The following is a 121366-nucleotide window of genomic DNA, read 5'->3' as shown; positions in this document are numbered from 1 at the left end:
ATGAGATGCATTACTCGGAGGGATAGGTATTATATGGTGGGTAATTGAAGTGGTATTTGGAAAGTTCAACTTTTTTTTTTGAAAGTGTCTTACTTACTTTCACGGTTGTGTAGCGGGTGTCTCTCAACATGGTTATGACCGACACAATGTTATGTAGATTGTGAATCAAGTTGTCATGTGTATGATCAGGGCCGGTCCCGAGTATTTAGAGGTCCTGTTTGAAAATTAAAAATAGATCTTTAATAAAAAAATACAATTTTTTTAAAAAGTCATTCTCTATTTGAATTGTAAATAACATAAAAAATAGTCATCATAGTAAATAACATCTAAAAGCGACATATTTTAATCAATAACATTAAAATACATCTTCAATCTAATATCATTATCAAATTACGGTTCCTTCGAAAAAAAAAAAAACTTTTTTGAAATGTTAGTTTCTTTTTTTACAATCAACCGCTAGCTACTTATAAAATTAAGAGTGTGTCTATTAATTTTTTTTAGTACTAAAATATTTTTAGTAGTAACAAAGTCATTACTTTTTTTAATAGACCGATATAAACAATTTGAGGCCCCTAAATGTTTGAGGCTCTGTGCGGTGGCTCACCTTGCACACCCATAGGGTCGGCCCTGTGTGTGATAATGATGTTGAGGATGGCATTCATATGTTTTCCATGTCTGTCAATGTTATTGCATAATGAAACGTAACAATAAGGGACAGTCGAAGACAAGGTGTTTGAAGATATCCATTTCCATTTTTAATGGCACTTTATACCTAAGAGGCAAAGTTGCGATTGCAAAAGAATAACTCTTCGGCTCTGCTTTGCTAATGCACTGATAGTTATGATTATCTGATCTCAAAAGTGAAAAGATCAAGATTGAATGCTTACTTCGCTTCCTTTCCTCCTGATTGGCAATGATATCTCTTTCTTTTGTCTGTCATTACGAGACAAGACAACTTCGTTCGGGCGCTCTAACTAATGGAAGATATGTCTTCTCTGCCTCTCCACTCGAACCATAACTTGAACTGTAAATGACAATAGTACTTCACCAAATGAATGAAACAAATGCTCAACACATGTTTCCTATTGGAAAAGCTTCTTTCATTACCAGTCGGGACATCTGCTCCTAAAATGGTAACTTCACTCTGCCCACTCTGTTTGGTTCGTCATGTGGACAATTCTTCCGCAATCAATGTGCATAAACGAGGACAGCGCGACGATGAGGAGAGTAACATCATTATTTTGGTGTATTTGACATAACCAGAATGACGAGATCTGAAATGATAATATTCAGTCATCGGTCCAAGTTGGAAGAATGACATTTGTTGTTTGAAACTAGTAGTTTATCACTTACCAACTGCAACGTCATAATGTTGTTTTCATTGTACTATGCATTTGAAGGCTTTAGTCAACAAATTTTCAAGTTTTTTTTTTAATTTATTTTACTGGTGGTTCATGGTCGTTGATAAGTCTTGTGCTTAAACACTGATTTGCGGCCCATGGTCACCAATAAGTGTTCTGTCAATTTTTTTTCTTTCAGAGTTAACCTATTTTATTGGGGGCCCATGGCAGTCAAAAAGTGTTTTTTCATTTAATTTTTAATTGTAAAATACTTGTTAATGATTTTTCTTACTTTTTTTCTTGAAGAAACGATTTTTCTTACGTATGGAGGGTTTTTGACCCTCGATAAATTGTAGAGGGTATTTGGCCCTCAATAAGTTTTCTTTATCAAATTTAGTTTTTGTTGTAGTGTCCATTCGAGAACGGGGCAATTTGGAGTTTAATTTAATTGCTGACAACATTATTTTTTTGATGTCTTCTTCTTATGTAAATTTTGAGATTAAATTTGTTTGAAGAGAAGTAAATTTGGTTATTCATACTTTGGAGCGGTCATTACTTGAACTAATTTTCATAGATTTGAGATTTTTTCTTTTATGAATTAAACATTTATTAGTTAATTACTTTGTGCGAACCTATATATAAGAAAAAAGTTTGTTTTTAGATTCATCGTAAAATTGATGTATCTAGATAATATTATAATCCAAACACATCATTTTTATACCGAATCTAAAAACTAAAAGTTTTTTTTATACATGACTAGTATATGAATTAAATTTGTTTGGTTGATTTTTTTGGATGTTGTCCATATCCAATTAAATTCAAAGACTTAATCCATAAAATAAACGGGTTGATTCATACTCCCTCCAATCCTAATTATAAGAGAAGATTTACTTTTTAGATACATTAAAAGTTTAATGAATCTAGTCTATATTATAGTCTAGATACATCAAACTTTGAATGTATCTTAAAAATTAATTTTTTATTATAATTAGGTTCTGGTAACGTGTTTGCTAAAAAATCTGGGCACACCTACAAGGCTACAAGGTATGTGTGGCAGAGAGGCATGGAATATGGATAGGATTGCCTTTGGTAAAGGACATTGAGGGCCTCCACTATGAGACAAAAGCACAGAGCATCCGTACCTGTGGAACTAAAAATTGGATAGTGACAGATGTACGGATGAAAATAATTTCCACGCGTCCTGTTTTGACCATACTCGTGTGCTATCCCTTTCTTTTCATCCACGCGGCATCTTCTTCTTTACTCTATACTCACTAACTGTTCTCCAGATTCGCGTGATCCCTGATTCCCGTCAGATGTCAATTCATTTGTTAAAATAAAGCCAATCTCTTGCAAAAATCTTTCACTTTCTTTTTTTGTTTTAACTTTACTGTATTTTCTTACTTGAAAAAGAATTTCGTTTGTTTATTTTGTCACTGCAATTAATTTACGGGTATTACTATTTTCTACTAAAAGTTAATTTACGGACTTCATTTCATAATAAAAATAAACTTTGATTTTAGTTTTTGAACAAATAATTTAGCAAATAAATTGATCATGGTTACTATCAATATAGTGTGATACAAGTGATAAAATGAGTCCCTTAACCATTTGGTATTGGGTTTGATCCCGATCCGATACGTATGAAGAAATATTTATTTGAAGAGATCAAGTACTTAAATGAATCACAGTTACCTCGAAAAAATTAACTTTTGCAGTTGAGCGCGGAAAATACATTTACTTTAAAAAAATAAATTTCATACTTAAAACAAAATCTGCTAAGTTGCCAAATATGGCTATTATATGTCCACACAGTACGGTAAGTAGAACTCCAAGTCTCATCTTCCAGATATTATGATTTACCAAAAAAATTGATCATGGTAACTAAAAAAAAATTGTTCCGGACATGCTACCCAAATATTTTAAGTTTACTTTAGTCCAATTCCACTCCATTTTGTGTACCCTGCACCAATTACTCTCCCTGCGATGCTATTAGGACGGTTGAATTTATTTCAACAACTCTTTTCGCTTCAGTTGTTGTCGTTCGTCACATACAATTGTAATTGTCTTCCTCTATATGAAAAGAATGCTTTGACGCAAAGTATATAATTCAATCATTTTTTACTTAAACGTACTAACTTGAGTGTTAAAATATTAACATGTTTTGTAGATATATTATCCACCGTGAACCACCGTTTCTAAGGCCCAATACCACCATAATTGTTTCAAACATCGGCGTCAGAATTATCTATCTGTAATCCGGTCATAATGGAAATGATATTTTAATACAAAATTTTATTGTCAATGATATTTTAATATTATAATATAAATTTCTAAACAAAGTTTTCTCTTTCACACCTATTATTCTCGTATCTCCTGAAATTTCATTTTTATTCATAAGAATAAAGTTTCAAACGTAGATTTCAAACATTTTTTAGTTTTAAAAAATAGACTGTTCTGGACAAGACTTTTGGGCTGAACCAAGCCCAATGTTATATCCATCGGCTTAATGTAACATTCATTGGTCTATATATACAACCTTCACAAACCTCACAATGTATGCATCACTCTAACCTCGACCTTCACCTCAACCTTATATTGACTTGGGCGTCGCAGCGTTACCTGCAGGTAGCCTCTTTTTTTTTGCATCGTCAGTCACCTTCAACACTCGGATTTTGACCTCCATCTCAGAACAATCCTTCCACTGATCCACCATTGTGAGTTTTCTACCCCCTCTTTTATCTCTTCATATAAAACTTGACTTATGTTAAGAACAATGACCATAATGATAAAAAAAATAGTTTGGAATCTATGTTTCGAACTTTATTCTAATGGACAAAAACGAAATTTTACGAAAAATAAGAAAATGATAGGAAGGAGAAGGGAAACCTTGATCTCGTATATGTACATGTTCTAAGCCCACATTGGGCCTTGGATTTTCAATATGAGTTCTTTTAACAAAAAAAAAATGAATACATCATCATGCGTAAGAAAAATATAAATATTTATTTGCTATAACTCTAAATAAACAATATTACAGCACAGATAAAAAAGAAATTAAAACAAAAAATTTAATGATATGATTAACTTTTTTACATGGATGTGACTAAATTATTTGTATGTATGTACTCAAATATTTTTTAATTTAATGCCATGTGTTAGAAGTCTTAAAAAAAAAACTATAATTTATAAGTATGTTAACAAGTGTATTTAAAATTAAGTGCACAAACATTTTTTCAAAAATATAAAAGAGAAAATTTTAATGAGTCTATAATCTATAAAGTAGTAGCTACTACTACCTGTTATAATTTAATTTTATATTATGTGAAAGCACGAGATCAAGACTCACAAGTGATTATTTTCAATGAAGACAAAAGCTATAAATAAGCAACCAAGTGTGAACCTCTACAAACACTGTTAACTTGCCTGCCATAGAAGGTATACACAAGGTAGCAAACTCTAATTATACGTTGGTGTGTACGCGGTGACATGTGAATTCCGCTTACCACCACCATGAAGCCCTGACCGGTACTATGTGGTTTGTGTGATACGATAAAGATATGCGGATAATGTAATGAATCAATATTTCGCAGTGCGGTTTGCTTCAGTTTCGAGTATAAAAGTCATCCTAACTGCGAGATAAAAATGCATGCGGTTTGGTTTGATTCGGTTGGTTTTTAAAAAGCCATTCAAACCAAACCAAATCAAATAAATGTGGTTAAGGTTGACTCGTTTTGTGCAGTTTATCACGATATAAAAAATATGACAATATTTCAAACTTTTTACAAAATAAACATAAGAAATTTTAATTTATTTTATAGTTTACATTATACAATGTGCATATAAAGAAATTGCATATACATAAGAACTTATTTTTAATACCAATAATATAGTTATGAATCTCGTGAAATGATATGTTTTCACGGCCTACTATTTTATGGACTCAATTTGGGTTGATTGCTAATGGTTGATAAAGTTAAGTATTGCGGTTTGGTTTGATTTTATGAAATGAAAACCACAACCAAATCAAACCGTGCGATTTAGAAGAAAATGATTCATGCGGTAAAAACTAAATGTGATTTTTTTATGATTTCAATTTGGATTGGTTCGATTTGGGGTTTTACTTTTGGATTGGTTCGGATACGATCACCCCTAGTCTTAGAGACAAAAATAGATCTAAGATGCATTAGATGTTTTTAGGTGATTATCATGTTTTAGAAGGATATAGTCATGTTCATGTAGATGAATATAATTAGACTATGATTAACGAATATTATAAATAAATGAATAAAGGGATTGGTAAATATAATCAAGGAAGCAAAATGAATACTTTTTTTCTTTTTTGAAACTAATTAAACATGAATATTTTTTAAAGGCAATATCCATCATGGATTGAATACAAACAGTATGAGGAAAATATCCCAGCCAAATTTTGTCCGTTTGGGCCATAATGTGAGCAGCCCAATTATCATTCCTACCCACATGACCCATCTTACACTTATGAAACATCTAGGTTTGATGTTTTCTCTTCCCCCCTCCCATGAATCTTTTATACCCCCCAATATTCCAATTTTGCCCTTGCAGAAAAATTCGGTTCGCAGAAACCGAATTTTTTCTAGTGAAAATTCAGAGTAAATTTCGGTTTTTAGAAACCGAAATTTATTTTCAAGGCAAAAAAAAACTTCGGTTTCTACGAACCGAAGTTTTTTCAAGGGCAAAATTGGAAATTCAGGGGGATAAAAGATTCATGGGGGGTGGGGAGAGAAAACATCTCTAGGTTTCTCTTGACAAGCTTGATGACTCCCCCATCCCCCACTAGGTGTGTGACACATCAGTTTGGGCAAAATCATCCACAATAGCCTTAGTTATGTTAAGTTAGGGTGTCTCTTATACGGGAGGAGATTTTCTTATGTGACATTTTTGTCGAGTGGAATCTCATCCACTCATCTTTTTTCATAATAAGTATTTTTAATTATTAAAATGGTAATAGAGGGTTGAGATGGAAACATGAGAGAATCCAGTGAAATCTTCACCGGAGACAATCTATTCCCCTCTTTTACACTATCTTTGTTAAAAATTTAGAGCTCTTTTAAAAAAAATATAAATTTAAAGTTAGTTTCCATTTATTTACTATAAGGAGGTGTTTGTTTCGGAGACTAAAAACTTATTCCAGAGAATCTAAGATAGGAATAAAAAATATCTATGTTTGTTATAAGGAAATAAATAATTATTCCTAGGAAATTATTATTACCGGCAACCTTTTATTCCATTAAAGCCAGAAATTTTATTCCCCCCTCGTAAGCATGGGAACAATTCATTCCATTCGGTTTTTATGTCTAATGGTTGCATCCCCACTACTTGATCCACGTTTTCTTCAAGTTTTGTGAGGGGCACAATTTTTGTGTGTATGCAAATGGTCTTTACTTAAAACAAAAAAATTAATTATTTATGAAAATTTAAAATAATAATTCTAGTTGTTTAAAACACTAACCAAACACATTTTTTACAAATTATTTGGAATAAAATACCTGCCATTATATTCCTTGGAATAAGTTTTCTAGGAAAGAATTTAGAATCCGGAAAACAAACACACCCTAATAAAAATAATTTTTAAAAAAGGTGAAGCTCTTACACTTAAGGTACTGTTTGGCTGAATTTTTTTATGACTTATTTTTTATTTTGAGGAGAAGTCTGGCCTAACACAAATTTAAAAAAGCTCTACAAAAAATTAAAGACTTATTTTTTATGAAGAAAAACAATATCAACTTTAGAAGACTGGCGCCTCCTTTTTCTCTGGTCCCCCTTCGATACCCACTTGGAACCATTCAATATTTTAATTTGTTTTTTTTGGAAATGCCAGTATAGCCTATTTATTATTTAAGGTAACCACATCATTTTTTTTTTGTCTAACATATAATCATCTTTTTCATTTAATTTTTTGAATTCATTTCATTTTTTTATTTCATTACAGTATTACTTTTTCTTTTTTATAGAAATAAATGATTATATATACTTTTTGACGATTATTATTATTATATTAAAAAAACCTTATTTAAAAAAAAACCTTATTCACAATTTCATATACTAGAATATTTTTATTGACAAATAAAATAACAATATTTAAATGGTAGTATAAAATTCACAAAAGAAATAAAATGATAAATTATATGAAATTAGAATTTATAATCCGCTTGCTAAAGTTTGAAACTAGAATCCAAACATGTACTTTATATACACCCAACTATTATCTATAGTACTTCACTCCGTCTTCTTTAAATTCCGAACTAATTTTTTTACGGTTCTTAAATATTAAGAAAATACAACTTCATTAGAGTTATTATATAAAATGAATAATACAATAGATTTTATTTTGTATAAAAAAATTATTTATCCGTTGACATACTTCTTAATAATATTCTCAGTTTTAAAAGTAATAATTTTTCTATAAATATTTCATCACAGTCAAACAATTGTTTTAAAAGTAATTTTAATGTTAATTTTTTTAAAAAAATCCAAACATCTTTAACTTTATCTTTTAAGTTGTGTTTTTTAACTTTAAGCTAAAAGTAACTTATAAGTTGAAAACAAGTCAGGCCAAACGTAACCTTAGGTTCCTTAGTTTCTTTTAAAAAAATATCTAGAAAAGCTATTAGGATTAGCTTTTCCTTTTGGGATTAAATTTTTTATTTATTTATTTATTTTACAAAATAACTTTCTAAAAAATCTATAACAAACACTACTAATATGATAAAATAGATTTTTTTTTTTAAGAAAAAATAAAGTTTTTTTTTACACACAATAATTCATAGGTATCCTCGGCAACGACGTCAAAAACATGCTGACAATTTCAGCAAGTGTACTAAATCGTGCAAGTAATATATTTAAAATGGTAAGACTGAGTGTTTAACTTAGGGATCATGTTTATTGTTGAATTATACAGTAATTTTTACTTGATCGAACAAAAAGTTTCGGTTTGATTGGTTGTCAAAGCAATAATTAACAACAAAAATTACTTAATTTAATAATAATAAAACGTCAATGATGAGTATTTTTTGGATTCTAACTCTATATTACTACTCTGATTCTAATGTTGAATTTATTCAACATGTTATCAACATGTCGTTGTAGTATAATGGTAAGTATTCACGTCTGTCACACGAGTGACCAGTGATTTTATTCAAAATGTCGTTACCAATTTCCTAGATTGTTTAACCCAAATTTATTAGTGATTATCCATTTATTCTTAAGATAAGCCCTAATCTCTTAGTGGATTTAAAATTAAGAATAACGATAGATTTATCAAAAGTTATAATGCTTTCAGAGCATCTACCTAGACTACGGAATGCCAGAATATGTAATTTAAGCATTCACAAATTTCACTTTCGTTTCAAATCGTGAATCGTAAATCAACTTAAAATTGATTGAGTAATAAAAAGCATTAAGCATAGAAATTACATAAACAACATACTGAAATTCATTCATATCAATAGCATTGAACCACAATATAAAATGTTTAACCAAATTCAACGCGCGCATCCATAATTATAAAAAAAATTAGCTACTCTTGATGTTGAGACTTTGAGGAAAAGACTTTGAAGGCTACACACTTTAATCTTGATTAGTCTCAATGACATATCAAATTGTTTCAATTTTTAAAAAATTTGACATGGATGATCTATATGATACAAACTTTCAATCCAACGATGAATTTTATAAAATTTGTATTCGTTATAACGATATAACGAACTTGTGCACCATGCACCACTTAATGTGGTTGTGCATAGAATTGGCCAACTTATGTATAGTTAAGATTCCACATAAGTAATAATGTGGCATGACCAGGAAAATCGTTAACATTATATAAGGAGCAAAATATCGGAATCTACTCTTCCATATATATACAGTCTCTCTATTGTATTCTACCAATTTTTCCGCACAAATATAATTAATATATGAGAGATCTCTCTAGCTGACATTGCCACCACATATACAGCTTAAATATTCTCACTACAATTGACACACTTTTTTACCACTCACATGCACAGAAATCGATGCACACAAATAATATTAAAAAAACAAAAAATGTATATTTGTTGTATTTTTATTTGAAAACTATTGAAATAACATTTTCCATTAACCACACACAACTTGAAGTCTTTCACACACACACACAAGTCACAATGCCACCACATTACATACAGCTCAAATTGATGTCCACAGGGAAATTGAAAGCTCCATGACAATTAATTATGATTTCAGATAAACCAACTCTTGTTTGCTTTCACAATATATATATATATAGAGAGAGAGACAGACTTAAAACTTTATGTATTTATATGTTTCTAATCTTACAATATATTAAACGAAGATACATATGAAATCACCAATTTGCCCCTATTTCATTTTTTGACACATAATCATTTTCAAGGGTATTTTTTGTCTTTATTAAAAAAAGTTAGTAGAAAAATGCTAAAAAATTTCTAACATTTCTCAGCAGGATTTGAGCCCTTAACCTTTTAGTTACACTCCTTATTATATTTACCACTAAGCCATATGAATTGATTTGTTATATTTTTGGAACCATCTACAATATATCTACAATATATTAAAAGAAGATACATATGAAATCACCAATTTGCCCCTATTTCATTTTTTGACACATAATCATTTTCAAGGGTATTTTGTGTCTTTATTAAAAAAAGTTAGTAGAAAAATGCTAAAATATTTCTAACATTTCTCCGCAGGATTTGAGCCCTTAACCTTTTAGTTACACTCCTTATTATATCTACAATATATGAAAAGAAGATACATATTTTTTTGAAGGAAAAAAGAAGATACATATCAATTAAATGGGCATCGATAAATGCTATACAATCTACTATATAGGCGAATTAATATATGCAGTATTAATTTTGTTTTGCTTACTCAATTTAAAATGTTTTTTTACCTTAAAAAAAATAAAATAAATAACATATAGAAATCCGCATAAAATTAATAATTATGACCGATGAATGAATATAATGACACATCTACAATATATGAAAATAAGATACATTTTTTTTTGAAGGAAAAAAGAAGATACATATGAAATCACAAATTTTCCCCTTTTCACACATAATCATTTTCAAGGGTATTTTGTGTCATATTTGAAAGTTAATAACTAATTTCAATATTTTAATAATACAAGGATCTAATTTTTTGTGGGATTTCTGCGAGGCATGTGTTTTTACTCTTATTAATGAAGTTTTCAGTTTTTTACTATTTTTTGTGAGACCTATATTTATACTCATATATTAATACGAAAATCTACTATTTTTTGTGATTCTCAAAGAACTTGTGTTTTTACAAATATATTATGTTGTCTATTTTTTTTAATAATTTTACGGGCTATATTTATATTAATACGGGAACCTCTTTTTTTTTTGTTATATCTACGAGCCTTATATTTTTACTCCTATATTAATAAAGTTGTTTGTTTTTTTTTATTTATAATTTTACGAGTTTTACTCATATATTTATACGGAGACATAATCTTTTGTGTGAATTATGCGGGACCTATATTTATCCTCTTATTAATAAGGTTTCCTGATCTTTAATAATTTATGTAGAACCTAAATTTATACTCATATTTAATACGGTGACCTAATTATTTTGATGATTGTTGCGAGACCTATATTTTTACTAGCATATTAATAAGATTGCTTATTTTTTAATAATTTTTACGGGACTATATTCATACTCAAATATATATTTATTACAAGGACCTAAGAAAATAAGATACATGTGAAAATCTCATGTTACCCCTACTTAATAATTTGACACATCATCACTTTCATGAATATTTTGTGTCATATTTGAAAGTTAGTAAATAATTTCAATATTTTAAAAATTTTCTTGAGGTGGTTAATTCCATCTTAATATTTTACTCCTTCCGTTTTTTTATAAGTGTTCAGTTAGAATGATAACACTTAATTAATAAAGTGGATTTTTGCACATTATCTTCCTATTATACCCTCATCTTAATCCAAGAATAAATTCCTATTTTTTTGCACTTTTTCAAATAAATTTTTGTTTTCAATTTTTTACTATTTTTTTTAGAGCTATATTTATAATCATATATTAATACGAGAATCTAATCTTTTGTGTGATTTTTGGGGACCTATGTGTTTTTTTGGTACACGGGGACCTATGTGTTTTACTCATATTAATAAGCTTGCCCATCTTTTATAATATTTGCGGGACCTATATTTATACTCATATATTTATATGGAAACTTTTTTGTTTGCGTGGTTTCTACGGGACTTATACTTTTAATTATATATTAATTAAGTTGTTTGTAACAAAAATAAAATAAAAATTAAGTTGTCTATTTTTATTTTTTTTTACAATTTTACAGGTTATACTCATATTTAATACGATGACCTAATTATTTTTATGATTATTGTGAGACCTATATTTTCACATATGATTGCCTATTTTTTAATAATTTTTAGTGACTATATTTATACTCATATGTTAATACATTGACATAAGTTTTTTGGTGATTTTTCCAAGACCTATGTTTTTACTAATATATTAATAAGATAGCCTATTTTTTTCATAATTTTTACATTATCCTTATTTATATTCCTATATTAATATGGAGACCTAAAGTTTTTTGGTAATGATTTTACCATTGTTCTTTTTCTATTTTTTTACCGAATATTATATCCCTTCTATTTTTTTATATTTTAATCAACTTTCCAATAAATTTCATCTTATCAAATGAGGAGCGGCAACGCCGCGACTCCCGTGCGGACGCACGGGTGTCATGCTAGTTAACTATTATTGAAATATTATTCACAGTCATACTGTAATCTAGTTGTATTGCTTTGTTGGTTAGATACTTGCCACCCATTTCTAGTCTTCTAGATTCATGCTACGTCAACTATACCCAATATATTTATTGCATTTTGTATTATTGTAGTATCCCCCCCCGTCCACAATATTTAATCACTGATATTATTCTCTTGGATTTTTTATTTTTATTTTATCAAAGATATTCTCCTCATCACTGAGATATATATTGCATCCATGTTGGTTGGTAGTATATTTAGAAATTAATCACGGAAATGGTTGCTCTCCTCTCCTTATCACTGTGTGCCTGCATGTCAATTAAACCCAAAGATTTACTATACATGCTCTGGTTTTAGAAATGACCGTCCTAACTAGTGTATCAGCAATTATATTTATTTGTCGTTTAACGGACTTTACCTCAAAGTGATAATGCAAAGATAACATATATTTGATTTTATGAATAATGGAACTAAATTCAGACACACCGGTATTCATATGACGAATTGCATTCACTACATTTTGTGAATCGGTTTCAAAAATAACATTTCTAAAATCTTTATGACTCAGCTCCTTCATATTGCTTCTAGCATTGCTATTGCTTCCCTTTCATTTGTTGAACATCTATCTAAGAGGTTCCTCCCAAGATAACGACACTTGTTTTTCTTACATCATTGTGAAAGTCCGCATCAACATTGTATTTGTATTTTCCTTGACTCGGTGGCAAAAATTTACGTGACTTAAATTTAAACAAAATGCATTTTAATTTTAACTTATAAGTTCCATTTTTATAGAGAGAGACTATATTCCTTTTTTTTTTGTTGACAAAGGCTCTCTTCTGATTTCTATTTCTTTTTTATAAGTTTCATATTTAATTTTTTTTTTTTATGTTTACACTCTTTAAGTCTTTTGTTTAATTTCGTGTGTTGTGAATTAGACACTGTGTTTAAAAAGATTAATTCTTCAAATAAGGTAAAACTAGAGGACAAAATTCTTCTTAAAATTAAATAATCTCTCATTAAAGTAGCTAGGAAGATATCCTTTATCATATTTAAGTGTTATGGTTAATTAAGTTTATGTATATTTTATTTTTACATTTAAATAAGTACATATAAGAAATAACATATATACATAAGTACCTACATAAAAGGAGCTAGGAAGACATCCTTTATCATATCGGTACATCAATTAATGTATATTTAGTTTTTAATTTTTTGGCTTATTTATTTATTTAAAAAACATAATGTTGACTTATTTATTTATTTCTGAAATTTCAGGTACGTAACATAGGTCCAATAATTAAATCATCACATGATATTGAGCTGGGTTTTTCTCATCCGCATATGCATAATAAATACATAAGTACAGTCTCTGGCTTGTGGTAGGTTTGTTATTAATAATTAGAATGAGGCAAATTCTTTGTTAGGGTTATATATTATATAGTCTTCTAGAATCTCAACTATTATTCCTCCTCTCCTTGACCTTGATAGCGTATCTATTGCAATATCTCATTTGCTATTGACATCAAACCTCAACTATTTGTGTTTGTGCTATGCTATGTGATGTTGCTGGCATTAGGCCCTCGATCGGTTGATTATGGTTTGAGAGTTACTCTTATCTTTCGCACCAATTTCTTAAAAATCACACCACTTCGGATTTATCTATCCGGAGTGGATAAATGGATTTTTTCTAGTTCCCAAATGATCAATAAGTTCGGATAAAACATAATAAAATTAAAAGGATTTGTTTTACTCTTATCTTATATTTGTTAATATAAGTGTTAAGAATATAGCTAGTTAGTTAATCAACTAGAGTTAGTTGATAGGTTATCAAGTTGGTTAGGAGATTAGAAAGTTAGTTAGGAGTTAGTTACTCCAAATAGTCCTATAAATAAACTACTCTATTGTACATTTTACTCATTCTTTTATCAATCTATATTCATTCAATATGAATTTTTATGAGTATCTTCCTCATGAATACTCTTATGCACTCTATCTTGCCGACATCTATGATTTCTATCCCTTCGATTCCATGATTCTTAAATATAAGTTTAATGATTAAAAAAAATTAGAATTCTGAATAATCAGGACAACCAAACTTTCTTCACTCTTGAGTGCCATGTTTGCAGGTTATCATTTGTGCAAAAAATTGCTTCATAATACATATAACAAAAGATGAACTTTTTTTTTAATAAACGAAATGACAAATCATTGAAACTCACACACACAAAGTGACGAGATCGGGGTTCGAACCCCGGTCATGACATCCGACACTAATAATTTTAATATTTCTGTTAGTTGAACTAAAATTTGTGAACAACTAATCATAACTTTTTAATTCTAACGTACATTTGTCTAATCTTTTGAACCAATCTACATAACATTACCACCATCTCTATTATTATTTTTGTACAGTAACTTTTTTTTGGATATACCACCACCTCTAGTAAATATAGTGATATTTGTACACCAAATTTTGGGACAACAATTGAGGAAGAATATAATGAAAAGTATGAAAGAGCAAATTGTCTAAAAATTATTCAAAATTTGTTATACAAATTTCATTTCTCCTACTAAATGAGCCCAAATCCGTTTAACATGTAGGGTGTGGGGGTTAAGAATTTGACGATTATGATTTTACTTATTTGCCCCAACAAAAAGAGTCTACATACTGCAGGCAACGTAGATGAAAGCTGGCTCACATGAAAGTTGGCTGCCTATCGAAATACAAAAAACAAAAGATGAACTTATTTATCAAGCATTTACTTAGACCTGTAAGTCTCTGTATCAAAAATGGCATAACGGAACTTATTTATGAAATTTTTTTTAACAAACAAAAATGATATGTATATAATGACCGAATAATCTCCTCAATATAAGGCGTATCAAAAAGACTAACTTATTTATGAATATTGTTATGTGGATGTTGATTAATGAGTGAATAATACTATTTTGGTTTTTCGTTTATGGAAAATGCTAAGAAATTAGAGAACTAGAGTAAGAAAATATAAATGAAATTTTTTTATTGAAAAAATTATCCTTTAAATTTTTTAACAATTTGACTATTTAGGTTATAAAACTTTTTTTTATTTTATTATATTTAGCTTATTAAATAGTGTTCTAAGGACACTAATTTTAGGTTATCATTTAAGACAAAGTTTTTACTGCAGTTAAAAATGTCATTTTAAAAAAATCTTTTTATTCTTTATCAACATTTATTAGAAATCTTTTCAATCACATACTGGCCAAAGAGGTGCACGAATATGAAAGTAGATAGGTGACAACAAATAATTATATATATTATAATTTTTTTTATATTTAAGATGCATCTATATTAGGTTTAAAAAATATCAGGTATATTTTTGACTTAATTATAAACGAATATTTATTTCCTTAATTTATTAATTATTGATTATTAATGTTTTTATTTAATTTCAAATATTAAATATATCAATTATTTAATGAATATAAAAGAAAATTCTTTTTAAAACAAAAATATAAAAAGAAAATATTTATATATAATTAGATAAACTCTTATCTAGGCACACACCCAACACCTCATGGTTGTGCCCAAAAATGAGGTGTAGGGTGTGTGCCTAACTAAGAGTTATTTTAATTGTAACCAAAAAAGCTAGTTATTTATTTGAGCTAGTTATTTTAATTGTAACCAAAAAAGCTAGTTATTTTAACGCAGGAGGATATGTTCTTTCTAGATACTACTGTTGATGTATTGACTTTTTTTAAAAAAATTTTTACAAAATCTTTTGATGTATTGATTAATTTACGGGTGGATACATTAAGAATTTAATTTATATGCATCGTCGGTATAAAGTTATTTTGCACATGCGTCCAATAATATACCGACACATCATGTATGATAATTAAAAACGTATGATGTGTCACATTCATTAAATGATGTGACAGAGTGTCATTGGATGTATGTGTAAAATATTTTTACACCGACCGTGCACAACAATTAAACTCATATATTAATGATATTTTTTTTGATAAAATATTAATGAATTTTTTAATCAAAGTCAAAAGATAAGTCGATGATGAGTAGATGCATCGTCAAGACAAAAAGATTTTATTACACGTAATGCTGACTCATTCTTATCACTTTTCATATTCATAGTTATTGATAATAATCAATATAGTACATCAAACAGGAAATGAAAATACAAATTGATTGGTTCCATTCCGTAAACAACGTATTTAACTAAAAATAAATAAATCTATACTACAATTAACATGGTAAAATTCCTAAAATATATTTACATTGTCAAAAAAAAATTATAATCAAGATTTGTCAAAAATAAATAAAAACAATATTTCTGAAAATAAAAAATTATGATTGAGATAAAAAGGTAACAACCGTACTATACTATGTTTGGAAGTACATTGGATAAGCACGGTTTGGACCATGATATTCCTAACTCTTTGGACTATATATACCCCTTCTTATCAACACTATTTTTCATAGCTTTTTTCACTCATTTTATTCTCCTCAACCACCCTTTTTTGCTTTTGCTTTTCTCTCAAAAACAAAATGACCATATGTGTTGAGCAATTTGACTTTGGTATGGTTTTTTTTTTTTTTAATTATTTTTATTGCTTATACAAATGTTCCACCATATAGTATATAACTTATTATGTCACATTATTATATGCTTTTCTAGGATCACATTTTGAAGACAAAAATAAGCATTCTGAAGACATCAATGAGCTTGTTCTTGATGGTGGATTTGTTCAACCAAAACAAGATTCTAATGATGCATTTGTTGCCCCTGATATCAATGCATTTGGTCATACCTTCAGGTTAATTGCAATTCCATTTATTTGTTTTGATCCAATTTTTTTTTTTTTTTTTTTTTGGTTATACCCATATTTTATTTTAGAATATTCTTACATGGGTCATTGAAATTATTTTGGCAGAAATTATGATGAAGAAAGTGAAAGGCAAAAGGGGGTTGAGGAGTTTTATAGATTGCAACACATCAATCAAACATTTAATTTTGTAAGCAAATTTTATTATTGTAATGTTTCCATCAAATTTGTGTACATTAATTTCATATTGTGACCAAATTTCCAATTGAGTACAATGTAGGTGAAGAAAATGAGGGAGGAATACATGAAATTGGACAAAGCTGAAATGAGCATATGGGAATGTTGTGAATTGTTGAATGAGGTTGTTGATGAAAGTGATCCTGATTTGGATTTACCCCAAATTCAACATTTGTTACAATCAGCTGAAGCTATTAGAAAAGATTATCCTAATGAAGATTGGTTGCATTTGACTGCTCTAATTCATGGTTTCATTTTTTCTTCTTTATTATTATTGTTGAATTTAACTTTTTTATTGACTAAAAGATCATCATTTACAATTTCAAGCATGATCATCTGTATCTGAATTTGAAAAAGTCATGTAACCCCTTTCTAATAGGATTTTATGACGTATCAATATTTTTGTAACATTTTTTTTTGGTTTGTTTCAGATCTTGGAAAAATTCTTCTGCTTCCAAAATTTGGTGAACTTCCTCAATGGGCTGTTGTTGGTTAGAATCTGTTCCTTAAAACTTAATTTCATATGACTTTAGTATTTGTCATGCTTTTAATTAATTCTTGTATTTTTAACATTTTTGCAGGTGATACATTTCCCTTAGGTTGTGCCTTTGATGAAGCAAATATTCACCACAAGGTAATTATAAACTTGTAAAAATGTTACAATGAATGACAGAATTGTTTAATCTTAAATAATCAATCAATCAATTTATTTATTTACATAAATCTGTTCCTGCTGCAGTATTTCAAGGATAACCCTGATATCAAATATCCTGAATATAACACTAAGAATGGGATCTACAATGAAGGATGTGGGTTGGACAATGTGATGATGTCATGGGGGCATGATGATTATATGTGTATGGTGAGTCCATAAATAAATTATTTATCACTCGATTTTACAAAATTTACATACTTGTCCGGAATCATTGTAAGTGATTCGATCTTAATCAAACAATTCAGATTGTCTCAATTTTTTGATGTCCTAATACATGGCGCGTTCGAATGTGCAGGTTGCTAAGGAAAATGGTTCCACTTTGCCCAAAGCAGGATTGTTCATCATCAGATACCACTCTTTTTACCGTAAGCATTCTCATCATCATGCGATAAATTGCATTTTCAGTTCACAAAATTTAAATATTGATTTTTTTCTTTATCTTGCAGCTTTGCATAAGGAAAATGCATACACTCACTTGATGAATGAAGAAGATTGTGAGAATCTCAAGTGGCTCCACGTATTTAAGTATGCTTGTATTTTAATTTCAACATTTTTTTTTAATTAATTTGTACACATCTTTTGCTTCTACTAATTACATAATTATACTTACTTATATGATATTATTTTGTACAGCAAATATGATCTCTACAGCAAAAGCAAAGTTCATGTTGATGTCGATGAAGTTAAGCCGTATTATCTATCGCTAATTGAGAAGGTAAGATTAAATTCGGACGAATCAGACGAGTGTTGTATATGTAACACCAATATTTATGAATTGACATTTTTTTTTTCTCTTTCATTTTGTTTCTTTTCTTTTCATTGTGTTTCTATGTGTGGTACTTATTTTCTTTTGGTCCTTGTTTTGCAGTATTTCCCAGCAAAGCTCAAATGGTGATTTGTGAACCTTGAAGATACTTGAGATTGAGAGAAATATATACTCTCTCCGACCTCAATTATAAGTAAAAGTTTATGTTTTAGATTCATTAAATAAATGATGTATCTTATTCTTGCGGGTGATTTGCAAAATAGCTAAATAAAGTATTTCTTCCTACAAAAAAAAAAGGAAGTATTTCTTGTTAATTATTTGTATGATCATCTTGTCTTGTAATACTAGTAGTGTACTTTTTCCATTGGTGATCAATATTCAATAATTGTGGGGTTTGTTTAAGAATCTGACTGACGCATATGCTTAAATTAGTACAACATCTTACATAGATGAATTTAATGAGTAGATATAATTGAGCAAACAACCATGGTGATAACAATAACACCATTAATATTCACCAACAAAAAACGACCACACTGTTAAAATTATTTGGATTGCATGCAATACTTAGGTTAAATTTACCTGTCTAAAAATGATCCGCAAGACTACATGCAGGTTTGATTGCATTCAATATTATCTGCAATAAAAAATTTCGACTTGCAACTTGGTGTTTTAAGTGATATAATATCAAAGTATGTGTAAAAAAAAGTAGTATAAAAATTTCATCAAGAGTTGTAAAAAAAAGTAGTATTAATTAGATTGGATATAAATATGATCATTTTAATTACTAGTGTTTCAATGCTTTGTTCCTTGACTCAAAGCTGTAACAATCTTGTGTGGTCCAATTTATATTTCATCATTATGTCATTCCATGGGATCAGAATCCTTTCTTCATATATCCATTGTGATATTGTTGGATTTGGAAAGGAGAATCAAGAAAAAACCCAAATGAATGGTTGGTGGGATGGTGGATGGTTGGTTGTTACTCGAGAATCAAGCAAGGCAGGCCAAAACATCTATGCAATAAATGATGCACTATATGGTCCCTTGAATTGATCAAGTTCAAGCATTTGTTAAAGTTTTGGAGAACAAAGTCATCAGGTTTGATCTAGCAGTGAGGAATTTGGGTAGTATGTTAGAGATCCTGAGTTCGATCTTTCGTTCCATTGTAAAAAAAAAAGCTCTGGAGAACACAAAATTTGGTGATTTTGTTTTTTCTTAATATTAGTTGAAATGCTAACAAGTGTCATAAATTTTTTAAAAGTTGATTTTTTTTATTTTATTTTTTAGAATTATGCAATCAACACATTAAAATTTTAAAAATTAAATTTTGGGTCATGTTAAGTAGTCTTCGAAACACTATTTAAGAAAATAAAAAAGATTGAAAATATTAACTTTTATATTTTAAGAAGATTGATTTCGCAATTTCAAAATGACCTTACCATATTCAGTTTTTTTAACTAATGCCGGCCCTTAGTCAATTTGATATTTTAACTTCTTTTTTTTTTTTTTTTTTTTTTTTTTTTGGTATATGATATTTTAACTTCTATCTGTAATTAATTGTTGAGCAAAATTTATTACTACTATTTTTATTCAAATTGACATTTTAGCTTATATAATCACAAAAATTTTGTTAGGAAAATTTTATATTGGTATTTTAACATCATCTATAAAGAGAATGACAATTCATTATTTTTAATCTAATCAGCATTTAAACCTCCATCCACAAAGACAATGGGTTGTTAAGCAAATATAATTTTTTTTACATAATTATCATTTTAGTTTTTACCCCTAAAGATAGAAGATAGCTAAGCAAAATTGATTTTTTTTTTAACTCAATGACATCTTAGTTTTTTTTTTGTTAAATAGTTAAGTGGCTAACATTCGACCATGAAAGTGAATAAATAAAGTGTTTGAAATTTGAACTTCATTTCGTACATATAAAATGCGATGTTCGTCATAACTAAATCAATCTCACGAGGACGGTGATATCTTAGCTTCTATCCATATACAAATAAATGATTAGACAAAATTAATTTTTTAGCCTAATTGACATTTTTATGTTACCTCTCTAGAGATAACCCTAGAAGTTGAGAATGCATTTTTTCTTATTAATATTTGAAAGAGTCGTGATAAGGAGTGTTTAGGTACTTATTAAGAAATCTTATATAATAAATAAATAATTTTGTGTTGATTTTATTTTTTTTACTTTAATGAATTAATTACACAAATTTCAATACAATATTACTCTATCCGGTACTTTTATAAGAAATTTGAAATGTGTTTCCGAATTCAAACTACAAAAACTTCGAAAAACACGTTCCAAATTTTTTATAGGGGGAGTGTGTTGGGGGGGGGGGGATTTTTCCTTACAAACCGAGAAACAATTTTAGGGCTATATCTTTCAACCATATGTTGTTGGGCTCTTCTAGGGCTAATTGGGCCAGGGAATGGGCCACTTTGTTCCCTCCTCTACCAATATGACTCACCGTATACCTCTCCAATTGCTCAATGCCATGAATAATACTCCAAGCATAAGACCTGGACTCAGATTCAATTAGATTGATTATAGATGCTTTGAAAGTAACATTAACATATACGTGAAAATAAATCATATACTAATATATCATTTATTTTTTCTGATACTTCATATATTTTATTTTTTAATTTATAATAAAACCAATGAAGATTGAACATATAATCTCGTGTATACTAGTTTGAAAAAAGAAGTTAACGGTAAAATTTTTTTCTTATTTTCAGTCCACACAATATTTTTTTTGTCAATAGTCGATTAACGTGTTCTCTCTCATCCTAAAATATAATCAGAATTTTGTCAATAAAAGTGAATATAATTAGTCTAAATTTATAATCAAAGTTTCTTTTACTCATTTTAAATCTTAAAAAAAAAAATCAAAACATATTTAAAATATCTTAGACGTCTCCCAACAAAAATTAACAAAACAATAATTAATATGAAATTTTAAACACCAAGAGCAAAATAAATTGAATTTTGAAATAAAAACTTGAACTATTTTTGTCAAAGATGTAGTATCCACTACCATGATACATAGTTGATAGTATTTTAAAAAATTTGAAATACTTTTTTTTTTCCTTCCATAAATTTTCAATTTATTTTTATAAAAATTAAAATTGTTGACAAAAAATATTGAGATTTTTTTTTGATGAAGCTAATCAAATATATTAAAAATCAATGCTACCTCATTTAACACGAGGTTTACCAAAAGGAGCTAAAGAATCCACAAAATACAAAAAGAGAAACTACCGGCTATCACAAAGTAGTCAAAGAATCAAAATTATGTTACAGCCTCAAAACATAAACGAGGGCTAGACCTCCAGACCGAGTAATCGAAATAAAAAACAACATAATAAGACCCGAGCCACCTAAAAACTTGGAGTTTAACCTTTTCCAAAAGAGAAAGAAGTTGTTCAGAATTATTGTGGAAAAGCCTCGAATTACGGTCCTTCTAAATAGTAAAAAGAGTTGAAATCCAAATCCAAATTATATTAAAAGCCAATCGAGACTTTTTGGAGAAACAAACCAAGACTTTCAAACCGAAGGAAATGCTCAAATAAGGAGCCTTGTAGAGTCGTTGAGATTCCTAACCAACCCGATATCAAAAGCCAAAGTTGACCATAAAAAACACAAGAAAAAAACAAATGATCTTGATCTTATACCAATCCGCAGCTGAACAAAAAGAATCATTATAAACGAATATATGTCTCCTAAACAAATTCATCTTTGTTGCTAATCTATTCAGGAACAAGCGCCAAATAAAGATATTAACATTCAACGGATTTTGTTTATGCCACTGAACATGATTGCAACGTTCATCTATTGTTGTATCCGAACTAGTAAAGTGTTCATAAGCACTTTTGACCGTGTACACGAGGGAATGATGAAACTTCCATCTCCACTCGTCAGTCACACCAGCCTGTAAAACCATAAGTAAAAATTGATCCGCACACTCCCTAACCAAGCCCTCATTCCATGCAAAGAGTCTCCTTCTCCACTTCCACACCTCATCATTAGCCCCCCAACCCAAAGAGAATTATAATGTTTTTTTTTTTGGTAAAAAGTATTCTCAGAGACATCCCATCGAGGTAACTGAGATCCATTTAAAAATTATAATATTTTTGTAAAATGTAGAAAATTGAAACTATATTAAATTTTATTAGGATTGGATTGTTGTTTTTTTGTTTTATAGAGATTAAAAATATATTTATTACACTGACATTAAAAATTACCCTTTTTAAGACAAAAAATACGATTTAAAACTTAAAACCAAAATACTACCAACTTCGATTTTAAAATAAAGAAATTATTTTTGGGTGTTTGATAATATAAAAGGATAAAAAGAGCCATTAATCCTAAAAGTTAGCATTATCATTATCATGAAAATGAGATTTTGAGACAAATTGACAATTATTCAATTATTCAGTATTTTGAGACAGATATGAGAAACCTTTGGCCCAAGAAAACAAAAATGTTAAAGAAACAAGAATGAAATTGCACGTGCCATACGTGCTGTCCCACCACGCAGCCACCTGTTTTTACTCTGTTGTTGTTGCTGTGTTTGTTGCTCAGTCTCTCTTTCTCTCTTCTCTCTCACTCACTGCGTCATTCATTGCTTTTTTCCTTTTTCTCCATTAAACCATTTTTGCCTTTTTATTAATACAATTATACTTTTTTTCTTCTTACAAGTTTTCAGTTTTCTCATTCATCAAAAAACCCATTTTACCAACCAAAACCGCTCCAATTTTCATTCCCCAAAAACAAAACCTTTTTCATATGTGTTGAGTTTTTGCCTCCTTTTTAATGGCTCTTACTCTTCACAATCACAAAACCCTTTCTTTCACTCTATACTATTATACCTTTTCTTTTCTTCTTCTTCTTTTTCTGTTTCTTCCTTTTGCTTTTGCTTCTGCTTCTGATAACTCACAATCACACCATGATTTTTCTATCATGGATTCTCAATTCGACTCGTTTTACAGCGATTATACACCTCCATCACCTCCACCACCACCACCGGAGCCACACCCACCTTCTCTTTCATGTGAACAAGATCTCAAAGGAATTGGGTCTCTGAACACTACATGTGATGTCAATTCTAGTTTAATCTTCGATGGTGACGTTTATATAGCAGGAAATGGAAGCCTTAATATACTTCCTGGTGTTAATTTGAGTTGCCCCATTTTGGGTTGTGTAATCAAGATTAACATGAGTAATGAATTTACTTTGCAAAAGGGTTCTGTTATTGTTGCTGGTACAGTTGTTGTTTGGGCTAAAAATTCAAGCTTTTTTGATGGGTCGGTGGTTAATGTTACTGGGTTGGCCGGTTCACCACCGGCTCAGACAAGTGGCACTCCTTCAGGAACTCAGGGTGCTGGTGGAGGATATGGTGGAAGAGGTGCCACGTGTGTCTCTGATAATACTAAGCTTCCTGATGATGTTTGGGGTGGTGATGCTTATTCTTGGTCTACACTTGATAAGCCTTGGAGTTATGGGAGTAAGGGAGGGACTACTAGTAAAAATGAGAGCTATGGTGGTGAAGGAGGTGGAAGAATATGGCTTATAGGGGTTGATAATTTACATGTTTCTGCAGATGTTTTGGCAAATGGAGGTGAGGGTGGAATTAAGGGTGGAGGTGGTTCTGGTGGCAGCATTTATCTTAAAGCTCATAGAATGTAAACCTCTTCCTTTTCCTTTTAATCTTATTGTTGCATTTGTGAATTCAGTTCTATGATATGTATGTTCATTGATTGTGTATTATCTAGGGTTGATTATATTTATTGGAAGTGATTAGTGAGTATGTTGTATAGTGTGCTTGGTGCCGTATGCAGAATTTTACTGTTTTTTGTTTCTTCATTCTTGTTTGTGGCGCGAAATGTTTAACGAGTGTCTGCATAGCGGTAGCGGCGGAGACGGATATATTTGAGGGGTCAAATACAGTAGCTAATTATATTAAATGATTTCACTAAAGTTGCATAAAAGTTTCTGCGGTAAATTCGTTAGTAATGTTAGCCTTTTCCCTTATAAGTAATCCATTTATTAATATCATTTGGTCTAGCATCACAAGTGTATATGCCTCCCACCTTCTAGGAAGGGTTGAAGAGAACGGCTAATCATGTGATAGGGCTAGGTGAGAATAAGGCGATATACCAAGCTCAAAAAATACTATTACGCTGACAGAAAAAACTCCCTAGTAATGTTAGTTTTTGACTTGATGTATTGAGTTCGACTCTTACCTATTACATATTTACGCAAAATCATAGACAAAATGGAGTAATGGACGTAGAAGGAATAGATCCCATTACCCCGAGAGTGTAAAGTATTATACCATGCCACTGAACTACCACAACCATTTTGCAAACACACAAAACTTATATTACATATGTATTCCAGAAAAAGAAAATTTTGGGGTTGCCATGGCTCCTGCCGTTCTTAACTAAGATCCGCCCCTGAAGTGGTTGTATTTGCATAAAATATTAAAATCAAGTAGTATCCAATGTGCAAATAGACTACGTACTGTTGAACTTCCGTTATTCTCTATTTCTTTGTAATTCAGATTGCTTGAGCTAATAAATTAGGCCGCGACACAACTAATCATGTCCTGTGCTAAGTGCAGGACCGGAACTGGCACAATTAGTGCTGCTGGAGGTGGTGGGTTTGCTGGCGGTGGAGGAGGAAGAATTTCTATCGACGTCTTCAGTAGGCATGACAATACGGATTTCTTCATTCATGGTGCGATACTGTCATTATTATTGTTTAAATTATTCAATGTTTTTGTCTTCTATTTCACTTCCAATTTAATTTAAAAGAAAAATATTTCATCTAAAAGCTGACTAATTATTATAGAAAATAAGTACATACATGCTATAAAACAGCTTGTTCTGTTGCTTGCAGGAGGAGTGAGTTTGGGATGTGCTGGCAACGCAGGTGCTGCAGGGACATATTATGACGCTGTACCTCGTAGTCTTACCATTTGCAATCATAACCTGTCTACACAAACTGATACACTTCTGTTAGAGTTTCCTAAGGTGCCTCTTTGGACAAATATTTATGTCCAGAATCAGGCCAAGGCATTATTTCCTTTATATTGGAGCCGTGTTCAGGTGATTGAAAAATTGAGCTTATTGCACTTGTTGAAATGGAATAATGTATTAGCTGTTGTAAAAAGAAGTTTTTGAAGAGAAGAGAAAAGTGAGAAGTGTAATATATAAGTGTAACCCGTGCAAGGCAAAAGTCAACTCTTTTTTATAGCATTCAGCTGCGAACAATTAGATATTACTGGCAGTGCCGGAGCTTGGATAAATTTTTTGAACCCTGTAGTTTTTTGAGCAATAATTTTAGTCCAAAAAACAATAGAGATATGCGAAAAAGAAACTTTACGGAAGGGGGATCGAACCTAGGTGAAGGTAGATATATAAGGCCAGCTTAGCCACCGAGCTAACCTAAACATTTTGTATTATGTATTATATATAACCTATCTTTCATTCTATATTTAAATACATCAAGAAAATAATTGGGGGAACCATGGCTCCCCTGTGTCATTGAGAAATTAATTATTGGAATTTTAAGCTACTGTATTTGGAGGACTACATATCCGCCTTTTTATTAGTTGATTATTATTATTTTTCTGTCAGGAAATATATCTTGAAATAATTATCATTAATTGATTGACAATAATATAGAGGAATCAACTTAGATTTTTTTTTACTATTAGAACTTTTAGAGGAAGTTTAGGTTACTTCGTTTGGAGCGTTATAAATTATGGCTTTTAATGTCTTCTTTCGAATCATAATAATTGAGTTTGAAGTATTGCAGAAATTTATTTTTAATTAACTCGCAGGTCGGCGGACTAATTCGATTGACCTATGGATCTGCTTTAAGCTTTGGGCTTGCTCATTTCAGTTCATCAGAGTTTGAGTTGATGGCCGAAGAGCTTCTGATGAGTGACTCTGTGATCAAAGTAAGCAGAACTACACGGCAATATATTTCATGGAATAATAGTACTTATTTACTTGGATTATGTTGCTTTTACTTTATTTTTTCTTTCCATTTTCTGTCAGAAGAAATCATCTCCTATAAGCCGAAACAATCTAAATTTCTCATATCACCTAATCGAGAGAGAGACATTAACATTATTTCATGGTTTAATATTTATATGGCTTGGTTATTTTAAGAAGAAAAAAAAAATTCCCTTACATGTTCTTTTACCGTTCCTTTTTTTTAAGTAGATATTTGGAGCTCTTCGTATGACTGTCAAGATTCACCTGATGTTGAATTCCAAGATACTTATAGATGCTAATAATGATTCAATTGTTGCAACATCCTTACTCGAAGCTAGTAACTTAGTAGTTCTCAAGGTAGTTATCCTATCCGTTAATTCTTCTTATTTAAAGCAGAACCTTAAATTTTATTACTTACACTATAGCACATTTAACCATATGTGGTGGTGACCAGGATTCATCTATTATTCATTCTAATGCAAATTTGGGAGTACACGGACAAGGTTATTTGAACTTGTCTGGACCTGGAAATTTGATCGAAGCACAACATCTGATTTTGTCACTATTTTATAGCATCAGCGTAAGTCAAAGACTGAAATTCTCATGTCGCCATTTCTTTATAATATATAATTGACTATTGAAGACTGTTCACTTTCTCCATGTTAACGTAATATTTATGCACACCTGATATGATACACGAGACTGTCACAAGGGTCACTTTGATGAAAGTTCTTGTAGAAAAGCTTTGATAATATTAAAAGTTCCATTTGTTGGGATATTTGGTATCATGAATTTAGGTTGGCAGCTGAGGACCTATGTGCTTCTAAACAATGTTAAAGGCTTGATAATGTTAGGTAGTGTCAAACTAGGTAGGTTGAAGATTTGAGATGAGATATTTTTAATTCATATTCAAAATTGGCATTACGAATATAGGTCAAATGTGAGCTATAGAAAATTTTAAGCAATAGTTAGGGTTTAGTGATATAACAAATTTGCCGTGATCAGTGGCAAATCTTCTTTAGGACAGGGAGGTGCCACGACACGCCCAATTTTTATTTTTTATTTTTATTTTTAATCTATATATTACATGTTTTCCCCACAAATGTCAATTGTATCTAGTGGCGCAGTGGCAAGAGTCTGTTTTGTGAGTAGATGGTTTAGCGATCGATCCAGATAGTTGCCATTTTTTGTTTCCAATTTGTTTATTATTGAAAAAATGCAAGAAGGTTCGAACCGCGCACGTGAGGTAAAAGGAAGCGATTATAACACTACGCCAAGATGCGAAGTTTTTTTTTTTTTATGACGTGAAGATGCGAATTTATTCTGTACATTAACTGTTAACTAATACACATTAAAAAATATGGCCCCTTCAAAAATATCAGGCAAGCTTTGCCACAGCGGGTTTTGAAACTTTGCATCTATATCTTCTTTAATGGTGGACATGTTAGTTGTAATTTGGCTAAGGGTGACTTTTGGTTTCATAGGAATGTTATCGTTATCATTTCGATAATCTTAGATATTCATGTCACACTTGCCACTCTTTATGGCAGATGTCAAATAAATATTCATGGTCTTGACTTTCAGGATTAGAAGATCTTAGGTTATACCATTACCAGAGTGTTTATGTTTCGAGGGGGAAACCATTTTGGGTTTATGTTCCCTCTATGACTAGCCTTATTAGGAGTTGAGGGGCGTTTTGTAAAGTGTTGGGCTTAGAGGATTTAGCTTGTGACCCTTTTTTCTGTAGTGCATGGTGTATATTTTGTGCTTTACCACTGACGTTACTGTACAAAATCATATTTCTCTTTTATAATAGAATGTTTATGTTTTTAAAACAATCTGTTAGAATTAATTTATAAATATATGGAAGTAGGGTTGCCAAACATGCTCACATAAAGAATCAGCATAATTAACTTATATATTGTCTTGTTTCTTGTATATTTATGCAGCTTGGGATTTTAAAATTGATTTCTCGACCTTTAAGCTTTCTAACTATATTTTATTATTTTTGTACTAACTAAATAATTGTAATCTTTGAAATGTAAAGGTTGGACCTGGATCTGTTTTAAGAGGTCCTTTGGAGACTGCTGTGGATGATAATATGTAAGTTTTGTAGAGCTTAAACAGAAAGCTCTAGCGTGCAGTTTTTTTTAGGGGGTCTAATACCTTGTTTTCATTCTTTGTGTAAAATCGTAGGACAATGCCACAACTCTACTGTGAACATGAAAATTGCCCTGTTGAATTGCTTCATCCTCCTGAAGATTGTAATGTGAATTCTTCACTGGCTTTCACTCTTCAGGTTTTTCATTAGCCCCACTTGTATATTTAATTTTTGTACCGGTCAGATCTCTTTCTATTAAGGATAGTAATTGTCATGAGTTGCTGCTGCAGATATGTCGGGTTGAAGATGTTAGTGTTGAAGGCACCATAACTGGCTCCGTTGTGCACTTTCACTGGGTTAGAAGTGTAGAAGTTGGATATTCTGGAGCGATCAGTGCATCTGGGCTGGGTATATTGTCATTGTCCTCTAAATACAACCTCCATACTGAACTTTGTGCATCACTTGAGGGGTTTTGTTCAATTTCAACGCTTTAATGATGCTATATTAAATTGTTATTTGGACTGCTTGCAGGTTGTACTGGAGGGTTGGGTAAAGGAAGGTATTTTGAAAATGGTATTGGTGGTGGAGGTGGGCATGGAGGATATGGTGGAGATGGATATTACGATGGCAATTTCATTGATGGTGGTACCTCTTATGGGAATGCTGATTTACCATGTGAACTAGGTAGTGGCAGTGGAAATTATAGCATAGCCGGTGCAACTGCAGGTGGCGGCATTATTGGTAAGATATGAATTAAAATTTGGTTGTAGCAGAACAAAGTATTGTTTAGGCAAAAAAGTGATTTTATATAATTATTATCTTGACCTTGACAGTGATGGGTTCATTGGAGCATTCATTGTCAAGTTTGACTTTGAATGGTTCGCTGAGTTCTGATGGAGAATCCTTTGGAGAAGGCATAAGAAGGCAGGATGGTAGGACGTCAAGCATTGGCCCTGGTGGAGGCTCTGGTGGAACTGTTCTTGTGTTTGTTCAGACATTGGCGCTTGGTGAGTCTTCCGTGATATCAACAGTTGGAGGACAAGGGAGTCCGAGTGGCGGCGGAGGTGGAGGTGGTGGAAGGGTTCACTTTCATTGGTCTAATATTCCAGTCGGAGATGAATACATCACTTTAGCAAGTGTTAAGGGAAGCATTATTACAGGGTTGGTATACAAAAATATATGCTTTAGTCTACTGCTTTTGTTTTATGCATCTGTAGGTGAAGAATTGTTCGATTGACCCAATTAATGTTACTCTTTCTATATAAATTGATGTCTACTTGAATATGTTATTTTAAGGTTTTTTATGGGTCAGAGGGGGAGGGGTTGGTTGGAACTTTGTAATCATATAATTATATACTTGTGTGCACTTTTGCTTAAATTTAATTTCATGGTCTGTGATTTTAGTTTTGTAAACTAAAGTTATGCTTTGGTTTTATTTTTGGGTCATCTAGCCGATCACTTTTATTAAAAAATAAAATCCAACGTGAGTACTTTTTTACAAGAACTTGACGGTTTATAACTTACACATCTTATTCAGAAGGTTCTGACCATACTGTTCAACTCTTTTTTGGGTTACTTTTAGCTAATGTATGCGTTTGATTCTACATGCATGCACAAGTGCATAAATTTTATCTATATAGACCAATTTGGTTGATATTTTATTTCTTATTTCAGAGGCGGTTATGGTGGAGGTCAGGGTCTTCCTGGAAAAAATGGATCTATCAGTGGAAAAGCGTGTCCTAAAGGGCTTTATGGTATCTTCTGTGAGGTAGATGAACCATAATCCTTTACCATTCTCAGTAATTATTTGTATAGCTGGAATTGGGTTTAGAAAATTAGGTGAATGGACATTACAAACTTCAGTTCTTTGTGACCTTTTGCTGTCGGTCATTTTTTTTTTTTACCAATGATGTGAGATAATGAGATTACTTGTATTTATAATTGAGATGAAATTTTGAAGATAAAGTTCTTAGTTACTTAGACTGACTTGGCATTTTAACTGCATGGTACAGGAATGCCCTGTTGGTACATACAAAAATGTCAGTGGGTCTGATCGAGCCCTTTGTCATAATTGCCCGCCTCATGAGCTTCCGCATCGTGCTATATATATTCCCGTTCGAGGTAATTTTAACAATGAAGTTTGCTTCCATCACACCTGAAAGGAAGTATTAAGACATTTATTTTCGTGTACCCGTGTATTTAGAAGGTTTCATGAGGCTGAGCAGTCTCATTGTTAATCTTAATTTTAGCATGATAAAATTTATTGCATAATTTGTAACTGATTAGATATCCTATTTCCTTTTCGAAAGGTGGTGTGGCAGAGACTCCTTGTCCATACAAGTGCACATCTGACAGATATCACATGCCAAACTGTTATACAGCTTTTGAAGAGTTGGTATACACTTTTGGTGGGCCATGGTTTTTTGGTCTTATTCTCTTGGGCCTCCTTGTTGTGCTTGCTCTAGTTCTCAGTGTTGCACGAATGAAATATGTAGCTGTGGATGATTTACCAGCCCTAGCAACTCCTGCTCGAAATGACACTCGACTGAATCACTCTTTCCCCTTTCTGGAATCACTGAATGAGGTCCATAACCAACTTCTTCCATGTGAATTTCATTGATACTCGCCGTGATAGGGACTCGGTTCAACATTACAGTTGGTTTTAACTTTGTATTCCTGTGGTCTTTCAGATTATTGAAACAAGTAGAAGCGAGGAATCTACAGGTCATGTGCATAGGTTATATTTCCAGGGGCCAAATACATTCAGTGAACCTTGGCACCTCCCTCATTGTCCTCCAGAGCAAGTAAAAGATATTGTGTATGTATTCATACCATATAGTGGATGTGTATTGTGCTAGATGTTTTAGTTCATGCAATGCAAAATTGATCTTTTAACTATTACATATATCACTTCATGTTGCAGATATGAAGATGCCTTCAATAGGTTTGTGGATGAGATTAATAGTTTAGCTACTTATGAATGGTGGGAAGGGTCTATATATAGTATCCTTTGTGTCGCTGCATATCCCCTTGCTTGGTCATGGCTGCAAAGGTGTCGGAGACAGAAGTTGCAGAAACTTCGTGAATTTGTTCGATCAGAGTACGATCATGCTTGCTTACGCTCTTGCCGTTCAAGAGCCCTTTATGAAGGCTTGAAGGTACTTCAGACTAAATTTTATGGATTTGTTCCCTCACCCTAATTGAGGATCTTAACTTACTAAATATCCTGTTGACGTTAATTGGGGCATCGGACGCCTGGTTTCTCATATAGACTTTTTTAAATGGCTGGTTTAACGTTGAACCTTTTTCTTTCTTTTTCTTTTCCCTTCATTCTCTCTCTCTGCCACATTAAATGATTATAGCTTGTTTAGTATAGTTAGTTTCTTTATCTATCATGTCACAGGTATCTGCATCATCTGATCTGATGCTGGCATATATGGACTTCTATCTTGGTGGAGATGAGAAAAGACCTGATCTGGCTCCTCGCCTTCATCAAAGATTTCCCATGTCTATAATTTTTGGGGGAGATGGAAGTTACACAAGTCCTTTCTCTATTCACAGTGATAACATTCTAACCAGCCTCATGAGTCAGGTTTGCTTCTACTCAAAATTTAGTTTTTATGTTAAATGTTGACAAATACTCCTGGTTGTTTATTTTGCTCATTGATTATTTTTGTCTTCTTCTTAGTCCGTTCCATCAACTATATGGTATCGATTAGTGGCTGGTCTTAATGCTCAATTACGCTTAGTTCACCGTGGACATCTAAAAGCAACTTTCGCACCTATTATTAGCTGGCTTGATGTATTTGCAAATCCTAAATTGGCTACATATGGGGTGCGTGTTGATCTTGCATGGTGTCAGCCCACAGCTTCTGGATATTGCCAATTTGGACTTGTGGTACAAGCTACTGCGAATGAAAACGTGTCATCCTCAGGAGAAAGTTATGACGATTCAAGAGTAACCGAAAAACAGTCTGGGTAATGCTAACTTCTCATTTGTGTTGAAGTTTATGGTTGATAATAACAGATATAAAGACTAAGCACTCACTAACCATTATTTAAAATTATGTTAATACATGACTTAAGTGCTAAATAAATAAGGAAATTGGTAAACAAATCGTGATAACTAAGAGATGTGAAAAATAATTTTAAGAGATAATCTAAGATAAGAAACTAATCTTACAAGATACTCATAATATCAAGATATTGGTACTACTATATGATATTCTGATATATTCTATTAATAACAATCTATTTTGTTAATTTTTTTTCCAGATTTAAAATTAATAACTTCGTATTACATTGCTGTGTGCAGTTTGCTTAGAAGTCACGGAAATCCAATGCATCGCTTGACAAACAGTGAACACCTGGTGATGCCTAGAAGGATGTCTGGTGGAACATTGAATGGCAAGATCCTAAGAATACTTAAAGAGAAGAAAACTATATATTTTCCGCTTGCTTTAATTATGTATAATACAAAACCTATTGGACATCAGGTATGGCAATGTTTCCCTTGTTAACTTCACTACGTACGAGTCTTTACAAAATTTGGTGTCTCATTGATAATTTTTTCCAATGCTCTGTCGTATCATTGCAGGATCTAGTCGGCCTGGTTATTTCTATATTACTCCTGGGTGATTTTATCTTAGTGTTGCTTACCTTACTTCAGATGTACTCGCTGTCGCTGGTGAATTTCTTCTTAGTTTTATTTATCCTCCCTCTTGGTGTTTTATTTCCATTTCCATCTGGAATCAGTGCTTTGTTTAGCCAAGGACCTAGGAGATCAGCCGGCCTTGCTCGTCTATATGCTTTGTGGAATCTGACCTCCCTAGTCAATGTTGTAAGTTGTTCTGAACTCGCTTCTAACTAGTCAATGTTTTCATTAATATTTCAATTTTATCTCTCAAGTGATGTCAAATAAGCTTCAAGTCCAAGCATTTGTTGTAACATTAACAGGGAAATTGGTTTCTTGCAACAGGTAGTTGCCTTCATTTGTGGATTTATTCATTACACAGTTTATTCACATGACAAGCGTTCCAACATTCAGTCCTGGAGTTTTAGTATGTAAGTATCAAATACTGAAAATCGATATCTATTTGCTGCGACTGTTTAATAGCCGTCTCTAAACCTTTGTGACATGTTTCGGCTAATACAGGGATGAAAGTGAATGGTGGATGCTACCTACTGGTCTATTCGTCTGCAAACTAATTCAAGCGCGTCTTATTGATTTTCATGTGGCTAACCAGGAAATACAAGATCCTTCATTGTATAGCAGTGACCCCGATGTTTTCTGGAATTCTTGATAGTTTTGTCACCTGACTCTGCATTTTCCTTTCCCTGTAAAGTGGGTAGAGCTTAACTATAGGTAGGAGCCCTACATTGGGATGTACAAATTGTACAATGATAGGAAAGGTTCATAAAATTGTATGTGATGTGTGAAATGGGTTGATTACATGATTTTTGATTGATGATTACCCCATTACTATAGTTTTACTTTTTGATATATACAAGAATTTTCAGGGTTTATGTCCCTTCTGTAATAATGGTGGCCGGATATCTCAATGCATATACTGCTAAAATTTATTGGTCTTTCTATTGTCTTGTGCACCTATTTATTTAAAGGGTTACCCTAACAGACTAACAAGTGCCCCTATTTATTTAAAGGGTTACCCTAACCGACTAACAAGTGCCCCGAGGGCACTAGTTAAAGAAACTAAAAGTAGTAGTTTTGCATAGGAAACCATTTTTTTATAAAAAGTTCACGGTTTTTTGAGGATACTCTTTAAAAAAAAAAATATTCTTTTTTTGAATGGATATTTAAAACTTATATATGCATAAATTTAACTTGCATTTCTTCTTTGAAGTGAATGAAGAAAATCATTCATTTAAAACCCTAGGAGTATTTATCCAAAATAAAATCACCTTTTCAATCAAGTTATACCTTTAGGATTTGTTGGAGAGTTAAGAAGGATAAAGAGAGAAATTCACTGCCTTGTGTGGAAAAGTGTTTATCTTAATTTTTTTTATTAAAAAAAATTTGTCTAAAAAAAAGAGACAAATTTTTCTCTTCGATTTGAATTTTCTCCATACACATAAGTCAAATATTGAACACTTTATCACTTGCTTAAGGGGTATAAATTTCTTACTACTTAAATCAATCGATTGTTGATTAGAATATCGTTTGAAAATTAAAAGTAAGATCGTAGTTATAAGTTATTACAATATTTGATGACTCAAAATAATAAAGTACAAAATTTAAATTCTTCTTAAACTGCATGACTCAAAACAATAACAGTGCGTTTGGATAAATCAATTTAGGGAGGGAAAATAATTTTCCAGAGTAATTAAATTGATTTGGGTCAAAATCCACCGTTTGGATAAAAAAAGGAGAGAATTTTTAAATTGACAGAATTTTAAGGGGTAATTTTAAGAGACCAATTCAAGAGAATTTACAATTCCACCCAAAATAAGAAAATTTTGCAAATTCCTCGTCATTCTTCACACGCGTTCTCTCTCTCACGAAAATCTTCATCGCTCTCTCTCAACAACTCCAACTCCATCGCTTTATCTCCATGAATCTCTCTAACTCCGAATCGATATCTCTCTCCCTCTCTCTGAAGATTGTTTTCTGACTCGATTTTACTCTCTCCAAACTTGATCTATCTCTGGTAAATTCTACTCTCCCTTTTCCGATTTATCTCATTTTTGTGCGTTGTCAATTTCTCTGGGTTGATTTTGCATTTTGTGATTTCATCGATTTGTGATTTTAAGCAGTTATAATGATCAATTTGTATTTTTAGTGTTGTAAATGCATAATTTCATATGGTTTTTGCATTTTGCTTTCAGGCATATGTTTATTGTATGTTTTGGATGGGATTATAATTATCAATTTGTATATAAGTTCTCTACATGCATATTTTCATATGATTTTTGCATTTTGCTTTCAGACATATGTTTATTGTTTGTTTTGGATGCAGTTTGCATAATTTCTATAGGATATAATATGGATATGTATGTGTTTTGTAAGGATAGTGTCTTTGACAGAGTATATGTGAGCTGAATATGAACATGTTTTAACAGAGCTGAATATGAACATAATGTGTGGTTACTGCCTACTTGATTTCAAGAAATGGATTCACAAAGTTTGAGCCACAAGACAAAGGGAAAACGAAAGAAGGAGGAAAGCAACACTGCGGAAAAAAAAGAAGATGTAAGAAGTTACTTCTCGTAGAATTTGGAAATGGAGCGTGTTTTAGCTGAGGCACTTAGAGATCAAAGAAGTTTAGGCCGCCAAAGTGACGGAGCTTGGAAAGCAGTGGCATACAATGTGGTAGCTGATGTGTTGTCTTCTCGTTTTAATGTTCAGCTTATTGGAGATAACGTGAAAAACTGAATCAAACTTTGGCGAGGGTGGTATGGGATAGTTAGCGATATTCTCGGTCAAAGTGGATTTGATTGGGATGGCACAATATGTATGATTACCGTTGAAGATGAAAATGCTTGGAATGAATATGTGAAGGTATTCACTTCTACTCCTATATTTTATTCCTTATGGTATAGCACCAATCATGTTGATAAGTTATTTTCAACTCACCATCAGTTTCTGTATGCTTTAAACAATAAGTTCTATGGTTAATTGGTTATGTATGTGCACTAGATACTCAGTGATTTTGACTTAAATTCCACATTATACAATTTCCCTTCTCATTTTCTAACTGCTCTAGTCTATGATTATTTTGATAACATTCTGTCACACTTCTAACTGCTCTTCTCATTTTGAAGTATGGCTTCATACTAACAGTCCAGTTTCATTGCCAAGTAGTCCGACGTAGCTAAGTTAGTTTCCTGGTATATAATTTATGTAGTAGTATTATTTATAGTTCTCTTAGCTGAAAAACTTTTATATGTTTCTATTTTGATTTAGAAATCGTTTTATGCATTTTGCTTAGTTAGTCTAGTTTTGATTTAGAAATCTTGTGCTGTGTTGTTTTTCTTATCCAATCTTGCTAGAATCATCCAACATGGGTTGGCTAGAATAATCAATTCCAACAAGGTCTTGTAATGACATAGAGAAATCATAATTCTTAATTATAACTTCCATAGGTATTCACAACTTTTTGATTCATTTCCAATGTTGCTTCTAACTAATCCTTTTGAAAATTATAACAAGTTTCTTTCCCTTTTCTAACCAAGATACTTGGTTAAATCTTTGTTCCCAAGTCTATCTGCTTTTGAGATATCATCAGCACAAACTGGATCTGTTTCGGTTTCACTGGATTTGGGTCTGTTGTTGCTGCTGCTTGGTATCTATCTATATTTGTTCCTCAACAGATCCAGGAACCATTTGTTTTGGTGGTTCTTTTGTGTCTTCAAGTTCTGAGTGTTTGCTTGCTCTTTGAAGAATTTGTTAGGCTTTTTACTTGCTGTTTGTTTTACAACGAGTTGTCAGTGGGTGCATTTGCTACTGTGTTGGCGGTCAGATTCACACGTCGTGCCTCGAGAGATGTGAGTTAGAATTTATTCAAACTTGTCTCTGGTTTGTTATAATGCATGCAGAGTTTTACACTTTTCTTGCAATCTAGTTTCGGATCCTGCGTTGGGTTCACTGGGGATGTGCGTTGGGTTCACTGGGTTTGTTATAAATTTTTGAGGAAGACATTTTTGTTGTGTTACATGTATAATAATTCAATAATGTCTGCAAAATGAGGTCCCCTCTCTTTAGGTTACTTTCACCTTATGGGTGTGGCATGGCATTCTACCTATTATTTTGTGCCTTATAATGCTTAGTCCAAATAGTGTTTGGTACATGTAGTCTAGTTATTTGAAGGCTTTTTAAATGGTGATATGCATTTGGCAGGTCTGGTTTGGTTTATGCATTTTGATATGTTGTTTGGTGCTAATGTGCATTTTGTGTGTTGGCAGGTCTGGTTTGATTTATGTAGCATGTGCAAAGATCTAGAAAGTGAAAGATGGCATTTGCAGTTTGCGGCAGTGATGTATCTCTGATATCTAGCAAGGATTTGACGATATAAATAGATACCCTTGAAGAACAATGTGTTGCTTATATATTTTTGTTTGACATTTACGAAGTGATGAAAAAGATTAGACATTTGGTATATGATTGTGCGAAGATATAGTTGTGCAAAGACCTAGAAAGTGAATGATAGCAATTGTAGTTTGCGGTGGTGATGTATCTCCGATATCTAGCAAGTTTTTTATGACACAAATAGATACTCTTGAAGTACAATATGCATTGTTTATATATTTTTGTTTGACATTCACGAAGTGATGAAATCGGATTATTTTGTTTGATGTATCTCCGATTTTTGTTTGACATTCATGAAGTGATGAAATTGGTTGATTGAAAATCCCAATTTAGGTTATTTTGTCGATTTTAGGGTTCAAATCGGGTTTACGGTTAATCGGGTCGATTTTAGGGTTCAATTACATTACCCAAACAAAGAATTTTACAATTAAATATTAATTATAATTATTATGTTAAGATAAATAAAATTAAATGAAATGTACAAAATAAAATGGAGTTTTCAAAAAAAAAATATATGAAGGAAATTCAATTACATTACCCAAACAAAGAATTTTAAAATTGATGGAATTTCATCACTTTATCCAAACAATGGAATTTGAAAATGAAGGGAATTCAATTGAATTAATTGAATTGCCTAGTATTTTAAATCCCTTGAATTTCTTGAAGTACAAATTTTAAATTCTTCTTAAACTGCCAACGTACATGATTCAAGATAGTTTGCTAATAATACCAAGATAATCTCCCTTACAATAAGACAAATAACACAAAACCTAATATTTTTCTACTATAGTGAAGTAAAATCAATACTACTAAATTATTTTTAAAGACTGAATTTTCTTTCATACTATTTGAATATACATCAAATTTCAAATATAGTGAATATACATGGATCGATGTATACTCTAATCAAGTTGAGGGAACTCCATTCATACTATTTGACAATTACGGCACAATGGACACCAGAAGAATGATCGTTGAGTAATGCATTTTTTAAGCCACTGCAAAATGCAATCTTTGTGAAAAATATGCAAGCACTTCGTCTTAACAAATTCAATCTTCGAATCACTGGAGAACTATTCCAAACAAAATGTGCATTGTTTTATAGAATAACGAGAATCTTGATCTATTTCAGCTTTCTCCAACAAATCCACAATAAGTTTAGATGCAAAACATGCATGTTGATGATTTTCTTGATTCATATAACTATGATCTTTAATATTCCATGTAGTAACATCACCAACAAAAAGCATAACATCCATCTCCCAAGAATCATATGAAGACATTTGCCTAGCACATTCACCAATATGAGGCAAAATTTCTTTCAATATTGGATGAAAAATAGGCAAGGATGAAAAGTAGCCATATAAAGGGTTATTGTTTCCCTTTTTTAAGATTGTTCTTTCGTCACACTTGCATAAAATGTTGCTAGGAACCAACAATGTTTCATTGGTCACATTGATTGAGACTTTATCATTGGTTTTTAAGGGCAAATTTCCTTCTATGAAAATAAAATTAATGTGGAAGATGCCACTAGATGCCATATGGATGAATGAAGTATTTGTAACAAGTATGATCTACGAAGTTATTTGGTTTCAACACTATAGTATTTGTAACTCTTTTAGGGTTTGTGAGATGGATTTAATTTGTTAAGCATAGACCATATTTATAGTGTGAATGCTCAGAATAAAAGGATAAATTTTCAGTGAAAACAAATATTTTAACAAGATTAAAATTATGTTACAGCCTCAAAACATAAACGAGGGCTAGACCTCCAGACCGAGTAATCGAAATAAAAAACAACATAATAAGACCCGAGCCACCAAAAAGCTTGGAGTTTAACATTTTCCAAAAGAGAAAGAAGTTGTTCCGAATTATTGTGGAAAAGCCTCGAATTACGGTCCTTCTAAATAGTAAAAAGAGTTGAAATCCAAATCCAAATTATATTAAAAGCCAATCGAGACTTTCTGGAGAAACCACCAAGACTTCCAAACTGAAGGAAATGCTCAAATAAGGAGCCTTGTAGAGTCGTTGAGATTCCTAACCAACCCGATATCAAAAGCCAAAGTTGACCATAAAAAACACAAGAAAAAACAAATGATCTTGATCTTATACCAATCCGCAGCTGAACAAAAAGAATCATTATAAACGAATATATGTCTCCTAAACAAATTCATCTTTGTTGCTAATCAACGGATTTTGTTTATGCCACTGAACATGATTGCAACGTTCATCTATTGTTGTATCCGAACTAGTAAAGTGTTCATAAGCACTTTTGACCGTGTACACGAGGGAATGATGAAACTTCCATCTCCACTCGTCAGTCACACCAGCTTGTAAAACCATAAGTAAAAATTGATCCGCACACTCCCTAACCAAGCCCTCCTTCCATGCAAAGAGTCTCCTTCTCCACTTCCACACCTCACCATTAGCCCCCCAACCCAAAGAGAATTATAATGTTTTTTTTTTGGTAAAAAGTATTCTCAGAGACATCCCATCGAGGTAACTGAGATCCATTTAAAAATTATAATATTTTTGTAAAATGTAGAAAATTGAAACTATATTAAATTTTATTAGGATTGGATTGTTGTTTTTTTGTTTTATAGAGATTAAAAATATATTTATTACACTGACATTAAAAATTACCCTTTTTAAGACAAAAAATACGATTTAAAACTTAAAACCAAAATACTACCAACTTCGATTTTAAAATAAAGAAATTATTTTTGGGTGTTTGATAATATAAAAGGATAAAAAGAGCCATTAATCCTAAAAGTTAGCATTATCATTATCATGAAAATGAGATTTTGAGACAAATTGACAATTATTCAATTATTCAGTATTTTGAGACAGATATGAGAAACCTTTGGCCCAAGAAAACAAAAATGTTAAAGAAACAAGAATGAAATTGCACGTGCCATACGTGCTGTCCCACCACGCAGCCACCTGTTTTTACTCTGTTGTTGTTGCTGTGTTTGTTGCTCAGTCTCTCTTTCTCTCTTCTCTCTCACTCACTGCGTCATTCATTGCTTTTTTCCTTTTTCTCCATTAAACCATTTTTGCCTTTTTATTAATACAATTATACTTTTTTTCTTCTTACAAGTTTTCAGTTTTCTCATTCATCAAAAAACCCATTTTACCAACCAAAACCGCTCCAATTTTCATTCCCCAAAAACAAAACCTTTTTCATATGTGTTGAGTTTTTGCCTCCTTTTTAATGGCTCTTACTCTTCACAATCACAAAACCCTTTCTTTCACTCTATACTTTTATACCTTTTCTTTTCTTCTTCTTCTTTTTCTGTTTCTTCTTTTTGCTTTTGCTTCTGCTTCTGATAACTCACAATCACACCATGATTTTTCTATCATGGATTCTCAATTCGACTCTTTTTCTGTTGTTGCTGCGTTTGTTGCTCAGTCTCTCTTTCTCTTTGCCTCTTCTCTTCTCTCTCACTCTCTCTCTCACGAAAATCTTCATCGCTCTCTCTCAACAACTCCAACTTCATCGCTTTATCTCCATCGATCTCTCTAACTCCAAATCGATCTCTCTCTCCCTCTCTGAAGATTGTTTTCTGACTCGATTTTACTCTCTCCAAACTTGATCTATCTCTGGTAAATTCTACTCTCCCTTTTCCGATTTATCTCATTTTTGTGTGTTGTCAATTTCTCTGGGTTGATTTTGCATTTTGTGATTTCATCGGTTTTTGATTTTAAGCAATTATAATGATCAATTTGTATTTTCAATGTTGTAAATGCATAATTTCATATGGTTTTTGCATTTTGCTTTCAGGCATATGATTATTGTATGTTTTGGATGAGATTATAATTATCAATTTGTATATAAGTTCTGTACATAAAATACCCGTATCTTAAAATTTGACACCACATCAAAAAACCTAAAATGCCCCTAACTAACAAAAATCAGAAAACAAAGTCTCTCCTAAATTTGGTCCAAGGTAAATTTGCAAGTTTTGGTTAGGTTTAGGGTTTGCAAGAGTTGATGCAAGCTTAATTAAATATTCTTAATAAAAATTTATCCAAACAATTTCATCGCTTTATCCAAACAATAAAATTTGAAAATGAAGGGAATTTAATTGAATCAATTGAATTGTCTGTTATTTTAAATCCCTTGAATTTCTAGAATTCCTCATCCAAACACACTCTTAGAGACCAAAATCAATCTTTTTAAAAGGACAAACTAAAATAAAAAATCATTATATATTTTTGAGAAAACAAAATATTCAATTATTTATTTATCCTTAAACAAACAAAGAATAAAACTTTTATTTGGGCCATGCAGACACGTACCCATCTTCTCCGGCCCAACATTGCATTCTGGAAGCAGCAACCCTACCAATAAAACCCTAACCAACTGCTCATTCTCATTCTCTCTCACAGCCGTCTCGTCTCCTCCTACTGCTCATTCTGTCGGTGGAGATCGGCATTCACTTTCGTGTAATTCTCTTTCATTTTTTTCTTCTTTTTCGATTTATTTTTCATACTACTTTCAATCGATTCTAATAATCTTTTCTCTTTGATTTTTCAGTTCTCAACTAATTCTGTTTTCTGTGTGGATTATTTACAAGACTAGTCAAGATGGTAACTTATACTCAGATTATTATTTTTGTTTAGTTTTAATCGAATTGAATTTCAATGTATATGAATATCAATTCAATGTATATGAATATGAATATGAATATGTGATAATTTATAATCTGAATTTGATTTTATTTGTGTGCGTTTGAATTTGCAGGTGAAGTTTACAGCTGATGAGTTACGTCGTATTATGGACTACAAACACAACATTCGTAATATGTCTGTCATTGCTCATGTTGATCACGGTATGTTTTTTTTATTCATAATTTCTTGTTACTTTTTTTATTATTGTTTTGATCTTTACTTTTGTGTTTGATTAACATGAAATTAATATTACTGTCATGATTTATATATTTTTTTATGACTGTCATGATTTATATATTTTTTAATATTTGATCTAGAAAAAACTGTTAATTAACAGATTGATGTTGATGTTGCTTGACAAGAATATGAGTGTCATGATTGTATATTTTATATATTTTTTAATAAAATATTTGATAGTGAAAATCTATTTATAATATTTATAGGAAAATTTGTTTTTTAGTGTTTATAAAATCTTTTTTTTTTAAGGTCAGTTTTCAATTTCAAGCAATGTTGTCAAATTGGACTACTACAGTGTAGTCGAATTTAAACGATTTGTTATTGTTGTGTCATGCTATAGTAGAACTGAACAAACCACTATTTTTCATGCACCTGATTGACAACATTATATTCTATATTAATTAATTGCATTATAGGGATTAAACTTAAAAAATGGTTATTTTTTAGGGACTATAACATGTTTATTGATACTATTTATTTCAATTATAAGTATCTTTTTTATGAAAATTATAATGATGTTGAATTATTTTTTCACACAATTGTTTAGTTTTTTATTCGGATCCGGTATCATAAGTCATATCGTTTCTACTTTTTCGGGGGCCTCTTTCCCGCTCCTTTTTTTTTTTTAATTGCTCTTTTCTAATAAGCAACTGCTAATTGCTTTGCTGTTGATGAAGAGTGTTTTTGTAATATTTTGTGATGTTATTAGAACTATTTTTCCTGTGAGAATAACAAATGATTGTGTGCCCATTTTCAGGAAAATCAACTTTGACAGATTCCCTGTTGCTGCTGCTGGAATTATAGCACAAGAGGTTGCTGGAGATGTTCGAATGACAGATACCCGTGCTGACGAAGCTGAGCGTGGTATCACTATCAAGTCTACCGGTATCTCTCTATACTATGAGATGTCTGACGAGTCTCTCAAGAGTTACAAGGGAGAGCGCAATGGGAATGAGTATCTCATTAATCTTATTGATTCCCCTGGGCACGTCGACTTCTCATCTGAGGTTACTGCTGCACTACGTATTACTGATGGAGCACTAGTGGTGGTGGATTGTGTTGAGGGTGTCTGCGTACAAACTGAAACTGTGCTCCGACAGGCCCTTGGAGAAAGGATCAGGCCTGTTCTTACAGTTAACAAGATGGACAGATGCTTTCTTGAGCTCCAGGTTGATGGTGAGGAAGCTTATCAGACCTTCCAGAGAGTTATTGAGAATGCTAATGTGATCATGGCTACATATGAAGATCCATTGCTTGGTGACGTTCAAGTGTATCCCGAGAAAGGAACTGTTGCTTTCTCTGCTGGTTTGCATGGTTGGGCTTTTACACTGACCAACTTTGCAAAGATGTATGCCTCCAAATTTGGTGTTGACGAGTCAAAGATGATGGAGAGGCTTTGGGGTGAAAATTTCTTTGATCCTGCCACTAAGAAATGGACAACCAAAAATACTGGTTCAGCTACTTGCAAAAGAGGGTTTGTTCAGTTCTGTTATGAGCCTATAAAGCAGGTTATTAACACTTGTATGAATGATCAGAAGGACAAGTTGTGGCCTATGCTGACAAAGCTAGGATGCAGCTTGAAGTCAGAGGAGAAGGACTTGATGGGTAAGCCTTTGATGAAACGTGTCATGCAGACTTGGCTCCCAGCAAGCAGTGCACTTCTTGAAATGATGATCTTTCATCTTCCCTCTCCATCTACAGCTCAGAGGTATCGTGTTGAGAACTTGTATGAGGGTCCCCTTGATGATCAATATGCTAATGCTATCAGAAACTGTGACCCTGAAGGACCTCTGATGCTTTATGTGTCAAAGATGATTCCCGCTAATGATAAAGGAAGGTTTTTTGCTTTTGGACGTGTATTTGCTGGTAAAGTTTCAACTGGTTTGAAGGTCAGAATTATGGGACCAAATTATGTCCCTGGGGAGAAGAAAGATTTGTATGTGAAAAGTGTTCAGAGAACTGTCATTTGGATGGGAAAGAGACAGGAGACTGTTGAGGATGTGCCTTGTGGTAACACAGTTGCTATGGTTGGTTTGGATCAATTTATCACAAAGAATGCTACATTGACAAATGAGAAGGAAGTCGATGCACACCCTATTCGTGCTATGAAGTTTTCTGTCTCACCTGTTGTCCGTGTTGCTGTTCAGTGCAAGGTTGCTTCAGATCTTCCTAAGCTTGTTGAAGGTCTCAAACGTCTTGCTAAGTCAGATCCTATGGTTGTTTGTACTATTGAGGAGTCTGGAGAACACATTGTTGCTGGTGCAGGAGAGCTTCATCTTGAGATCTGTTTGAAGGATTTGCAGGATGATTTCATGGGTGGAGCTGAAATTATTAAGTCTGACCCTGTTGTGTCATTCAGAGAGACTGTTCTTGAGAGATCATGCCGCACAGTGATGAGTAAATCACCAAACAAGCACAACAGGTTGTACATGGAAGCAAGACCTTTAGAAGATGGGCTTGCAGAGGCCATTGATGAAGGCACAATTGGACCAAGGGATGACCCCAAGAACCGATCCAAAATCCTGTCCGAGCAGTATGGTTGGGATAAGGATCTTGCCAAGAAAATCTGGTGTTTTGGACCTGAGACCACTGGACCCAACATGGTGGTTGATATGTGTAAGGGAGTCCAATACTTGAATGAAATCAAGGATTCTGTTGTTGCTGGGTTCCAGTGGGCATCAAAAGAAGGTGCTTTGTCTGAAGAAAACATGAGAGGCATATGCTTTGAAGTATGTGATGTTGTCCTCCACACAGATGCTATCCACAGAGGAGGTGGTCAGATCATTCCTACTGCCAGGAGAGTCTTCTATGCCTCACAGCTGACAGCCAAACCCAGGCTTCTTGAGCCTGTTTACATGGTGGAAATTCAAGCTCCTGAGCAAGCTCTTGGTGGTATCTACAGTGTTCTTAATCAGAAACGTGGACATGTCTTTGAAGAACTGCAGAGGCCTGGTACTCCACTTTACAACATCAAAGCATACCTTCCTGTCATCGAGTCTTTTGGATTCTCCAGTCAATTGAGGGCTGCAACATCAGGACAGGCTTTCCCTCAGTGTGTGTTTGATCATTGGGACATGATGTCATCAGACCCATTGGAGGCTGGCTCACAAGCTGCAACACTTGTTACTGATATTCGTAAGAGGAAGGGCTTGAAGGAGCAGATGACACCCCTCTCTGAGTTTGAAGATAAGCTTTAAATGGAAGACTATTTTTATTTTTATTACTATTTTCTTGTTATTTAAACTGTTGCCTATTTTTGAAACTTCAGTATCTTGAGTTGTCTTTTTCGTTTATCCATGAATTGTGTTGTACTTCGGATGATTTGTCTGAGTCGGTGTATTTTTGGTCTTGGTTTGGATTTGCGCAATCGTGCTGTTCAGCCTTATTATATGCACATTTTATTTTAAACTGTCTTTTTCAATAACTCTTACTTTTATAAGGTGGTGTGGAAATTGATCAAATTATACCACTGCTACTGCCAAATAGAGTAGCATCCTTAATAAGGTTGGCTAATTACCAAACCAATGACAGTGATAAATGAAATGCCATAAGTGCACTAAGGCACATTGTGCCTTATTAATGTGTACTAGGTCTCCAGGTTTTCCCCCATAGTAATACCCAATTTGATTGACATTGCCATGAAGGCACTAGGGGGCATTGTCCCTTATTATGTGCCTTAACTATGTATTTTTCCTTTGGATGGATGGAACTGGACATGGTTAGCATAGCTGTGAAGTATAATAGAAGCAGTATCATTCTGAGTTATTTTCTTGGCATGTCATTGAACTATGCCATTTCAGAGAAGAAAATAGGAAAACAATTACAAATCAAGAGCTTCATATCAATCTGTTCTGAGCCTTTAACTTACGTGTGCTAGGACTTGTGTATCTATGTGTCACGTAATGCGGCACATCACCAAATAGCAACTAGATAAATATTTTGATAAGTTGGGTGAGAATTTTTAATTTATTTTGACATAGGAACTTAATTATAGTGGACTAATTTCAATGCTATTGGGAAAAAAAAATTATAGTTTCTTTCCTGGATGCATATTTTTTTCACCATTTTTGATAATTTCTTTTCACAATTTCTTTATTCTCCAATTTTTGTTGGATTTTACAATCCAAAGTTATTATAGTTTATTGTCCTCTTTGTTCACAATGATGCTAGACTATGATAATTTTGATTAGTTATTATAGTTTTCATAGATTTCCAATCTTCTTAATTGCCAATGGCAATGTAGCATGTTAAAATTAAATTGAAATTATCATATGTAATTTGTGAACAAACTTGGTTGAAACAATCCCTTCAAAGAAAATGATGACAGTTATTGTAATTTATCTTCTTAACATGTGCCCTTAAGGGCACAAGTTAACATTCTCCTAAAATGTATTAGTGAACGTGGCGAACCAAAGTTTGTTGGCCGAGAATGATGCCCATATTAGTGTTTTACCGTACTTCGAACAAGATTACATCCCAATCCCATGAAAGACTTATGGAGAAAAATGTATCAATAAAATGTTAATATGACAGACAAAAAGATAACCACTTTGTGTGGTTTGAATATAATTTTCAAAATAATTAGACATGAATGAAAGACAAACGGGCAACAAGTTGGGCCGCTAACCCTTTGTAAATAGCAAAACCAATCCTCTTTCAAATATAACTTTGTGTTGGACAATGCCAGTTAAAACAGTGGTCCACAGTTTTCTGATAAAGAGGTTCTGCTGGAATACTAGACACAGTTACTTTAATGTAATTTTACTCCTTCTTGGTTTAACAGATTATTGCTAACAAAGATAGTCCAAGAGGAACACATTTTCGGCGTGCTGGGCCTCGGCAAAGGGTATGTTTCCAATCCATGTATGTGAGATTGTGAGCGTATTTGTTTAGATGCCCTGTGTCTATTTTATGACAGTATAAAATTGGGTGTTCAGGTGTATTTCGAATCAGATGAAGTTCAGGCTGCAATTGTGACATGTGGGGGTTTATGCCCTGGCCTCAACACTGTTATTAGGGAGTTAGTTTGTGGTTTATACCATATGTATGGCGTCAAGAAAGTTTTGGGAATCAGTGTAAGTGAATCCTCAAACAAACTCATTTTATCCGAGGACATAAGAATGAATATAAAAAAGGCTTACAATTTTGCTTTCTTGTTAGTTTATTAGTCTCTTAAACTAAAATAGATTTTGTGATATGTAGGGTGGATACAAGGGTTTTTATGCTCACAATACAATCCAACTAACTCCTAAAACCGTAAATGATATACATAAGCGTGGGGGAACTATCCTTGGTTCATCACGAGGTGGACATGACACAATTAAGATAGTTGACAGTATTCAAGATAGGGGAATCAATCAGGTCTGGATTTCCTTCTATTTATCAAAACATATAATGTCACACTCTATACTATGCAGTACCCCGGACTTATAACTTGATCAATTTCAGGTTTATATAATAGGAGGAGATGGAACTCAGAGGGGCGCATATAGAATTTTTGAGGTATATAGATGTAACAATGAGAATGTTAAACTTATAGGCTTAGAAATACAAATGATTTTTTTCACAAGCAATACTATCCTGATTATCCACACAGGAAATTCGAAAGCGTGGTCTCAAAGTTGCAGTTGTTGGAATCCCAAAAACCATAGATAACGACATTCCGGTGCATATTTTTTCTCTCCTCTTCCTATTTGTGGATTCCAGCACAAATTGTTTGAATGCGTTTATTGCTTTCTGCCAGTTAGCATGATTAACTTGTAGATGGTTTTCTGTTGTCTCTGGCTTAATAGGTAATTGACAAGTCCTTCGGCTTTGACACAGCTGTTGAGGAGGCTCAACGTGCTATAAATGCAGCACACGTTGAAGCTGAAAGTGTTGAAAATGGCATAGGCGTTGTCAAGTTGATGGGCCGGTACAGTGGTATGTTTCCTGATTTCCTGTAATGCCTCCACTTATCATCTTCCTGTGTACTTCAACCGCCTAGTAATACTATATATCTTATTTCTTACTAGACCTGAAGAGTTACATTAGATGGAAATTGGCCTTGTGATATATAAAAAAAATCCATGTTGGTTGAAAAATATGAGAGTAAGACAAGCACTACTTACAAAACAATTCTGGTTTCAGTAGAATGTTAATAATTCTGTCATTTAACAGACTCTAAAAGTAAAACGCTATTTGGGAGGCAGGGCTAACTTGAACAACGTGTAACAAACAATAATAGAAAACGGCTAATATTTTGTCAATCAACTCTTTTGTTGATTTAATTATCAAGCTGGGCAATCCTTCATATATGCTTTATTTTGGATGCATGGTGCAGGATTTATTGCAATGTATGCTACCCTTGCAAATCGGGATGTCGACTGTTGCTTAATTCCGGAGACACCCTTTTTCCTTGAAGGTCCCGGGGGACTTTATGAGTTTGCGGAGAGAAGACTAAAAGAAAACGGCCACATGGTTATTGTGATTGCTGAAGGAGCAGGACAGGAACTTGTTACTGAGAGCATGCAAGCCTTGCAAAAGCAGGATGCTTCCGGAAACAAACTTCTTCAAGATGTTGGGCTATGGATATCCCAGAAGTTGAAGGTGTTGATTATTTTTTATTCTGTTTGTGCTGGTTATCTCAATGTGATCTTTAAATGGATTATTCTCATAATTTATTTCCTTAATACAAATTGAAATTTAGCATGTTTGCATCCTTACATTACATCCATGTCCATTTAAGGCTATGGTTACCGGCTAATCTGTTTAGTCAATCACCTACTAACCCTGCTTATATTGTTTGTTTCTGATTTCAATGTGAAACCTTGTCCAAAGTTGTGCTAAAGAAGCGTTTCTATTTGCACGTGGTTTATGAGAATCTCATATCATTTTATAAGTAGCTTGTGGTAATGTTGACAGGTTTCCCATACTGAATGATATGTTAGAAATGCTCACAAATTAGAGCATCACAAAATAATGTGCTTTGTTTTTCATATGCAACTATTTTGCAATTGAAGAATGTTTATGAATGTATTTTCTACCAATTATATTAACCATTTTGAATCTTTGATGCTGCAGGAATACTTTGCTAAGCAGAAGACAATGAGCATTACTCTCAAATATATAGGTTGGTAACACACACACACACACACACCCACACACTTGTAAGTACAAAATGTCTGTATTGAAAGAACCAATATCTGAAATATCAAGTATTGCACTTTCTTTTTCTAATCGACAGATCCTACCTATATGATTCGAGCTGTTCCAAGCAATGCTTCTGACAACGTCTACTGCACACTTCTTGCTCAAAGCGCGGTTCATGGAGCAATGGCAGGTTACACTGGTTTTACTAGTGGGCTTGTGCATGGAAGACAAACTTATATACCCTTTAATGTGAGTTTGTTAACCAAGCGTGATATTTGTTGATTCTGCTCCTGCATAATACACAGGAACTATTTGTTAAAATTTAAATTTTGTGCGATGAGGTTTGTTTTTTAAAAAATTATGATAAGATGAGATAATAAGTAATTCTAAGTTGGATTAGGACATTATATAGCATTACATTTTGAGTGCAAGGTCTTGTAGTCTCGCTTAACTCTCTCGTATGTTGGTTGCTTTATGGTGCAGAGAATCACTGAAGGACAGAACACGGTAGTGATAACTGATCGAATGTGGGCTAGGCTTTTATCTTCCACAAATCAACCCAGTTTTTTGATAGCTAAGACTGCCCATGAAGAGAAGAAGAAGGAAGAAGCAGAAGAAATGGATTCATTTAACCTGTAGGACCGGCATTGTTCATATAACCACCATTTTGTTAACAAAACTGTCTGGCAGTAATTTATCATGTCTGTACATATTATTACCATCATTTTAGCCTCTACTTTGTGTTGTAACTGTAACTTGTAAAGTAGTACTGTATACATGATTAGTTAATTTTTTCCTTTCCACATCGATAACCGATAAGATGTCTGTGTGGAAAGCTCAGCCTTACATGAGCACGATATATTCTTTTGTAATGTTTTGTCACGGATTCTAATCATTTGAAAGAGTTCTGATTCATATACAAGACTTTTTGTTTCAAATTCTTATCCATGACTCACTTAGTGCTAGATTTAACTTCAAGGATACAACTTGCTCAATTAAGACGTTAGGCAAAAGAAACACATCAATGTGAACAAAGATGGAATCGTTTGAACTTGGAAATTACTCCACTCAAGTAGATAAAAATTGTTAAGTGAACCTAGACTCGCCATAAGTCAAAGTTATGTTTTCAGCTTGTTTTTATTAGCGTTGATTCAAGTTTAGAGATTAAACTACTTCTAGAAATTAGAAAACGTGTACAACAAGGTCAATCTTAGAGTCTGTTTTCTAAATTTTTTATTTTGTAGTACTAGAATTCATTTTATCTTCAAAAGTGAGTTAGACTAAAACCTATTAAAAATAGTTCTTTCATTAAATTGAAAATTCTACATAGAATTATACATTAAATGTTGTATCTTATGTTAAGAGACCGCTGCAATTCTTGAGCAAGATGATGGTGACCGCAAGTAAATTTCAATCGCCTCCATTAGTTTATGCAAATGGATTAGAGAACGTTCCTTCAAGTATATCAATCAAAAATATTCTACAGAACAATGTTCCTTCAATTATTCGCGTGCATTAGAGAAAATAAGAAAAGACTTCGAATTTTGGAAACATAATTTTCTTTGTTGTTTTTGTCAACTTTATTTATAGAAAAACTCATATCACTTGATAAACGGAAGCTACCCTTGAACGATTTTCAGCAATGTTAATTTGAAAGGTTATAAGACACCAAGAGACACATTTATCAAACTAACCATTGCATCTTTCAAGTATATTTTGGAAAATCTTCAACATTAAACTTATTTTAAAGTAGAAAACACAAACATAAAAACTTCATTTGAAAACAAATTTACCAAATCAGTTATACAAATTCTAGTTGATCAAAATCATATTTCATAAATACTTTAAGCAAATAATCAATACAAAACAATACAATCAAGGAGGAAGGGGGGAAAATTAAATACGAACTTTAGTATTTTATTCATAAAGAAAATTGGAGATTATTCACTTGATTGTACACATAAAATAACACCAGTAACAGATAATAGTAACATAGAAATACAGGAATTTTTCTTTTGCGTCTCTTATGATGATGTTTTATCCATCAACTGAATAGGAGTCAGAATATTCGATTTGCTTGTCTCCACAATACACCCATTCATGACCATTTCCTCCAACATAAAATGTACCTTTTCTAAATGAAACATGATATCTAGCTCACACTGCAAATTTAAGCAGACAAGAAAATGATAGATATTAGGGAAGTAATGTGGGGAGATAAATTACTTTCAACAAACACAAAACATCCAGACTCTAATCATAGCAGGACTTACCACGTTGCCAAAATGCCGATCCATAGTTTCAACTAAGAGATGGATAAATTCCAAAATAGCAAGCTCATTCTGCAAAGTTATCAACATAAGGTAGACTCAACAATCAAGTAGAAGCAGAAATTGAAATTATATCATATTTATCAAAAATGAAAGTGATACATGGGAAATTTTGCTGAAGCTGAAATTTTTAACAAGACTAATAACTTCAGGTTTCTCAGTTTACGACAGAAGATCCTCTCTGTTTCTCTAGACAACCCAATCTGGGCTGCTCGTTTCAAATGAGTCGCCACTTTTATATGAAACAGTTAGAATGACAAATATAGATAAAACAAATTACCTCGCCGTCATCAACTCCAACCAGGAAAAACAAAGATGCATAGCGCCTATATACAATTTTGTAGTTGCGATGCTCGACAAATGAACACTGTCCATAACAAAATATGTATCAGCTAGATCAACTATGGTGAAAAGAAACAACAGTAAGACAACTCAATCCCATATGTTTTTGGGATAAACTAACAAGTCAATATGAGTAAGAGAAAGTTCATAAGCCTCATAGGTAGGGCTAGAATCTTGATAAAACATTTAAATCATTGACCTAATATCTTAGGCTATGTTATATTGATATAAAGGGACGAAATCAAGTGGAATAATACCACAGGGGAATGAATTCATAACAAAATATAGAATAAAATCAAATGAGCTATAAACTGTCTTCATAACTTCTCCTAGAGTGCTTATGAAAATAAGCTGAAAACAACTTATGGACATGCATTAATTGTTTCCATAATGTCTACCAAACAGTCTCACAAACAAGTGCTTATGTCTGTAGATAAATTCAAATAAGCCAATCTATTTTCAAATAAGCTGTAACCTGTTTTCATAAACTATCCCACATACCTTATGGAAATAAGCTGAAAACAACTCAAGGACATGTCATAAATTGTTTGAAATAAGTGAATCGAAACAGCCTCGGATGATGAAAATGTAAGGATCTAAAGTAAGATTTGAAGATCCAATGGTGGAAATTGAAAGAAGGTAGGTAGGTACCTGGTGTTCATTGCGAGCGAGACATTTGCGAACGATTTCACCTTCAAGGGTTCGTCTTTCTTCAACAGTGAGGTATTCGTAGTATTGGGCAAGACGGGTTTGACCTTGTTTGTTCACCATTAACACAAATCGGATCCCCATTTTATTATTCAAATTCTATTCTTTCTCTGTTACTGTCACAACCAGTGGCGATTCCAGTAATATTAGAGAGCCTAGGCAAAATTTTGGAGGGAATTTTATCAACCAAATTTCTAGATACAATAATATTTAAAAGACAAAGTTGTTTCTGCAATTCAAAAACATATTTAAATTACATTAGTACTTCTCTTTTTATGCAAAAGAAAATATTCTTCACAATATACACTTGTAGTATGCCTATTGTAAGGCTTGGTCAATTATGAAATCAACATAATATAATGTAATTTCCCCTAATGAAAGAAATCCATAACAAACAACTGTGAGAAAGAAACTGATATCTGATCAACGAGACTACATTTCAAACTGAATACAAATATCACAAGACTATCTTATTCTTATTTAATATTGTGTATAAGATCAAACTGAGATCAAGAATACAAGGTTTGTCATCAGCTTATAAAAGAAAGAAAGTGCTTCATCAACAAAGGTGATTTTGATCCATCAAAGTGAACACAACACAAATGTCCACAATTAAACAAAGTTTTAGTTGCAGTTACGATGACAATAATATCACAAAGTAGAAAATCACCAAGTTAGTTTACAACAAGAGGCATCATGAAATCAAATAGTTTTTAGAACAAAAACCCTTCATTCTCACTATTTTAGAACAAAAACACTATTGCAGAACCAACCAAAACTACTTATTTATATAACCAAAACAGCTTATTTATATAATCACTTAACAATCAAAACAGCTTAATAAATTTAAAATTCAAAACAACACCAAATCATCAAACAAAGATTCTAGATTGAGAAGGTTAGGTTGTTAAAAATTAATTGCAGTATGTTAGTTTGCTTACCTGAAACGAGACGAAGAGAAAGAGTGAGTGCGGTGCGGTGTGGTGCGGCGCGGTGAGCTGAGCAGTGGTGCGGCTGCGGCGGAAGATTGAACGGCGTTACGGCGAGGTGAGGGAGAGAGATTGAGAGCAGTGAGAGAGGGATTGAGAGCGGCGGCCGGTGGCGGTGGGTGAGAGAGGAACAGCGATTTTGAGAGAGAGGGATCGAGAAAGCGAAAGCAAATTCTAACTCTTCCTTTTTCTGTTTTTGTTTTCATTTTAAAAAAAAAAAATATATATATATATATATAAGAAGGGCAGCCCAGGCACGTGCCAGGCATGCCCGGCGGTATACTCGCCACTGGTCACAACCAAATTCAGAGACACGCCGGACGAGGAGGAAGGAAGAGGAACCTGATGATTGATTTCTATTCTTTCTCTGTGTGGTGTGTTGTGTTGTGTTGTGCAATGCAAACACTTTTTTGTGCAACTTTATTCTTCTTGGAACAAAGCTAAGAGTGTGTTTGGATGGGGAATTCTAGAAATTCAAGGGATTTAAAATACTAGGCAATTCAATTGATTCAATTGAATTCCCTTCATTTTCAAATTTCATTGTTTGGATAAAGTGATGAAATTCCATCAATTTTAAAATTCTTTGTTTGGGTAATGTAATTGAATTTCCTTCATATTTTTTTTTTTTGAAAACTCCATTTTTTTTGGTACATTTCATTTAATTTTATTTATCTTAACATAATAATTATAATTAATATTTAATTGTAAAATTCTTTGTTTGGATAATGTAATTGAACCTTAAAATCGACCCGATTAACCGTAAACCCGATTTGAACCCTAAAATCGACAAAATAACCTAAATTGGGATTTCCAATCAACCAATTTCATCACTTCGTAAATGTCAAACAAAAATCGGAGATACATCAAACAAAATAATCCGATTTCATCGCTTCGTGAATGTCAAACAAAAATATATAAACAACGCATATTGTACTTCAAGAGTATCTATTTGTGTCATAAAAAACTTGCTAGATATCGGAGATACATCACCACCGCAATCTACAATTGCTATCATTCACTTTCTAGGTCTTTGCACAACTATATCTTTGCACAATCATATACCAAATGTCTAATCTTTTTCATCACTTCGTAAATGTCAAACAAAAATATATAAGCAACACATATTGTATTTCAAGGGTATCTATTTATATCGTCAAATCCTTGCTAGATATCAGAGATACATCACTGCCGCAAACTGCAAATGCCATCTTTCACTTTCTAGATCTTTGCACAACTATATCTTTGCACATGCTACATAAATCAAACCAGACCTGCCAACACAAAAAATGCACATTAGCACCAAACAACATATCAAAATGCATAAACCAAACCAGACCTGTCAAATGCATATCACCATTTAAAAAGCCTTCAAATAACTAGACTACATGTACCAGACACTATTTGGACTAAGCATTATAAGGCACAAAATAAGATTAACTTCAACTCTCTAACCAATCAACACTAAGATCAAACCAATTGGTAGGTCCCATTAACCTCCATTAATATTCCTGTAGCAAATTACCAAAAGTGCATTAAGCAGAGAAAAAAAACAGTGACTCTTTCATCACACTGTCTAGTCTCAACACACACACACAAAATATTAATTGAATCATTGTTACTAACATTTCATTTGAGAAAAAAAAACCATAAACAACATAGTTTTATGAATCAAAGTCATGAAAAGTGATCCAGATTTGTCATTACATTAGAAATGGCATGGGGCTTAGTAGTTCAATAAAATCATAAGCAGTTAAGGAAATCCCCAATAGAGATAAACCAGAGGCAGATATTTGCATAGCTTAGTCATTGTGAAATTATATTGCCTTGAATAACATTGGAGTACTGCTCTAAGCCCTTCAGTTTTTTTCATATTTGAAACATCTTAATTTGAAACAATTGCCGAAATTTTTTGTTGCAAACATATAATTTATTGAATCATACCATATGGAAGACTTTCATCATTTTTTACGGATTAAAGAAATTTTATAACAAACACAAATTTGCTATAAACTATAAAGATTAGAAACAAAAATAATATTAAAAAAAAAATCAACTATCTTATATTTACCTTCTTTTCATCAAAGAAAGGATCATTTTCAGATAACTGAAGAACAATTGAGCACTCTTCATCAGTATCCATGACTGCAACTGCAGTCAACAGTTTGTAGTCAGAAAGTAATCACAAGTCAATACCAGAACATAAAGCCAATTTCCTCATCGATACCTAATCACTGTCACTGATTTATGACATCATTACCAGCAGCTATAATACAAAATCAGTAATATCAAAGTACGAAAAAAAATCATATCTCAATCAAATATATTTCCGGTAATTTGTATACTATATCATGTGCAAACCCTAGGCAATGGTATTCTAGCACGTAATTTACACAATCACAGAGAAATGAATATAGAGCATGAATTGAATATCTCAAATTCAGCTATGCGAGAAGCGAAATACAAATTGAATTTCCGGTAACATTTTGAACAGTGTACTAATTCGAAACATACAATATTGTAATAATTACGCATTTTCTTCGATCGTTTGGATTTTCTCAGCAAGTAAAAACGAACACGAAATGAGATTAGAATTGAAGAAAAAGAAACTACCACAACAGAGTAAGTTTGAGAAGAAGTTGCGATTGCTTCAGAGAAGCTCCAAATCGAGAAGAAAAGAGCAAAGTTGAGTTCGTCGTGTTCTATAATTTCTGAGCTTAAGCTGCCAGTGAAGTGATTAAGAACAAATTTGAGCGGCAAAAAAGGTTATGTAGCTTATTCACGCGCGGTCTTGGAAACTATACGGATCAAACGGCTATGCATTTGCCACATGCCATCACTGCGATGCGGTACAAGTTTTACATGGACCTATATATTCATGGGCTGATGGGCCTGTAAAGTTTGACCAGGTTTTGCTCTAGGTTGATACTACCTACACCTCCATTGCTACTGTTCACATTCCTTTGCTGATAAGTAAATTTATTCATTTATTGAATTATAAACATTTAATGGTACAAGTAGTGGTTGCTTAAAAAAAAAATGGTACAAGTAGTGGTGGAAATAGGTTATTTTGAAAATATTAAGTTTGAGTCCTCAATATTATCTATATAAAGTCTCACAAGGTGTTAAAGAATCCAAATTTGAGAGATGCTAGGAAACTAAAGTCAATTTGTCAAAAAAAAAAAAAACCTAAACTAAAGTCAATTACTACAGTATTATAAATTTACTAGGAAAATGCTAGGATTTCTCTAAGCCATCAAAATTTCTATACTTTTTTTATTCTTAATCAATTTATTTTGCAATTACATTTTGATGTTGCTTAGAGCATCGTTAATCGAGGTGCACTAAAGTGTAAATTTCTTATAAATAGGTTCTTTATAGTTAATCACCACTATGGATATTTGAAAATAGTTTAGGCTTAAATGCAGTTTTGGCCCCTCAAATTTCACAATTACTTGATTTTGGCCCCTCATGTTTCAATTGCTTGAATTTAACCCCCAAAGTTTCACAATTGCTTGATTTTAGCCTCCAAGTTTCAATTGCTCGATTTTAGTCCCCAAGTTTACCTCCTTTTGCATTTGCTAGCCCCCGTTGAAATTGGTTATGTAACATTTTAAAATTAAATAAGTACTTAAAAATAAATAAATAAATAAATTACAAATTGTTTTTTAAAACTAAATTATAAAATATTTTTCTTATTATATGTAGTTTGTAAAATAATTTTGTTATATAAAAAAGTAAAAAAAAAAACATTTTATGAACTATTTTTTAAAAACTTTGAAACTTTTTTTTAAATAAAAAATAATTATTAAACCTTTTATTAAAAAAACAATTTTTAATACATTTTTATAAAGCAAATATTATTATTTTTAATTTTTTTTAATTAAAACATATTTTTAATTTTTTTTAAAATGTCACATAAACAATTTTTAGTCAAAAAAAGTCAAACGGGGGTTAGCAAATGCAAAATGGGGTAAACTTGGGGGGTCAAAATCGAGCAATTGAAACTTGGAGGGCTAAAATCAAGCAATTGTGAAACTTAAAGGGTTAAAATCAAGCAATTGAAATGTGAGGGGCCAAAATCAAGCAATTGTGAAACTTGGAGGATCAAAACTACATTTAAACCAATAGTTTATGACATTTGTTTTTCCGCTGATCAAGAGATGTGTTGCTTCCTGCTTGGTGGCCCTTTGTTTGGGGTCAAAATATTGGAATTCTCATAAAATTTGGATTAGGTTTTACAGAATTCAAAGGAGTCCAACCATCGAGTCTTAGCTGAGTAACAACTGTTGTTGTATGTTAAGTTAAATTCTTCTTTTTTATATCTAAAATAACAGAAAGGGAATAACCATCTGTGTCAATGAAATTAATGTTGACCTACATTTCTTGCCTTCAACATGATATTCTTTCTCGCAATAATGTGATATACTATGTGGCTGTCATTGAACGTTCGATTAAATAATACTACAATTCTTTAAAAAGAATAAAATAAAAAATCCATCAAGACAAAGTCAATGCCAAAAACTAGTACTATCCTTTCAAAGCAATGATAAGCCAATAAGCATGCCAAGGATAATTCATAATTTAAAGTTAATGTGTGTGGATCTAGGTAATGTAATCAAGTTTTTAACAAAACTTATTTGATAAGCTCAAAGCAGAGCAGTAACACAACTCATCTTTTACTTGAGCAGCATTTATCTTGAACCCCGGTAAGTAGGCATTTTCTTCCTAGTGCGAGAATTTGTATGAGTTCGCTGTCCCCGACAGGGTAAGCCATCGACGTGCCTGATCCCTCTGTAGCATTGAATACCCACCAACCTTGCCACATCTCTCTCAACTAACTTTTTCTGAAGAAAAAAAAGCAACCAAACCAATCACACACTTATACATTATATTATGGAACAAAACATAGAGAAGGTGCAAAATCAAAAAGTAAAGAAGACGAGAGTACCAAATCATTTCCAATCAAGTACTTGGAAAGCAATTCACGAAGAGAATATAGTTCTCTTTTGCTTAGGTCCTTCACATATTTGTTTTCAACTCCAAGCTCACACACAATGTGATGAGCTTTTGCACGGCCAATCCCGTGGATATGCTGAAGAGCATACGAAAGTCGCTTGCCGTCTGGAATCTCACCTCCAAGACCACCTCCAATGTTTATATTTCGTACTTGCACACAGCCACGAAGCTGCACAAAACCAAATTGGTGCAATTAGTTTGATTCTTTATGCACAGAGCATGACACAAAACACAAGACAAAAATCCTTAAGTTGAAGCTAAGAAGAAACAAAACCCTACACTATTCAAAATCGTAAAAACACAATTGAGTCATAACAATCTAAAATGAAAAAGGACAGCAGTCATAAACTCACCGATAGGTTTTGACGAAGGCAGACAGCAACATTAGAAACAATTCGGCGAAAACCAAACATCTTGGAGCTGAAGGATTTGGAGGTGCACAAAAACCTAAGAATCAATCAAGTTTTTGAAATAAAATAAAATTGATTTAATCCCATGACATACTATAAAGTATTAAAAGTGATTTACAAGGCTATAATATTTTTGATAATTTTTGTTAAAAAAATTGAATACAAAAATTACAATAACTGTCATCATTTTCTTTGAAGGGATTGTTTCAACCAAGTTTGTTCACAAATTACATATGATAATTTCAATTTAATTTTAACATGCTACATTGCCATTGGCAATTAAGAAGATTGGAAATCTATGAAAACTATAATAACTAATCAAAATTATCATAGTCTAGCATCATTGTGAACAAAGAGGACAATAAACTATAATAACTTTGGATTGTAAAATCCAACAAAAATTGGAGAATAAAGAAATTGTGAAAAGAAATTATCGAAAATGGTGAAAAAAATATGCATCCAGGAGATTCATCATGACAACAAGTTAAAAAAAAGTGCCACTTGATGCATTTTCAGTATGTCATCTTTAGTTTCACACATAGGAAGGTTCTTCGAACTTATCAACTACAGCACATCATAAATCATAAGAATGAGCAAAGCGATGATGTTCAAACAGATATGCAGACAGTAATGATATTCAGAAAAGTAAAAGCTTCCATTTATCAGTTAAAACCAACTTCATTTTCTTCCGCTAAGATTAATATGTTCAATTATGAAATTTTAACCACAAAAATTGTGCTTCTTTCCCTTATGCGAGTCAATAATAGAATGTCGGGACTAATCTAACATATCAGGACGTTCTCACCAGAATGAAGCTTGCCAGCTCCTTTATCAGGTACCGTACCAATGAAATTCCAGATAGTTATCTCAAAATTTACAATGCTTATGTCATGAGTTATAATATGGTAAAAACAGACTGCACAGTGGCTTCATCCAATTGCTAAACATTTTCTACAACTATCAAAATCTGAATTTTGTAAATATTTGTGGGATATGTAGGGCAATGTTAAAGAACGATAAATTATATACTTAGGTAGAAATAGGATATGACACACACTTTTCCTATATTGTATATTTGCACCAGAACAAAATCTTAATAGTAAAATTGACCTAAGGTGCTCTCCAACATTCTCAGTAAGGCTTGCTGAACACATTCCCCGAATACACCCCTTCCACTGCTCAAACTCTCGGACTACAAAATAACGACTCGAGTTAACCTTGTATTTTTAACTTCAATTAAATCTGCATAATCGTCTTCTTACCATTTCTTTTTTCACAATTTCTTTATTCTCCAATTTTTGTTGGATTTTACAATCCAAAGTTATTATAGTTTATTGTCCTCGTCGTTCAGAATGATGCTAAACTATGGTAATTTTGATTGATTATAGTTTTCATTAATTTTCAATCTTCTTAATTGCCAATGGCAATGTAACATGCTAAAATTCAATTGAAATTATCATTATCATATGCAGTGGCGATTCCAGTAATATTAGAGAGCCTAGGCAAAATTTTGGAGGGAATTTTATCAACCAAATTTCTAGATACAATAATATTTAAAAGACAAAGTTGTTTCTGCAATTCAAAAACATATTTAAATTACATTAGTACTTCTCTTTTTATGCAAAAGAAAATATTCTTCACAATATACACTTGTAGTATGCCTATTGTAAGGCTTGGTCAATTATGAAATCAACATAATATAATGTAATTTCCCCTAATGAAAGAAATCCATAACAAACAACTGTGAGAAAGAAACTGATATCTGATCAACGAGACTACATTTCAAACTGAATACAAATATCACAAGACTATCTTATTCTTATTTAATATTGTGTATAAGATCAAACTGAGATCAAGAATACAAGGTTTGTCATCAGCTTATAAAAGAAAGAAAGTGCTTCATCAACAAAGGTGATTTTGATCCATCAAAGTGAACACAACACAAATGTCCACAATTAAACAAAGTTTTAGTTGCAGTTACGATGACAATAATATCACAAAGTAGAAAATCACCAAGTTAGTTTACAACAAGAGGCATCATGAAATCAAATAGTTTTTAGAACAAAAACCCTTCATTCTCACTATTTTAGAACAAAAACACTATTGCAGAACCAACCAAAACTACTTATTTATATAACCAAAACAGCTTATTTATATAATCACTTAACAATCAAAACAGCTTAATAAATTTAAAATTCAAAACAACACCAAATCATCAAACAAAGATTCTAGATTGAGAAGGTTAGGTTGTTAAAAATTAATTGCAGTATGTTAGTTTGCTTACCTGAAACGAGACGAAGAGAAAGAGTGAGTGCGGTGCGGTGTGGTGCGGCGCGGTGAGCTGAGCAGTGGTGCGGCTGCGGCGGAAGATTGAACGGCGTTACGGCGAGGTGAGGGAGAGAGATTGAGAGCAGTGAGAGAGGGATTGAGAGCGGCGGCCGGTGGCGGTGGGTGAGAGAGGAACAGCGATTTTGAGAGAGAGGGATCGAGAAAGCGAAAGCAAATTCTAACTCTTCCTTTTTCTGTTTTTGTTTTCATTTTAAAAAAAAAATATATATATATATATATATATAAGAAGGGCAGCCCAGGCACGTGCCAGGCATGCCCGGCGGTATACTCGCCACTGATCATATGTAATTTGTGAACAAACTTGATCTCTTTTTTTTTTTTAATGGCGAACAAACTTGATCTCTAAACTAAAAGAAACCTTAAAAATCAACTATCACGAAAAGTGAAAGAGAACAATTACTATGTGAGAACGAAAAAGAAGAACAAAATGAACAAAAATGAAAGCGAGAACAAAATAGATGAATGTGTGATGAACTTACCAGAGAAAGAAGTGATGAACAAAAGATGAAGAGAAGAGAAGCGTTAATCAGAGTTTAAGCGCTTCAGTGTTTGTAGAGAAAGGATAAGCGCTTCGGCCGTTTGTGAATAAGCGATTTTATTTTTATTGTGAGTGAATAAGCGATTTGCAAAAGAGGAAAAGCGTTTAAGCTTTTGTGAATAAACCAGTCCTGAACCGGTTTAATGAGGTTTACCTTTTCTGAAGTTATATGGACCGGTTTGGTTTTTTATTAACTGGGTTGGGCTTTTTAAATTTGGAACAAGTTTGATTAGTGATTTGGTTAAAGTTAACCAAATTTTTTGCACAAAGGGAGGTGTAGATAGCATCACTATCAACTAACCAAACTTATTTTTTTATTATTGAAAATATGAATTACATATGAATTTTTTAAACGACAAAAGTTCAAAATATAAGTAATAAAAATCATGGCCTATAAATCAAATATGTTCTAAAACCATGCTAATTGAAATCGTGAGTATGTGTTGCTGTTTTAAACCTTTTTTTTTCTATGGATTATATGCATATGACCTTAGAGTGTGTTTGGATGAGGAATTCTAGAAATTCAAGGGATTTAAAATAACAGACAATTCAATTAAATTCCCTTTATTTTCAAATTTTATTGTTTGGATAAAGCGATGAAATTGTTTGGATAAATTTTTATTAAGAATATTTAATTAAGCTTGCATCAACTCTTGCAAACCCTAAACCTAACCAAAACTTGCAAATTTACCTTGGACCAAATTTAGGAGAGACTTTGTTTTCTGATTTTTGTTAGTTAGGGGCATTTTAGGTTTTTTGATGTGGTGTCAAATTTTTAGATATGGGTATTTTAGGTTTTTTCAGGGCACATTGGCTTCTTATAGATATATAGATTGTATGTACATAACTTATATACAAATTGATAATTATAATCTCATCCAAAACATACAATAAACATATGTCTGAAAGCAAAATGCAAAAACCATATGAAATTATGCATTTACAACACTGAAAATACAAATTGATCATTATAATTGCTTAAAATCAAAAACCGATGAAATCACAAAATGCAAAATCAACCCAGAGAAATTGACAACACACAAAAATGAGATAAATCGGAAAAGGGAGAGTAGAATTTACCAGAGATAGATCAAGTTTGGAGAGAGTAAAATCGAGTCAGAAAACAATCTTCAGAAGAAGATGGTTGCCGATTATTAGAAGAAGATGTTGAAACACCGATTCGAGAATTGTTGACCTGATCTGATCGGAACAGCAAAAGAATTAATCAAGATCGAAGTTCTGAAATTGAAAAAAAGAAAAAAAGAAAGGTGAATTGAACGAAGTCTGATTGATAAATTAGGGTTTTGAGAGGGAAAGAGAGAGAGATCTGACAGACCGTAGCGATAAAAACAAAGAGAGAATGAATCCGTAAGAATGGAAGGAACGCTTGCCCTACACTTCAGACCAACCGATTCATTATTATTGTGATTTTTTTCTTCTTTGATACGCGCATAAATTTACGTCGATAAATTTTTCATTGCCTAATATATGTTTTTTTGGTAATAAAAGAAAATGCTAATCAGTGTCGACACAAATTAATAAATTAAAATATATGAGTTAATTAATCCGTCAAAAAAAAAAATTAAATTGTTTACCGGCTTTGTCTTTAAAAAATACGGAGATTAATTTTTTTTATTATGGTATTAAATTTGTTGATAATTGATATTTTTTTACGATTATTGGAGATGCTCTACGCCGAATACATGAATCATATTATCGATAAAAATTATATGCATTGAGAATTTTCGTCCATGGAACTTTTAAAGTCAGTGTAGATGGATCTCATGATCAAATCATTGATAACTCAGTCTGTGGAGCTCTTCCTCACTAAGCTCAATGTCCCTTATTCCCCCACCCCCACTGTGTTGTTTGACGATATAAGTGTCATTGCATTGGCAAATAATAACTCAGTCTGTAGATTTGTTTTTTGTTTGAGAGAAGGTTCTGCAGAAAGCATCTCATTGTAGTTCATATTCCTGCAGTATGCTGACTTAATGACTGCCTTCTGCACCATTTAAAGCTCTAGGGTCAAAGTTCAACCTAATGTGACTCGCTCCTCATCGGTGAAATAGAAAATAATAACAATAATTCAATTTATCTATCAGGTGATAATGCGATATGAATACACTAATGCAACCGTTGAATATTTTTCAAATAAATCAAAGTCGAAGTAAAAATTAGAATCAAGACTAAAATGCCAATTATTCCCATATACAGGACCCAAAATTGTTACTACCTCCTCACAATTCACAATAACAATGCCCTTTCCATTAGATTGAATCTACACTAGTATGTCATGCCATCTTTGTTCCGTGCTGGTGGTTGATAAGGGTGCTCCAAAATGCTTATTCTTGAACTAATCACCTCAGTCAGAACATCAATTCTAGTTTGCTTTGTAGGCATACATGTATCCGTGAAGCTTTCTTACTTCTTCTGATGACTCAATGAGTAAGTGATCCACATAGAGACAGATTGTAGACGCACTGAAGCAATTCACATATTTAGTTAAATGCTTACAAAACAAAAACAGACAGACTGCAAAATCGAATTATGGCTTACGTGAGAGGACCAAATGGAAGCCAGATAACATCCCAACGGAACTTCGGCAACCTGCCAAAAAAATTATTATTTCATCACACATTAAACGATGAGAAGCACCTGAAACTGGGGATACAAACAGCGCAGGAAACACTACTGTAGAGTATGTTGAAAGAGCACTACAGTAGGTTGTCCTTCATTCATACCATTATCATCACTAGAATAAAATTTGTGCATTCTTCTTTTATCTACTTTTCAATTTTATTCGGGTTCAATTGCAATTCATTCAGCATTCAGCTAGACAATCCAAACTGAATGCAACTAACATCCCAATGATGCAACAGTATCCTGCTATAAATTAAGTTCAATGATAGACCACTTAACTCTTTATCTATCTTGATAATTTGACCAACATTTTTGGTCTACCTTTATCTCTTACTAATGGACTATCCTTCGTCTGGTCAACCCTCCTTAGGAGTACGAGTCTTTTCCACACATGCCCATTCTACATAAAATAAGATTTATATCCAAAATAGATACACTGTGGGTTCTTATCAATTGGGCTCAATTTCCTATGGAATCAAGATATGTATCGTAAGATACTGACAACCATGATATAAAGTGTTAAAATTCCTCAAGTACTATTCTATTTAAATATTTCTTCCATCCTGCTTGGATCGTATGGTTAACATACCCATTGATTTACCTGTCATCAGTATGATGAACGCATGTTACTTAAAACATGAGGCTTGTTTTGTTGCATATTCTTCAAATTTCACCTCTAAGTTGATACTTGCATACCAAGATGGTGTAAATCCATTCAAAAACTACCACATTGGTGCAAGTGAAAACATATTTATCAAAATGATTGAAGTCATATATGAGAAATGACTTCTATCCAGTTAAAAATACAAAATAATAGAATTTAGAAGTTATATTTGTGACTTGTGAGCATGAAGAAAAATTAAAGTGCAAGTCATGCATAGCAAATACGAATTCATAGTTTCTCTTGAAACATGATGCAACTTAAAATTGAAGTTATATTTCTCATATACAATTGCAATTTTTATATTGGATAGAAGTTGTATATCTCCTGTACAATTTATACTATTTTGGGGAAAGCCAAGTGTGTCCAAAGCTTGTCTCTAACACAACAACTTCCCATTTTATTATTTCACTATAACACCCACAAAAAGCATATATCATGGCACATGTCTAATATCTGTAAGAACATTTAGAACAAAGATGAATCCATATCAAGTATATAAAATGCATTTGTTGGTGCTTATCTAAGAACTCTACCTCGACATGTAGTTTAACCAGAAAATTGCCAGAACAATGTTAGTATACCACGAGTACCAGATCCATCTCCTGTGATGCATTGACTCATGACGCAGTCCTTTGACGGCAAACGAGCATGCTAAAATAGCCACCCAAGATTTTAGGGTTTATAGTTGATTTTTGGAATTTTGGCCGATTTTAAGTTTTTCTGCCGATTTTAGGGTTTATAGTCGATTTTTGGGCTTTTGGCCGATTTTAGGTTTTTTCTGTCGATTTTTTGGATTTTCGGCCGATTTAGCGTTTATTGTCGATTTTAGGTTTTTCAGCTAATTTTAGGTTTTACGATCAATTAGTAATTTTTAAAAGTTTATAGAGAAGAAGGAATTTCAAATTCTTTGATTTTAGGTGTCATTTTGAAATTCTCTAAATTTAACTTGAACAAAATACTTCATAAATTTCCATCATTTTGAAAATTCTTCAAATTTTCATCCAAACAATGAAATTCATCTCAAATCATTTGAATTCCCTCAAAACATTACTTTACCTCAAAAAATTCCCTCATCCAAACACACTCTTAGTTTTGTTCCAAGAAGAATAAAGTTGCACAAAAAAGTGTTTGCATTGCACAACACAACACAACACACCACACAGAGAAAGAATAGAAATCAATCATCAGGTTCCTCTTCCTTCCTTCCTCCTCGTCCGGCGTGTCTCTGAATTTGGTTGTGACAGTAACAGAGAAAGAATAGAATTTGAATAATAAAATGGGGATCCGATTTGTGTTAATGGTGAACAAACAAGGTCAAACCCGTCTTGCCCAATACTACGAATACCTCACTGTTGAAGAAAGACGAACCCTTGAAGGTGAAATCGTTCGCAAATGTCTCGCTCGCAATGAACACCAGGTACCTACCTACCTTCTTTCAATTTCCACCATCGGATCTTCAAATCTTACTTTAGATCCTTACATTTTCATCATCCGAGGCTGTTTCGATTCACTTATTTCAAACAATTTATGACATGTCCTTGAGTTGTTTTCAGCTTATTTCCATAAGGTCTGTGGGATAGTTTATGAAAACAGGTTACAGCTTATTTGAAAATAGATTGGCTTATTTGAATTTATCTACAGACATAAGCACTTGTTTGTGAGACTGTTTGGTAGACATTATGGAAACAATTAATGCATGTCCATAAGTTGTTTTCAGCTTATTTTCATAAGCACTCTAGGAGAAGTTATGAAGACAGTTTATAGCTCATTTGATTTTATTCTATATTTTGTTATGAATTCATTCCCCTGTGGTATTATTCCACTTGATTTCGTCCCTTTATATCAATATAACATAGCCTAAGATATTAGGTCAATGATTTAAATGTTTTATCAAGATTCTAGCCCTACCTATGAGGCTTATGAACTTTCTCTTACTCATATTGACTTGTTAGTTTATCCCAAAAACATGGGATTGAGTTGTCTTACTGTTGTTTCTTTTCACCATAGTTGATCTAGCTGATACATATTTTGTTATGGACAGTGTTCATTTGTCGAGCATCGCAACTACAAAATTGTATATAGGCGCTATGCATCTTTGTTTTTCCTGGTTGGAGTTGATGACGGCGAGGTAATTTGTTTTATCTATATTTGTCATTCTAACTGTTTCATATAAAAGTGGCGACTCATTTGAAACGAGCAGCCCAGATTGGGTTGTCTAGAGAAACAGAGAGGATCTTCTGTCGTAAACTGAGAAACCTGAAGTTATTAGTCTTGTTAAAAATTTCAGCTTCAGCAAAATTTCCCATGTATCACTTTCATTTTTGATAAATATGATATAATTTCAATTTCTGCTTCTACTTGATTGTTGAGTCTACCTTATGTTGATAACTTTGCAGAATGAGCTTGCTATTTTGGAATTTATCCATCTCTTAGTTGAAACTATGGATCGGCATTTTGGCAACGTGGTAAGTCCTGCTATGATTAGAGTCTGGATGTTTTGTGTTTGTTGAAAGTAATTTATCTCCCCACATTACTTCCCTAATATCTATCATTTTCTTGTCTGCTTAAATTTGCAGTGTGAGCTAGATATCATGTTTCATTTAGAAAAGGTACATTTTATGTTGGAGGAAATGGTCATGAATGGGTGTATTGTGGAGACAAGCAAATCGAATATTCTGACTCCTATTCAGCTGATGGATAAAACATCATCATAAGAGACGCAAAAGAAAAATTTCTGTATTTCTATGTTACTATTATCTGTTACTGGTGTTATTTTATGTGTACAATCAAGTGAATAATCTCCAATTTTCTTTATGAATAAAATACTAAAGTTCGTATTTAATTTTCCCCCCTTCCTCCTTGATTGTATTGTTTTGTATTGATTATTTGCTTAAAGTATTTATGAAATATGATTTTGATCAACTAGAATTTGTATAACTGATTTGGTAAATTTGTTTTCAAATGAAGTTTTTATGTTTGTGTTTTCTACTTTAAAATAAGTTTAATGTTGAAGATTTTCCAAAATATACTTGAAAGATGCAATGGTTAGTTTGATAAATGTGTCTCTTGGTGTCTTATAACCTTTCAAATTAACATTGCTGAAAATCGTTCAAGGGTAGCTTCCGTTTATCAAGTGATATGAGTTTTTCTATAAATAAAGTTGACAAAAACAACAAAGAAAATTATGTTTCCAAAATTCGAAGTCTTTTCTTATTTTCTCTAATGCACGCGAATAATTGAAGGAACATTGTTCTGTAGAATATTTTTGATTGATATACTTGAAGGAACATTCTCTAATCCATTTGCATAAACTAATGGAGGCGATTGAATTTTACTTGCGGTCACCATCATCTTGCTCAAGAATTGCAGCGGTCTCTTAACATAAGATACAACATTTAATGTATAATTCTATGTAGAATTTTCAATTTAATGAAAGAACTATTTTTAATAGGTTTTAGTCTAACTCACTTTTGAAGATAAAATGAATTCTAGTACTACAAAATAAAAAATTTAGAAAACAGACTCTAAGATTGACCTTGTTGTACACGTTTTCTAATTTCTAGAAGTAGTTTAATCTCTAAACTTGAATCAACGCTAATAAAAACAAGCTGAAAACATAACTTTGACTTATGGCGAGTCTAGGTTCACTTAACAATTTTTATCTACTTGAGTGGAGTAATTTCCAAGTTCAAACGATTCCATCTTTGTTCACATTGATGTGTTTCTTTTGCCTAACGTCTTAATTGAGCAAGTTGTATCCTTGAAGTTAAATCTAGCACTAAGTGAGTCATGGATAAGAATTTGAAACAAAAAGTCTTGTATATGAATCAGAACTCTTTCAAATGATTAGAATCCGTGACAAAACATTACAAAAGAATATATCGTGCTCATGTAAGGCTGAGCTTTCCACACAGACATCTTATCGGTTATCGATGTGGAAAGGAAAAAATTAACTAATCATGTATACAGTACTACTTTACAAGTTACAGTTACAACACAAAGTAGAGGCTAAAATGATGGTAATAATATGTACAGACATGATAAATTACTGCCAGACAGTTTTGTTAACAAAATGGTGGTTATATGAACAATGCCGGTCCTACAGGTTAAATGAATCCATTTCTTCTGCTTCTTCCTTCTTCTTCTCTTCATGGGCAGTCTTAGCTATCAAAAAACTGGGTTGATTTGTGGAAGATAAAAGCCTAGCCCACATTCGATCAGTTATCACTACCGTGTTCTGTCCTTCAGTGATTCTCTGCACCATAAAGCAACCAACATACGAGAGAGTTAAGCGAGACTACAAGACCTTGCACTCAAAATGTAATGCTATATAATGTCCTAATCCAACTTAGAATTACTTATTATCTCATCTTATCATAATTTTTTAAAAAACAAACCTCATCGCACAAAATTTAAATTTTAACAAATAGTTCCTGTGTATTATGCAGGAGCAGAATCAACAAATATCACGCTTGGTTAACAAACTCACATTAAAGGGTATATAAGTTTGTCTTCCATGCACAAGCCCACTAGTAAAACCAGTGTAACCTGCCATTGCTCCATGAACCGCGCTTTGAGCAAGAAGTGTGCAGTAGACGTTGTCAGAAGCATTGCTTGGAACAGCTCGAATCATATAGGTAGGATCTGTCGATTAGAAAAAGAAAGTGCAATACTTGATATTTCAGATATTGGTTCTTTCAATACAGACATTTTGTACTTACAAGTGTGTGGGTGTGTGTGTGTGTGTGTTACCAACCTATATATTTGAGAGTAATGCTCATTGTCTTCTGCTTAGCAAAGTATTCCTGCAGCATCAAAGATTCAAAATGGTTAATATAATTGGTAGAAAATACATTCATAAACATTCTTCAATTGCAAAATAGTTGCATATGAAAAACAAAGCACATTATTTTGTGATGCTCTAATTTGTGAGCATTTCTAACATATCATTCAGTATGGGAAACCTGTCAACATTACCACAAGCTACTTATAAAATGATATGAGATTCTCATAAACCACGTGCAAATAGAAACGCTTCTTTAGCACAACTTTGGACAAGGTTTCACATTGAAATCAGAAACAAACAATATAAGCAGGGTTAGTAGGTGATTGACTAAACAGATTAGCCGGTAACCATAGCCTTAAATGGACATGGATGTAATGTAAGGATGCAAACATGCTAAATTTCAATTTGTATTAAGGAAATAAATTATGAGAATAATCCATTTAAAGATCACATTGAGATAACCAGCACAAACAGAATAAAAAATAATCAACACCTTCAACTTCTGGGATATCCATAGCCCAACATCTTGAAGAAGTTTGTTTCCGGAAGCATCCTGCTTTTGCAAGGCTTGCATGCTCTCAGTAACAAGTTCCTGTCCTGCTCCTTCAGCAATCACAATAACCATGTGGCCGTTTTCTTTTAGTCTTCTCTCCGCAAACTCATAAAGTCCCCCGGGACCTTCAAGGAAAAAGGGTGTCTCCGGAATTAAGCAACAGTCGACATCCCGATTTGCAAGGGTAGCATACATTGCAATAAATCCTGCACCATGCATCCAAAATAAAGCATATATGAAGGATTGCCCAGCTTGATAATTAAATCAACAAAAGAGTTGATTGACAAAATATTAGCCGTTTTCTATTATTGTTTGTTACACGTTGTTCAAGTTAGCCCTGCCTCCCAAATAGCGTTTTACTTTTAGAGTCTGTTAAATGACAGAATTATTAACATTCTACTGAAACCAGAATTGTTTTGTAAGTAGTGCTTGTCTTACTCTCATATTTTTCAACCAACATGGATTTTTTTTATATATCACAAGGCCAATTTCCATCTAATGTAACTCTTCAGGTCTAGTAAGAAATAAGATATATAGTATTACTAGGCGGTTGAAGTACACAGGAAGATGATAAGTGGAGGCATTACAGGAAATCAGGAAACATACCACTGTACCGGCCCATCAACTTGACAACGCCTATGCCATTTTCAACACTTTCAGCTTCAACGTGTGCTGCATTTATAGCACGTTGAGCCTCCTCGACAGCTGTGTCAAAGCCGAAGGACTTGTCAATTACCTATTAAGCCAGAGACAACAGAAAACCATCTACAAGTTAATCATGCTAACTGGCAGAAAGCAATAAACGCATTCAAACAATTTGTGCTGGAATCCACAAATAGGAAGAGGAGAGAAAAAATATGCACCGGAATGTCGTTATCTATGGTTTTTGGGATTCCAACAACTGCAACTTTGAGACCACGCTTTCGAATTTCCTGTGTGGATAATCAGGATAGTATTGCTTGTGAAAATAATCATTTGTATTTCTAAGCCTATAAGTTTAACATTCTCATTGTTACATCTATATACCTCAAAAATTCTATATGCGCCCCTCTGAGTTCCATCTCCTCCTATTATATAAACCTGAAATTGATCAAGTTATAAGTCCGGGGTACTGCATAGTATAGAGTGTGACATTATATGTTTTGATAAATAGAAGGAAATCCAGACCTGATTGATTCCCCTATCTTGAATACTGTCAACTATCTTAATTGTGTCATGTCCACCTCGTGATGAACCAAGGATAGTTCCCCCACGCTTATGTATATCATTTACGGTTTTAGGAGTTAGTTGGATTGTATTGTGAGCATAAAAACCCTTGTATCCACCCTACATATCACAAAATCTATTTTAGTTTAAGAGACTAATAAACTAACAAGAAAGCAAAATTGTAAGCCTTTTTTATATTCATTCTTATGTCCTCGGATAAAATGAGTTTGTTTGAGGATTCACTTACACTGATTCCCAAAACTTTCTTGACGCCATACATATGGTATAAACCACAAACTAACTCCCTAATAACAGTGTTGAGGCCAGGGCATAAACCCCCACATGTCACAATTGCAGCCTGAACTTCATCTGATTCGAAATACACCTGAACACCCAATTTTATACTGTCATAAAATAGACACAGGGCATCTAAACAAATACGCTCACAATCTCACATACATGGATTGGAAACATACCCTTTGCCGAGGCCCAGCACGCCGAAAATGTGTTCCTCTTGGACTATCTTTGTTAGCAATAATCTGTTAAACCAAGAGGGAGTAAAATTACATTAAAGTAACTGTGTCTAGTATTCCAGCAGAACCTCTTTATCAGAAAACTGTGGACCACTGTTTTAACTGGCATTGTCCAACACAAAGTTATATTTGAAAGAGGATTGGTTTTGCTATTTACAAAGGGTTAGCGGCCCAACTTGTTGCCCGTTTGTCTTTCATTCATGTCTAATTATTTTGAAAATTATATTCAAACCACACAAAGTGGTTATCTTTTTGTCTGTCATATTAACATTTTATTGATACATTTTTCTCCATAAGTCTTTCATGGGATTGGGATGTAATCTTGTTCGAAGTACGGTAAAACACTAATATGGGCATCTTTCTCGGCCAACAAACTTTGGTTCGCCACGTTCACTAATACATTTTAGGAGAATGTTAACTTGTGCCCTTAAGGGCACATGTTAAGAAGATAAATGTGGAAAATATTTATTGACCTTGTGGTGAATTCAATTATCTAAATATTAAATTCTTTTTATCATTAAATGCTATATTTCTATTTTTAGGTAGCTTAACATGTGCCCTTAGGCACAAGTTAACATGACCCTACATTTTAAACAAACAGATTCTATTATGTTGTACAACATTAAGATGATATAAGATCAACGTGATTGGTATAAATTTGATATTCGCTGCACGTAATTGTTTTAATTGAATCACAACATTAAAGTATAAATTTCATATGCATCATCTCATGAAAATTTCTCCACATACATGGGATTAGAGATGCATCACCGTATTAATTCAGTAAATTGCTTTGGCCTAGCATGTTTAATTTTTATGTTGACTATTTAATGACCTTTTTAGGTAGAATCTTTTGTTTGTTGAGATAAGAGAAATATTATATTTCAGATAACCAAAAATTTACCCCAAAATAAAAGAAAAAATAACCTTTTGAGGAACACTATCATCAATATGCACGAAATATTGCCTGGCAAGAGGAAATTAAAAGTAAATTAATCAGAATTATGAATCAAAAGATTCTACGAGGAAAAAAAAGTGATAATGAATAAACTTACTTGACAACTGAATATGCAGGATTGTCTTGCAATGGATTAGAATACGTCTGCCAAACACGAATTAACAAAAATTACATATACAAAATTATGAATAATCATTATTATTGTAAGATTTATTTGTGAGTTGAATACAATGATGATGATGATACAATAGAAAAGTAGTAGCTATGAAGAGAAAAAACAGGTTTTAACAGGTCGAAAGAGAAAAGCATAAAGAGAAGAATTAGAAAAGGAACGACGACGTACTGGTAATTCAGGAATGTAATCTGTGAGATGAGGAACATCTTCGAGAACATAACCAGCGGCACCTCTAACGACTTTAGGCTTTGAATTTGGAGAAGAACCCATCACATACACACACACACTCTGAGTAGAGAAAATTGAATTGAATTGTGATTCGGAAGAGAAAAATGGTGAATGTATCGCATTCAAAGATATAACGAGTGGATGGATTATAAGAGAATGAATGAATGGTTGTATTTATATATAGTAAACGCTGTTGACTGAACATTATTTAACCCAAAATCAAGGTTCCCAAAATTCACGGTTGCTTTTTGATTCTCTTTATTTTACGGTTTATAAGAATCAAATGAAATCAAACATGTGGCGCCAAATTATTTGTTTTTACTTTTTTTTTGTAAAGGGTGCTGTTAAGATGTGTATATAGGGCACATGTTAAGGTTTCTATAATTAAAAATTTGCATTTAATATTATAAACGAATTTAATGCTTAAAAGATATAATATACATGTTTCGAGAAAATATTTCTATATTTGTATTCTTAACATGTGCCTTAGATGCACATGTTAACATTTCTCTTTTGTAAAAGGAGTGAGACTGATAGAGGCATGACCAGGAATGCCTCTGCTAAATTTTAATCCTCTCAAAGATAGGAGCATGGTTAGTTATTAATCATTTTTTTTTCTAGTGAGTACGGTTTAATCTGATTCGAAGGTCAGTTTGTTTTTAGTCCTCTCTAAATTGCGTCAATCATCACTGAACCAATCAACGATTGGTTAGTTATTAACAATTTTTGCTGCATAGGTCTTTATTTTTATCATTGTATTAGAATTTAAGTTCGCTCTACCCAAATTTATAAAATTGGATTATTTTGAGTGAGATTCTACTTATAAATTTATATTATCTCGCATTTAATATGGAATTCTTTAACACGGTCGTGTTTGTCTCGCATATTGCCTCCGTAAGTAAAGTTCAATTGGTAGGGATGTTATATTTTATATGTATAATTAGGATTTGAATTCGAGATCTCCCATTTATTTACTTTAAGAGATGAATTTTTTAGCCATTAGAATACTTGATAATTTTTTCTTGGGTAGAATATGTTTTCCGTCTTTACGAAATTAGCGAATTTTGATTTTCGTCTATATAAAAATAAATTACATTTTTCATCCCTAAAAAAAAGTTTTGTTTTTAGTCCCTAATATTAAAATTTTTACATTTTAAACCTTTTATGCTCAAGACATTTCTATATTATGTCTATATTTTTAGTAATATATTATGTATTATGTTAAACCTATATAATTCAATGTTATGTTAAAAAAAATAAAATTTTGTCTGTTAGGGATTAAAAACAAAACAAACAAAATTGTAGGATGAAAACAAGTGATATTTTTATAATGCCGAAAATCAAAATTCGCTATTTTTTAAAGACGAAAAACATATTTTAACTTTTTCTTTTTGCCTCATATTAAATAAACATTTTTTTTGTAAGGAAAAAAATCATATTAATAAACATTGTAAAGCCATGACATGAACCAAACCGGCCAAATTTTTTGTTGATACTCCCTCCGTCCCAAAAAGAATGACCCATTTTGAATATATGCACTATTCATATATATTGTTTTGACCATATTTTTATACTAATAAATAAAAATAAATATTAACATATAAGATGTTGTTAGATTCGTCTCGATGAGTATTTTCAAAATATCAATTTTTTATAATTTTTACTATTATACAATTAAAGATATTAGTCGCCAAAGTTATGCATTGGCATGCGTGTTTCGGTCAACTGGGTCATTCTTTTTGGGACGGAGGGAGTATATAAAATCACGAAAAGAGATATCAAGTCACGTTCAACATGGACGGCGCAAAAACATTGAATCACACGGATATGATGATGATGCATCTAGGAAATGTAGAAAAAGATATTTATCAAAAAAAAAAAGGAAATGTAGAAAAAGATGTTTTTTTAAAAAGGAAATGTAGAAAAAGATGTTTTTTTTACTATAGAGAAAGTGAGAAAGCTATGTTTTAGGGTCTGTTTGGTTCGGGAGTTTTGGAGGGGAGGAGAGGGGAAGGGAGGAAGTATTTTAAAAAAATTGGGTTTGGTTCAATTTTTAAGAGGGTAGAGGAGGGGAACAAAATCCCTCCAAAGACCACTTTTTGCTTCCCCCAAATTGGGAGGATTTGGAGGGGAGGTAAGATTTAATGTTTACAATTTTATTACAATTCCTAAATTATCCTTAAATTTATTTTAAAATTCCAAAATTAACCTTCTTTAAAGTTGTTAAAAATTAGGTTATCTCTTTGCTATTATTTAACCAAAAATTATTTTGATTTACCGTGCTTTCCTGGAAATCTCTTTGCTATTTATTTTCGTTTACCTAATATTTACATGGTATTTACATGGCGTCTTGCCACTATAGTTTAATTGCCACTTATTATTCTAACTAGTATCCGGACCCGTGCCAAGCACGGGTAAAATGAGACAAAAATTTAACATTTTAATATTAATATTTTCATAATTCTCAAATAAAAAGAATGAAAAATGAAAAGTATTAACTTAAAAAAAGAAAAAAGAAAGAAAGAAGGATCCCGTATTTATCAAAAGTTAAATAAAATATGATCCTGTATTAATATATAAATATAGTTCATGTGTAAATCACAAAAAAAAAGGAGGCCTCGTATAAATTACAAAAAATAAATCATTTCTCTTATACATAAAAATATAGACTGCTGGTCCCATAAGTCCTAGCTCAACTGACAAAATGCCGAAATTGTTACGCTGGACGTCGTGACCCAGGTTCGAATCCGGGATCTCACAATTATACGTAAGTTTAATTTCAGTGGATTATCACTTCATCTAAGACCAAAAAAAAATATTGACTTGTGTGTAAACTTTAAAAAAAAAAAAAGAGGCCCCCAAACAAACAAAAAAAGTTAAATTAATGTCATAATATCCATATGAAAATAAATATGAAACAAAAATACCCTAAAAAGGTTATCTGAATATATCTTATATTAGTTAATTTTCACATCAATATCCTCAAAATAAAAAAATATAGAACGTCGTATAAATTATAAAAAAAAATGTCTTTGTGTTAATATATGAATACAAATATAGTCCTTATAGTAATATATTTTTTTGGTATTAACCCTCTTGTTCTCATGGAAGAATTCTCTGATAATTCAGAGTTCAACCGCCATGTAAGTATAGCCCCAAAATAATACATGTGCAAAAATATATGCCCATATAAATTATAAATACAAAAGTCTCACATAAATTATAGAATAAAGATAGATTCTCGTCTTAATATATGAATATAAATATATAGTCTTCATATAAATTAACAAAAAAAAAGTTATATATAAATAACAACAACAAAAAAATGAACCCAGGCCCCATAAAAAATACAAAAAAATAGGTCAATATATGAATATATGAGTAAAAGTATAAAATCCCGTATAAACGTGTTAAAATAAAGCCCCCGAGCAAAGAAAAAAAGTATAAATGCAGGGTTTTCTACATCTCAACCATCGATGAAAAAATGTAATATGAATTTATGGTAGAGAAATTATTTACCACCACAAGCTTTTACTAATCCCTTAATTTTTGAAAATGCCTTAATTTATGGGGTTCATCCAATATTTGACATTTCCAAAAATATATTGCATTACCATATATTTTCCAACTATTTTAAATATACTACAGTCAATAAATATATATACTACAATCAATTTTTTTTAATGTATTCATAAAAAGAAATTATTTTAGCTATAATTATTTATAAAAAATATTTCATTTTAAAAAAATTTATTTCGTTTTAATGTACCTATAGTTTTTAAAAAATAAAAATTATTAAAAACCTTTTATTTAAAATATAAAAATTAAAATCTTTTTCCCTAAAATATAAAAAAAAAATCATTTAGATAAATACTTCTTTTAATTAGTTTTTTATTTTATGCCAAAGATTAATACAAAATTATTTTTAGAGGATATTCTTTTATTCATACTTTTAATTCGAATTTGCTATAATTATATAGATTGATATTTCGATTTTAATTAAACAAAACGCGTGGCTAATTTACGCCCAAATATATTAATATATTTCAATTTCATTATTTTATTTGCTGAAAAAAAATGAGCTAGTAAACATTTATTAGAATTAGAATTCTTTGAATTCTTGCCATATATGATTTTAATTGTAGTAAAAAAAATGTATTGATGAGTGAATCAATTAATTAATATCAATCAACACCAATTTTGCGAAAAAAGAAGTGTAGAATGAATGTGATTTCTAATTGCCAAATTTTACGGATCCAAAAACCGCAAATGCATCACACCACTTTCATAATTCTCTGCCACCATATAAAATTATCAATTATATATATCCATAAACTTTACATAATTGGAAGAAGAAGAAAAAACTACATTACATAAATAATCCTATAATAAACTACATTACATAATCGTAAAAAAGAAACTAAATCACATAGATAATCCTATAACTCCTACAAAAATAAATCCATGGATATTGGACCTTTGCAATGGGGAACTGCTTTGGATATTATTTTTACGGCACTATAAAAATATAATAAAATTAATGTTTGCGATAAAAATAATATTCTTTAACGATGTGAATTTTCTGTAGAGCTATTAATAGAATGTTGCATCACTTATTTGATTATAGAATGTTTTTAATAACGTCCAATTTTGCATATTATTAGTATTAATGGTACAACTATAAATCATCAAATAAATTGCAGCGTTTTATTATCAAAAGAGAAAAGAAAAGAACAATAAAAAGCATATTAAATACATACAACATTTTAAGACCTGTTATCAATACGCTAATGGGCTGGATAATTTGTTGCCTACCTCCTACCTGAAGGGATGCTTCAACACCCATCCATATAAAAACTTGCTTCCATAACTCAATAGTGCATTGCTACCGATTGACTATTAAAAGGAATAGCTTTTTTTGAAGCAATTAAAAGGAATAGATGTACCACTAAAATTTTGTAGCCTATTTATCAAAAAATAATAATTTGTATTCCCTATATTATTATTTCTAAATTCTAAATATGGTAACTATTTGAATTATCATGTCTTTTATGGTCAAGCCAATAAATATTATTAACGGAGCTGGACGATATATCAGGAAGTAATATGAAGAATAAATATGTGAGTAATACAATAGAAGTAATATTTTTAAAAGTGATTAATTTTCTAAAAAATATGATTTTTTTTAAATAAAAAAAAACTGTAACAATGCCTCTTAGTTATATTTTTCTAAAAAATTTAAAAGTAATACAATAGAAGTAATATTTTCTAAAAAATTATTTAGTTATATTTTTTTTATCAATCATTATTTAGTTATATACTTTTGTTTTAGTTTTTCAATTTTACGTAGAGATTTTTTGATAGTCAACATCATATTATGAAGGAAAAAAAAAGGAAAGAATATTAATGCATTTAGATGTAATGAGTTGTTGATTTACATAAAACATATTAGTGCATTGCCACGACTTTATGACCAGAAAATTAACTTTCATCAATCACATTTTTATGTGCCTTGGACAGATTTTTTTTTGTCATTAATTTTATTAATTACAATAAATGCCAAATGCATGAGGAATGATATTGAATGAGAAGAGAAAAGAGAATGACAAATAAGTTTGGCATTTTACATTTTTACAAATGTCATGTGTACAAATTTCTTTGAAAAAATGGTCCCAAATAATATAATAATAGATTCTAATTTAATTCGTTGTCATCTATTTTCCAATTTAATATGTTTATGATATTCAATTCATTTTTTTTTCAATTATATATGATCACCTACAATATCATATTTATGTTACTATATATAGCATAATATATATTTTTTTTATGTCGTATATAATTCTTCACATTAATAATTTGCTAAATCATATCAATTTTTTGTTACCAATTTTATTTCTCGTTATATACATCACCTCAATTTCAAACCGAGGAACATATTGTATTAAAATGAAAAAGCACTCAACATTAGCACAAAGCCTGTTTTATTTTATTATGAATTAGTAAATAGAACTGTATATATTATTTTATTCTATTTTTAAGAAAAAGAAAAATACATACTACATAAATTATTTTATTAATTAATATTTAGCAACAAAATGGTTAGTTTAGAGTGCAGTAAACAATATATTATCAATCAAAAAACTTTATTGTTCATCTTCTCATAACCACTTTTCCCACTAACATCTACATAAGAAATATTCTTCTACAAAAAATCTAGATTAACAATATGCCATTATTGTTTTCAATTTTGTGACTCATCCCAAGATGTTCTTGATATTCCTGAAAAAATAGATGAAGAAAAAATCATCAAAAGATTAAAAAAAATATAAGAAAGAAGAAAATAAAAGTAAACACAACAAATATGAGTTATGAGTTAGAAAGATAAAAGAGTTAGAAAATGAATGAGATGAAATGCTCACACAAAGATCATATTTATAGAGAAAAAAATGGGCATGTGCAATTAAACTCATTAAAAACAAATATATTGATTCCTTTTCTAATTTTAAAAAATAACGATTTTTTTTAATGATAACAATTATTTGACTTTTACCCACATTAATTCACTATTAATGAAAGGCATATGTATTTCATTTCATTATAAAATATAAAATAATAATAAAAATAGTAGAATATAAAAATTAATAATAATTCCTTCAAATAAAATAATAACAACAATAATAATAATTTCGAAATTTATTATAAAATATTTTAAAATCTATTATTATTTTAATTTATATTTGAAAAAAAAAAGAACTTTTATAAAAAAATTTGCACGAAAATAATATATTAATTTCAAAATAAGGGAATTTTTAATCAAATATGAATTGTTTTTAAAAATATTAATTTAATTATTAATTATTGTAATAATAGCATTTAATATCAAATGCATGAGGATTGAAAATGAATGAGAAGATGAGAGAGAAAGACAAATAACCTTGACTTTATTCATATTATAGATTACCATATATACAAAAACTATCATTAATATTATTAGTCAAAATTGATGCGATCCTTAATAATAGTAAACGATAACATGATATGGACAAAATTGAATAGGGGAATGAGTAATCGGACAAATCCACTATTAAATGTTGAATCAATTAACATGTTCGTCCACTTATAGTAATACTAAATAAATTTTGCAAAAGAAACATTAAATGTGAGGAATGAGGTTGAATGAGGAGAGGAGAGAGAAAGAGAAATAAGTCTGGCTTATTACATATTATAGATTATCATCATCTTTGTATTCTTTTTTTTTTTTAAAAGGATCGTCATCTTTTATTTTGTATTTACTCTTGGTATAATAATTTTTGTTTGTTTATATGTTCTGCTTCAGCCATTTATTTTGTTATTTTTTTGTTATATATATATATATAGGAGGAATCAAATTACACCGGTGTAACATTTGAGTAATGTTACACCGTTCAATAACGCTTCAATGAATTCAAATTTTACAAAATCCACCGTTGGATTGAAAGTTTATATCATATAGATCATTCATGTTCAATTCTATAAAAATCTAAAATCATTTGATATGTTATTGAGATTGATCAAGCTTAACGGTATTCAATAAAAACACATAAAGCGTTAATCTTGATCGATCTCAATAACATATCAAACGATTTTAGATTTTTGTAAAATTGAACATGAATGATCTAAATGATATAAACTTTCAATCCAACGGTGGATTTTATAAAATTTGTTTTCTTTGAAGCGTTATTGAGCGGTGTAACATTACTCAAATATTACACCGGTGTAACATTACTCAAAATATTAAGATCAGAAAATATTGCAACCAGCAAATGGTTTGATCTATGATCTGTGTCGAAGATGATAAGGATTATGCGTCGTAAAATTATAAGGATATATATGTAATTTAGTTATAAAATCTCTTCCCTCCCTCTTGTGAACCAAACATATTTGTAATTAAAATTTCTCTCCTCCTCTCCCCTCACCTCTTTTGAACCAAACATGTTATACATACAAAAAATTACCTCCCCTCACCTCCCTTCCCTTCCCCTCTATTAAAATTCCTCCCCTCTCCTCCCCTTTATTTGAACCAAACACAAATGTCGTATTACTTCTTTCATTCATCTATTACGCACTTCGTCCCATTACATTTATAGCAAATATTTACGTTTATTGAATAACTAATATATTTGATTTATAAGACTATATGTAATGAGGTAGTTGAATAAAATTTTCAACTATCTAAGTATATGAAATGGAATAGTTGAATAGAGAGTTGAAATACAATTAGATAAATCGGGGTTGAATCCTTATCCAGCTTCTTATCCTTTCATATCTCAATCCTATATGCGCACCAAACGAGTCATAAATGTTTGAGAAAAGATTTCAGACGACCTAACTTGAACTTTTTTAAATATGTAAATAAAACAAAGATCAAGTATAATCTAAATAATCACGGGTAATGAAATTATAGATGAAATCTAGGACAAACTTACAACAATAGCAATGGGCCTATTTTATTTATTTTTTATCAAAAGCATTACCCCTATTTAGAACTCTGAAATTTAAAAACAATTTATCATTTTCCATGTCTTTCAACTCGGCCTATTCAATTAAAATAAATGAGACTCTTAAGAAAAATCATAATATACAAAGCAACACCATTGCTTTGATCTAATTTTGATGCCAATAGGTTTGGCAAACCCTTTTTTAGGGTTGTTAATATTGAGGGAGATTTTGACCTAGTCTCCCTCCTATATTTTGTATGTCTCTCATCGTCTTTATATTTAAGGTAGTAACACTTTCCTACTCCTCTTCTGGAAAAAAAACACCATTGCTTATTTTGTGAAATATTATTTACAATATACATTACACATTTTCACTCAAAATAATAACACAGGACACCTTTTAAATTAATATACATTCATATACTTGTAAGGAAAAATAATCATCACTTAAAATTCATATATTATAATAAAAAAGTTTCTGGCCTAATTTCTTCAGAGTTCACATATCATTTATATTCTTCTTTTGAGATCCACATATGCAAAAATTGAAAAGAAGGATGGATATAGATTAAGATGAATATAGATAAATTGAAAGTAATACAAAGAAATACAAACAAAATAATTAAAAAATAATATATAGAGATAGAGATATAGAGATACATTAATTAGATACATTAATTACATACTCCTTCAATTTAAAATTTTTATTCTACAAATAGGACATGTATCACATTCTTATATGACTTTGGAAATACATTTCTCACAGTATATATGTTCACATGGTAAACTGTGATATGTCTGTGTGTTTGTGAAATCTTCCAAACACACTGCACATTCAGTTTGATCAAATTGAGAAGGGTTAGATATGTCATATGTGGACACAGTTACCCTATCTCGTTGAGCCTCATAGCGTGCTCGTTTAGCCGCTTCTTCAGCCGCATCACGTTCTCGTTGAGCGGCATCACGTGCACGACGGTCCAAATATTTTATATACATAATATATACAACTATAGATACTAATACAAACAATCCAGCTAAAACACCATACCCTAACTGCTTACCAAATGAATCACCCTTGTCAACGCCAGCATCATAATCATGCTTATGCATCGACACTCCTTCATCGGCTGAAGGCTCCATTGGCTCTTGATTATTAAACTTGAATTCTTTTCTTAGATTAGGGAAAAACTGTTCCCAGTTTAATGCTATAGAGATGATTAATTGATTATGAAAGTTGAATTTTGTGATAAACTTTTAATCTTTATTGGGGAATTATTTCTGTTTGTGCGTGGGGTTGCAGAGATTAGAAAGATGGGGGATTAGTTAGGAGAAATGAAGCAGTGGTGGGATGATGTTTTGAAAGAAGAGGATCAGTTAAGAGATGAAGCAATAGCAACACTGAATTGAAATCTAACTTGGGAAGGTGTGAGGTGTGTCGCTGACGAGAACCGTATTTATAGACTAAAACTCTTATTCCTTCAGATAAATTGTCATCTTTTTCTCATAAAATTCCTTTTCTCTCTTTTATTCCTTTCACTCAATATTTTATTTCCCGTTTACTTCTTTCTTGTTTTCACTAACTTTTCCTTTAGATAAATGTTGAGTACAAGAATTAAAATAAACCTTATTAGAAAGGAATGACGTAAGGATTACAAATGAGTAAGGATTACATTTTTTGCATACATTTAATTTGTTTTTTTCTTAATTGTATTATGTTTTTCTTCATAAAAAGCTTCCTCATTGTTTATCTTTTTCTGTTATATTTTCTATCCTCGATATGTTTTTCTTCATAAAGAATTTCCTCATTGTTTACCTTTTTCTGTTATAACTTCCATCCTCTATATTTGTTGTATATGCTCTCCTATCCTTGCCACTATTTTCACCGCACACCCCCCTTCCTCATCCTTCAAACTTCCAAACGAGAAGGTGTACTTGCAAAGACACCGTGATGCAAAAGTAAGACAAGGTGCAAGCAGACAACAAGTATGTGAGTGAAATAGTGAGTTATCATATATGGGGTGTGAACCCTCTATTTATAGTGTGACTTGATACGAATATGCTCCAATTTTCACGAACGTTATTAGATAAGTCTTCTAACTGAATGTAGCTCATTATGTAGAAGTAGAAGCTCATGTCAAGTTTGAATGAGCTATTCGGTATGCTTAACAATAACAATAGAAGCATGTCAATGCTTCAAAATCCTTTACATGTTGGTTGGTAGCTTTTGTGCTACACCATCCTTTTCTATCAATTTGAGCACATTGAATCTTATCTTTTGTTTAGACTACACAATTGAATTTTTTTTGGTGGTCAATCTATTATATATTTGGGTTAGGACATAGGCCCATACCATCACACGTCTATACCTAAAATTTTTACACTACAATGTTATTTTTTTCTGTTGCGATTTATGTCCCTAAGTATAAATTTAAAGAAAATAAAAAGGAACTTTATGTATCAAAAATCAAAATTCACCAAATTTAAGGTAAAATGTCATAATTCTTAGATACAAATTACTCAGGTCCAACATTCCAACACACTTGATAATTGAGGGAACAAAAAATTTAATTCTAAAATAAAATAGTTATTTTTTAGTGCGATGAAATATGAGTAGATGAGATGACACAAGTTTCTTTTAAATTAAAAAGTTAGGAGTATCAAATATTCAATCAAGAGAAAAAAAAATCAGGTTGGTGCTGTTAAAACAACTAGGGGTGTGTAAAGGAAAATCATGAAGATCTATTTTAAAAAAAAAAAAGTAGTCCGCTATATATAAAAAAAAAAAAAAAGTCCAATAAGGTAGAAGAGTGTGATTGATTATTCTGGTTTGTTGTTTCTCCGCCCTAAAACGAATCAAACTCTCTCTGTTTCTTTCTCTTCTCCGATTCACCATGTACAGAAACCTCTCTTCACGCCTCAGGGCGGCCTTCAGGGTTAGTTCTTTTTTTCTTCTCCTATTTCAATCCTTAGATCTCACAATAATCGTTATGGTTTTTTTAATTTTTTTTTAATTCAGTTTAATTGATTTGTTCCTATATACAAAATCATGAATCGTGATTACTGATTACTGCTTTATGGGATTCGATATGATTTATTTAGCTTTGAATATTGTTTTAATTTCGTTTTAGATTTAATTTTTTTTACATTTTCTGATATAGTTTGTATTGTGATTAACCAATGAGATTAGGCCCGTTCGTGCAATAGGGTACCTGCCACTACCAGATTTGCAAGTTCAAGTTCTGTTGCCCCCAAACAATCCTCTTCTGGTTTATTTGGATGGCTCGGCGGATCATCCGCTTCCGTGCCACCTCTCGATTTCCCACTTCCTGGTGTTAAAATTCCATCTCCATTGCCTGATCATGTTGCACCCGGGAAAACCATTATTACTACACTCCCAAATGGTGTCAAAGTCGCATCTGAAACATCACCGGTATTAATTCATTGTTGCTCTTAGTTACCACCAATTATCTGATTGTTGCATTTATATAACGTGTTTAGAAGTATTCATACAAATTATTCTTGTTGTTCAGAATCCTGCTGCCTCCATAGGTCTATATGTAGACTGTGGTTCCATCTATGAGACCCCATTAACTTTTGGGGCTACACATTTGCTTGAACGAATGGCCTTCAAGAGTACTGTAAACAGGAGTCATTTTCGAGTGGTTCGTGAGGTGGAGGCAATTGGTGGCAATGTGCAGGCTTCCGCTTCTAGAGAGCAAATGGGTTACACTTTTGATGCTTTGAAGACTTATGTTCCTGAAATGGTGGAGTTGCTTGTTGATATTGTCAGGAATCCTGCGTTTCTTGATTGGGAGGTTAATGAGCAGGTACCTTTGCTTAATTTTTATGAGGACTTCTACAATGTTTTTGTCTTTTTTTTTAGTGCACAACACAGAACACTTCTGTTGGAACTTGAAAGTGTAAGTCTGCTTGAGGTGCCGAACCCACTAATGCCAAGGCATTAGGCTAGGCAAACCCACTGTTCTCAGGAAAAAAATGTTACATTAATTAATAATCGTCTCACAGATAAGTGTTGAATGCAAAAAATGGTCGTGAGAAAGTTTAAAAAACCAAAACTAATCCCATGATTCTAAGAGATAATATTAATTACACAGTCCATATAGACATTAGTTTAAGTCAGTCAGCATGAACATAAATGGAAAGTAGAGCTAGCAAAGTTGTACTGACTGTAGTGAGCTATAGGAGGCCTCAAAAGAAACTATATGCATGCATATTTGATAGTAAAACCCATTTGGGGACAAGAAAGTTGAATTAGAATAATAAAATAATTTTAAGTGGAAAAACTATTGTGCTTCTATGTTAATTTTTTTTATTTAAAAAAAAAACATGTTTAGCAGCATGTTTCAGTCGAGATGAAACTGCCTCTGTCAGCAATATTTTCCATGTTGCCTCTAGTGTGTCCTTGTTTTTCTTGCTTATTTGGTCCATCTACTTTATACAGCCTACTGTCAAATTACATCAGAAATTCACAGGGTCCATTTGAGTGTGCTTATGTGATGACGGTGTTGTTGGGTTTTATTTGGTCTTCAAATATGTAACTCCTGTCTCAAATTACCCTCTAGTTTGCATACCCCAAAGTTTGTTGTGTGGTTTAAACTTAAATGGTTTACCTTGGGCTCTGTCTTTGGCTTGCCTCATTTTAACCATTGTACCTGGAGCTAGTTCTACTGGCTTAAAGATATATGTGCGATCGAATTTATAAATTATAAACTCACTATTGTGTGTTGAAAAGAAGTTGTATGTAGCAAGACAATCAGTTATATATGTGTGATCGGACTTTTATGTTTAAATTTTAACCGTTTTATAGAATAACAAAAACTTCCTGTTCGTATTAGTTCATTATAATGTGTTTCAGAGTAAGCATGGTTCATATCGGTAGTGTTGTATAAAGTCTGACAGATTTGTATTTTACAGTGACTTTGTAGTTTGTACCTTCCTGATGCTTACATTTGTCATGGCCTTTGGAATTTTCTTCTATTATTAATACCACAATTTTATGTAGCTTCTGAAAGTGAAGGCTGAAATTGGCGAAGCTTCCAAAAACCCTCAAGACTTGCTATTGGAAGCAATTCATTCTGTCGGTTTTTCTGGTGCCTTGGCTAATCCTCTTTTAGCCTCAGAATCAGCAGTAAATAGACTAAATGGTACACTTCTCGAAGAATTTGTTGCTGTAAGTCGTCAAAACTCAAAGTTGATGTTTATGTATAATATAGTTTTAGTTGTTTCTCAAAAATCTATTTTTTTAACTGTTCTTTAATAACTTTCTTATGTGACTTCTAATTTTGTAAAACATCAGGAAAATTATACTGCACCTCGAATTGTACTTGCAGCTTCTGGTGTTGAGCATGAGGAATTGTTGTCCGTTGCCGAACCTCTTTTGTCTGATTTACCCAGTGTCCCGCGTCCAGAAGAGCCAAAATCAGTATACACTGGTGGTGATTATCGTTGTCAAACTGAAACCGGGGTATGTATTAGAAAAATATATTTTGCCTTGTATTTCTGCTAACATCTCTATTTTCCAATTTGGGCTCAAGCATCTGTCAAGTCTAACATTCCTTTAATGGCCAGAGGACCCATTTTGCTCTTGCATTTGAACTTCCTGGCGGCTGGCATAACTTGAAGGAGGCTATGGTTTTGACTGTTCTTCAGGTCTTGATCGTGTCTTTTATTTGTCTTCTTTTACTTTTTTTAAGGTGGCTAGAAATATGTCCAAGAATTTACTTGGCTCCTAAAGTATGTTTATATTATTCTAGTTTATGTTAAGTCGGCATATGACTTTATTCTCTTTCATAATTCAGATGCTATTGGGAGGCGGTGGATCATTCTCTGCTGGTGGGCCTGGTAAAGGGATGTATTCAAGGCTGTGTAAGTTATCTTGAAGTGTTAAGTCTTTTTTGGCTCTTTAGTTGATGCTTGGAACATAGATTTAAACTACTGATTCCTAGTTAGTCGGTTACAGATAAAAGTCCTGTATATGACTCTGTATTACTTGTGATGATCTTGATTTTATGTATATTTCTTTCAACTAGAATCATATTGCCCGCTTAGAAATATAAAATATCTATTCTTTTGTAAATATTGTCGCCTTAATAATAACCTTGCTTTTATCACGTGCAGATCTTAATGTTCTGAATCAGTATCCACAAGTTCATTCAATATCGGCATTCAACAATATTTACAACAATACTGGCATTTTTGGTATCCAAGTCACAACAGTAAGTCCCTCTGAATCCTGTGCATAATGAAATCACATTTTTTTTTGGAAATATTGGAATTTTTATGTTAGTCAATGTTTATGTGTAATGTAACTATGGATACTTTAAGTAAACCCTTAAAGGAGACCATAACCCCAATTTTAGTGTGTTTAGGGGTCATGAGATAACTTACAAGCTGCCTAAATTTCTAGTTCGCCTAAATCACAATTATTAATGATTAATAAATTATGGTGCACTAAATTTGATAAAACTTGAAAATTTACACTAAAAGAAACAATATAAAACTTGAAAATTTTGTAGGTTGAGATTAGAGTTGAAATAAACAAACACTATTAAGCCCAATATAAAATAGAAACTCTGCACACAAATTATATGAAAATGCCATGCATAAATTTTTTAATAACCTGGTGATTAATTGACAAGAATACAGTATGCACTTTTTTTAGTAGGTAAAAAGTGGGATGGTTTAAAATACCGGTTGGAATGAGAACCTTTTCTTGGTACATGATGAAAACATTTTCAACTGAAGTTATTAACTGCATGAAAATTAATACTATTTATTTTCATTCCAAAATTTTCACCTTCTGATATGTATTAAAGCAAACGTATTAGAAAATAGATTTCAATTAATTTTCAGTTAGTTGAAAGCTTTCATCTTCTCTGTAACTAACCAACTAACTAACCAACTAACTGCCATGTTTACTTAGAACAGTTACTATTAGGGACTCTTCTCTTCAATCATAGTAACAGACATATACTTGTTTATTTCCTGGTCAAATTGCCTGGAACCTTCGAGCTAGTATATGCATATGATGGATGCAAGCCCATTCTCTATATTATGGTTGTCTTCAGAGTCTGTTATTAGTATTCCTTAATTTTTTTTGGTATCATTTGTGACCTTATTGTCATTTATGTATCAGGGTTCAGATTTTGTGACAAAAGCCATTGATATTGCAGCTAATGAGATTCTTGATGTTGCTACTTCTGGAAAAGGTATGCTGTTAATACTCGTCGACTAGTATTGATTATCACCTTTAGATTGTTAGCCTTTCAATTAAAACACATTCTTTTGGCTTCTGTCTGCAGTCGACCAGGTACAACTGGATCGTGCCAAACAAGCTACAAAATCTGCAATTTTGATGAATTTGGAATCAAGAGTATGTAAATCCATCTCAAATGGAAAATTTACTTTGAAATTATGACTGTAAAAATGTTTTTCATTTAAATTCTATATTTTCTCATTATGCTTTTATTTTTATTGTTGTTTTGGTTCTTTTTCTTTGTTACTATCTGATCAGTATCCTACTTATTGTGTTTTCAGATGGTTGTTTCAGAAGATATAGGAAGACAAGTTTTGACATATGGTGATAGGTATGACTTACGAATGACATTCTAAAAAGTACTTGGAAGCTGTTAGTTTTATTAGTTTTATTTTAAAACGTTGCGCGTTGCAATTGTTGTTCACATTTGTTGCATGCTTGAAATGCTATATTGTCTGTAGCTAAAAGTTGTCCTTCCCCTACTCAGGAAACCGGTGGAGGATTTTCTAAAAGCAGTGGACGAAATAAATTTGAAGGACATAGCTTCAGTTTCTCAAAAGCTCATTTCTTCCCCTCTCACAATGGCATCATATGGAGATGGTAATTTGACTTCCTTTTTAAAAAATAAATAAATAAACTCCGTAATTTCTTTATCTTGTGTTAGTAGTAACCTTACCTCTCCATGTTCTGCAGTTTTATATGTTCCAAGCTTTGAATCAGTGAGCAGGAAGTTCCGTTCAAAATGAGATTGTTTTTTTTATCCATCATATTTCGATTCTTCTTGACATGCAATCAAGTCTTGTACGGCTAAAAAGTGTATAATTAAGTTAAAATCACATATATCCTTTGTTGTAATCAATAAATTAGTGAATGTGCGCAAGCAACATCTGCATATTTCATTATTTTTGGGTACACAACCATTGAATTTGAATGACCTGGTAGCACATCACATGGATGTTTTCTAGGCTGAGCTCTAAACTGCTGGATTATATTTGGACTGAAAATCCCATGTGAGGAAACCTAGTCATATTTATTGATCACGAGTTTGTTTTGAGTTAAATAAATAAATTCATGGATGAATTTATTTTGCTTACATTTTTTCAGCTTTTATGCTGATCACTGTTATGGGATGATCTATTTGCAAGGTAGGTTCGATTATCATTTTAAACATAAAGTTTTTGAAATTGTGAAACTGACTAAATATAAAAAAAATAGGAAACTAAGAAATGTCTTTAAAGGTTTCCACCCTGGAATGCTTTTAAAAACTTGTCAAAATTTGACGCTAAATTGAAGAAAGTTTTTACTTTTTAGAAAGTGATCCTTGTAGTTGCAACTGACAAATATTCCCATTTCTTACATATTCTTCATCAGATAACTCTATTTATAGCAAACGAATGTTTCTTTTTTGTATTTTACCTATACTATTATATTTTTGTATTTGAATTTGTATACTATTAGAGTTGAATCATGAGACCGTCCATCTTAGTTTCAAACGGCTTATTAAGAAAGATAACATTTGTTTGAATACAAAATTGTAAAGCACAAGTAAATTTTGTTGTCGTCGTTAACCCTCTGCTTTTCAAAAGAAAGAGTCTTGATAATTTGGATTTCGGTCCAAAGATTTATACCGAACAAATTTTATGTGTATCTCATGCGGCGTGTAAAAATATTTCTGCTCTCTATAGTCTACATACACAAGATATTTGGATGGTTTGGATAACTTTTCCCTTGTCTATGTAGAGTATTTGGTAATCTTAATTCTTATATGGTAGTGATGATGATATAGAATTTTTTTTTCCAGATTACTGTAGCTGAAAATATAATCTAGCATTTTCCTGCCCAATATGTGTAAGGACTAACAATTCTTCTTGCTTTTGTTGTAACTTATTCCCAAATCTGTCCCGAGAAGAAAGTAGCATGGGTCCAATTGGTCAAAACAACATTTTGACGAGTAAAATTGAAGAAAGCTATAATCAATTAGAAGATAATAAACCAATCAACATCATTCTTTTCCATATTATTATCACCGGTCACACTTTTGTACTTAATTCTTTTGGAGAGTCATATATAGTTCTTAATTACACATATGAATTATACTCCAACAAGTGATATATTCGGATGAGAAACCCAAATCAAATAATTAGTTCACACTAAAAGAAGAAAAAAATGATTAAATTGAGTGCTTGATCACAATGTGGTAGTAAAATTTTCAAGACCTTTCACCCAATAAATAATTACTTCACAAGGAATGTTGAAGAGACGTCCATACCGAAACAAATAAGTGGGTCAATTTTTTCATAGGTAAGTCATGTCCTTTTCAGAAATTTCTTACCTATTTTCAACATTTGCTCTCTATAATAATCATTTTACTAAATTATGTGATATGGAAGAGACCACGTTTGTTTCCTTGATAAAGTAATTAGTTCTTAACTTTATCTTAACCACTTAGAATAAGGAGACCTATTATATTCGTACAGAAATACAAAATCGTATGGATACGATCTTGGTTGTTCCTCTCGATCAATTGGATGATTTATTTGTAGATTTCGATACGAAGGTTTTGTAAACGTGTTTCTGGGTATTCCTTTAGCATTTCATCCAAGAGGAACAATTCCTCAAACTTTTATGAATTTCTTTAAAAGACTTTTTTCTTGAATAATATTCAAGAAAATTTCGGATTGTTTCGTTTTCCACCAATCGGTCAATGTTAGTATCTAATAATTTTTTTTTTATACAAACATATTGAAACTTATATAAAACATAATAGTTCTGATAATCTTATTTGTGATGTTCATGTTGAAATTTTATTTGAAGAATTTGAAATTATTAAACTCAAATTCTATGATCTTGAGTTCTTTAAAAATATTATTTAATTATTTTTCTAATGGATGCATCACTTATCAAAATAATACTAATTATTTTTGTTATTGTTGCATGAAACAATTTATTTTCTTAAGAAAAATGAATTGTGATCTATTGTATATCTTACAATATAGATTAAATAATATTTTTTTAATTATAGAAAAAATTGTTTTAATTTCTATCAACAAATTTTTTTTTAAAGAATTTTGATCAAATTATTAATGATTTTGCAATAAAAAATACAAGAAATATTTTTTGACAAGTACAAAGGAGGATCATGCAAGTTTAACAAATATGTGTTGATATAACTCTTAGAGGGAGGTATTTACTATTTAGTTTGATCTCTTGTAAAAATAAAATCTTTGAAAAATGTTATGTTCTTATTGTACTGTCACTCATACATGATTCTATTTTGCAAGAGAAAACGTAAAAATAAATATTGTACTAGAAATCTTTGTCATGTTATGACCGAAATATAAGGAGAGTGAAGTGTTATACTAGAAATCTTTGTCATGTTTCGATGGTATGTATGATCAGATGAATTTGTCCCTGCTTTGCTGTCTTGCAATGTTTCCTCATTGCAATTCATAATTACTTTGTACTTATTTGATGAGAACCCTCATCATGCCATTCTTTGTCTCCCGTATTATGATAAATTATACTCCTAAATAAATATATTGGTCGTGAATAACTTCATTTTTTATAATTGAATAAAATAATTGTTCTGGACTGATCCAAAATCCATGCTCGCCATGTCAATCCGGTCTTAGAAACACAAAAGCCCTATTCAAAAGGCTCACATTGGATCATAACGCCCCACAACATTAAAACAACATGACATCAATGGGTGTCGTCCTGTGACGGCCGAGCTTCAATACTCGAACGACTTTAATACTCTCTATAAAAGGTATTTATGATGAACAACTTAAAGTATGCAATTCTCGTTCTGACTGACTTGAACATCGAAAATATATTTACAGAGACTGGTTCACTGATCGACATTGACCACTGATTTTGATCACTCCGGATCCATATCTTTGTTCAACCAACAATAGAAGGTACGTATAAGTGCAAGTATTGTTGCTAAATAAACTATATTATAATTTTGATAAATATACTAAATCTTCAAAATTTGTAACTTGGAATATAGATATCCACCGTACGAAGAATTGTACTCTTTAAGCAATATCCTAGAACTCGTCAAGAAAAAGAAAGAGATATATCCTTAAAGATGAATTATGCGGAAAAAAGAGTATGTTGGAAAAAAATATTGGGTGTGTATAAAATTAAATCTATGTTTTTTTCTAGTATAATCACTAAAATTAGTATAAAAGATTATATTCCTTAGATAACTGTATCACTACCAAACCATATACTAATATAATAGTGACAAATATCCTAAACAGAGGAATATTTATGCAAAATACAATTGCAAACAAGGATGAAGGAATGTATACGGAGAAGATATATAGAGCCTTATTAAGATATGTGGGCTCCATCCATTAGTTAGTATAATGGATCAATTTAAATTGATAATTAGAAGCAATTTGATTCTCTTAATGACATTATTTTTCTTTGTACTTGATATTTTACAAGTGCACAAAATGTTTTGGCTAATATATAATGTGTATTGAAGAGTAATATTGTGTATTTTGATGTTTGTCTCAATAGAATAAGAAATTTATTTGTTTCTGGTGGGTTAAAGATTAGTATCCCTCGCTTGATTCCCTTGAAATTTCGGAGAGATATATGTCAAATGCAATATGCCTGCACGTTGAACATGTGTCAGTTCCGTGGTAAGAGTTCCACTTCGTAATCTTCACCTGAATTGGATTTTAGTGTAAAAACTCCCTACTATTAATAATAAATTTTCCTTCTCCAATTTTTTATTTCTTTATTTTAAATATACAAGCCAAATTCATTTGGCTAAGTCCATGTATCTCTCCAATATATGATCTCTTAAGATAAGATAATATATATTCCTTAGGACTCTGATATTTTTGGGTGAAAATTAAGATCCTAGGTTCATTTTAGCTCCCTAAAATAAAATTGGAAGTTTATAATTTTTGAAAAGAGAAATTAAGGGGTAAGGCATGCAATCATAGCCATCTATTTATTATACTGCATAAGGGTCCCTCCATGATTTTTTTCTTGACTGCACACCATAGAATTAGTTATAAACGTGAAGCCTAACCATCATCTGATTAAGATACTTTCTAAGGGCCAAAGATTTTTCATGCTCATGCATGACCCACATGATGCTCAGCCTCTGTTTTTTAATATTCTTATACATATTTTGTGAAACTACATTATAAGTCTTCTACCAATACTTTAGAGTACCCCGGAATAGAAATTACACATGGGGTAGGGTTCTAACAAAAAAAGAGAGAAAAATTAATTTCAATGTATTTTGTGTGTCACTTTATTTTATCTCATACGCAGTTTTTGTCTCCGTTGTTTTAATCTGCAATTTTAATTTTCTAACCTTTTTTTAGTTACGCAATTTTGATTTATTTGTCAAGTTGACATCTAATATTTAACGGAGATATTGATGTGGCTGTGAAATATTGACGTGACAAGATGACATGACTACAAAATGTAATGTCAAAATCGACGGAAAAACTAAATTTGCCTAAATTGAAAATTTAGACTATCAAAATAACATATTCACAAAATGAGCAACTAAAATTGTGAATGGAGAAAAATAAGAGATATAAAATGCATTTCATTAAGCCAAAAACAATTAAACTGATTATTTTGCTTTGAAAAAGAAGAGTCTTTGTTGTTTAATATATATATTACTAAAAGATGATACTAACTAATATGTTTTAAAATTGTAATTTGTATAGCATAAGTTTCTATTAATATATTAGAGGACGTGGTGGTCCATCAAGTACGTTTGTTCATTTTCCTTGATAATCAAGCAACCTCCTAATAGTAATAGTATTGCTCCCTCTCTCTCTCTCTCTCTCTCTCTGCAAAAAAACATTCATGCCAAAAGCATCATGATCAGCACTCCAGCTCAAAACCCATGTGAGTTTCTATCATCTTTTATCAACAGTGTCTCACTCTCACTCTCTCTACATCGATCTCACATTAATATATAGGTTATATGAAAATAATTAGAATGTAATTTGGCTCATCTTGTGAATTTATTATTATACTTTTTGTTTCAAGCTTTGCCACATTGACACGTATAATATTATTAACCAAAAGTGATTTTTACATGTAACAATAATAAACTATGAAACCGTAATAGGGAATGAGAAATTCATAGAATATTAAACTGTTTCTATTGACTTGAGAGGTTACGTTTGTCCTCTCTCTTGACATTGTAAAATTGCTTATTTCCAATATTGACTTAAGAAGTACGTTTGTCCTCTCTTTGATTTTTAGATTTTTTGACTTGTTTTGAAAATACATTAAAACTTAACAAATAAGAAAAAAAATTGACAAAAAAAGTAAAAGTAGAAAATGTAAATTAAAACATAAAAGAAGTAAAAATTGACAATAGTTATATGAAAAAGTTGTATTTGACGACGCTTGAAAAGGATCAAATTTATGCGTATGAAAATGAACTATATATTTGTTAGATATATTTTAATTCTGAAAGATTCTTTACAGTTGTGTGTAGAGCGTATTTTGAGAAACCGTTTGCAATTACGTACACGCAAAGTGTGTAATTTGAGAAACCAAAAATTAATGTACATGGTTTATAGACACATAAATAAACCTCTTGAGAATGAGTTGTGATTCTTAATCAGAAAGAAACCACAAAGTGATCTAGAGAGATAAAAGCATATAGAAATATAAATCATAAAGTACATGTGTATAAATGAATCAAGTTTAATTATAAAATTATGACTTATAAAAAAATAAACACCAAATTCATAATTCGAACAAGGAACCAAAAACCTCAAGACATTCTTGTCTTCATGTATTGGAATACGAGCGACTTAGAAAGTTTGGAAGGTGTGCGGGACAAGCAACCACTCAAGAACTTAAATTTGAGACACCAATATTTTTCCCCTTGGTGCGTGTATATTAAAATAAAAAATTATATAATTAATATAAATAATTTGTAAGCTAGGTTATTAGGCTTTGACTCCAATGAAAATAAAAAGTTAGGCTTGAACTAACAAAAAAGCCTTCTAGTTGGTTATCGACTCTCTTAAGCCTCTTTAATAGCTTTCTAGGGTTGGATGTTGGTCAAAAGGTTATGGATTTTTAGTTTGATATGGTGTTGTGTGGTCGATTGAAACTCTCGTAAAGATCAAATATTTGTCGAGGGATCTGCACCTATTGAACAATTGTAGACAGCATGAAATTCTCCTCTTGAAAATGGTTCTGGCAAGTCCTACTGCTTCTATAAGTGGGAGGCACAACTTTTTTTTGTGTTGGAATCGATAGGTTTTGTGTGGGTGTTGTTTTTTGTCTTGATGGGCTCGGGTTAGCCGGTCGACCACTTTTTAGCCCATTCATTATATTGGATCACATATAACAGTTTCTTGCACATTTTTTATATCGAAAACTATATGTATCGGTAATCAACATATGACATAAAAAAACTGACACTGAATTCATAATTCGCACAAAACATCCAAAATTTCATTAACAACCATATGTTTAAACAGCGACCGATGCAGACCTATAATTCTTCACTTTTTAACATTTAGTGTGTTTCACCCCACCTAAACTCTCTTTTGAAATAAAATATTTTTAAAATAAAAAAAAATAAAAAATACAGCGGTGGCACAGTAGTATACATGGAGTATAGAAGAGTGAAGACAACATGGGGTATGAGTAGTATTGTTAGCTTTATTAGAAAAAACCAACCGGGTTTTATTTTGTTTGATAGCTTCTCTCTCTTTCTTTTTTCCATATAAACCGGTTACAAATACACGGTTCACATAATTATATATCATATTCATAGTATTTAAATAAGGTACATACATAGTATATAGTATATGGTATGATATGTGTGAGAGAGTATAGAAAACAAAGAGACAACTTTTCCTTTATTTTTTTTCTTCTCTTCTCTCTCTCTCACTTCCTTGCCTTCAGTTAAAGACTAAAAAGTAGAGCAAATTCTGGTGTTTTATTCCTTGTTTAAAGCACCTTAGTTTATATCTATCTATCTACCACCCTCAATCTTATTATTCTAACAACAGTTTCTTCTTTTTCTTCCATCACTTTTCTTGTAAGTAACTGCATACTCTCATCATCCTTATCTTCCATAGTTCATTGTATGAATCCATATATTCTTTGTAATAGCTAGCCACATCAATTATATTATTTTTTTCAGTTTTTAATTTCTATATGAATGAACAAAGTTTGTCTTAATTTCTTGCATCAAATTTTTTTTAATGATTTTGTAGGAAAATTTGAGCTTTGAAGTTTGATCTAATATATCTTGGGGTGATTATGCTCAGTGGTGTTAGACTACTATTTCATAGTACAAGAATTTCATTTCAACAAGACCTTATAATATCAATAAAGTTTCATCCTAAGAGATAGCATCACAAATTAAAGAAGATGATGAATAATAAGATGAGCAACGTTAGTAGCTCTGATCTCATAGATTCTAAGCTTGAAGAGCATCAGTCGTGTGGATCCAAACACTGTCCTCGCTGCGGACACAAGTTCGATCAAGGAAAGCCGGTATGTACCATCAAATATTTTTCCCTTCTTTATGATACTGTTGCGATTGCAGTTATTGCAGTTACGCTGCAAACTTTTTTTATTTTTTTTATATGGTGACATTTAATTTAATGTTGTATGTATCCTTTTTCTTATTTAGGTAGCAAGCTATAACTAAAGTTAGTTTTCATCTTCTTTTTTTTCTTCTTTTAATTTCTTTTAATTATATTCTCTCTCTTTCTCTAATATTCTCCTTATTGATTTCTTCCCCTTTAATTACTTTTTTTATTTTTAATTTGAATTTCATTGGAACTAATAGGATTGGCTAGGTCTACCAGCAGGAGTGAAATTTGATCCAACAGATCAAGAACTCATTGAACATCTTGAAGCTAAAGTTGAATCAAAGAACATGAAATCACACCCTTTGATAGATGAATTCATTCTCACTATTGAAGGAGAAGATGGAATTTGTTACACCCATCCTGAAAAACTTCCAGGTTAATTAATTAATTCATCTATGCAAAATTCAACTTATATTTTTTTCATTTTTTTTAAATCGCAGAAATAAAAGTAACATTAATAATCATTTTACAACCTGCTGAAGTAACACACACATACCGATTTCATGATTCATACTACTAACAAAAAATGAAATATATTATTATTTTTTTTATTATTATTTAATTTAAATTCTCAGCTAGGTTTTTATGTGTAATGATATATGTTTGACACTAGCTAAAAAAATAGCTTATTAGATATTTATTATTATTATATATAAAAGAAATAAAGTTGAACAAAAGGGTTAATTTTATCTTACATATAGTTCACCTAATTAAGTCACCTAACTTTGATTTTTTCAGGAGTGACAAGAGATGGATTAAGCAGACACTTTTTCCATAGACCATCAAAGGCATATACAACAGGAACAAGAAAGAGAAGAAAGATTCAAACTGAAGAATGTGACTTACAAGGAACATCATCAGGAGGAGAAACAAGATGGCATAAAACTGGTAAGACAAGACCTGTTATGGTTAATGGAAAACAAAAAGGTTGCAAGAAAATTCTTGTCCTCTACACTAATTTCGGGAAGAATCGAAAACCGGAGAAGACGAATTGGGTGATGCATCAATATCATTTAGGACAACATGAAGAAGAGAAAGAAGGAGAACTTGTTGTTTCAAAGATATTTTATCAGACACAACCAAGACAGTGTAATTGGTCTGATAATAATAATAATCATAGGATTGGTGCAACAATAGCAACAACTGGTGAAGGAAGTGGTGGAGGAGAAGCTAGTAATAATTATGGAAGAAGAGATAGTGGAAGTGGAAGTTCTTCTTCTAAGGAAATTGTTACTCATAATCATAGTCATGGTGGTCACATTCATAGAGATGAAATGTCTGCTGTTGTTGGTGTTAATCCTTTAACAAGCTTCACAAATGCTGCCTTGGATATTCAACACCTTAAATCCGATCATTTCGGCTTCCTCCCGTTTCGAAAAAGCACATTCGATGAGGTACGCTACTTATATTATCAAGCACAGACACTTCAAATTAAAGTTGTGTAGCTGGTGTCACAATATCTGTATCTGACACCAAGACATCAATTTTTTCCTTTCAAATTGTTATCAATGTTGATGTGTCAATATCGATCGTATCAGATGTCTGTGTTTTACCTGATTAAATTTAATTGATGTTTCATTAAAATCACTTCACTTCAAAATCATCATAGCACGCATATCACTAAGTGTTACACAAATGCTAAAATTAAGAGACAAATTCTATTTTTATTTTTTTCTCTTTTTAATATTTATTGGTAATTCAAATTTTTCTAGACCATATAAAACATATTTGATTGGAGCATGGATATAGAGGGACATAAATTTCTTAAGTAATGAATGTGATGTTTTACTTGAAGCTATAATAATTCTATAAAAATTATTAAGTTGTAATTATATGAAATTTCAACATTCGGTTGGTAAGTATACACTTTTGTACAAAAAGATGAAAGAACATGCATGAAATTAAGGGTTAAGGAAGGTGTTGACATAATTAATCAAACATTGCTTACATACTCAGCAAAAATTGTTTGGACCTCACCTGATGATAAATCAGTGTCAGTAGGTTAGTTTACCCACCTAGCTAAGAAAATGTAACACTATTATAAATAATATTAATGAATAATTTTAATGTGATGATATAATATAATTGTAGGTTGGAATAGGAGAGGGTTCTTCAGCAAGAGAAATGCAAGCATCAGGAGGGTCATGTGATCAAGAGCAGCAGCAGCAGCATGTAGTAGTACATCATCATCATCATCAACAACAACATCAACAACAACAGCATCAACATCAACATCATCAACAACATGAGATTCATGCACATCAACAGATTAATGCAAACACAGCTTTCCATATAAGTAGGCCTTCAAATCCAATCTCAACTATTATATCTCCACCTCCACTTCACCATACTACATCCATCATCCTTGATGATAATTCTTATCATGTCTCAACAATTATGCTCCAACAAAATGAAAATTTTCAGGTATGTTTTCATCATCGACCTTAATCAGTCGGCTTCTTAAATATGCTTTTAGTAATTTTTTCCCCTTTAATTTGGCCTAGACTCACACATTTTAAATGTGAAGAAGTGTGAAATATTAAGTTCGAACATTTTTTAAATATGGGCCTTGTAATTTTTTTTTTCACTTTAATGTTCTTTATATAAATATGGACTAAACAATTGAGACATAATTCAAATTATGGACAGCATCTCTAGGGACGAATCCAATTTTTTTAAAGTGAGGCAAAAAAAATAGTCTATAGTATTTTTCATGACTAAAGGTCCAAAGTGACAAAATTGAAAATTACTAATTTGTTTCTCAAAAAATTAAAATGAGTAATACTAAATTTATCAATATTCTTTTTTTTTTATTTATAAAAACCACAAAGAAAATTGGAAATTAATGGTTATTTTATGTCTGTCCTCGAGATGATTTGATTTAAATATATATATATATATTTTTTTTAATGAATTTGAATTTTGTTCCTTAAGATCAAAATTCTATAATAACTAAGTTCACTCCTCATGGGCAATCAATATTTTTCATTGGTACTAAAATATCTCTAAATATAATACGGATCTTTAAAAAATGATCTTTAATAAATTTTAGAATAATAAAAATAGATAACAAATATGATTTTATGTTAAAATATACTAAAAAAAATTATTTATGGTGAGTTATGATTTTTCACTAAACACATTTGAGAACAAAAAATAGTGTGGGGGCATTTGCTCCAATTTCATTTTAATGCAGAAATGTGTGTTGGATATATTACATTGTAATTCAAAATTTTAAGACATTAGTTATATTATTCAAAATTTAGTATTTTAGTTTTTACTACTTTTTTTTTTCAAGTTGGCAAAAAATTATATCTTAAAGTGGATAAGTGGGATGATCAGGATTTGAACCTTGACTCCCTACATATATAATGTAATATCTCAGTTGTCAGCTGAGCTATGATCACGTGACCTACCTTCGGTTCTTTAAAACCCTCATTAACATTTGAAAACAAATGTCCCTATAAATATAGCTTAATTGGCAAAGACATTGCATATTATACATGCCATGAAAGTTCGAATTTTGGAAATGGTGGGTTGAGTACTTAGTGCAATTATTGGGCCACTCAAGTGTTACATTTAGTCCAAAATAGGCTGATTGTGCATGGTATTATGCACAAGCTAAATTCATTAGTAAGTTTTTATAGGTGCATGCCATGCCAAAATAACACTCACAACACAAGCATGAAAGTATCAATTGACTTTTAGATTAATGTCATGGATGGATCAAACACAATGATTAGTTTGAATTTGATTGTTTAGTTTGAAAATGAAGTTATAATATGTATCCACATGGCATGCAGCAACATCAACAACAACATCATAAATTAGGTGGTGGAAGGTCTGCGTCTGGTTTAGAGGAAGTCATTATGGGGTGCACTTCAACGTCGTCTGATACTATCAAAGAGGTCAGTTATTCACTTTTTGACTCTGAAATATATATATGAGAACTTTGTTTGTCATTATTCCCACTATGGAAAGAAAAAAGAGAGTCAAAATAGATACTATTAATGGAAATTAAAACAACCAATTTTTATTTAAATTAAAGACTATAACCCATTTTCATATCTCTTTTTTCTCTTTATTTCTTTGTTTTCACATTTGAAATACCAATTTATATTTAAACTAAAGACTAGATGCCATTTTCATCTTCTTTTCTTCTTTCTTTAAAATGATTCTGAACTATACATTTAATTTCTTTGCAAGATAGAAAAGAATGAATTGCATAAAAAAAAATTAGGATGAACCTAATAATTTTCAATTCTAAGTAAGGCGTAAAATAAGTTTTAAGATATGTAATATTTTTTGTTCATTTTTATTGATAATTAAAATATAATACTCTCTTTAGTCTTTTTTATTAGAAACAACTGAATCAATAAAAATTAATGTATTTGATCTGTATGAACCATTTATATCAAATTTTGTTGACTCAATTGTATCTAATAAAAAATATTGAAGGTAGTAAAAATTATTTTTTTATTGGTGGAACCTAGAGCTGAACTTTGATAGCTTTACTATTATAAAATTATTACATGAATTATATGTAATAATTAAATAAATACTAGTGACATAATCATGTATTTTTGCATTCCTGGTCTTGTTTAGAAAAATGCTCAATTTTAGCTTTTGACTATGACGTGGAAAAAAGGACCAGTCAATTTTGCATTTGCATTGTTTTCTGTGCATGCAACTTTAAATTATCTAAGTTTTTTTTTTTTTTATTTGAAAAATCTAACCCTAAATTAATTAATCTTGTTTTGAATATTATTATGATCTTGATTAAACAGGAATCATCTATTAGAAACCAACAAGAAGCTGAGTGGTTGAAATACTCTTCTTACTGGCCAGTTGACCCTCATGACAACCCCAACCATCATCATGGTTAGAACAAAAATATTTTGAGACAAATAAACAACAAAAAACCACAAAAACAAAGACACCATCATTTTCATATCATCATTCATCCTTCAACTATACCTCAACCCACTTTCCAAAAAAACCAAAACTACTCATCATCACCATCATCATCATCATCATCATCATATCCATTGATCCATCCTTAGTTATTTTGGTCCTTTTTTTTTCTATCTTTTCCCGTTTATGAAATTGGGTGTGTGCAATGGAACAAAGTTTTGGAAAGAAAGTGACAAAGAACAAAGGGGAAAAGAAAGAAAAATCAAAGAAGAAAAAAGAAAAAGAAAAGAAACTCAAGCAAAGCTGCTCTACCTCGTGACATCACATTGAGAGGGAGAACGACCTAAGACTCAAAGTTATATCTCTTGCATGAAAATCATCACTAGTACATTAATATATATTATTATAATAATATAATATATATCATATTATTCATATTATTTTATTATTACTATTATTATAATATAAGTTCATTTTTGTTTTGTTTTTCACATAAAAAATATATATATACCAACAAGTTTGTGCATATTGTAAAACATATGTTGTTTGTCCTTTTCGTGTGTTCATTATGTATTCAAACATTTTGTACTATTATTTACAGCATATATATAAGATAAGATGACATTTTTGCATCAAAACAAGTTCAAGTGGTGCAACAAATTTTGTGGCAAGTGATTGAGATATTTTTCATAAGATGTATCAAATCTTTTTATGTGTTGGAAGTAATTTTTTTTTGTCGTTATTTTTTAAAGGTTGGATAGGAATCATTTAACTTTTGCTTTCTCTTTTAGAATTCATTATCAAGAATTTCACGTGGAACCTTAAGAACTACAAGAATTTCAAGCACCGAGGTGGCCTAATTAGCTCCTTTTTAGAACATAATTTGGGTTGTTATTTTTTTTCTTTCTTGAGGAAGGGGTTGTTTTAATTTTTAAAAAATAATGTTGATTTAATATATTAATATAGGCTCCCATATTTAAATTTATCATGAAAATATATTCAAAGTATATTTTTATAAATTCTACATTAAAAATTAATATAGAAAGAACTGACTAAAAAAATTGGCAAAAATCCGCCATTAAACATTTTTTAGAGTCTATATTAAACTAAATTATTTTATAATATCTAAAAAAATACAAGAAATACTCGGGAGAAAAACTATTGATAAAAAAGTCGACATTTAGATTAGATTCATATTAGACGTCGCCCCAATAAAAAAAAGGATTATCGATGATATCAAACATTATCTTGAATCGGGATACGTGAAGCAATTTTGACAGTCCAAAAACAATCAGACGGTTCTGATTGATCAGTGTACAGTTTTACCAAATTTTTAATCTCAGTCATTTAGTATTGACAGTCAATAATGACTACTATGTTAACGCAGTTACAACATCTAATCATTTTTCCCCTTACCTTACATTACACTCCAGAGAATCAATCACTATTTGCTTATACTACTATTAGAAAGAGCCAAACAAAGTTTATTCATTAACTAACAGAAAAGGTCACACGCTAAAACTAAAAATTTGTCTTTAATTTTTTTTCATTGTTAATTCAAGTTTTTCTATTAGTGACCCTTAATTTGTACCTATATTTTGAGTTAGTTTTATCTCATTAATCATATATATGCATGCATTATTCACTACTCACTCACTCAGCGAGAATATGAAATTGCTACTTCCTTGGAGCTAGAGCTTTTACTGTTGCTGATGTTTTCCAGATAAAAAGAAATTTAACTTTAGGATATGAGTTTTCAAGAATATCTTTTATAGTTTCCATGGGTCCCCTTAACTCACCAAATGCCACAAACGACACACACAATCTTTTTAGCTTAATTTCAAATTCAACTTATTAACCTCTCATTATGTTTTTACCAAAGCAGCTTAGCTATTACTTCTCTGAATTAAGGCCTTGTATATATGTCAATTAATCAGTGGGAACTGATTTCAAATTTATATATCTTATGGTTAATTTTGAATATTTTCTTATTTTGTTTTTGAGAAAAGAGAGTGGTAGCTAAGAGACAGACACATCTTTATTGCTTTATTCTACATTTGATTCCAACTTTTAATTTCCTGTTGTATTATTTAGCTATAGTATAGTATTTTTTGAAGCTAGGTCGACATGTAACATGTTAATATATGCTTTATTTTTCTTTCAAAGGAACAACATGCATGCCATGCATAATAAAGCTAGCTAGCTAGCTAATAAAATGAAGATAATACTAAACAGGGGAGGGGGTAACTTCATAGGTAGTTTCTGAAGGGAATAATTAATAAAGACATAGGAATATTAATTGAATAGAGAAATAGAAGACAAGAATAAACTTTTTAGCTTCTTTTATATATGTCAGTGTTGTGTTGCCTCTTTTTAAATTATTGTATACCTCCAACTCTCCTATCTTCCCTGAGTACATGAAAAAGACATATCACACTATATATATAAAATTAATTAATTATATTATTAATTTGCACATATAGTATGTATATATGATCGCCACTAGCTTTAGCGATGAGATATTTGAGTAATATGCATGAGATTCTACGTTCGATCCTCACTGATAACATTGTAAACCAAAAAATAATGTAAAATAATATTATAAAACTATTAATGTTAATAGTTAATTTTATATGTTGATGTTCTAATTAAAATAAAGAACAATAGGACAGAGGTGATATTGAAATGGTTGGTCTAATTTGAAAATAAAAATATAGCTTTCTACATTATATTCAAAATTTAAAGAAGAGCTAAAAAAAGGTGATATTGAGTTATAATACTTTTATGGAAGATTTGGATGCTTTTGAAGGGAGCATGGATATAGCATTTGTGTAGTAGCTAGCAGTTTTATAAGGCTTGTTTGGCATGGCAGAGATTTGGTCCCATAAAGAAGTCGCAGGAGGAATGGTGGTAAGGCAAGGACGAATATAATATATGACTTATATATATATGGCTCTCCTATCCAACTTTTTTATATTCTTCCACATGGGGCCACTTTGTGTCTGCTAGCTTCTATTTTATATAGACCCCACTTTGCATTTCATTTGTTTAATTTTATTCATTAATCACACTTTTAACTAGGATTTTACTATATACTACTAAGATTTTGGCATCTTTTAACAATTTTATTCATTGATCACAAATAAAACGATTTTGGAAAAAGTTTTGCAACATCATTATGAAAAATGTTTTTTAAAACAATTTTGGATTCTACGTTTCAAAATATTTGAATTTTCGATAAACGTTTTTCGAAATGGTTAACTTTTTGAAAAATAGAATCTGAAATATTAGAATGTGAATTAAAAAAAAATCTAAAAACTACATTTAAGTCTATTTCAGAAAATATATCCGAAAACTATTTATAAAGACAAAATTGGAATTTCAGAGGGGGCTGGAAGAAATATGGGGGAGAAGAGAGAAATTCCTTGTATAGGCCCGTACAGCCCGCATCACTACTCTATATGGCCAGCCCATAACTTTGAGCGGATCCAGAGATTAGCACTGCCTACAAATCATCGAAACAATTCCTCATTTTTTGTTCTTGATAAATAGCTATACCCCTCTATCTTTCGTGAATCTACCTCTAATTCAAGTGGTACATACATGGTATATCCGTCATATTTAAATATTTGGGGTTGAAACTTTTGGAGTATGGAATGTGGATGTGCGGATAACATGTAATCCATTCCTTCCACATGATTGCATGAATACTGGGTACTAGTTAACGTATATTACAGTGATGGGCATGGTTCGGAAGAAACTTAAACTAGTTTCAAATATTTGAGTTAATCACTAGTTTCATTTGGAATGGGGAAGAAACTTAGTTTCAAATTTTTGGGCTAATCACTAGTTTAATTTGGAATGCTAACTCCACAAGGGGAAATAAGAGTATCAGGTATACAAGTTGAACATTGATCCCACTTAACGAAAAGCTATATCTTAGAGTAGTGAACTGCCGTGCATTTGTGGGCTACCAGTCACTCAAGATCAAGTATAAATGTACCAAGTATATAGTATAAATCAAATACCAAGTCAAAATTTGTAGCTTACTTTTAAGTTTTAACCAGTTTCAAACGGTTTAATTGGAATAATGGTAGTGAGGAGTGAAGTTAACACGGTTTAACTGGTACTGATTATATTGAGGAGCATTTCATTCTAGATAAATTACACACCCATTCGACTGTTGGGAGCTTCTTTTACCACCCCCATGATTCTTAAAAACCACTCCCGTTGGAAAAAGAAAAAAATAAAACAGTTTGTCCGGATTTACCATCCAGATGTAAGAAAAACAGTGCTCCGGATGTGGTTTATACAGAATCAGTGACGGGTAAAAGTAACTATCTTGTTTTTCCCGGTGCAACAGAAACTAATGCAATGGACAAGTGCACCAATCTGCAACAGCCTGCTGAGCTTTGGTACAAATTAGGCAAGTGCAAAGAAATTGCATGAGTAAAAAGACAAGTAAAGTAACCATTTAGCCACCACAAGACAAATCCTGTTGATTTAACACCAATAATTCTTTAACAATAATGCTTTAAACTTGAACAAGGATTTCACTTGGATAAACAAACATGCAAAAAAAGTAAATATTTGTACAAGAAAACTACGTGATGTGATGTTCCTCTTTAATGTGTAAACATCATCTTCCCTCTATCTTTGTTTCTATGCACCCTCTCTTCATGTTACACAGTTGTACCGACTTTGTGGGAAATTATTCGCTTATTGGCATTATCTTCTGTACACGCCGCCTGCCTGGAACACGGGTGTCAAGCTGGCTTAGCAAGCACGTGACTCTGAAACGGGCAGCCGCCTTATCATTGGTACACTACCACCGGATACCTTTAAAGATGCGAACAGGCAAGATAGTCTTGCTATCATGGGCTTAGTCTTTGCCACTTTAGGAACAATAGCCAGCTCCATACTAGTATCAGATGTGCTATGATAACCTTCAAGATCATCTTTGGTTATGAGAACCGTGTCCCCAGAGGGAGAGTATGGTGAAGAACATGGTCTTTGCTTGTTACAGTTTTGAACAGATATTTGCTTGTTATTATTTTGAGCAGGTCTTTGCTTGTTATAGTTTTGAACAGCCTGCTTACAATACATGCAGATATTAAATAATAGCTGAATGCCGAGGGGATAAATCATTACCATAAAAGCGCAACAATTAAAGTAATAATATAGAACTGGGTTATACCTTCCACTGTGAGGGTGCCAGTAGCACTCTAGGTCTTCGAGACCGCACATAATCCAGAGCAGCAGCAGGTGTCATGTGCTTGTATTCAACCTGAAAAACAAGAGTCGAAAACATGGCAACCAATCAGTTCCTTAAAGCTTCAACTGATGCCACAACTTTCAATCAGAAAGATCGTGAACTTACCAAATAACAAAGCACAATTGTTGTACTCCTCCCCCTCCCAGCTTTACAGTGAACATAAGTTGTTTTACCACAAGTTGCATTATCTGTAACAAAATACAAAAGTAAGACGCGCACACACATGAAACTGTTTTTCATGACACAGAAAATAACAAAGAACCATGTTGATTGATAACCCTTCCCAAAATTAAATAAAAAATGAAAAAACTCACAATGAATGAACTGCACTGCCCGGTTGATATCCACGAATGAGGGAGCAAAGAGATAATCCCTTGTGGGAATTACCAAATGATCGATCCCGTGAGCCTGAAACAAATCAAGCAAATAAACCAAGATATCAGAAATGGTTTTAAACCAAAAAAAATAGCAAAGACAACAGGAAACTACCATGGTAATTTGAAAACTCATTATTCCTGTATTAATTCTTTTACTAGTAAGTAAGCAATTATTCTTCCCAACACAATTGGCTCACAAAGTACAAGACAATCTGAAAAGGAAAAAAGCGATAATACTTACGCGATATAATGAAGATGGTACCAAAGTTTCATAAGGTTCATTCAAAGTAATCACACCGCCAACACCAAGATTCTTCAATTCAGGAACATCTTTAGGGAACGGGACTGCGCCCAGCAACAAAAACTATAAATAACAACAAACAAATGTTTAGTTTAAACAACAAAGCCCACCAAAAGCACCCATCAAAGAACACATTCACTAACGCAGCCACATCAACTAATAAATTCAATTTCAAAACATAAAAAAATCATGGTTAACATAGTAATACTAACATTGGCCGTTTCAAAAATAAAAATTAATACTTTCTCACCAAATAAACAATTTTTCATTACCATCTTACACTAATTCAACAATTAACATAGTAATACTAACATTGGCCGTTTCAAAAATAAAAAATAATACTTTCTCACTAAATAAAGTAATTTTTTATTATCATCTTACACTAATTCAAAATCAAAACAATAAAAAGCAAAAACACATCATAAAATTACAGAAGAAAATCCATCATGAAAAAAAGATGCAGAGAGAGAGAGAGAGAGAGAGAGAGAGAGAGAGCAAAACCTCATCAATTTGATCCCACCACCTAAACTCAGTTTCAATTTTATTACGAACCACGTTATACAAAAGTGTTGGATAAAACAAGATCCTTGCACCTGCTCCAACCAACGCTCTCTTTGCATCAACCATCACAATTTGCCTCTCGGAATTCTCTTCTTCATGCCTACTACACTCTGCATCTTCCAATTCCTCGATCCTCATCGCAAATGGTAAATTACGAAAGGAACAAAAGAAACCCTAAAAACAAAATCACGATCCAGATTCACATAAGCATATGAATTAATAAAAATTAAAACCCTAAAATTAAAAAAGGAAAAAGAAAATTCTTACAAATATGAAAGGAATCTTAATTACCTTATTGCTGAATTTGGAATAAAGATGACGCAAAATCGAAAATCGGAAGCGATAGAGTTAAGAAGAAAATAAGAGTGGAGTTTAGAGAGTAGAAACTAGAAAGTCCCCGAGAAGAAAACACCTTGGAATGAATTTTCCTACCAAAAATACCCTCGTCTTTCTAATGTAAAGTAACACAATCAGGATGTGCTTTTTTGGTACTTAACGGAGTATATATAATAAAAAAACTTATCTGATTTAGATTTGGATTTTTTTAGAATATAAATCTAAAAAAGATTTGATTATAATTGTAAGATTTTTTATCATCAAAATTTTTAACACAAAATTTTAATGAATTTATAATACAAATTTTTAAAATTTTGGAATACTTTATGAATTTCTATGATTTCAAAGACTCGATAAAAAATTTAAGCAACAAATAAAAGACAAAGTTATAATAGAGAATGAAAAGAATAATAATAAATAAATTCTAACGTTTGAATAATATATAAAAAATTAATTGGTAAAAGTTTTAAATCTTTTACTAATAAAGTCAATATTATATTATTATCTGAATAATAATAAATTTTTATTTAATTTCACCACTAGTTTAATCTGGTTCGTAGGTCAGTTCTGACAATAAGTGGTTTCAGCCCCTTTCCAATTGTAATTACGGGGTAATATTAATATTTTTTACGGGACCAAGTTAACTTCATTTCTTCATAAGAATATTCTCAATGCAAGATGACATATGATCCTGACTTTATATTGTTTGGGGTTAAATATGAAAATTATCCCTGTAATTATGTCTTGTTTTGATTTTAGCCACTACAAAAAAAAATTGATTTTAGTCCCTGCAAATTCTCAAAACTTTTTAAAAAGGTCTCTGAATTGAAATTTTTGTTGACATGTCAAATTTATGATGATTTGACAGATGCTGACTAGACTTTTATGGTGACGTGGATATTTTAATTAACATTTCCATTTAACTTTTCACATTGAAATTAATTTTTTATTTTTCATAAAAACAAAATTAGTTAAATATTAGAATTTAAATCGGCTAATAAAATTGAAAGGGAAAAATCAAAAGGGTTTGTTTTCTTCATCTTCTTCAAGTTCCTGCCACATAACACTGCACAAATTTCACAATTCAAATTCCAAAAAACATTTTCCTCCTACAAAATCACTTTGATCCAAAACACACAGAAGAAAAAAAAAACTCCGAAAATACTGAATCAAGCTTCTTCAGTTCCATAGATAGAAGATGATATTCAGGTACCACGAGGAGGACAATTATGGAGGCACCGAGGGAGAGGATAGATGAAGAAAGAAATATAGTGAAAATGGATAACATTGTTTGCGTTTTCCATTCCTCCATTCCTTTAACTTCTATTTCTTTTATTAATTTTGTTTTTACGAAAAATAAAAAATTAATTTTAATGTGAAAAGTTAAATGAAAATGTTAATTAAAATATCCACGTCAGCAAAAAAGTCTACTCAGCATCTCCCAAATCATCGTAAATTTGACATGTCAGCAAAAAATTCAACTCAGGGACCTTTTTAAAAGTTTTGAGAATTTGCAAGGACTAAAATCAATTTTATTTTTTTTGCAGGAGCTAAAATTAAAACAATGCATAATTGCAAGGACCATTTTCATATTTAAGCCTATTGTTTGTTTGTCTTCAAATATAACTTATCTTAAAGTTTGGTAATGATCTAAGAGAACTTTTTAAAAAAAAATTAGGGCTCGTTTGACCCGACTTTTTTTAAAGCTTATGCAACCAAGATGTTTTTGCTAAAATAAACTCGTTTTAGTCATCTCTCGGGCATATTCCAACGCCATACCCTCCTCATTTATTGAAAATTGCCGCGTTTATATTTCACTTCACCTTGCCCTTGTTCGGTTTCCTCCACCTAATGATGATGATGCCATTTCCCCGCATTGCAACGGAGTGATCGCTCATATCAGATACTGCAACATCACGCTGCTCGCGAGTTCGCGCATGCTGCCGCTACAACAAAGAGTCTCGCGCCAAGGTCACAGAAACACCAGGGTATAGCAAACATGTGTAAATTATGCTGTGATAACAATTCTAGCATTTGGAGAAAAAAGAGCAACAAAACCTTAATGCAATTAGCAATTTATCGCGAATAATTGGATCAAAGTCATGCTTCACTCCACACCACACCTCTTCAACCTTTATTGCAACCGGAAGAAAAAAAAATTGTCATTCATTTTCAAAATAACTCTCACAATGCACACATTTATTCGAGCAAGATACCCCTTTAGTTATTGTTGGTACACACCCTATAGCCGCACGCCATAAAAAAAAAACTTTTATTTTTGGGAGATCTTTATATTTGATATTCTCATCCAATTTCCGCTAACTCGTAACTTGCTATTATTAACAAGGCTCTCTATAATGTAGTGATATGCTGACTTTGCACTATACTCGTCATATAATAATAATAATAATAATAATAATAATAATAATAATAATAATAATAATAATAATAATATATTAACACAATATCAATAAAAAGAAAATTACACTCAAAAAATTAATCAATATAACCAAATAAAATTAAAGGTTAATGGTCCTTACCATTTGGGCGAATTTTGATTTTACCTCTATAATTTTTAAATTTTTTTTGTGATTTCACCTTACAATATAAAGATTCCTTAATCCTCACATTTGACGCTGTAATATAGATGATGTGGAATTGTAAATTGGCATGAGAGTTATCCAAAATACATATCATTATCATATGCTACACTTAAAAGTTGAAATGGTATATCGTCCTCTGCGTGAGATAGGAGGAGAAAGTGTTGAAATCACACAAAAAGCACACAATTGAATTAATTGGGTGTGGTTGATGGGTAGCATCACTCACAATTATTCTTTCTTATAAAACGTGCTACACGTTTGGTGGCTACCATTATACAAATACAAACAACTTTATGGACGATTGTTAATAGTTTTGTTTTCTTTATTTTTCTTCTTCAAGTGGAATTATAGTCATGCATGCATTGACCTAACTTTTTTTCCCCAATTTTTACTTTTTATACACTCGCATCCCGTGTTGCGATGGGGAAGTTTTGGAATGCCAGGGAATGCGTTTGAGACTCAGGGGCGCGAAAAGAAGGCCACAGCCCTTACCATTGTCTGTGACATATTGCTACTACTCACCATTGTCCATTGTGTATGATAAAATTCTGCCGACTTGAAAAGCAACAAATGCTTATGCTATTATATATTCTTTCTTTTTGGGCAATAAAAGTCTATTCCCTGCACCATTGTCTAATCTATGATCATATATTCATATAGCATCCATCCACAGCCCTCTCCCCATTGTCTATAGCATCCATCACTTATTTCAGCCGACTACAAAAACAGCAAAGGCTACTATATTTTTTATAACAAAAGGCTATTATATCAATAGTTACCTGCAGCCCTACAAGTATATATATTGAATATTTACTGTAAAAAGAAAGAAGTGTATTGAATATTTACTTTAAGTTAATTGATTCGGGTAAAGATTGAGTTCAAGATAAAATAATTGGTATTCAGATATATTTATGTAAAAATGAATTCAATAATAAATTTTAGACTTAATTGCATTTTTGGTCCCTTATCTTTATTTTAGGTTTCATGTTGATCCCTTATCTTTTAAAAGTTTCAAGTTGGTCCCTTATCTTTTCTACAAGTTTCAAGTTGGTCCTCCTGTCAAATTTTTCACTATTACCGTTAAATTTGGACACGTGGCAAACAGAAATCACCCTTGAAAAGATGACACGTGTCCAAATTTGACGGTAACAGTGAAAAAATTGACGGAATGGACCAACTTGAAACCTGCAGAAAAGATAAGGGACCAATTTGAAATTTTTAAAAGATAAGGGACCAACTTGAAACCTAAAATAAAGTTAAGGGATCAAAAATGCAATTAAGCCTAAATTTTAGTATAAAAATTAATTCTAAAATTAGAAGCTATAACTTTTTTTTGGATCAAGTAGCTTAATATATAGAAATTCACTGATGAATAAGTGAAGAATCATGAGTTCGAATCTCAATTCTTGCATACATAAACATGATATCTCTATCAATTAAACTATGTTCACGTAACCGTAAGCTATAATTTAAAGTTTAAGTAGAACCAACTCAATGTCGAATATGTCAAAATCAAATTTGCACTTCAAAAATTTTAACTCCTTCAAGTGAAAACCAAACATGCAATTAAATGGGAAAAGTATAGCGGTAACATTAAATGAAATCGATGGGTACTACAGTATTTCTGAAGCACAACAGCTTCTCAGACCTACTTTTGCTAACAAAAAGACAAACAATTACTTGTGTATTTTATTTTGTAGTATTATTTTAATATTGACTCATTAAACTTTCAATTAATCATCATCATCTAATAATCACTTAACTCATTCAAGAATTAAACTTTTCAAATCTAAATCAACAGAAGTCAACATCTTATGTACTGAAAAAGTTTGCACAAAGCGTAGAATCAAAGGCATTAAACATTTACCTAAACCAAAGTAGAAAGTGACAAATCAAAAACCATGACACTTTGCAACTCAAATGACCCCATCTATCCATCAACCTGTCACTCTGTCTTCCATAAAGTAACAACAGCCTTGAACACACAAACTTAGAACCATTCTTGTATCTATCTTCATCTCAAAATCTCAAAATGCAGAAAACAATGATTCTGTCTATTCTCCATATCCTTCTTCTCCTCTTTCCAAATGCAGCAAAAGCTTCCATTGGTATAGGCATTGGTGTTGGCATTGGCATTGGCACTGGCAATGGTGGTGTTGGTGCTAACACTCCATTGCCTTCAGGATCAAATCTAAACAATGCTTACACAGCTCTTCAAGCTTGGAAAACTTCAATCACGGATGACCCTTTGAAGATTTTAGACACATGGATTGGTTCTAATGTTTGTTCCTATAAAGGAATCTTTTGTGACACTAGTGAAACTCCTTTTGTTGCAGGAATAGATCTCAACCATGCAAATCTTCAAGGAACACTTGTAAAAGAACTCTCTTTACTATCTGATATAACACTTCTTCATCTCAACAGTAACAAATTTTCTGGTACAGTTCCTGATACATTCAAAGACTTTACCTTTCTTCAAGAACTAGACTTAAGCAATAACCAACTTTCAGGTTCTTTCCCTACAGTTACTTTAGACATGCCAAGTTTAGTTTACTTGGATCTTAGATTCAATAATTTCAAAGGGTCACTTCCTGAAGAACTTTTCAATAAGAAACTAGATGCAATATTTCTCAACAACAATCAATTTAGTGGTGAAATTCCACAAAGCTTTGGTAACTCACCTGCATCAGTGATCAATTTAGCTAACAACAAACTAAGTGGAAATATACCAGCAAGTTTTGGTTTTATGAGTTCTAAGTTAAAAGAGATTCTTTTTCTTAATAATCAGTTAACAGGTTGTATTCCTCAAGGTGTTGGTATATTCACAGAAATGCAGGTTCTTGATGTGAGTTTTAATTCACTTGTAGGTCATTTGCCAGATACAATATCTTGTTTGCAAGATATTGAGGTTCTTAATTTAGGACATAACAAGCTTTCTGGTGATATATCTGATGTGATATGTTCTTTGAGAAGTTTGTTGAATTTAACTGTTGCTTATAATTTCTTTTCTGGGTTTAGTCAAGAATGTTCAAGGCTTTTCAATATTGGTTTTGATTTTACAGATAATTGTATTCCTGGTAGGAATATGCAGAGACCTTCACCTGAATGTTCTGTGATCCCTGATGTTAATTTGAATTGTCTTAGAATTCCTACTCCAAAACCTCTTGTTTGTGGTACATTGGCTTCAAGAGCTTCTAATTTTAAGTACACAAATATTCATTCATCATCTCCCTGATGATAGCTACTGTATTGTTTTCAGATTGATGGTAGTGAAATTTTTCATTGATTATTAATGCTTGATAGTTGATATTGATCTTCTAATTTTTCTTTTTATTTTTTGTTCCTCATTACTATATTAGTGAACTATAGTTGTGTGGGCAGTAAGATTTGTAAGAGTTGTGTATTTATGATATATTAAGATTATTTGTGCCATGTGGCATGCTTATTTGATCTTTAATCTCTACAAGTATCACAGGTTGTTTAGATTGCACCTTCAGCTTCTTCTCATATATGATAAGTCCCTATTTGATTGCTTGATGTTGATCTTCATAAATGAAAATGTCATTTCTCTGTTGAGTATAATTATGCATTGGTTTGGATCTGTTGTTAATATGTATGAAAATGAACTTAACCTAGAAACGGTTGTTTTGAAACTATTCCGCGGGTTCAGTGGAAGCAATTTCTCTTTATATTTTTTCCATCTGCTGAGCTTTTCCTAGTATATGACAGTTTTTAGACCTTAATTTAAACAAATCAAACTACAAGAATCAAAACTACGCATTGGTGAAATTACGTGGATAAAAAAACACAACTAAACCTTAAGAAAGTTGGGAATTACTCTATTTGTTTTGAACAATTCTCGAATATACAGTTGCACCAGTACCAGACGCGAGGTCTTTACTCTCATGCCTCATGTGACAAGTTGCTTAACTTAATCACTTTTCTGTTCTACTAGTACTATTTACTAATATACATTGGGAACACACTCATGACATAAAGGCCATAAGACATTTTTCCCTTACTTCATCTATGCTAATGAATATCTCAATTCTCATTCTTGTCACTTGTCAAGTAATAATCTAGGTTTCATGGAAATTTGAGATAAAATGAAGATGTCCAAAATAAAAATTAACAGCTAAATATTTTGAAATAGAAAAAGAAAAACAAGAAATCATCAACAAGACTTATATTTATAGATTATAAACACACATTTGCATTTAATGTTTCTGTACAGTTCAAATCTTCTATTCAAACTTACATCTAATTACACTGAATTGTGATCACTCTCCCCCTAAACTTTTAAGCAGTAGACCAAACTCAAGACCAAGGTAATAAAATTCAAAACTGGCAGTTTGTATATATATGAATATGATATGATATAATATGATCTTTTTGTAACTGTGTGACTAAAAAACTTTAACAAACCATAGCAGCTAAAGCTTCAAGCACTCCAATCCCAAATTGAACCAAAAAAATGTTCACAATATGTGCTTAGAGTCTTGGACAAAATCAGGGGTTAAAAAATAACCTGCAAGCATTGAAAATCAATCAATTCATTTGATGGAAGTTATGAAAAAGAGTATTGTTGATCAGGACAAAGTTCCTTTCTAAGTTTATGTGAGAAAAGCTTGCAAGCATCCATGCTAAGATCAATAGCAGCAGAGAGAGCAAGGAAAAGAGCAGCATCTGGCATGCATGTTACGTGCCGTGCCCCAACTTGTACAACTGGTGCACTCACTTTTCCTTCACCACTCACAGTTGAACCCATCACAAAACCTTCACCAGGTAACCACTTTGATCCCAATATTGCAGAATCAATGCAGAATTTGCCACCCTTTTTCACACTCAGTGTGCCTTCAGCAATTGGTATTGCATTGACAGGTCCATTGTCAGAGAAAAGCTCCACCTTGTAGCCCAAGCCATCTATAGGACCTCTCTCTCGCCATGCCTCGAGACGGCCCCATGGCTTCCAGCTACAGCTACTCACGGTAGAGCCTCCGATTGGGCGGAGAATAACCCACGCGCCTGCGTTTGATCGTGACACACGGTCTGAGCCAGGGGATGGAACAAACGGTGTGATCATTGAGGCTGCAGCAACGGGTGAGCCTGATAGATCGTGAATTACTATCATCCAACCCTTTCTCTCATTCCCTAGCTGTCCACTTTGTTCTCTATCACCTCTCAATGATCTTCTCCATCTACTTGAATTATTGTTTGTAAAATCTGATGGAAGAGGCCTGAATTTCCAATTTGGAAAATTAAATATCAATTTTCATATTTTCACTTTGATTGTAAAACAGCTTATACACACACTTGCGCGTTCTTAAATGCCTCTCAAATGTAACAACATATTGAAACTGTTAAACCGTACTATATATTACTGCATACTGTCGCATGGAACGGAATCTCGGGTAAAAAAGAAAGGCAAAGAACAAACTTTAGTAATGAATTCTTGAATCGCAAGAAAACAAGTTAAGAAAAAGGAAAGCAAATTAAATAGATTTGGATTAAGAATGAGAGATATTGGTGTTTGAAATGAAGGAGGCAATAAGTCTGCACTAAATCGTCACATGTAAGATTGTCTCTACCTTAATTCATAAGTTAATAATCAATGTACTTATTACAACCAATACAATTATAAATTTACAACTTTTAAAAAGATTAAAAGTGAATAAAAACTTATAATTGACAATGATGAAAACAGTTAGCTGTGGTACAGTGTGAAAGGGAAGTAGGGCCTTTGTGGTTTTATTATTTATAAAAAAAATACAACTTGTTTTTATTTTTCTAAAATTATTTGTAGATATTTTAGTTTGCAAAGATATTTGTAGATATTATAACAACCATAAAGTGCAACATCAATACTTTATCCCATACCAAAATTAGAATTTCCAGCCTAGAGAGCATAGAAAACGACGTGGTTTGTGTGGTCATTGCCAGTTTTCATGGTTCATTCATTCTTTCAACAGAAAAAGAAAGAAAACAACATAAAGTAATCATGTTTGGCAACAAAGAAAGAAACATGAAAATGAAATAATTCAATTTCAGGACCTCCCACACCTCATTTGCCCCACCAATAATATCATAATGTCTCTAGTACTCGAGAAAATGATGTCGGTTAATCAAGAATTCGGCCACAAGATAAGTAAAGTCTAACTAAAAATTGTTTTCATCATTGTCAAATTCGGAGAACTCATTAACTACTTGAGTGAATAAGTTGATTTAATAATCACTTTCAATTCTGCAATATCATAAAAATAAAATAAAAAATGGAAGAACAACTCACTGTGATTTGGCACTAAATTTGCAGCTAAAAACCGGTTGTTTAATATTCTCCTGAATCTGAAAAATGACAGGACTACACTCCGGTTCGCCACCAAAATGAAACACGAATCTCGGATCCGGTTCAGACCGGACCAGAAGATGAAGCAAATGCGACGGTTTATCGTCTGTTTCATGGTTAAGTTTGAACCAGCCATTATGGAAAGTAATGGGAGAAGAGATTGAGATTGGTAATTGAATAGGGAGGAGTACACGTCCGAGTAGCTTGGCACTTCGGACGCCACAGTTACGGCTCATTGGACCGTTGTAAACAGAAACAGAGAGAGTGAGAGGTTTACCAGAGAGACGACGGAGAGCGGCGGAGTCGAAATGGAATGCGGGGGAGGAGGTGGTTGAAGAGGTGGAAGAGAGTGGAAGGAGAGCGGTGGTGGAGGGAAGAGATGAAATGCGGATTTTGCAGAAGCATGGTGTGGTGGAGGGGTGTACACCGGAAAGTGGGAGGGGTTTAGTTGGAGAAGGAAGGAGTTTGAGAGAGAGGGATTGGACTATGAGGCGAAGAAAGGGACAAGGATCCATAGTAGTAGTAGTAACAAACACTTTTCTTCTTAGTTTTTTCACTATATATATACGCATCTACCTTTTTTAGCTGCTTTTCCCAGGGAAGAAAATCTTAATACGAGGATGAGGGATTGGATTCGGTGCCGTTCAAAAAACACGAAGTTTTACGCTGTACTGTATTTTAATCGTCTGATCACGATCAAACAGCTTAGATTAAGTATCCACTATAAATCTGATCCGTTGGATTGTGATCAGACGGTCAGGATGCAGTACAGCGTGAAACTGCGTGCTTTTTTGACAGCACCAAATCCAGATCCAAGGATAAGATAGTTGAGTTCACCTTTTTTATACCATCATCTTCTATTTTGTTGAAAATAGTTTTCTTTTTAAAATTCATTGTAATTTTGTTTTTAACCAATTCTTTTATCCCAACAAATGGTGAATTTTGGTTTAAAATTTGTGTAACTAAATCATCTTTTTTGGGTAAAAAGATCAGTATTTTTTGTTGAATATATATATTTTAGAACTAAAATTACAACAAATATGATAACCGAGAATTAAAATGTTCAATTTTGGGGTCTTTGTCTCTTTATGTACCGAAAAAAAAAATAAAGATTGGAAATTGGAAATTGGAAATGGTTGTGTCTGCGGTATCATTGGAAGGAAAGAGGAACATCTCACAAGCTGCATTTAATCTTAATCAAACAGTTCATATATATTTAACTACTGTAAAAGAGGTCGCCTGATAAGCTATATTTCATACACCAATATTCTAACATAAAGATAATTTGTGGGAGTTTACTTGTGACTTGACTTGGCACACTTTTCTCAAACTCTTTAGTTTAATTTAATGCACTTTTTATTAGACGAACAATTGTATACTCTTCATTTTACCTCTTTATTCATTTTGAGTTTTTTTACACCATGTTTAGATAATTTGTGAATATTTACTCAATAATCAAGGCAAAAAAACATCTATATATGAAGTAAAAATTGATTTAAAATTAGAGGTAAGAACCGCATATAAATCTACTTTGTTATTGGACAAATACCTTAAAATTATTAAATCGTAGTGTAAATCTCACCTTTTATTTTTAATTTCTTCCTTCTTAGTTCTTACCAAGAAAACTCTTTACAAAAGTGCGGCCCCTATCTACTACCCTCCTTATACGAATCATGATGGGAGGCAAGCGTATTGGTGCGCCATCCCTATATCTATGAGTTGTTTTTGCGGACCCCTTTTCTTTTTAGTGCTTTAATTAATATTTGTTTCCTATCTACGCCACAAAAAGTATATAATGATTTTCTTTTTATAATGAGCTGGAGATCAAACTCAGAAAACCTATAACGTACTATTCAAATTTCTCATCATTAGACCAAATATAGTGGCTTAATATATAATGGCCTTTTACCG

The 121366-nt window shown here is 31.8% G+C and overlaps 14 protein-coding genes, 1 long non-coding RNA gene and 1 pseudogene across 22 annotated transcripts; 9 read left to right on the top strand and 7 right to left on the bottom strand.

Annotated features, from left to right (window-relative positions):
- The first annotated feature begins 16638 nt into the window (after nt 1–16638).
- Nucleotides 16639–19182, top strand: LOC123915546 (inositol oxygenase 4-like). Its single transcript, XM_045966705.1, has 11 exons — nt 16639–16752; nt 16852–16990; nt 17108–17189; nt 17280–17484; nt 17668–17727; nt 17818–17870; nt 17976–18098; nt 18247–18316; nt 18398–18476; nt 18585–18666; nt 18820–19182. Exons 1-11 carry the CDS (start codon nt 16722–16724, stop codon nt 18844–18846), a joined length of 951 nt encoding a protein of 316 aa, XP_045822661.1. The 5' UTR covers nt 16639–16721; the 3' UTR covers nt 18847–19182.
- A 4033-nt stretch (nt 19183–23215) lies between these two features.
- LOC123915544 lies at nt 23216–34440 on the top strand. Of its 2 annotated transcripts, XM_045966703.1 has the most exons (22): nt 23216–24423; nt 25365–25480; nt 25643–25851; nt 26589–26708; nt 26977–27105; nt 27203–27328; nt 28796–28851; nt 28945–29047; nt 29140–29257; nt 29381–29590; nt 29683–30010; nt 30524–30617; nt 30862–30970; nt 31159–31433; nt 31540–31667; nt 31773–32007; nt 32253–32441; nt 32538–32827; nt 33165–33345; nt 33447–33689; nt 33828–33913; nt 34005–34440. In XM_045966703.1, the coding sequence occupies exons 1-22, from the start codon at nt 23555–23557 to the stop codon at nt 34150–34152; spliced, it is 4362 nt and encodes a 1453-aa protein (XP_045822659.1). In that variant the 5' UTR covers nt 23216–23554; the 3' UTR covers nt 34153–34440. The 2 variants fall into 2 exon arrangements, with proteins under 2 accessions (XP_045822659.1, XP_045822660.1); XM_045966704.1 differs by lacking the exons at nt 29683–30010; nt 30524–30617; nt 30862–30970 and having other exon boundaries at nt 23262–24423; nt 29381–29524; nt 31363–31433.
- An 816-nt stretch (nt 34441–35256) lies between these two features.
- Nucleotides 35257–38165, top strand: LOC123915543. Its single transcript, XR_006811933.1, has 3 exons — nt 35257–35517; nt 35930–36368; nt 37772–38165. It is a non-coding gene; the product is annotated as an uncharacterized LOC123915543 (long non-coding RNA).
- Nucleotides 38166–38968: 803 nt separating this feature from the next.
- On the bottom strand, nt 38969–39436 carry LOC123913657. The gene has a single exon (XM_045964464.1). It carries the CDS (start codon nt 39434–39436, stop codon nt 38969–38971), a length of 468 nt encoding a protein of 155 aa, XP_045820420.1.
- Nucleotides 39437–40903: 1467 nt separating this feature from the next.
- Nucleotides 40904–68848, top strand: LOC123915542 (AP-4 complex subunit sigma). Its single transcript, XM_045966702.1, has 5 exons — nt 40904–41501; nt 67171–67343; nt 67968–68054; nt 68323–68391; nt 68503–68848. Exons 2-5 carry the CDS (start codon nt 67203–67205, stop codon nt 68638–68640), a joined length of 435 nt encoding a protein of 144 aa, XP_045822658.1. The 5' UTR covers nt 40904–41501; nt 67171–67202; the 3' UTR covers nt 68641–68848.
- LOC123915537 lies at nt 42190–46214 on the top strand (annotated as a pseudogene). Its single transcript, XR_006811932.1, has 4 exons — nt 42190–42344; nt 42436–42488; nt 42643–42730; nt 43564–46214. The product of XR_006811932.1 is annotated as an elongation factor 2-like (transcript).
- On the top strand, nt 47168–50875 carry LOC123915539 (ATP-dependent 6-phosphofructokinase 3-like). Its single transcript, XM_045966693.1, has 10 exons — nt 47168–47652; nt 47744–47881; nt 48009–48167; nt 48255–48308; nt 48403–48471; nt 48599–48728; nt 49129–49394; nt 49869–49917; nt 50032–50186; nt 50421–50875. Exons 2-10 carry the CDS (start codon nt 47849–47851, stop codon nt 50574–50576), a joined length of 1071 nt encoding a protein of 356 aa, XP_045822649.1. The 5' UTR covers nt 47168–47652; nt 47744–47848; the 3' UTR covers nt 50577–50875.
- LOC123915541 (AP-4 complex subunit sigma) lies at nt 51754–64054 on the bottom strand. Of its 6 annotated transcripts, none has more exons than XM_045966699.1 (6): nt 63956–64054; nt 63700–63858; nt 53261–53433; nt 52548–52634; nt 52211–52279; nt 51754–52099 (listed from the first exon to the last, which is right to left on the bottom strand). In XM_045966699.1, exons 3-6 carry the CDS (start codon nt 53399–53401, stop codon nt 51962–51964), a joined length of 435 nt encoding a protein of 144 aa, XP_045822655.1. In that variant the 5' UTR covers nt 53402–53433; nt 63700–63858; nt 63956–64054; the 3' UTR covers nt 51754–51961. The 6 variants fall into 6 exon arrangements, with proteins under 6 accessions (XP_045822655.1, XP_045822656.1, XP_045822657.1 ...); XM_045966700.1 differs by having other exon boundaries at nt 63700–63819; XM_045966701.1 differs by having other exon boundaries at nt 63700–63814; nt 63956–64036.
- Nucleotides 58774–62285, bottom strand: LOC123915540 (small ribosomal subunit protein S13, mitochondrial-like). Its single transcript, XM_045966694.1, has 4 exons — nt 62017–62285; nt 59676–59769; nt 59255–59491; nt 58774–59150 (listed from the first exon to the last, which is right to left on the bottom strand). Exons 1-4 carry the CDS (start codon nt 62268–62270, stop codon nt 58998–59000), a joined length of 738 nt encoding a protein of 245 aa, XP_045822650.1. The 5' UTR covers nt 62271–62285; the 3' UTR covers nt 58774–58997.
- LOC123913652 lies at nt 64791–66599 on the bottom strand (the record flags this gene model as incomplete). Its single annotated transcript, XM_045964458.1, has 3 exons — nt 64791–65102; nt 65179–65229; nt 66460–66599. Coding segments are annotated over 3 exons (291 nt in total), but the record flags the coding sequence as incomplete, so codon positions are not given.
- An 878-nt stretch (nt 68849–69726) lies between the features above and the next one.
- Nucleotides 69727–74575, bottom strand: LOC123915536 (ATP-dependent 6-phosphofructokinase 3-like). The gene is made up of 13 exons (XM_045966691.1): nt 74306–74575; nt 74060–74106; nt 73932–73971; nt 72948–73010; nt 72719–72856; nt 72433–72591; nt 72292–72345; nt 72129–72197; nt 71872–72001; nt 71206–71471; nt 70683–70731; nt 70416–70570; nt 69727–70181 (listed from the first exon to the last, which is right to left on the bottom strand). The coding sequence occupies exons 1-13, from the start codon at nt 74405–74407 to the stop codon at nt 70026–70028; spliced, it is 1428 nt and encodes a 475-aa protein (XP_045822647.1). The 5' UTR covers nt 74408–74575; the 3' UTR covers nt 69727–70025.
- Nucleotides 74576–85422: 10847 nt separating this feature from the next.
- LOC123915535 (mitochondrial-processing peptidase subunit alpha-like) lies at nt 85423–91161 on the top strand. Its single transcript, XM_045966690.1, has 13 exons — nt 85423–85778; nt 86033–86275; nt 86376–86672; nt 87869–88036; nt 88163–88330; nt 88435–88515; nt 88665–88731; nt 88984–89081; nt 90002–90074; nt 90168–90238; nt 90403–90452; nt 90609–90721; nt 90815–91161. The coding sequence occupies exons 1-13, from the start codon at nt 85737–85739 to the stop codon at nt 90865–90867; spliced, it is 1524 nt and encodes a 507-aa protein (XP_045822646.1). The 5' UTR covers nt 85423–85736; the 3' UTR covers nt 90868–91161.
- A 6750-nt stretch (nt 91162–97911) lies between these two features.
- LOC123915534 (NAC domain-containing protein 75-like) lies at nt 97912–104335 on the top strand. The gene is made up of 7 exons (XM_045966689.1): nt 97912–98183; nt 98362–98644; nt 98943–99120; nt 99484–100139; nt 100837–101169; nt 102549–102653; nt 103533–104335. The coding sequence occupies exons 2-7, from the start codon at nt 98519–98521 to the stop codon at nt 103629–103631; spliced, it is 1497 nt and encodes a 498-aa protein (XP_045822645.1). The 5' UTR covers nt 97912–98183; nt 98362–98518; the 3' UTR covers nt 103632–104335.
- Nucleotides 104336–108132: 3797 nt separating this feature from the next.
- Nucleotides 108133–110647, bottom strand: LOC123915533 (phosphatidylglycerophosphate phosphatase PTPMT2-like). Its single transcript, XM_045966688.1, has 7 exons — nt 110465–110647; nt 110114–110347; nt 109553–109675; nt 109249–109342; nt 109040–109122; nt 108857–108946; nt 108133–108750 (listed from the first exon to the last, which is right to left on the bottom strand). The coding sequence occupies exons 2-7, from the start codon at nt 110309–110311 to the stop codon at nt 108436–108438; spliced, it is 903 nt and encodes a 300-aa protein (XP_045822644.1). The 5' UTR covers nt 110312–110347; nt 110465–110647; the 3' UTR covers nt 108133–108435.
- A 4251-nt stretch (nt 110648–114898) lies between these two features.
- LOC123915532 (leucine-rich repeat extensin-like protein 4) lies at nt 114899–116647 on the top strand. The gene has a single exon (XM_045966687.1). It carries the CDS (start codon nt 115145–115147, stop codon nt 116345–116347), a length of 1203 nt encoding a protein of 400 aa, XP_045822643.1. The 5' UTR covers nt 114899–115144; the 3' UTR covers nt 116348–116647.
- A 636-nt stretch (nt 116648–117283) lies between these two features.
- LOC123915531 lies at nt 117284–120124 on the bottom strand. The gene is made up of 2 exons (XM_045966686.1): nt 119399–120124; nt 117284–118349 (listed from the first exon to the last, which is right to left on the bottom strand). Exons 1-2 carry the CDS (start codon nt 120025–120027, stop codon nt 117680–117682), a joined length of 1299 nt encoding a protein of 432 aa, XP_045822642.1. The 5' UTR covers nt 120028–120124; the 3' UTR covers nt 117284–117679.
- Nucleotides 120125–121366: the final 1242 nt, after the last annotated feature.

The sequence above is a fragment of the Trifolium pratense genome, linkage group LG3 (assembly GCF_020283565.1).
Source record: "Trifolium pratense cultivar HEN17-A07 linkage group LG3, ARS_RC_1.1, whole genome shotgun sequence".
Taxonomy (NCBI): domain Eukaryota; kingdom Viridiplantae; phylum Streptophyta; class Magnoliopsida; order Fabales; family Fabaceae; genus Trifolium; species Trifolium pratense.
Note: the sequence above shows the minus strand (reverse complement) of the source record. Positions and strands in the feature narration are given on the sequence as shown.

Bases quoted from the DNA above. Each gene is read 5' to 3' on its own strand.
- LOC123915546 (XM_045966705.1), top strand. From the start codon at position 16,722: ATGACCATATGTGTTGAGCAATTTGACTTTG. The intron at 16,753-16,851 runs GTATGGTTTTTT...ATGCTTTTCTAG, and splicing joins TGTTGAGCAATTTGACTTTG to GATCACATTTTGAAGACAAA. The intron at 17,485-17,667 runs GTTTCATTTTTT...GGTTTGTTTCAG, and splicing joins TTTGACTGCTCTAATTCATG to ATCTTGGAAAAATTCTTCTG.
- LOC123915535 (XM_045966690.1), top strand. From the start codon at position 85,737: ATGTACAGAAACCTCTCTTCACGCCTCAGGGCGGCCTTCAGG. The intron at 88,037-88,162 runs GTAAGTCGTCAA...GTAAAACATCAG, and splicing joins TTCTCGAAGAATTTGTTGCT to GAAAATTATACTGCACCTCG. The intron at 88,516-88,664 runs GTCTTGATCGTG...TTCATAATTCAG, and splicing joins TGGTTTTGACTGTTCTTCAG to ATGCTATTGGGAGGCGGTGG.
- LOC123915539 (XM_045966693.1), top strand. From the start codon at position 47,849: ATGTATGGCGTCAAGAAAGTTTTGGGAATCAGT. The intron at 48,309-48,402 runs GTATATAGATGT...TTATCCACACAG, and splicing joins GCGCATATAGAATTTTTGAG to GAAATTCGAAAGCGTGGTCT. The intron at 50,187-50,420 runs GTGAGTTTGTTA...TTTATGGTGCAG, and splicing joins AAACTTATATACCCTTTAAT to AGAATCACTGAAGGACAGAA.
- LOC123915536 (XM_045966691.1), bottom strand. From the start codon at position 74,407: ATGGGTTCTTCTCCAAATTCAAAGCCTAAAGTCGTTAGAGGTGCCGCT. The intron at 72,592-72,718 runs GTAAGTGAATCC...TGTGATATGTAG, and splicing joins AGAAAGTTTTGGGAATCAGT to GGTGGATACAAGGGTTTTTA. The intron at 70,182-70,415 runs GTGAGTTTGTTA...TTTATGGTGCAG, and splicing joins AAACTTATATACCCTTTAAT to AGAATCACTGAAGGACAGAA.
- LOC123915531 (XM_045966686.1), bottom strand. From the start codon at position 120,027: ATGCGTATATATATAGTGAAAAAACTAAGAAGAAAAGTGTTTGTTACT. The intron at 118,350-119,398 runs GTGAGTTGTTCT...TTGGAAATTCAG, and splicing joins AAATTTAGTGCCAAATCACA to GCCTCTTCCATCAGATTTTA.
- LOC123915532 (XM_045966687.1), top strand. From the start codon at position 115,145: ATGCAGAAAACAATGATTCTGTCTATTCTCCATATCCTTCTTCTCCTC.
- LOC123913657 (XM_045964464.1), bottom strand. From the start codon at position 39,436: ATGGCATCTAGTGGCATCTTCCACATTAATTTTATTTTCATAGAAGGA.
- LOC123915542 (XM_045966702.1), top strand. From the start codon at position 67,203: ATGGGGATCCGATTTGTGTTAATGGTGAACAAACAAGGTCAAACCCGT. The intron at 67,344-67,967 runs GTACCTACCTAC...TGTTATGGACAG, and splicing joins TCGCTCGCAATGAACACCAG to TGTTCATTTGTCGAGCATCG. The intron at 68,392-68,502 runs GTAAGTCCTGCT...TTAAATTTGCAG, and splicing joins ATCGGCATTTTGGCAACGTG to TGTGAGCTAGATATCATGTT.
- LOC123915534 (XM_045966689.1), top strand. From the start codon at position 98,519: ATGATGAATAATAAGATGAGCAACGTTAGTAGCTCTGATCTCATAGAT. The intron at 99,121-99,483 runs GTTAATTAATTA...TGATTTTTTCAG, and splicing joins CCATCCTGAAAAACTTCCAG to GAGTGACAAGAGATGGATTA. The intron at 101,170-102,548 runs GTATGTTTTCAT...CATGGCATGCAG, and splicing joins AACAAAATGAAAATTTTCAG to CAACATCAACAACAACATCA.
- LOC123915540 (XM_045966694.1), bottom strand. From the start codon at position 62,270: ATGAAAACAAAAACAGAAAAAGGAAGAGTTAGAATTTGCTTTCGCTTT. The intron at 59,770-62,016 runs GTAAGCAAACTA...ATTGATTCTTAG, and splicing joins TTCTCTTCGTCTCGTTTCAG to GTTTTTGTGCACCTCCAAAT. The intron at 59,492-59,675 runs GTGAGTTTATGA...GGTTTTGTGCAG, and splicing joins GCCTTCGTCAAAACCTATCG to CTTCGTGGCTGTGTGCAAGT.
- LOC123915541 (XM_045966699.1), bottom strand. From the start codon at position 53,401: ATGGGGATCCGATTTGTGTTAATGGTGAACAAACAAGGTCAAACCCGT. The intron at 52,635-53,260 runs GTACCTACCTAC...TGTTATGGACAG, and splicing joins TCGCTCGCAATGAACACCAG to TGTTCATTTGTCGAGCATCG. The intron at 52,100-52,210 runs GTAAGTCCTGCT...TTAAATTTGCAG, and splicing joins ATCGGCATTTTGGCAACGTG to TGTGAGCTAGATATCATGTT.
- LOC123915533 (XM_045966688.1), bottom strand. From the start codon at position 110,311: ATGAGGATCGAGGAATTGGAAGATGCAGAGTGTAGTAGGCATGAAGAA. The intron at 109,676-110,113 runs GTTTTGCTCTCT...TGTTATTTATAG, and splicing joins GGTGGGATCAAATTGATGAG to TTTTTGTTGCTGGGCGCAGT. The intron at 109,343-109,552 runs GTAAGTATTATC...GATTTGTTTCAG, and splicing joins TACCATCTTCATTATATCGC to GCTCACGGGATCGATCATTT.
- LOC123915544 (XM_045966703.1), top strand. From the start codon at position 23,555: ATGGCTCTTACTCTTCACAATCACAAAACCCTTTCTTTCACTCTATAC. The intron at 29,258-29,380 runs GTATATTGTCAT...GACTGCTTGCAG, and splicing joins GATCAGTGCATCTGGGCTGG to GTTGTACTGGAGGGTTGGGT. The intron at 33,690-33,827 runs GTAAGTTGTTCT...TTCTTGCAACAG, and splicing joins TGACCTCCCTAGTCAATGTT to GTAGTTGCCTTCATTTGTGG.